General features: G+C 41.3%; 2 protein-coding genes and 1 pseudogene across 11 annotated transcripts; 2 read left to right on the top strand and 1 right to left on the bottom strand.

Annotated features, from left to right (window-relative positions):
• Positions 1-5,834: 5,834 nt before the first annotated feature.
• Positions 5,835-7,932, top strand: LOC122678998 (annotated as a pseudogene). Its single transcript, XR_006336308.1, has one exon. The product of XR_006336308.1 is annotated as a cyclin-C-like (transcript).
• Positions 7,933-44,835: 36,903 nt separating this feature from the next.
• LOC122679464 lies at positions 44,836-84,047 on the bottom strand. Of its 5 annotated transcripts, none has more exons than XM_043880199.1 (3): positions 82,173-83,024; positions 81,789-81,961; positions 44,836-45,030 (listed from the first exon to the last, which is right to left on the bottom strand). In XM_043880199.1, exons 1-2 carry the CDS (start codon positions 82,708-82,710, stop codon positions 81,888-81,890), a joined length of 612 nt encoding a protein of 203 aa, XP_043736134.1. In that variant the 5' UTR covers positions 82,711-83,024; the 3' UTR covers positions 44,836-45,030; positions 81,789-81,887. The 5 variants fall into 5 exon arrangements, 4 of the variants coding, with proteins under 4 accessions (XP_043736134.1, XP_043736133.1, XP_043736132.1 ...); XM_043880198.1 differs by lacking the exon at positions 44,836-45,030 and adding an exon at positions 66,413-66,643; XR_006336407.1 differs by lacking the exon at positions 44,836-45,030 and adding an exon at positions 78,039-79,739 and having other exon boundaries at positions 82,745-84,047.
• Positions 84,048-84,070: 23 nt separating this feature from the next.
• ESRP1 (epithelial splicing regulatory protein 1) lies at positions 84,071-141,659 on the top strand. 5 transcript variants are annotated; one of them, XM_043880193.1, is made up of 16 exons: positions 84,071-84,709; positions 85,211-85,339; positions 86,969-87,082; positions 89,897-90,011; positions 103,358-103,456; positions 103,629-103,683; positions 104,937-105,047; positions 105,174-105,306; positions 105,416-105,458; positions 107,510-107,811; positions 110,715-110,933; positions 113,589-113,775; positions 116,548-116,716; positions 128,458-128,608; positions 131,866-131,975; positions 140,139-141,659. In XM_043880193.1, exons 1-15 carry the CDS (start codon positions 84,578-84,580, stop codon positions 131,938-131,940), a joined length of 2,034 nt encoding a protein of 677 aa, XP_043736128.1. In that variant the 5' UTR covers positions 84,071-84,577; the 3' UTR covers positions 131,941-131,975; positions 140,139-141,659. The 5 variants fall into 5 exon arrangements, with proteins under 5 accessions (XP_043736128.1, XP_043736127.1, XP_043736129.1 ...); XM_043880192.1 differs by having other exon boundaries at positions 113,589-113,787; XM_043880194.1 differs by lacking the exon at positions 128,458-128,608 and having other exon boundaries at positions 113,589-113,787.
• The last annotated feature ends 2,520 nt before the right edge of the window (positions 141,660-144,179 follow it).

Below are 144,179 nucleotides of genomic sequence, written 5' to 3'. Positions count from 1 at the left end.
ACATGCATATCAGTACACGGAGCAGGGGGAGAGTTGGAGTGAATTGTCAAAGCTTTTCAGCCTCTCCAGAGATCAAGGACGTGGAGAACAACCGGCTTGGCAGTCTGGCAAACTGCCAACTGCACAACACCCGTCCACCAGTGGAAACACAAAAGACTTTCATTTTCCTGCCTCTCTGGGCACCCTGATGAAAAGGAACAGCTGCTGCCCTTTCCCCACGAGACTTTATCATGGTGATTCCCTCCTGCCGAGGGCTTGCTATGAAACTTCCACATCATTTCTCAAAATGTGCTCTGGCAATTACCTAAGATTTGAGAAGCACGGATTGCAAACTGCTACCTACACAAACCATCTCCAAATAAGCACACCCACTAGTGCCTGTGGTTTAGAAAGATTCATGACCCCAGCTATTCTCCGATGCTTTTCCAACCCCATGAAGGCATAACATTCTGGGATCCTGTCTATTCTGAAAACAGGCAAATAGCCAAAACTCTGGTTCAGTTGCACAGAGCTGGCATTGTGTAGACCATAAGCCTTACATATGGCACTTTTTTTTTTTTCACTTTTTTGTAATTGCTCTACTGTATTCAGCAAATCTAAAATCTCTCAAAGCATGTTTCCTCAAGAAGCCCCATAGAACTAGGTTCCTGTGATCAAAAAGAATTTGGGAAATCCTGTATGCCCTAGTAACCTCTCATAGCTTCACCATGCGTGTTAGAAGCTGTGAGATATACGTAGAAAAGAAACTTCTCTAACTTTCTAGAACTTAACTGCTTATCAGGGCTTCCCTGATAGCTCAGTTGGTAAAGAATCTGCCTGCAATGCAGGACACCCTGGTTGGATTCCTGGGTTGGGTCCCCTGGAGAAGGGAAAGACTACCCACTCCAGCACTCTGGCGTGGAGAATTCCATGGTCTGTATAGTCCATGGGGTTGCAAAGAGTCGGACACAACTGAGCAACTTTCACTTCACTCACCAGCCATTGCAGTTTAATCCAAACTTGCTCTTAACAACTTTAGGGTTATTTCAGAGGAATTTGTTCTATATGTAGCTGTAGATTTGATGTGTTTGTGGGAGGAGGTGAGTTCAGGACCCTATTACTGTAAGTCGTCATCTTGAACTAGAACCTTAACAGCTTTCATTATTTCTGTAAAAAGTACAGAAATAGTGGACATTATTATTAAATGTCCATTTATTAAAAGGACATCAGCCTTATGGGTTGCTCTTTCTTTTAGCAATTAAGCAAGGGCATAAGTACAATCTGAGGTGAATTTGAGGATGACTGGTTGAATGAATTGACTTAGCTAGAAACTTGCTTTTATATAAGAACTTTATGTTAATCGATGAGCAAGTGTTAATTAGATTCCTCTCTCCCTCCCCTCTTCCCTTCCTCCTTCTCTCTCTTTCTCTCCCTGGAGCCACTTATGTTTCCACATCAGAGATTCCACCCCTATCTAAATCTTCCTTGGATTGTGCAGTGGCTGTAACCTGGTCTTCCAGCTCCAGCTGACTTGGCCAAGGATGGTCACCAGGCATGAGGCGGGTTGTGGGGAGTCATCAGTTAGCAGCAACCTCTGACTTACGTGGCCTGACTCCAAAGGTGAGAGACTTGAATGTAACTCCCAGCTAGTAGTCGACAGAAGGGCGCAAACTCGTGGAGTAGCACTGAGTCAAGTTCATGACTGGACAAACTGGAGTGAGCCGATCAGCTCTGCTGAGGTCCTAGAGCTGCCTTCAGTCCAGAAGGAGGTTCCCTGAGGGAGGACCAGCCATGTCTCTTATTTGAGATTAATTTTTCTTACTGTAATCCCCTTGAATTTAAATAGCTTAAGTGGGTCTCTTGTGATCAAACAATTCTAAATTTAAATAACTTCTCTAAAAGTGTTCTTCTGAATTTGGTAGGACATATGCAGCAAAATAAAACATGGTCATGATCTTCAATGAATTCCTACTAGAGTTGTAAAAATAAGCAACAAATATTAGGAAGATGACTTTATAAAGCTGTAGAGTATGGTATAAAGAGATTACATGAATTCTTGAGACCTGAGGCTCAGGGTTTTGACAGGAGAGAGATGGAACATTCAAGAGATTAATTCATGGATGTTTAGTAATAAACTGAAAATATAAAGAATGTTTGAAACCTTTGAGTAATTAATATGATCATTATATGGATTGTGGTGATAGTTGCACGGTGTACATTGTCAAAAATTAGTAAATTGTACAGAAACATGGACGAACCTAGAGATGGTCATACTGAGTAAAGTTAAGTCAGACAGTATGATACTGCTTATAAGCGGAATCTAAGAAGAAATGATACAAATGAATTTACTTACAAGACAGACTCACAGACTTAGAGAAGGAACTTGTGGTTACTGGGGGGAGGGGGAGGGGAGGGAAGGGAGAAGGGGTAGTTAGGGGTTGGGATGGACATATATACAGTGCTCTATTTAAAATGGATTACCAGCAGGGACCTGCTGTATAGCACGTGGAACTCTGCTCAATGTTATGTGGCAGTCTGGATGGGAGGGAAGTCTGTGGGAGGATGGGTACATATATATGGACGGCTAAGTCCCTTCGCTGTTCACCGGAATCTATCACAACAGTGTTTGTTAATCGGCCGTACCCCAGTACAAAATAAAAAGTTTAAATAATAACAATAAAATAATGGGCTTCCCAGGTAGCTCAAATGGTAGAGAATCTGCCTGCAATGCCGGAGACCTGGGTTCAATCCCTGGGTCCAATCCCTGGGTCAGGAAGATCCCCTGGAGAAGGGCGTGGCAACTCACTCCAGTATTCTTGCCTGGAGAATCCCATGGATAGAGGAGCCTGGTGGGCTACAGTCCAATGGTTATCCATTTTGTTTTTAAACAAGGACCTAATGTATAGCACAGGGAACTCTGTTCAATATTAGGTAACAACCTAAATGGGAGAAGAATCTTAAAAAGAATAGATACATGTGTATCTATCAGTGAATCACTTTGCTGTACACCTAAAGCTATCACAACATTGTTAATTAACCACACTCCAATACAGAATTAAAAGTCAAAATAAGTAAATACAACGGCGAAAAATTTCAATCAATTGTACACTTTAAATATATCCAGTTTACTGAATGTACTATGGCTCCATAAAGCGAAAAAAGGAAAAAGAATTTTAGTGAAAGAACTATTTACACAGTTATAAGCAGAGTCAAGGGTAAAACACTCATGGGCAAGCAGCCCTGAGATGTAATTACAGCCCCAGGGCTAAGGAAGCTAGGGAAAGAGACTTTTCAGGGCTGTAGTCACAAACTTGAGGCCAGCAGTCTACAAACTATTAATATTGTTACCATCTAAGGAGGTGAGTATATTAACAGAAAATGAGAGTGAGCATTTAGAAGCTTCCCAGGTGACACCAGTGGTTAAAAAAAAACCTGCCCACCAATGCAGGAGATGTTGGATCCCTGGAGGAGGGTATGACAACCGCTCCAGTATTCTTGCCTGGAGATCCCCACAGACAAAGGAGCCTGGTTAGCGGGTTACGGCCCATAGAGTCTTAAAGAGTGCAGTCAGACTACAGAGACTTAGCACACACACGCATGACAATGTAACAGACCAATGTTACATTTGTCAAATCAAATAATATAAAACCCGGGGATTATATTTTGTATGTCTCTGGGGCTTTTTAATTTCGCTTTTCTAGTAATTCTTTTTTTTTTTTTTTTTTCAGTTGTTGACCAGTAGTGGATGGTGATGTTTTTTAAAAGATCATTCACCACTGACAGTTTGAGAAATACTGATCTGGAGGAATCCAGCCTCTGAAAAAAAAACTTCAGCTTTCCCTCGCTTCAGGAGAGAGCTAGGGAAAATGCATTCCGCAGTCTCTCGTTTCTCCCACACTCTGATCTCTGTTTCTCCCTTGGACCAAACCCAATTAGAAGCCAGAGGGCAGAAAGGTCCAGGTAATAAAGCGGGCAGCCAGCCAGGTCACAGAGCAGGGCAGAGAAGGGCAGAAAATGGCTCTGCAGCAGCAGAGAATTAGCTGTGGGCCGCGATTCGCCCTGTGATCTTGGGAGAGTTACTCCGTCTCAATGACCTTCAGGACCTCCGCCCCACCGTGTCATAAAATGGAGATTCTTAGACCACCAGCCACTTGTTCCAGCACTCTTCATTCACTTGCATAGTCCAGAGACCTGGTAGCCCTTCAGATCCCCCCAGTCAGTCCTGAGCCTCTCACCCCCATGGTGACATTCACACAGGCCCTCCTCTTTACTGCCCGGCCTGAGCTGAGCTCCTCCGCCTTTGTCCATTATATGGCTCAGCCTTCCTGCCTGAGCTCTCATCCAAGCCACCCGCCAGAATGACACCCGAGGGATCTTTCAAAATACAGATTTGGGGGACTTCCCCCGTGGTCCAGTGGCTAAGACTCCAACCTCTTAACTCAGGGGGGCCTGGGTTCAATCCTTGGTCAGGGAACTAGATTTCACATGCTGCAAGTAAGACACGTTGCAGCCGGAAAAAAAAAAAACAAAACAAACACAGATTTGGCCTGTTTTAGTTTTAGAAATAACTAATTTCCTAGCTTCAGTAGAGAATTGGAGAGTGAGCATTTAAAACTACTTTAGTGTTTAGAATGCTTAAGTGGTTTTGTTCTGTTTTGATTTTGGCCTTCAGATTATAAAAGTTTTGTTGTGCTTCTCATCAGGCTCCTTTCCTCTCTTTGAAATGCCCTTGTCCCTTCTTTGCCAGCTAACTCCCTAATCATTTTTCACAACTTGGGGAAACCTCTCTGACTCCCACACTCATCACAGGCAGGGGCTCTTAAATGCTCTTATCTTACACTTTATTACTTCACTTATTCCTGTGTTGTAATTCAACTTCTTTTAGAAACTGCTAACCCCTTGAAGGAAGGAACTACACGGTCTTCATGGTTGTATTTCCTTGCCTAATAGTATCTGAACACAGTTAGTACCTTCTCTATATATTTATTGAATGGCTGTTGAGTAAATGAAAATTGGGATGGTCAGTTAAGTCTTTATGAAAATGGAATTTGAACTAAGTAGTTTCTAAAGAATAGACAAGATTAAGATGGCCACAGGGGAGGGGAGAAGTTCTTGGTAGATTTAACAATTTGAATCAAGGCAGAAAGTGAGTAATTGAGTTTGAATTTAGTTAGTGAATACTTGAGTTGGAATGTAGGAGCTAAAGATGGGAGGTCGGTTGAGGTCCAATGGAAGATTGCCATGAATTCCATATTGGAATTTGTTTTATAAACAGGGAGTGAACTGAGGAGTTGAGATTGAGTACTGACCTTTTTTGAAAAGATGATGAAATTATATAAAAGATGTGTCAGGAAGATTACTCTTCCTGGGGTGTTTACAATGATTTGAAATAAAAGATTAGAAGCAAAAAGGTCGTTAGGAAAATTTCTTAAAAGAATTCATATAAGGGGGTTAAAAGTCTGGATGTAGATTGCTGGCAGTGGATATGGAAAGAAAACAAATGAGAAGAGACATTATAAAGAAAGAAGTTATAAAAATTTGTTAAAATAATGATGTTTAAGGACTAGCATGATGCTGCTGCTGCTAAGTCACTTCAGTCGTGTCCGACTCTGTGCGACCCCATCCCTGGGATTCTCCAGGCAAGAACACTGGAGTGGGTTGCCATTTCCTTCTCCAATGCATAAAAGTGAAAAGTGAAAGCAAAAATGCAAGGAATTCAGCGTTTACTGATTATTTGACACTCTAAAATTCTGGTCAGTACTAAAGACAGAAATAAAGAGGGTACAAAATGAGTTGTTTTAATAAGGTTTATTATTGTTATTACTTACATTTAAAAAGTCATGTTGAAAATGTATGGAGATCAAGGAGCGAGGTGACCGGGAGGGTTGGGTCTATGGTCGCTCCGCGGGCCGTTCCGCCGGCTGGTGCTTTTTTATCAGGGCAAGCTGTGTTCCATGGCAGGGAACTTTTGGCAGAGCTCCCACTATTTACAATGGATTTTGGATAAACAAGATCTGTTGAAGGAACGCCAAAAGGATTTAAAGTTTCTCTCAGAAGAAGAGTATTAGAAATTACAGATATTTTTTACAAATGTTATCCAAGCACTAGGTGAACATCTTAAATTAAGACAACAAGTTATTGCCACTGCTACGGTCTATTTCAAGAGATTCTATGCAAGGTATTCTCTGAAAAGTATAGATCCTGTATTAATGGCTCCTACATGTGTGTTTTTGGCATCCAAAGTAGAGGAATTTGGAGTAGTCTCAAATACAAGATTGATTGCTGCTGCTACTTCTGTATTGAAAACTAGATTTTCATATGCCTTTCCAAAGGAATTTCCTTATAAGATGAACCATGTATTAGAATGTGAATTCTATCTTTTAGAATTAATGGATTGTTGCTTGATAGTGTATCATCCTTATAGACCTTTGCTCCAGTATGTGCAGGACATGGGCCAAGAAGACATGTTGCTTCCCCTTGCATGGAGGATAGTGAATGATACCTACAGAACGGATCTTTGCCTACTGTATCCTCCTTTCATGATAGCTTTAGCTTGCCTGCATGTGGCCTGTGTTGTACAGCAGAAAGATGCCAGATAGTGGTTTGCTGAGCTTTCTGTGGATATGGAGAAGATTTTGGAAATAATCAGGGTTATTTTAAAATTGTATGAGCAGTGGAAAAATTTTGATGAGAGAAAAGAAATGGCAACTATTCTTAGTAAGATGCCGAAACCAAAACCTCCTCCAAACAGTGAAGGAGAGCAGGGTCCAAATGGAAGTCAGAACTCTAGCTACAGCCAATCTTAAAACATTCCGAAGAATTTCATAGTGGACCAGTTGGAAATAAACCATTGGACAGATTTCAGTAATGTCTTCAATGGAACACAAATGAAAATGAATAGCTTGTTTCTGTCAAGCATATTGGGAAGTGATTTTATTTTTGCAAAATGTTTTCCTTACCTAATTTGATTCTAATACATAATTGTTTAAAATCTATTGTTTATGAAAGTTTGGAAAGGTTCTAAGAGGACCTACAGACAGACATACAGAGACTTTTGAAAATAGCTTCTGATTAGTAAAATTTTTCTTAATTTGGATAATAGAAATTTTAGCTTTTTATTAAGCCAGAAAACATGAAACATAATTTGTTTAAAATTCTCTTTGGTCACTGAATGACCAAAAAAGGAAATAAGTCAAAATATATGGGGGTCTTTTTTTTTTTCTCCTTAAGTTAAACTTTAAAATTGTATTTAAGGAATCAAATCTTACAAAATCCTGGAAGGTTTTGGTGATGATGATGATTTCAGGGAAATGAATCAATTACCTATGATTTTAAAGTATATTTTATTCAGTAGCTTTGGTATCTTGCCATGGAGGATACTAGCCCAGCCTAGCAGAAAAGTGCAATATGTACAGCATACTTTTGACATTTTAAAAGTTATACTCCATAACCATTTTGAAATGCTGGGCAAACATTTTAAAAAATTGCATTTAATTCAGTTAATCAGGCATTTTGAATGCTAATTGGATGGAAACTGTAATATGGTTGAAATTTGTTAACATTTTTGTTATTTTTACTGTGAAGTTTTTATATGACGTACACACCCTGGTTTATTTTTGTGTCTTAGTGTGGACTTACAGATTTATTACAGGAATCCTGAGCCAGGAACACAGTCAGGTTTCAGGCCAGTTAGATACTGGCTGTTCTTAATTCTCATCTGAGTGTAGGACTTCAGACTAAATGTTATGTCAGTGGGACTTTGCTGTCTGTAGACGTTACTAAATTACATGATCGTTTTCTTCAGACTTGAAGGAGAGTGATAAAATTTGGAGTCATAGGATATTGATGTACAATTTAAGGATTAAAAATTTTTATAATTCAATTGTGAATAATGGATTATTAAATGTTGACTTCCTAGTATAAAACTACAAGAATAAAAATACATTCTCCAGCTAAAAAAAAAAAAAAAAGAAAATGTATGTATCGGGCAAAGGTTTTACACGCTGGACTCCAAGGCCCTGTTGCAATATCTACTGCCACCTTCTGGCAGAGGAGAAGTGATGATAATCTTTTAGTTGCAAACCTACAAACTTAAGTCACGGTTACCATTATGCAGTCATCTAAATGTCAAGCAGCTGGATGATAACAATTATTTCTGTTCTGTATTGTACACTCTAATTGTGTTGCTATCAGATCAAGGGCCCCAGGAACTTGCCACTGGCTGGTTAAGCTTGGTGTCTTATCCCATTCTAATTCCGCTATTGCTGAGTGGTTTTAGGATTTCCTTAGGTTTGTTTCTTTTTACACAATTTTTATTGGAGTATGGTTGATTTACAATGTGGTATTTAGGATTTCCTTAGGTTTATCCTGGTGGCTCAGTAGGTAAAAAATCTGCCTGCAGTGCAGGAGACCCGGTTTCCATCTCTGGGTGGGGAAGATCCCCTGGAGAAGGAAATGGCAACCCACTCCAGTGTTCTTGCCTAGAAAACTCCATGGACAGAGGAGCCTGGCAAGCTACAGTCCATTGGGTCGCCAAGAGTAGGACAGGACTGGTTGCTTTTATAAGGTTATGGTAAGAAAGAATTGAGAAAAACATGTTGAAAGGTAAAGATACTCTTATTTGTACCAGGCATCAGATTTGTTCTATAAAATGATATTTAGGTTTTTATTTAAATTTTAAAAGATTTTTGTTCAATACTATCACATTTTTATTTTTGCCATATGGTACCAATATGCTTTAAGACCTAATGGAAGGATTCTACATTTAAATGAATATTGATATGTTAGTATTGATAATACTGGATCCACACGCATGGTCTTAAAATATTCATGCCCTTTGATCCAAATCTTTTCAGTTTGGAAATTTAAGGAAGTAATCACAAAATAGTGAAACACCTTTATTTACAAAACATGTATTACATCATTTATAATCACAAGAAATTGGAAATAATGTAAATATTTAATAAAATAGTAATTGTAAACAATGTTATAATTGTAGAACAAAATATTTTACAGTCATCAAAATGATATTCATGAATAATTTATAATTACATGGGAAAATTTTATTGTTTGGAAAAATGCAGAAGTGTTATGATTGCAAACTATATAAAATGAAATAAAATTTAAATAATTCATTATAAAGACTAGAAAGCAACATACCAAGGGTCATACTTGACTATGAATACCATTTTATTTTCTTTTTTATTGTGTTAAAATACACATAAAATTTTGTAAAATTATTATTATATTCTAGTCAACTCTTCTCCATGAATTACTAAAATCCCAGATGGATGCTTAACAAATATTATGTATTCAGTAAGTATTTCTTTCTTTCTTCTACCTACCCAGTCCTGGGGGTGGTGAGAGATTTTGTGTATTGCTTTATATTTTTATTCTTACCAACTTACGGGATAATGTTTCCATTATTTGATATTCCCAGATAAGACCATGTACTCTGAGTCTGTGCCAGAATATTCGCCATGAACACATAAGAATGTAAACAAGCAACCTAGATGCCCATCAGCAGATGAATGGATAAGGAAGCTGTGGTACATATACACCATGGAATATTACTCAGCTGTCAAAAAGAATTCATTTGAATCAGTCCTAATGAGATGGATGAAACTGGAGCCCATTATACAGAGTGAAGTAAGCCAGAAAGATAAAGAACATTACAGCATACTAACACATATATATGGAATTTAGAAAGATGGTAATGATAACCCTATATGCAAAACAGAAAAAGAGACACAGAAATACAGAACAGACTTTTGAACTCTGTGGGAGAATGTGAGGGTGGGATGTTTCAAAAGAACAGCATGTATACTATCTATGGTGAAACAGATCACCAGCCCAGGTGGGATGCATGAGACAAGTGCTCGGGCCTGGTGCACTGGGAAGACCCAGAGGAGTCGGGTGGAGAGGGAGGTGGGAGGGGGGATCGGGATGGGGAATAAGTGTAAATCTATGGCTGATTCATATCAAAGAAAAAAAAAAAAAAAAAGAGAATTCTCACCATTAAAAAAAAAAAAAAAAAAAAGAAGAGAATAACTTTTTTTTTTTTTCTGATGAATCAGATATAATGTAATAAAGCTTATGCCTTAAAAATTCAAAAAAAAAAAAAGAATGTAAACAGGTGTGGCTGTTTGAGGCCAGAGTCATGTTGAGGTGCAGTATCTTAGCATGATCATGGTCTGGATCCTTGATCTGCAGTCAGGACCTGAGCTTTGACCTCACAGGATTAGCAACTCTTGTTAACTGTTTTCCTCAGGAGTGATCGGCATGGAGCCGTCTAAATCACACTCACACGTGGGTTCGATCCCTGGTCAGGGAGCCCAGGTCCCGCATCCTGAGACAGCTGAGACCACGTGCCGTAACTGCTGAGGCTGCACTCTGGACCCTGTGAGCTGCAGCCGTGAAGCCCGAGCGCCTACAGTCCAGGCTCCACAGGAAGAGAAGCCCGTGAGCTGCAACCAAGACCCAGCACAGCCGCAAGTAAGTAAATAAATGAAAATGCAAAGCATCACACCCACAAATAAACTGATGAGTAAATCTTGAGCTTTTAATTTTATTGCAAAACTGGAACATATATGTTAACTCACTGGAATCACAGTTGTGGGGGGTGATGAATGAGCTCAGAAAACTCCAGTGCCCCATGTGAGTGAGCTACCTCCAAATGCCCTTTTCTTCTGTCGGGATATATCTAGTGAGGGAGATGACGACTGCAGTAGAAATAGGTGATCGTTCCTTCTTCTTTTTTTAACTGAGCCGCGTGACTTGTGGGATCTTAGTTCCCCCACCAGGAATAGAACTTGTGCCCCATGCAGTGGAAGCATGAATTTCCTAGCCACTGCACTGCCAAGGAATTCCCATGATTGCTTCTTCTTGTGCTGAGAATCCTGATTTGTTTAGGATATACACTCCTCATTCCCCTGAAACCATGCATTTTAGGAGAGCTGGCATCAGTCCTAGCCTGAGAGGATGAATCTTGTTTGGCCTCATTTCCTTTTGTGGCTGCCATGTTCTCCATGCTAGTGACTGACTGAGGGAGAAGCATATGGTGCCACTCAGGCCAATGAGACGTGCTGAGTTTAGTTCAGTCGCTCAGTCGTGTCTGAATGTTTGCAACCCCATGGACTGCAGCACGCCAGGCTTCCCTGTCCATCACCAGCTCCCGGAACTTGCTCAGACTCATGTCCATCAAGTCAGTGATGCCATCCAACCATCTCATCCTCTGTCATCCCCTTCTCCTCCTGCCTTCAATCTTTCCCAGCATCAGGGACTTTTCTAATAACTCAGCTCTTTGCATCAGGTGGCCAAAGTGTTGGAGCTTCAGCTTCAGCATCAGTCCTTCCAGTGAATATTCAGGGTTGATTTCCTTACGGATTAACTGGTTTGATCTCCTTGCAGTCCAATGGACTCTCGAGAGTCTTCTCCAACACCACATTTCAAAAGTATCAACCTTGAGACATGCGCAGAAGTTGACTAAGTGGGATTCCAAAAGATTTCTTAGCTATATTTATAAAACTTTTAGAAAATATGGAGGAAAAGCTTTATGATTTTAGATTTGGCAATGATTCCTTGGATAAAACACCAGTGCAGAAGTAACAAAAGAACAAAAATAGATAACTATACTACATCAAAATTTAAAATTTCTGTGTATCATTACATCCAATAGGGTTAGTATCCAGAATATAAAAGGAGCTACATACAATTTAACAACCACCAAAACCACAGTTTTAAAATGGGCAAAAGGAACTTGAAAATATGCTCATAATCATTAATCATCAGGCAAATGCAAATCAAAACCGCAGTAAGGTACCACCTCACCCTTGTCAGAATAGCTATTATCAAAAAGGCCACAAGGGTGATCCAGCGGTTAAGACTCTGCACTTCCACTGCAGGGGGCACAGTTTCCAGCCCTGGTTGAGGATCTAAGATCCCGCATGCTGCATGACAAGGGCAAACAAGAAACAGTATTACTTAGTAACACTATCCTTTAAAATAAAATAACTTTAAAAAACAAAAAGACCACAAGTAACAAACGTTGGTGAGAATGTGGGGAAAAAGGAACCTTGTACACTGTTGGTGGGAATGTAAATTGGTACAGTCACTATGGAGAACAGCATGAAGGTGCCTTAAGAAACTAAAAATAGAACTACCATATGATCCAGCCATTCCACTGCTGAATATAAATCTGAAAAAATGAAAATACTAATTCAAAAAGATGCGTGCACCCCAACGTTCATAGCAGCATTACTTACAATAGCCAAGATATGGAAGCAATTTACATGTCCATCAACAGATTGATAGATAATAAGGATATGAGATATATACATACACACACACACACACACACATATATACATACAATGGAATACCACTCAGCCATAAAAAAGAATGAAATTTGTCATTTGCAAAAGCACCAATGGCCTTGGAGGATATTATGCTTAGTGAAATAAAGACAGACAGATACTGTATGACATTACTTATATGTGGAATCTAAAAAATAAAACAAATGAGTGAATATAAAAACAAAAAAAAAAGATTCACGTATATAAGAGAATAAACTCTTGGTTACCAGTGGGAAGAGGGGAAGGGCACTATTGGGATAGGGGATAAAGAAGTACAAAGTACTAAATATAAAATAAATAAGCTACAAGGACATATTGTACAGTCCAGGGAATATAGACAATATTTTATAATAACTATAATATGGAGTATAACCTCTAGGAATTATGAATCACTATGTTGCATACCTGAACCTTTTTTAACTTTGGGGGGCTATGCTGAGTCTTTGTTACAGCAAGTGGGCTCTTCACTGTGGTAAGCAGGCTTCTCTAGTTGTAACAGGTGGGCTCAGAAGCAACTAAGGGCTTAGTTGCCCTGCAGCATGTGGGATCTTAGTTTCCCAACCAGGGATCAAACCCACGTCTCTTGAATAGGAAGGCAGATTCTTAACCACTGGGCAACCAGGGAAGTCCTCCCTGAAACTTATATAATACTGTACAGCAACTATACCTCAATTTTTAAAATATTTTTATAAATGGCCATAGGACTTGAGCAGACATTTCTCCAAAGACAATATGGCCAACAAACATTTGAAAAGGGAAGGAGGAGTTACTATTTAAAGGGTACAGAGTTTCAGTTTGAAAAGATGAAAAGAGTTCTGGAGATGAATGGTAATGATGTTTGCACAAAATGCCAGTGTATGTAATGCAACTGAACTTAAAAGTGGTTAAGATGGTGAATTTTATGTTATATATATTTTGCCACAATTTTTAAAAAGAAAGAGAAGACCCAGGGATGAAACAGTCTCTTTTCTAAGTCCAGTTGTTTTTGTGGAGAGATGCCCGGAGCTGCTGGAGTCCCAGGAAGCATCTTGCAGCCGTGCGGGGACCACCCAACACTCTGAAAGGAGCAGAGCAAAAGGACAGAGCCTGGGCTCTTGGATGACATGGTTAAGTCCCTGAATTAAGGAGCCTCGATACTGCTATTCTTCCAGACTTCTTGTTTTATAAGACACTACATTATCCTTTTTGTTTAAGTCCTTCTGAGTTGGGTTTTCTGTTATTTGCAACTGAAACATCTCAACAGATACAGTAACACTGTGGTCTGTCAGCCAGCACACCATATTCCCCAGGCAGGGACAGGGCAACTATGACCAACTTTCCTTGTCTAAACCCTCATGAAGTATTAGAAACTTGTATTACGACAATATCACCGCCTGACCCACTACAGTTTTCAAGATTTTGAGCTGTAAGATGCTACGATTCCAGATGGATAGTTTCCCACAACCTCCCACCCACCTATGGCTATTCCCTGAGGATGTCTGCAAGAAAAACTAGATAACCTCCGTTTTCACTTCTGTTGTCATATTTGTGCAATCCCTCTTGTGTGAATGCTGTGATTATTGTGCTTTCTTATATTAAGGCAGTATTACACAACAGGGATGAAGCTACATTCTTTGCAGGTCCCCCAGGAAGGGTGAGGTCATTTCTGATGTTAGATAATGAAGAAAGAAGTCTGTATTCAGTCAGAAGGTTGAAGCCAAGAGGGCAATCCAAGATAAATCCTTAATGTGGTTTTGATGAATGAAGGGTCAAATGCCTAGGAACCAAAGGACATCACCAAGAAAGTGAAAGGGCAATCTGCAGAACGGGAGAAAATAATTTGCAAGTCATATATCCAATATGGGTCTACTATCCAGAATAAATAAAGAACTTTTAAAGCTCAGCAACAACAACAACAAAACAGTTCAAATAAAACGTGAGCAAAGATATTTCTTTGAAGATATGCAGATGGTCAACAGGCACATGAAAAGATACTCAACATCACTGACTTCTAAGAAAAATAAAAAGGCAATGAAATGCCACTTCACACTTAATAATATGGCTATAATAAAAAAAAAAAAACAAGTGTACAATGAAGTGAGGATGTGGAGAAACTAGAATCTTTATAGGTTGCTGGTAGGAATGTAAAACGGTGCATCTACTGTGGAAAACAGTTCGGAGGTTCCTCAAAAAGTTAAGCACTGAATTACCATATGATCCAGAAATTCCACTCCTAGGTATATACCCAAAGAAATAAAAATAGATATTCAAATACTTGTGTACATATGATCACAGCAGCACTATTAAATAGCTCAAAAGTAGAAACAATCCAAATGTCTATCAATTGATGGATTGATAAACAAATTATAGGGAGTTCCTTGGTGGTCTAGCAGTTAGGATTCAGAGCTTTCACTGCCATGGCCTGGGTTCAATCCCTGGTGGGGGAACTATAACCCATAAGCTGTGAAGCATGACCAAAAAAAAAAAATATATATATATATATAGTATATATATGCAAGGGAATATAACTCAGCCTTAAAAAGCAATGAAGTATACTATATGCCACAATATGAATGAATCTTGAAAACATGCTAAGTGAAAGAAGCCACACACAAAAGACCGCATGTGATGCCACTAATATTAACTATCCAGAGCAGGTAAATCCACAGCGTTAGAAAGCAGACTGGTGGTTGTCATGGACTGAAAGGGGGAGGAGAGAGGGATGCTTGCTTAATGGGTACAGTGCTTTGGGGGTTTTTTGGCCATATTGCATGGCTTGGGGGATCTTAGTTCCCCAACCAGGGATCAAACCTGTCCCCCCTTGCAGTGGACTCCTAACTACTGGACAGCCAGGGAATTCCCAGGTCCAAAGTGTTTTGAGAGGGGATGAAAATGTTTTGGAACTAGATAGGGGATGATGAAAAAGTTTGGGGGTGATGAAAAAGTTATGGTTGTACAACACTGTAAATAAACTAGAAGTCACTGAATTGTTCACTTTAAAATGATTAGTTTTATGTGATTTGAATTTTACCTCAAAAAATAAAATAATGAAGTAAATCAAACCAGGATGCCTAGGAAGCTACTTCCGGATATTAAATGAGGATGGCTTCTTCCATGGGGATAAAAGTGAGAACCTAGAAGGGGAGAAGACAAGGCCGCTTTGGGTCAACTCTTGGAGCTAGAGAGAGAATGTCTTGAAAGAGCACACAGAATGGGAAGAGGTTAGCTGTGCTAAATGTGGAAATTTCTTTGTAAAACAGACTGTTTATAGTGCTACAAATTTCTGTATTTATTTTCCACAGTTTCAAGTAAAGTTATTTGTACAATTTGGAAAACTTAGACTGTGAGTTTCTTGAAGAGCAAAAACTGTCATATCTTTGAACCCTTTTGGACTGGTATGCAGTGGGCTCTAGAAATGCTGATTTGATGAAATTAGAGCAGGAGGTTTTGGTTACAGAATGGTTGTCTGAGGAGGCCTTACAAATAGCTGTGAAAAGAAGAAAAACGAAAAGCAAAGGAGAAAAGGAAAGATATTCCCATTTGAATGCAGATTCCAAAGAATAGCCAGGAGAGATAAGAAAGCCTTCCTCAGCGATCAATGCAAAGAAATAGAAGGAAACAACAGAATGGGAAAGACTAGAAGTCTCTTCAAGAAAATTAGAGATATCAAGGGAACATTTCAGGCAAAGATGGGTTCGATAAAGGACCAAAATGGTATGGACCTAACAGAAGCAGAAGATATTAAGAAGAGGTGGCAAGAATACACAGAAGAACTGTACAAAAAAGATCTTCATGACCCAGATAATCATAATGGTGTGATCACTGACCTAGAGCCAGACATCCTGGAATGTGAAGTCAAGTGGGCCTTAGAAAGCATCACTATGAACAAAGCTAGTGGATGTGATGGAATTCCAGTTGAGCTATTTCAAATCCTGAAAGATGATGCTGTGAAAGTGCTGCACTCAATATGCCAGCAAATTTGGAAAACTCAGCAGTGGCCAAAGGACTGGAAAAGGTCAGTTTTCATTCCAGTCCCTAAGAAAGGCAATCCCAAAGAATGCTCAAACTGTTAGGGGAAGCACACTGACTGAAACCACCCACCCTGGCCAGGCACCATAGTAACCATTTGCATGAGTTGTTTTATGGCAGGAGATCCTGGTAAGGAATACGGAACTAATAGGCCACCACCAGCCGGAAGAGTTCGGGGAAGAGTTCGGGAAAGATCGAGAGGAGACACTACCTGTCCGTCCACTTCCCAGAATCCCTCTCGCTAGCATCCATCTTGGCTGAGCGATGCGTGTGCCACCAGGAAAGACTGTGAATTAGAATGATTGGCCAAAGACCACCCGGAAACTAATCCCATCACCATAAAACCCAAGACTGCGAGCCACGCGGCAGAGCAGTTCTCCTGGGTTCCCTTACCTACTGCTCTCCACCCGGGTGCCCTTTCCCAATAAAATCTCTTGCTTTGTCAGCATGTGTCTCCTCGGACAATTCATTTCCGAGTGTTAGACAAGAGCCCAGTTTCGGGCCCTGGAAGGGGTCCCCTTTCCTGCAACAAAACCACCGCACCAATTGCATTCATCTCACACGCTAGTAAAGTAATGCTCAAAATTCTCCAAGCCAGGCTTCAGCAATACGTGAACCATGAACTTCCAGATGTTCAAACTGGTTTTAGAAAAGGCAGAGGAACCAGAGATCAAATTGCCTACATCCGCTAGATCATAGATAAAGCAAGAGAGTGCCAGAAAAACATCTACTTTTGCTTTATTGACTATGCCAAAGCCTTCGACTGTGTGGATCACAATAAACTGTGGAAAATTCTGAAAGAGATGGGAATACCAGACCACCTGACCTGCCTCTTGAGAAACCTATATGCAGGTCGGGAAGCAACAGTTAGAACTAGACATGGAACAACAGACTGGTTCCAAATAGGAAAAGGAGTACATCAAGCTGTATATTGTCACCCTGCTTATTTAACTTCAATGCAGAGTACATCATGAGAAACGCTGGGCTGGAAGAAGCACAAGCTAGAATCAAGATTGCCAGGAGAAATATCAATAACCTCAAATATGCAATGACACCACCCTTATGGCAGAGAGTGAAGAGGAACTAAAAAGCCTCTTGATGAAAGTGAAAGAGGAGAGTGAAAAAGTTGGCTTAAAGCTTAACATTCAGAAAACTAAGATCATGGCATCTGGTCCCATCACCTCATGGGAAATAGATGGGGAGACAGTGGAAACAGTGGCAGACTTTATTTTTTTCGGCTCCAAAATCACTGCGGATGGTGACTGCAGCCATGAAATTAAAAGACGCTTACTCCTTAGAAGGAAAGTTATGACCAACCTAGACAGCATATTAAAAAGCAGAGACATTACTTTGCCAACAAAGGTCCGTCTGGTCAAGGCTATGGTTTTTCCAGTGGTCATGTATGGATGTGAGAGTTGGACTGTGAAGAGAGCTGAGCACCAAAAAATTGATTCTTTTGAACTGTGGTGTTGGAGAAGACCCCTGAGAGTCCCTTGGACTGCAAGGAGATCCAACCAGTCCATCCTAAAGGAGATCAATCCTGGGTGTTCATTGGAAGGACTGATGCTGAAGCTGAAACTCCAATACTTTGGCCACCTGATGAGAAGAGTTGACTCATTGGAAAAGACCCTGAAGCTGGGAGGGATTGGGGGCAGGAGGAGAAGGGGACGACAGAGGATGAGATGGCTGGATGGCATCACTGACTTGATGGGCATGGGTTTGAGTAAACTCCTGGAGTTGGTGATGGACAGGGAGGCCTGGCGTGCTGCAATTCATGGGGTCACAAAGAGTCAGACACGACTGAGTGACTGAACTGAACTGTGTAGGAGCATAAAAATGGGAACAGCACACTTTTTTTTTAATATCTTTGTTGTGGCAGCAGTAAACAATTGCAGATCACAAGGGAAAGTGAGACCCTGAAATTCAACTAGAGGGAAAAGAGGAGTAAGATTTTATATGATTAAATCAATATTTGCTTTCTTAAAAGAGGTGGTAATCCCTTATATTGATAGTATATAAGACAGTACATCTTACTGCGGTAGGCAAACTCTATCAGGAAGCAGGAATCGCTTCACAAATAATAGAAAACCAAACTCAGTCAGTTTAATAATAAGGGGGATTTACATACACAATGCCCAGAGGTAGGGACAACTCGAAGTCCAACCCTAAGTACTGGTTTGATTTGTACACTGCCTTCTTTGAAGAGCTGGCTCTCCTTGCATTTCCAGAATGGTAGCATAAAGTTCCTGGGATAGCTTACCTTCTTACACCCAGCAGGAAGAAGCCAACACAGTTCTCCCATCAGCATTTTCAGGAAAAATGTTTGGACTTGTTCTGATACCTGCCCACGCCCAAACCAATCACTGTAGCCTATGAGAGGAAACATTTTGAGACTTTGCCTAGGTCATATGTTTCGTCCCTGGATTCAGGGTGGGATCAGTCTCCCCAGAACCTTGGGACCCCAAAATGTAATTCTTGCCTTGAGAACTCCATGAACAGTATGAAAAGGCAAAAAAGATATGACACCAAAAGACAAACCCCGCCCCGCCCCAAGGTCGGTAGGTGTCCAATACACTACTGGAGAAGAGTGGAGAAATAGCTCCAGAAGGGATGAAGAGGCTGAGCCAAGCAGAAACAGCTCCCAGTTGTGGCTGTGTCTGGTGGTGAAAGTAAAATCTGATGCTGTAAAGAACAATACTGCATAGGAACCTGGAATGTTAGGTCCATAAATCAAGGTAAATTGGAAATGGTCAAACAGGAGATGGCAAGAGCAAATTTAATTCAGATGACCTTTATATCTACTACTGTGGGCAAGAATCTCTTAGAAGAAATGGAGTAGCCCGCACAGTCAACAGAAGAGTCTGAAATGCAGTGCTTGGGTGCAAACTCAAAAATGACAGAATGATCTCATTTTGTTTCCAAGGCAAACCATTTAACACACTAATCCAAGTCTATGCCCCAGCCACAAATGCTGAAGGAGATGAAGTTGAACAGTCCTATGAAGACCTACAAGACCTCTAGAACTAAGGCCAAAAGAAAAGATGTCCTTTTCATCATAGGGGACTGGAATGCAAAAGTAGGAAGTCAAGAGATACCTGGAATAAACAGGCAAGTTTGGCCTTGGAGTACAAAATAAAGCAGGCAACGGTTAACAGTTTTGACAAGAGAATGCACTGGTCAGGGCAAGTAAGTACCCTTTTCCAACAACACAAGAGACAACTCTACAATACCAAAACCAGATTGATTATATTCTTTGCAGCCAAAGATGGAGAAGCTCTATACAGTCAGCAAAAACAAGACCAGGAGGTGACTGTGGCTCAGATTGTGAGTTCCTTATTGCAAAATTCAGACTTAAATTGAAAGAAGTAGGGAAAACCGCTAGGCCACTCAAGTATAACCTATATCAAATCCCTTATGATTACACAGTAGAAGTAACAAATAGATCAAGGCATTAGATCTAATAGACAGAGTGCTTGAAGAACTATGGACAGAGGTTCATAACGTACAAGAGGCAGTGATCAAAACCATCCCCAACAGAAAGAAATGCTAAAGGGCAAAATGGTTGTCATGATGAAGCCTTACAAATAGCTGAAAAAAAAAGAGAATCAAAAGGCAGAGGAGAAAAGGAAAGATATACCCATTTGAATGCAGAGTTCCAAAGAATAGCAAGAAAAGATAACAAAGCCTTCTTAAGTGAACAATGCAAAGAAATAGAGGAAAACAATAGAATTGGAAAGACTAGAGATCTCTTCAAGAAAATTAGAGATACCAAGGGAACATTTTGTGCAAAGATGGTCACAATAAAGGACAGAAACGTTATGGACCTAAGGAGCAGAAGATATTAAGAAGAGATGGCAAGAATACACAGAAGAGCTGTACAAAAAAGATCTTCATGACCCAGATAATCACGATGGTGTGATCACTCATCAGACATCCTGGCATGCAAAGTCAAGTGGGCCTTAAGAAGCATCGCTACAAACAAAGCTAGTGAAGGTGATGGAATTCCAATTGAGCTATTTCAAATCCTAAAAGATGATGCTGTTAAAGTGCTGTACTCAATATGCCAGCAGATTTTGAAAACTCAGCAGTGTCCAACAGGACTGGAAAAGGTCAGTTTTCATGACAATGTCAAAGAAGGGCAATGCCAAAGAATGTTCAAACTATCATCAGTTATGCTCATCTCACATACTAGCAAGGTCATGCTTAAAGTCCTTCAAGCTAGGCATTAACAGTATGTGAACTGTGAACTTCCAGATGTACAAGCTAGATTTAGAAAAGACACAGAAAGCAGAGATCAAATTGCCAACATCCATTGGATCATCAAAAAAAGCAAGAGAATTCCAGAAAAGCATTTACTTCTTCTTCGTTGACTATGCTAAAGCCTTTGACTGTGTGGATCACTGCAAACTGTGGAAAATTCTAAAAGAGATGGGAGTGCCAGACCACCTTACCTGCTTCTTGAGGAACCTGTATGCAGTTTAAGAAGCAACAGTTAAAACCAGATGTGGAACAATGGACTGGTTTCAAATTGGGAAATGAGTAGGTCAAGGCTGTATATTGTCACCTTACTTATTTAACTTATATGCAGAGTACGTCACACAAAATGCCACGCTGGATGAAGCATAAGCTGGAATCAAGATCATCAGGAGAAATACCAATAATCTCAGATATGCAGATGACACCACCCTAATGGTAGACACCAAAGAGGAACTAAAGATCTTATTGATGAAGGTGAAAGAGGAGAGTGAAAAACATGGCTTAAACTCAACATACGAAAAACTAAGATCATGGCATCCAGTCCCATTACTTCATGGAAAATAGATGGGGAAACAATGGAAACAGTGACAGACTTCATTTTGGGAGGCTCCAAAATCACTTTAGAAGATGGCTGCAGCCATGAAATTAAAAGACCTTTGCTCCTTGGAAGAAAAGATATGATACACCTAGACAGTGTATTAAAAAGCAGAGACATCCCTTTGCTGACAAAGGTCTGTCTAATCAAAACTATAGTTTTTCCAGTAGTCATGTATGGATGTGAGAATTGGACTGTAAAGAAAGCTGAGCACCAAAGAATTGATGCTTTTGAACTGTGGTGTTGGAGAAGACTCTTGAGAGTCCCTTGGACTGCAAGGAGATCAAACCAGTCAATCCGTAAGGAAATCAACCCTCAATATTCAATGGAAGGACTGAAGCTGAAGCTGAAGCTCCAATACTTTGGCCACCTGATGCGAAGAACTGACTCATTGGAGAAGACCCTGATGCTGGGAAAGATTGAGAGCAGGAGGAGAAGGGGATGACAGAGGATGAGATGGTTGGATGGCATCACCAACTCAGTGGACATGAGTTTGCATAAACTCCGGGAGTTGGTGTTGGACAGGGAGGCCTGGCGTGCTGCAGTCCATGGGGTCGCAAAGAATCGGACATGACTGACCAACTGAACACAGAGGATGAGAATGTTGCTGGGAAGGCAACTGACAAAAGTCTACTGTACTACATAAACTAATCTTAAGGTCTCATTAAAAAATCCATCTCATTTTTGTGGTCTAAAGCCCACATTCAGTTATGCTATATTAGTCCTGTGGGATGGTCTTCAAAGAAAAAGTCCTCAGATCAAAGTTGGCAAATAATATATACTGTAACCCCCTCTTCAGAGGTTCCCATTGTGCATTAGTATAGCGAAGGCTTTGAGAAATGCTTCAGCATAGAGGCTGATGAACTTTGTCTAGTCAACTGTTTCACAAGCTTCTATGACTGAAGAAACCTCTTTTTGAGTAACATCTATCAACAGCCATGGAACAAGGCAACATATTTTGGAAAAGACCATGTCATTGCAAAAGTCCGACGTCTTCAGACTTGGCTCTGTCTTTGGTGGCCGCAACTGCTTTCTACTTAGTCACCAACTCAACAATCACAGAGCCAGGAGTGATTTTGCAACCAGAAGATGTAATGTCGTATTACATTTTTTTTTTTTTTTGCGATATGAGATTATAGTGTCATAATTTCATGAATTGTCTGCCAGTATTTGCCATGTTTAATCTCTTGTACCTCGTTTATGACACTGTGGTTAGAAAGAAATGAAATAACATTAAATAGTTATCTCTGGGAATGGCAAACTGTCACAGGGTCAATTTTAGACTCTACAATCACAAGAGCTTTACAGGAAAATGACACCCAGACCTTCCAGTATTCCCATAAAGTTCCCTGTTTATAACTCCCCTTGCCCCACCCCCATCCCTATTTCACAAAGTGAAGAGATTTTACCCATGACTTGGTAAAACATTTTGCAGGAATGTCCCCTTTAAAAAGAAAAAAAAAGGTGCTAAATATGCCATTACCTTTTGTAAACTTTCTCCTAAAATATCTTGTGGATTTGGAGAGCATTGGAGAAAAAAAATTCTGAAAGTGAGTAATGTAAAAAAATGCAAAAACTATGATTCTTTATCAAAAAGTAGAAGAAATGTGGGCACAGATGAAATTCCCTTTGATATGCAGTGCAGGGGCTGAGGGTTTCCCTGATGGCTCAGCTGGTAAAGAATCCACCTGCAATGCAGGAGACCCCAGTTCTATTCCTGGGTCAGGAAGATCTGCTGGAGAAGGGATATGCTACCCATTCTGGTGCTGGATTCTCAGTGGTTAAAATAATCTAACCTGCTTAGGGCCTCATATGATTCTTTGTTCCTTTCTTGCCCTCACTCACCAGCTATGTTTAGTTGTCCTCATCTTGATACCTTAGTCATCAGTAATATATTTCTATAAAATGCCTAATACCAGGCTAAACTCTGGCTTCAGAGACTTTTCAAAGCATTGCAACAGATCAGTCAAGTGCCCAGCAAGGAATAGGGTCTTTTATAGGCAACATGGACAGCAAGGAGATTCAAGCAGTCCATCCTAAAGGAGATCAGTCCTGGGTGTTCATTGGAAGGACTGATGTTGAAGCTGAAACTCCAATACTTTGGCCACCTGATGCGAAGAGCTGACTCATTTGAAAAGACCCTGATGCTGGAAAGATTGAGGGCAGAAGGAGAAGGGGATGACAGAGGATGAGATGGTTGGTTGGCATCACCGACTCAATGGACATGAGTTTGAGTAAACTCCAGGAGCTGGTGATGAACAGGGAGGCCTGGTATGCTGCAGTACATGGGGCTGCAAAGAGTTGGACACGACTGAGTGACTGAACTGAACTGATAGGCAACATAGCTGCAGATTTACTTATTTCTGTGCAAAGTATTGCTTAGTTGATAGGCCATTTGGCTTTTTTTTTAATTGCAATGATAATTTAAACAATCCTTCTAAATCTCTATTCTAATCCACAACCCTGTGGTTCAGGAAAAACAAATTTAAGTGTGATGTTGAGGAATGAATTAGGGTCATGTTAAGCAGATTTCCTTTAGCAGCATATATATTCTTGCTGTATTTTGCATAATGTATTTGTAGAATTGGGCTTCCCTGGTGGCTCAGTGGCAAAGAATCAGCCTGCCAACACAAGAAATGAGGGTTAGATCCCCTGGAGAAGGAAATGGCAACCAACTCCAGTATTCTTGCCTGGGAAAACTCATGAACAGAGGAGCCTGGCAGGCTACAGCCCATGAAGTCACAAAGAATCGGACACAACTTAACGACTGAACAACAATTTGTGGAGTTAGCTTTTAGAACTCCCATTTGTATTATGACAGTCACTAGAAATGTGGTTCTAAAGCCAAAAGATAGAGCTTTCATGGGAATGCAGAAGAAGCAAAATAAATATAGCTCTATTAGTAAATATCATTTGAGTATACTCCATCTGGGGCTTCCCTTGTAGCTCAGATGGTAAAGAATCCACCTGTAGTGCAGGAGACCCCGGTTCAATTTCTGGGTTGTGAATATCTGTGGAGAAGGGATAGGCTACTCACTTCTGTATTCTTGGACTTCCTGGTGGCTCAGCTGGTAAAGAATCCTCCTGCAATACGGGAGACCTGGGTCCGATCCCTGGGTTGGGAAGATTACCCTGGAGAAGGGACCGGCTACCCACTCCAGTATCCTGGTCTGGAGAATTCCAGGGACTGCATAGTCGGTGATCGCAAAGAGTCGGACACGACTGAGCAACTTTCACACACGTTCCATGTACCGGGAATTATACCAGGCACTAGAGATTCAAAGATGAATAAGAAATGTATTTTGTCTCACCCAGTTCAGTTCCTGGTCATCTTTTCACCAGACCATCACGTTTGTACTCTGACTAGACCCCTCCCTGCAGTCTTGCCCCTCTTTAAGCTCTCAGCCACCCTGCAGCACAGAGTACTGCCTAATGCTCAAGTGTAACTCCAACCTGCGTTAAGTCCAAACTCTTGGGTCTCATAGCCAATAATGTCAAGACACTCCTCTCTTTGTCCCCTGTCACCCTTTACCTTGACGTTTATGTTCTCACTGGATCCCATCCCTCGAGCTTTCTGCACGTGTCACATTAATTTATACCTCTGAGCCGTTGCTCAGGGCCCGAACCTCTGCCAGGCTTGCCTTTCTCAGCATCTTCTTCCAGTCGGTTTTGTTCTTCCCTCAAGGTTCAGCTCACTACTTCCACGAAGACTTTGCTGTGTGCTAGGTCGTCTCAGTCCTCCGCCATGTCTGGGCATTCTTCTAGCACTGTACCTAGCGTATTATAGTAAAACTATGGGTGTGTTTCTTCCCTCCCACCATTGGCTCCTTGATGGGAGAGACTGTGCCCTGTTCATCTTTGTGCTCCCGGCATTCAGCACCATCCCTGGCCTGTAGTTGACCCTCAACTATTGCTTATTGAATAAAATAGAGGTGGATTTGAGACAGGCTGGGACCTGGGACTCTTTGCTGCAGGGTTGCGCCTAGACACACCTCTCCATGAGCCACAAAATACAGAGAAAGTGGATGGGACTGAAATAATTGTGTGCATTCACAGTTGGGGCAAATTATGGACAAAAGATACAAAGAGACCAAAAATAAATAAATAAGCAAACCCAGCTGCCACTTTTGAAGAGCATGGAGCAAAACCAGGACATTTTAAGGAAAATGGACCTTAAGGGGGACCTAAAGCAGGAAACTGAGCGTGCCCACTGCATTCAACACTGCCAGGGGCGGGCGGGCAGACCACCTAAGCCACCCCTCTGGCCTGACTCCTGGCCATACCCCTGTGCTGCGCTGTGCTTGGTTGCTCAGTCATGCCTGACTCTTCGAGACCCCCTGGACTGCAGCCTGCCAGGCAACTCTGTCCATGGGGATTCTCCAGGCAAGAATACTGGAGTGGGTGGCCATGCCCTCCTCCAGGGGATCTTCCAAACCCAGAGCTCAAACCCAGGCCTCCCACATCGCAGGTGGCTTCTGAGTCACCAGGCAAGCCCAGGAATACTGGAGTGGGTAGCCCATCCCTTCTCCAGGGGGTCTTCCTGACCCAGGAATCGAACTGAGGTCTTCTGCATTGCAGGCAGATACTTTACCAGCTGAGCTACCAGGGAGGCCGGGACACACCCCTACCCTCACTCTATACAGGGTACAGCGCACCAACCCCTGCTCAGCCAGCGAGCAAGCAACGGAATCTGTTTTTCGTTCTCGTTCCCTTTGGCTGCAGCAGGGGCCCCAGTAAAGCCTTGCCTGAATTTCTTGTCTGGCCTCTAGTCAATTTTTATTGGTTCGGGAAGGCCAAGAACATTGGTCGGTTATCAGATTGATCATCTTAAAACAATTACATTTTAAATTTTACATTTGCTAAATGAAATTAAACTTTGCACGTTCCATTTTATAGGAACTAATAAAACCTACCAGACTCTAGACAAGAATTTTTACATAGCAGAGCATTATATAAATTCACTATGATTTTCTTCTGTTGAAAAGTCAGATATACTGTTTCTACATAATAAGATAACAAGCATAATTAATGTTGGAGATACCTTTCCTACCAAACATAAATGTTATCCTGTAAGAAAATCTCTTCAGTTTCATTGCAAACCCTAAGATCTATAATAATACAAATACTACTTTATTCTTTCTATGATTCCACAAAAATAATAAGTAAGTTCAGCACTATTGTCATTTTCCAAATGAGGATAATTCAAACGTAAGCCCCACAAGGCTGTTCACAGATGACAAATCATTTTGAAAGGAAGCTTGAGTGGACAAATGGGATTTATCTGCCCAATATGCCTGCCTTTGGGAACCACCCATTCTCTCCTCCTGATGGTCCAGGTGGGAGTGCAGTCACTGAACCTCACCTCCTAAGGGACGCCTTTGGATTAACTCATTCACGTGGTAACAGTGACCGATTCAGAGCTGAGTTCACAGCTCAGCCAGGGAGAGCCACAGCCCTGCCAATGACTACCCATTCCTAGGAGGCAGAGAAGCTGGAAGCACGTGACACTGAGGGGGTCAGCGGCTAACAAACTGAATTGCTATCACTTGCAATGAAAAACTTTTGCCTAATACAACAACCTAGAGTATTCAGTAAAGTATTTCCAAAGAGGATATAGTCAGCAAAACAACCTTCTACATTTTATAACTGTGCACACAACTGACCTTCCACACTTAATAACCATAACAACATTAAAATACTTCATAACTGTAAGCAAGACAACTTTACATAACATCTTAACTATAAACACATCCAGGCTTCTGGACTTTATAACTGTAAACAAACTCTTGCAACATTTTATAACTGTAAGCAAAACACCTCTTATAATATTTTATAACTTCAATCACAAGTTTAACAGGAAAGACCTGCCACCTATTTGACATTTTGCACACATATAAAGGCTCGAAAAATCCTGGCCTATTTATCAGTGAACAGTTTCAGATGCTAAAATTTTAGTTATTTGATTATTTAGGGTTTTTTAGCACACAATAGCTCAATATACATCTCAATCGCTATCATTTATGTCATAAGCACAATTTTGCACATAACTGTAATTGATTCTGGAATTTAAATAATTCAACAATTATTTTAAAACACCCAGAAAATCCAAAGAAAGATTCAAACTATAAATTTTAAGGAATTTTTAGTGACTGATCAAATTACAAAACTGAATAAAAGTAACTACATCTTTCAAAACATGTATTAACATGTCCTAATCTTTTTTTTCTTTTGATTTACTAATAAAACGAGAACATGACTTTTTAAAAATTAAATTATTACTTTTACTTTTTTTTCTGATATGGCTGTGACTTCACTAGGATAAGGAGGCTATTTTGACCAGAAAGTTCACAAAATATTTAGTCTGTATACAAATGGTCTTAAAATTGAGAAAGTTATTTATATATATACATATACATATATATATATATATATGGTGGTGGTTTAGTCCGACTCTTGCGACCCCATGGACTGTAGCCTGCCAGGCTCCTCTGTCCATGGGATTCTCCAGGCAAGAATACTGGAGTGGGTTGCCATTTCCTTCTCCAGGGGATCTTCCCAACTCAGGGTTCAAACCCAGGTCTCCTGCATTGCAGGCAGACTCTTTACCGACTGAGCTACAAGGGAAGATCCCTATATATATATATATGTGTGTGTGTGTATATATATATATATACACATACATATTATTTGTTTTTGGTCACACCACATGGCTTTTGGGATCTTGTGGGAGGGCCAGGGTTTGAACAGGGAAAGCATTGTGCCCTAGCAGCAAGCGTCTAGCCAGCTTGAGAAGCAGGAAATAACCTCCACCCCCGCCCCTCAGCGTGCAGCCCCCTAGTAGCGCCCTAGGCCTGACTCCGAGGGCTGTCCTCCTGATCGCCCCATCGTGGCACTGTCTACCGCTGCAGCAACAACTCCAGGCGGCGGTCGCCACTGGCCTCCAACCCATACTCTGGGGCTTGGGGTTCAGATCCCCCAGCACTCACCTCTGAAACAAACTTTCTTTACTTTGCATGACAGGAACAAGACAGTGACCTACTTATCTTTCCTCCTCCTCCTCATTTTTTTAGAAAATATCTTTTGTCTCCTGCCCCTTCCCTTTCTCCTTTTGGTCAATTCTGATCCCTTTTTCCTCCTCTCTCTGGGATGGAGAAGGGAGTAAACCTGGGGAACTGAGGAAGGAGGTTTTCCATTCAATCATATTAAAGACCCTGGGGGAGAGTAAAGCTCAGAGCCTGTAAGGAAACATTTCCTTTTTGCTTTTATTTGGTTCTAGCTTCTCATATTTGAAAACACTGCAGTATTCCTGAGTTGGCCTTGTGGAGGGTGTTTCTAAGCACGGGTGAGACAGGAAGGAAAGATCTCAGGCCCCAGGTGGGAGTTGCGTTGTTAGTAACTAGGCAGAGATGTAGTGAAGACGCAGTGTCCTCTGTGCCTCTGGACATCTTCCAAGGCCTGTTTCCCCTCACTCAGCCTCTTACATAGCTTTCCCCCATAGCGGGGAAGACCCTGGACCCCAGAGTCCTCCAGAGAATCTTCACTGGTAGCCTGTACCTCTGGCTCTGCTGGGATCTCGTTGGAGGAAGGACAAGTTTCTGGTGCTCACGCTGATCCACACACAAGCATTTTCCCCCGTGAATTTCAGATGGCCTCAGCCCCAGTCACTTAGTCCCCCTACACCTCGTCCTTTAATTAATGATAGTTCCGTTGTGATAGTTGCTTTAGGAAGGTTTCGATCGATTTCCCTGCCCTCTTGCCTTTTTAACTATGTGGAATCCAAAGTGTATACAAGGTTTGGGGAGGGGCCGTAGAAAGCAGTACCGGTGGCAGGTACTCTAGTCCAGTCTCCACTGTCAGCTTCCTCCAAGTCTACTTCTACTCCACCTGTATTCCGGTCAACCCAGCTTTGGGGCAGAGGTTTGCCCCACCGGCTTCCCTGGTGGCTCAGACGGTAAAGAATCCACCTGCAATGCAGGAGACCTGGGTTCCATCCCTGGGTTGGGAAGATCTCCTGGAGAAGGGAATGGCAACCCACTCCAATGTTCTGGCCTGGAGAATTCCATGGACAGAGGAGCCTGGTGGGCTACAGTCCATGGGGTTGCAAAGAGTCGGACACAGTTGAGCAACTTTCACTTTGCCTTTCCTGGGGAATTAACTGAGCAAACAGAGAGCGATCTCAAGATAGTGTAGACCAAAGGAGGGAAGTGAAGAGAAGTCAAGAAGAAGGAGGGGTTTTGTCTCCTTTCCCAGGGTGAGCCTTTAGTGTGATCCACTGAGTACCATGCCTTTTCTGCTTCCCTATAAGTAGGTATGTGCTTTATCCCCACCGACCAGTCCGTTTTATTCCCTACTTCCCGTCAGTCTTATTTCTTTTCTCCTTTGTTAGTCATTTTAGTTTGGTCCCTCCAGGCTTGTCCCCAAACCTACCCATGACGCAACCAGTGGTTTAATCCTTGTACCACTGCCGGTAGCACCACAGAAAGTGAACTGTGTCACTCAGTCGTGTCCAACTCTTTGCAACCCCATGGACTGTAGCGCACCAGGCTCCTCTGTCCATGGGATTCTCCAGGCCAGAATACTGGAGTGGGTTGCCATTCCCTTCTCCAGGGGGTCTTCCCGACCCAGAGATTGAACCTGGATCTCCTGCATTGTAAGCAGACGCTTTACCAACTAAGCACCAGGGAAGACCTGGCACCAGAGAAAGAAAGAATGTGAAGTCGCTCAGTCGTGTCCAACTCTTTGCGACCCCATGGACTATAGCCCACCAGGCTCTTCTGTCCACGGGATTCTCCAGGCAAGAATACTGGAGTGGGTTGCCATTTCCTTCTCCAGGGGACCTACCTGACCCAGGGGTTGAACCCAGCTCTCCTGCATTGCAGGCAGATTCTATACCATCTGAGTTCTGAGAAAATTGAGGGAAATCGATGAGAGGCCACAGTGCCCTAGGATGGAGCTTTTCAGCCCTCCTGGACTACAGACTCCTGCAGAAGGAAGTGGCAGCCCACTCCAGTATTCTTGCCTGGAGAATTCCATGGACAGAGGAGTCTGGTGGGCTGCTGTCCGTGGGATCAGCAAAGAGTTGGACACCACTGAGTGACTAACACACTGGACTACAGACTGCCTTCTGTCCCAGAGCAGCTGAGAGACCCATGAAGCTGAGCTTCTGAAGGACCCAGCTTAGGGTCTTCCACTGGGTGTCAGTTCCCTTCCACTCCAGGGGCAGCCTTACAGCCTGGGGCCCTGAGACACGTACATGTTCGCCTTCCTTCCCTTGCACCCACTGGCTCCCAAAGCAGCCGGTATGCTTGCAAGTAGAAGAACTAGGATGGCTCTCTCAAATTTCCTAGAAATGGACATCTCTGTGCCGCTCTCTCTGTGGAGCAGGAGTAGAGAGATTTCATTGCCCTGGGGCCGGGCTTCTCCACACCTGTCTCCCCTCTCCCTCCTGCTAGGAACAGCACTGGGCCTGACTGCTGCCTGCCCTCTCCTCCCTGCTTTCCTCTGAGCGCTGCTGGGCTTGGCGAATCTTGGTGTTTATTTCCCAGCTCTTCACTTTTTTTCCTTCGGCTCAGTTTTTTTTTGGGTGGGGGAGGGTGATGGGTGGGTATTGTGTTCTTTTTTTTTTTCCTACTAGGAAAGCATTTGCCTTTCCCACCCCCTTCCTCTCTCAACATAACAATTATAATAGAATGTGATTGCTGATTTACTATAAGTAAAAGAGTAAAAAAAAAAAAAAGAAAGTAAATTAAATGAATGACAATAATAACCAGAAAAGAAATAATGAAAATTTTCTTCTATTGAACTTTCTATGTGTATGTCAATTAAAATTTTTTTGAATTAAATAAAAAGTAAAGTGAAAGTGAAAGTCACTCAGTCGTGTCTGACTCTTTGTGACTCTATGGACTGTAGCCCTCCAGGCTCCTCTGTCCATGGAATTCTTCAGGCAAGAGTACTGGAGTGGGTTGCCATTCCCTTCTTCAGGGGATCTTCCTGACCCAGGGATCAAACCTGGGTCTCCCAAATTGCAGGCATATTCCTTCCTGTCTGAGCCACCAAGGAAGCCAAATAAAAAGTATATGTTATAGTAAAAGAGGGGAAAACAGAACTGCTTATTCAAAGATTATATCTACCTACCAGTTTTCATTTTGATCCTTCGGTTACACTCTATTTTACCATTGTAAATGTTAAACACAAATAATAAGTTCAAGGGGTCACAGGGAATGGCAGAAATGAAGTAATTAAAGTTCTTTATATAATTACTGTACTATCATTATTTATTTTAAATATGTTGTTTAGACACAAAAGCATGTACTAACACAAGGCTTGGAAGCATGAACTAAGCTCAGAGTGAGCTCAGATCATTCTGATCCTTTATGAACTTACTCTGTCTCCGTTTTGTTGGCCACAGCACATGGCTTGTGGGGTCTTAGCTCCCTGACCAGAGTTCCAGCAGTGAAAAGGCCGAGTCCTAACCACTGGACCTGCAGGAAATTCCTACGAACTTACTCTTGAAATTAACTGGTAGAGTAGCCAACTGTTTCACCGGGAGTTCTCCCAATTCACTTCCATGTAGAATACCATGTTTATTAAAATATAACTAATAGTAATGTGTCAGTTTGAAGCTATTAAAACTCTTGACATTAACTGCAGCAAGACTAGAATTTAGAGCAGTAAAAGGGCTTTCACTGCTGGAGCCCAGGTTCAGTCCCTGGTTGGGAAGCTGAGATCCCAAGTGGCATAGCCAAAAACAGAAATAAGAGGAAGACACATTCTCTCTGTCTCTGCATTCACAAGCTGAGGAAGGACCATGTGACAACATGTCAGACAGCCATCTAAGAGCCAGCAAGAGTGCTCTCACCAAGACCACATTGGGGGTGTACCTCAATGAGGCTTTCCGGCTAGCAGTGAATTGGAAGAATTCCCAGTTAAATAGTTGTCTCCAGTCACATATGGACTCAGCTACATGCACTCACTTCAAGAGTAAGTTCTCTGTGAGAAATGAAGTTCTGTTGCTTAAGACACCCAACTATGGTATTTTGTCATGACACTCAAGCAGACTAATACATTGCTCCTTGTAGTGAGCTGCACCTTGCTCCATTGGGAATAGCTGAAGATGTGTCTGTAATCAAGTGAAAGTCGCTCAGTCGTGTCTGACTCTTTGCAACCCCATGGACTGTACAGTCCATGGAGTTCTCCAGGCCAGAATACTGGAGTGGGTAGCCTTTCCCTTCTCCAGGGGATCTTCCCAACCCAGGGTTCCAACCCAGGTCTCCTGCATTGCAGGCAGATTCTTTACCAGCTGAGCCACAAGGGAAGCGCAAGAATACTGCAGTGGGTAGCCTATCCCTTCTCCAGGGGATCTTCCTGACCCAGGAATCAAACCGGGGTCTCCTGCATTGCGGGCAGATTCTTTACCAACTGAGCTATCACGGAAGCCCTGTAATCAAGGAGAATATTTAATCCATGGCAAGTAGATGAAGAACTTTGGGGCCCTTAGAGTGCCCAGACTGGAGAGGCTGTGAGCTTGGTTAAGGGACTCCAGGGAGAAGAGAGACACGTGAGGCCAACTCCTGTGCTTTGACACCACTTTTCCTTTCACCCCCAATCAATGACCAGTTCAGCTGTGTGTGTGAACATGTGCACGCTCATGCATGTTTTTATTATGATTCCAAGTATCTTTGGAATTAAGACTTTGATAGATGAAAGTAAGAGAAGAACGAAAGGGGAGGGATTAAAGACAACCATAAATAGTGAACAGAGAAAGAGGCATTGAGAAAGAAAAAGGAGGAACTCAGAAGATAGGACTAAATGGTGGAGGAAACGCTGATCAGTGGCAGGAGCTCCCTGCATTCACACCAACTGGCACCATGAGCAGTGACTAGAGAGTCAGCAGGGTCAAGAAATGTATAAAAAAATTAGCTACTCCAGGGCTTCCCTGGTGGCTCAGCGGTAAAGAACCCACCTGCCAATGCAGGAGACACGGGTTCGATCCCTGATCCCGCAAGATGCCACGTGCCGCAGAGCAACTAAGCCCACGGGCCGCAACCCCTGAGCCTGTGCTCAAGAGCCCGGGAGTCACGACGACTAAAGCCTGCGTGGTCTAGAGACCGCGCTCCGCGACTAGAGAAAAGCCCGCACCACAACAAAGACCCAGCACAGCCGAAAAGAAGTAAATAAAAAACTGGCTTTCAAAAAGCTATTACATTTATCATCGTTGGGAGAAGTTGTTTGAATGCATATAGGAACTCATACGCATTCACCCAACTGTTCATTGCAAATTATTTGAGTCAAAGTGTTTAAAAGTATGTGCATATTTAAAAATACATGTATATTTCAGCTTAGAGGAAAAGCTACATCCAATACTCCACTAAGCAGGTAATGTAACATGTTGTCAGATAAGAGTATAGTTCATACCCATTAAGTGATCTGTTGAACAAATATTCCTTCTTTAGTAATATTAAAGTTTTATTCAAGGGATAGACACCTACAGAATCTTAAAACAAAAATGGCAGAGGTTTAGGTCTGACTCTATTTAATTAGTTTTAACTAGCCACTAGGGAAAAAATTATGAAGGGTATACAAAGAATAAATAATGGACATTTTCCACAGTTATGAAATTGAATAAATACTCTTTAATAGAGACTTGTGCCAACCAAAGTGCTAGGTGGTATGAATATAGAAGTGAAAGCACAGGTCACTGTCCACAAGGAATGGATGATTTAGTGGGGAAATAGACACACATTAATATAATACAATCACTATTTCAAAGGAAAGATGGACAAATTCTGTAATGGATATTTATTTGTTTTGGTTGCCCAGCTTCTAAATACCCTTCCTACTTGGAAGCAATCTTAAGACCAGTGAGAGGCACGGCTTCACTGCCAAATATGGAACCTAAAGAGGGCCCTGCCGTTGTCTCCTGGCCATGAAATCACGGGCATATGATTAAGTGCTGGGGCTCTGACTCTTGAGGGAATGACCCAAAGTCTCTGGGTCACATAGAGATAGATATTCAAGGTAGCTCCTGCAGAGGCAGGAGTCCAGTGGCTCGGGGAGGCTGTCCGCGGAGCTGGCTCGGGGAGGCTGTCCGCGGAGGCTGGCTCGGGGAGGCTGTCCGCGGAGGTGGACTCCACCAGTCTAGTGGCCAGTGTCCCGCAGCTATATGATAGCAGTAGTAACTCCAAAAGACCATTCCTATAAGAGGAACTGAGCTATGCTTCCTTGGCCTTGGTATTACCCTGAGCCTGGCTCTACAGCAGCATTTCAGCATATTCTGTGAGCCACCTTGATAGAATAGCTACTTAACAATAAAAAGGTACAAACTACTCTTATATACAATACAGATAAATCTCAAAAACATATGCTAGATGAAAAAAAAAATCAGAACAAAAGAGTGCATACTGTGTTATCCCACTTATGCAAAGAACTAAACTAGGCAGAACTCACCTACAGAGACAGAAATCAGACAGAAGGTGGGGATGGGGGAGACTGAGAAAACTTTCAAAGGTCATGAAAATGTTTTCTATCCTGATTGGGTGATATTTATATGAATGTTTACATTTGTCAAACTCATCAGACCAAACATGGGTCCATTTTATGGTATGTAAATTATATCTCAACAAAGCTGATCTTCTAAAAAGTTAGAAAAAAAACAATATATAGAGGTTGAAACATGAGACATTTGGGGGGAGAATATCCAATAAATTGAAAACACTGGTATCCTCTGAGGAGGGAAACTGGGTGATGAGGGAAGGGGTGTGATAGGATGTTCACTGTATTGCCTCTTGGACCTTTTAAATCTTTGTATTTATATGAGTGTGCTATCTATTTTAAAATGTTTCCAAATTAACAACAAACAAACATATCTTCCAAAGAATCAATGACATTGTCAATAACTGGTAAGAGGTGGGGAGACTTAGCTCATTCCCACTAAAACTTCAGGGTGGTAGGTGCAGAAAAGGGACTGATTTTGAAGAACACCTGTGAATTATCATAAGGTCAATAAGGTTTGCTGAGCAGCTTGTGGATCTTAGTTCCCCAGCCGGGGATTGAGCCGGGGGCCACTACAGGAAAATCACTGAGTCCTAACCCCTGGACCTCCAGGGAACTCCCAGTCAATAAGGTTTTGACCCCATTAGCAGCTGATGTTGAGATGTGATGTACTTACTGGAGCAAATCTATACAGATCTCAGCACCTGGTATATATTTCAGTTCAGTCGCTCAGTCGTGTTTGATTCTTTGCAACCCCCATGGACTGCAGCACGCCAGGCCTCCTGTCTATCACCAACTCCTGGAGTTTATTCAAACTCATGTCCATTGAGTCGGTGATGCCATCCAACCACCTCATCCTCTATTGTCCCCTTCTCCCGCCTTCAGTCCCTCTCAGTATTAGGCTCTTTCCCAATGAGTCAGTTCTTCACATCAGGTGGCCAAAGTATTGGAGTTTCAGCTTCAACATCAGTCCTTCCAATGAACACCCAGGATTGATCTCCTTTAGGATAGACTGGTTGGATCTCCTTGCAGTCCAAGGGACTCTCAAGAGTCTTCTCCAACACCACAGTTCAAAAGCATCAATTCTTTGGTGCTCAGCTTTCTTTATAGTCCAACTCTCACATCCATACATGACCACTGGGAAAACCATAGCTTTGACTAGACAGACTTTTGTTGGCAAAGTAATGCCTCTGCTTTTTAATATGCTATCTAGGTATACATTTGCTGACCTGAAAAATACTATTTTTTCTCCATCTCAAGATTCAGAAGATACCAGAAATAATTTGTTTTCAGGCTGTTACTCAGCCTGTCATTAATGACCAATCTTTCAGTTCTTACTGAGTACAGACTTGGTGTCAGATTCCTAACACAAGCACTTCACAGCAAGAGGGTTGAGTCAGCAGAAGATAAAACCTATATTCCTTTCTTTGCATGAGTGTGTACTCAGTCATTTCAGTCATGTCCAATTCCCTGCAACCCCATGGACTGTAGCCCACTGTGTTCCTCTGTCTAGATTTTCCAGGCAAAAATACTGGAATGGGTTGCCATGCCCTCCTCCAGGGGCTACTCCCAACCCAGGGATTTAACCCAAGTCTCCTGCATCTCCTACACTGCAGGCAGATTCATTACCGCTGAACCACCAAGGAAGCCCATTCCCCTCTTAGCCAATGTTACATTTATGCAATCATTCGAGGTATATTTATAAAATTTTTCCTATGAGCTATGTGTTGTGCTAAACAAATGTTGATGAAAATGGGTGCAGACTCTGTGCTGGTGGAGGTCAGAGTCTATGGAGGAAGAGAGATACTAGCTAAGTAAGGAAACCAATAAATGCAATTTTTAAAAAAAATAAGAAGGATGCTAGGAAGGAAAGAAACAGGGTCCTGATAGAGAAAGGTGTGATGGTCAGGGAAGCCGTGGGTAAGAAAATAATACTGAGAACTTCCCTTGTGATACAGTGGTTAACAATTCGCCCGCCAGTGTAGCAGACATGGGTTCAATTCCTGGTCCAGGAACTAAGATCCCACGTGCTGCGGTCCAAGTAAGCCTGAGCACCGCAACTTGAGAGGAGCCCCGACTCGCCTCGAGAAACCTGCATGCAGACAAGAAGACCTAGCACAGCCAAAAATACATAAATCAGTTAATTAGTTTTTAAAAAAGAAGGCAACCCTGAAGCTGAGACTTGAGGAATTGGGAACCAGTGCTGTGATGGGTGTGGGGAAAGATGTTACCAGTGAGGGGCCTCTGTGTGAGCAGGCTCTGAGGCTGGACTAGAGCATACGTGGAGCCAGCATGGACTAGCGCTGCGAGAAAAGGCTGTGGTGACGCCAGACTGCTTCCTTGAGGTCCATTTATTCTCCAAATAAAGCTCCCTTTCCCACAAAGCACTTGCCACGGTGACTGTATTTACCTACGGCCAACTCCTGTCCCAACATGGCCATGAACCAAGCCACACCCTTCGAAGAGATCCATCTAGTGCAGAAGGCTGTTAGAAGGGAACCTTTGCTCTCAATTGCCACCTGTCCAGGTTGCCAGACTGCAACACTCAAGTTTGGTCAGAGTCTTTCAACAGTCTATTTTTCTACATAGGAGGGCAAAAGTGAACTTGCATGTTAGTTCAGGGGAATATAACATTCTAGACAAGTAGATATATATTTTTTATTATTTTAAAAGAGCAACTAGGGACTTCCCTGGTGGTCCAGGGGTTAAGAATCCAGTTTGCAGTGCAGGGGATGCCAGTTCCATCCCTGGTCAGGGAACTAAGATCCTACATGCCATGGAGCAACCAAGCCACCATGCCACAACTAGAGTCCATGTGCTGCAACGAAAGATCCCATGTGACACAGTGAACAGAGATCCCATGAGCCAAGACAGCCAGATACATAAATATTAGGAAAAAAGAGCAACAGATATGTTCTCTGCCTGTGAATCTATTACACACATTGACACCTAAACAGATGCACTTTACCTAAATAAGAGAAGGTAGTTTCACCTATCTGCTGAATATTTGAAAATGTAGTAGTATTTTTTTTTTCTTTCAGAACTGCTGCTTCTGTTTTGTTCTATATTTCATATTTGATTAATACTGTCATTGTCCCTAAATGCCATAACTGTTAACTGTATTATATTCACTAGAACCTATCATTTGTCTATCGTTATTGTCCTTTCTGTTTTCAAATTAGGGTACTGACATTCCCATTTTTAAAATTTTAATTAAAATACAGTGGATGTACAATATCACATACATTACAGATGTACAATATAGCCATTCACAATTTTTTTTTTTATTTACCATTCACAATTTTTAAAGGTTGTGTACTCTGTTTACAGTGATTACAAAATAGTCCCTGTGTTGTACAATATATCCTTGTAGCTGACATTATTCCCACCTTCAGGACAGAATTCTTTAACTCAAAAACAAAAGCTTTCAGGAGCTCTATCGTCTCTGGTTACGGAGAACTCTTCTGTAGGAACGTCTGTTTTAAGCAACTTTAACAAAGGACAGGCAGGGAAGGCAGTTGAATTCTGCAAATTGCTGTTCTGACTCCATATGGCCACGAGGGGGAGACAAAACTATGGAGACTCTATTTTATCTCCAGAGTTCAGGCGGTGTTTTTCTTTAGCTGTAATCTGCCTCTGACTTGTTTCAAAGCAAACACGTACCCAGATTGCATAAGGCAGCCCAGTCCTGTTTTCCTCATATAATTTAAAGAGATCCTTATCTATTTATATACTGCCTGAGAGCCTTATCAGTGTACATACTGCTCCACCAAAACGGTTAAGGGGCCCATGTGACAAAGTAAGTTTTCTAAATGCAAGCGAGGTCCTGGGGATCCAACTTCCAACCACTGCGATGTGCACACGTGCCCCAGTAGATCCTGTGGCAGAGAATCAATGTGAACTCAGCTTCCTACACCGACGTGTGCATCTTTTATACTTCAGGTAGAGCTCTCAAAAGCGGCTGAAAAAAAAAAAAATGTAGGGACCCTGGATACTGAGAAGATAATAGGGCCTCAGCCGTGCTAACATCAACATTAAATCATAAAAGGACAAGTCCAGCGTCTTCTGAGGGCTCCCCGCCACTTCACAGGGGAGGCGCTGGGTACACAGTCTCAAGCACAGAAGTTCCAGACAGTGTTGCCCTCGTCTGACCCCTGACAGGCAGCGGGACTCAATCCAGCAGGTAGAAGTAGGGCTGACAGGTCACTTTATAATGATTGGCTAACTGATTTCATGGCGAAGTGCCTCTATTTATATCTCTGTTGATGCATTTATTAAAAGGGATGTGCTCAAATTTATCAAAAAATGATAGAGTCAATTCAATTTTAGTGAATTGAGTTGTTTTAGCCATGTCTTCTGGATTCTCTCTTAATGCCCCAATTACGTGTGGACTCTTTCCAAAAAATATTTATTTATTTTTATCTGTTTATTTGGCTGCAAGGGGTCTTAGTTATGTTCCTTGCAGTCTGTGGAAACTTTAGTTCCAGCATGTGGGATCTTATTCCCAGACCAGGAATTGAACCCTGGCTCCCTTCATTGAGAGCTCAGAGTCTTAGCCGCTGGACCACCTCAGAAGTCCCACTTGTGAACTCTTAAAAACATGGTCTGGCACTGCCTTCTTAAATTTAGGTTCAATAGATGGGGGAACTGGTCTCAGATATCTGCATTTTTTTTAAAGTAATACAGATGAGTTTGATTCATAATCAGACCTGAGCAAAGGCGACATGGGGCTGAGACAATGACCTGCTCTACACAAAGACACAATCTCTACAAACCTTCCAACTCCCCACGTCCATGGCCGGGTCCAAGCCTAGCCCAATGACCTCCCAAATGGACTCACTATAGCCCTCTGTTATCCTCTTGTACAATTACTGTAACCTGCCCTGAACTAGTGTTCCTGTATTACCTCTTCCCAGGTGGTGCTAGTGGTAGAGGATGTGCCTGCCAATGCAGGAGACACAGAGACGGAAGCGAAGTGGGTTCGATCCCTGGGTCAGAAAGATCCACTGGAGGAGGAAATGGCAACCCACTCCGGTATTCTTGCCTGAAAAATTCCACGGGCAGAGGATCCTGGTGGGCTACAGTCCATGGAGTCGCAAAGAGTCGGACAGGACCGAACCTCCACACACGTTACCTCTTAGTCGACAAGAAACTCTTGGGAGGCAAGCCTGCAACTTACTTGCATCCTTTACAATGTTTTGAATGTGATAGATGGCACTTGTTCTAAAGGCAATGTGGTATCCCAGATCAGATTCTGGACTAGAAAGATTAACTGAGAAGCCAGTGAAATTCAAATGAAGTCTGAAGCTTAGTAGTGTATCAAGGTGAATTCATTATTTCTGACCAATGTGTCAAGCTTCGGGAAGATGGAAGCGGGTGAAGGGTAAACAGCTCTCTGTACTTTGCAACCTTTCTGTAAATCTAAAATTACTCCAGGACTTCCCTGGTGACACAATGGATAAGAATCCACCTGCCATTGCAGAGGACATAGGTTCGATCCCTGGTCTGGGAAGATTCCACGTGCCAAGGAGCAGCTAAGCCCTGTCAAGGCCACAGCAGCTGAGCGTGAGCTCCCTAGAGCCTTCTCCACGGCAAGAGAAGCCACCACAAATGAGCGGTGGTTCTTCTCACCGCCAATCAGAAGCTTGAGCACCCTAACGAAGACAAGGGCCCTGCTCGCCACAACTGGAGAAAGCCCACCCAAAGAAATGAAGACCCAGCACGGCCAAAAATAAATAAGTAAAAATTTAAAACTAAAATGAAATAAAGTAATTCCAGAATAAAAGCTTATTTTAAAGTAAAAAAGCAAAAGCAAAGAAATAAAGTGAAAAAGCTTAATAGAACAAGTTAAAATAAATAGCCATAAAACATTTGAAATATTTCCACCAAAAAAAATTTAATTGTCAAATTTTTTTAAAAAAGGAGACTGAAAACAGTATAATTTATGTATAATATAAATGACATACAAGTAATCAAAAAGATACATGTATACTAAATGTTACAGTTATCTCTCTTTGGAAGACAGGATTATAAGTGGTTTTTATTCCCTGGTCACCTTTATTTTTTAAATTTTCTATAATAACTAGGTGTTATTTTAGTAATGAAAGAGTTTTTTGTTGTTGTTTTTTTCCAAATGAATATTCTCCAGCGTAACGCTAGAGAGGTCCCTTATCATGGCCAGTTGTAATGCACAGCTCTGGGCTTTTTCCAAAATTCTAATTCTTATTAAACAGTGCTTTCTAGGAAGTGTTCCACTTAATAACAGTAATTTCCCTACAAGCAAAAGTTAGGAAAGACAGATTAAATTTCCTATAGGTCTTTCAAGTCAGAGCAGCTACTAAGCTGGGTCAGAAAACCCAAATATGGCTCTCATTGGGAAAAAGTACTAGTTTTTAACATAACATAAAATTTACCATTATAAACTTTTTTAAGTATACAATTCAGTGGCATCAGGTAAGTCCATTGGCAATGTTGTGTAATCAAAACCACTATCCATTTCCAGAACTTTTTCATCATCCCAAACAGAAATCATGCACCCATTAAACACGAAATCATCACATCTCCTTACCCCTAGTCCCTGACAACACGGTTTTTACTTTCCTTCTTCTTTGGTAAAAAATTATTATATATTTATTTGGCTGCTCCAGGTCTTAGTTGCAGCATGAAGGATCTTTAGTTGTGACATACAGACTCTTAGTTGTGGCATGTGGGATCTAGTTCCCTGATAAGGGATCAAACCCGGGCCCCCAGGATTGAGAGTCTTAGCCTCTGGACCACCAGGGAAATCCCTGTTTTGTTTTATCATAGTCATCCTACTTAGTACAAAAGCCACCCCATTTTATATGTCCTATGTATTCTTAGTAAGCACATTACCAACAAACAATTACAGTTTGTCAAGGTTTGTCAGTTGCCCTCATTTCACATGCTAGCACAGTAATGCTCAAAATCCTTCAAGCTAGGCTTCAGCAGGACATGAACGGAGAACTTTCAGATGCACAAGCTGGATTTAGAAAAGGCAGAGGAACCAGAGATCAAATTGACAACATCCACTGGATCATAGAAAAAGCAAGAGAATTCCAGGAAAACTTCTGCTTCATTGAATACATGAAAGCCTTTGACTCTGTAGATCAAAATAAACTTTGGAAAATTCTTAAAGAGATGAAAATAGCAGACCACCTTACCTGTCTTCTGAGAAACCTGTAAGCAGGTCAAAAAGCAGCAGTTAGAACAGGACATGGAACAACAGACTGGCTCAAAATTGGGAAAGGAGGATGACAAGGCTGTATATATTGTCTCCCTGCTTGTTTAACTTTTATGCAGAGTAAATTATGTGAAATGCTGGGCTGGATGACTCACAAGCTGGAATCAAGACTGCCAGGAGGAATATCAACAACCTCGGACATGCAGATGACACCACCCTATGGCAGAAAGTGAAGAGGAACTAAAGAGCCTCTCAATGAGGATGAAAGAGGAGAATGAAAAGCATGGCTTAAAACTCAACATTCAAAAACCTAAGATCATGGCAACTGATCCCATCACTTCATGACAAATGGATGGGGAAAAAGTGGAAACAGTGGTGAATTTTCTTTGCTTGGGCTCCAAAATCATTGCAGATGGTGACTGCAGCCATGAAATTAAAAGACACTTGCTCCTTGGAAGGAAAACTATGAAAAACCCACAGAGCATATTAAAAAGCAGAGACATCACTTTGCCGACAAAGGTCCATATAGTCAAAGATATGGTTTTTCCAGTAGTCATGTACAGATGTGAGAGTTGGACCATAAAGAATTGATGTTTTCGAATTGTGGTGTTGGAGGACTCTTGAGAGTCCCTCGGACAGCAAGGAGATCAAACCAGTCCATCCGAAAGGAAATCAGTCTTGAATATTCACTGGAAGGACTGAGGCTGAAGCTCCAATATTTTGGCTACCTGATGCGAAGAGCCAACACATTGAAAAAGACCCTGATGCTGGGAAAGATTGAAGGTGGGAGGAGAAGGGGACGACAGAGTATGAGATGGTTGAATGGCATCAGCGACTCAATGGACATGAGTTTGAGAAAACTCTGGGAGATAGAAAAGAACAGGGAAGCCTGGTGTGCTGCAGTCTGTGGGGTTGCAAAGAGTCAGACACGACTGAGCCTCTGAACAACCACAACAAGATTTGTCACACTAATTAATAATTGACCCAGGACAGTTGGAAAGCAAAATTTGTTGTTTACTGTTCCATCCCCAGGCAGTGTGTTGGAAAACAGGCGCAGGATGAGACTGCCCCCAGAAAGCAGGACTAGGGGGACAGGAGGGAGTCTCAGGGAAATACTGGACAGGCAACCAGAGCCCAGGGAACCAAGCAAAGCCAAAGGCGCACAACAAAGAGACAAAAGGAAAAGAAAAGATTAAAGAGCTAAAGGGAGGGAGTGAGAGATCAAAAATTCAAAGGAGATTTTACCGGAACAGAAATATCACCAACTGCCACTCATCTGGATCAAGCCTGCTTCCAGAAAAGCCAGTTTGGCAGCTTGGAGAAAAGAGAGGGTGAGAATCAAAGCTTCTGATTTGCGTGTTAAGAAACATATCTGGACATGACCCTTCTACATTTTTATCTTTTTGGGTTACTTTGTTAATCGCCACCCTGATTTAAGTGTTTTCTGAAATTAACCTGGGCATGACATAATCGTAAAATTATTCAAGTATCTGCAGTGAAACGCCTCTCACCAGCTTTCAAAAATAGATGTCTGGGTGTGTGCAGTCAGGTAAATTACCAAGCTTGCATGTCTCATACACCATCCTATCGCACAAAAGCATTTTGAAGATCCACAATATACTTTATATTTTAAAAGATTTCTAAAATTGTTTATATCTTTTTTTTTTGCTAGAATTGTTAGATTTTAATAGAAGCCTTCTATTTTAACTCTAAAGAATTAGCCTGTAACCTCAAACAAAACATTTTCATGTATAAGTATCTTTGGTTGCAATAAATGACTTGTATTCCTAATGATTCATTTTCTTCATCTCTCACCTGAATTTGGTGGTCTGAAAAGAGATATTTTTTTAAAAAAATCTTAAAATTAAAAACAATACTTGTGAGAAATATTCTTCCTGAAAAAATTTTAATTTTCTTAAAATGTTTGCCATAGGAAAAAAAAAAAGTGATAAATGAAAAATAGAAAAATTCTAAATGGAACCTTATCTATTATGCTACTCTTCCAAACTAATTTCATTTCTAGAAAGGACTAACTGGACATCACTGGAGACCTTCAGGGTAAAACTAATGTGTTCAGGAACACAATATAGGTGATTCAGTAAACAAAATTTCCTCCTGAGTCTGCACCAGGACAAAACTGTTTATACATAGAATGACATATAAGGCGTAGACAGGAATTTCTGTTTTGTTTTTAATTTTAATTTTAAAAACAAGTATTGTTTTTAAGATTTTTAAAAAAATGACATGTAAGGCATAGACAGGAATCTCAGGCTGAAATTTTAAGGTACCAAGTAGGTATTTTCTCATTTATTACTATATGTCATTTCAAGAACATATTTATTTACAACTCATCTTCTTTTTTCTAATCTCTGATGAGGTTCCTTTTTTATGCTATCATTCAATTTCTATATACCAGAGAAACAATCAAACAGTTTATTAGTTTCCTCCGTGTACATCACAGTAGTAGACATCATGAGAGACAGAAATGTGTAAAGTGTAATTCTTGGTCCTTAAAAGAAGTGACTTTTTTTTTTTTTTTAAGATTTCCCAAGAGCTGTGTGCTCTGTGTTTGTGTATTATGTTTTGCCTTCTGGCATCATTAGCTATTTAAATATCTGTCTCTCCCAATGGAGTCTACATGTAACTTTCTGAAGATAGGAATAAAAACTATCCAGGAACCAGGCTTTATTCTTTCATGGATCCACCACAGTGCAATAAACATTTACCGAAATATATAGACAGATAGGCCACTATTTACAATACCCTGTGTTTCCATAGCTTATTAGTTAGTTTCAGGACCTCAGCACAAGATTTCCTGTAGATACTTTTATTTATTTTTGAAATTTTATTTATTTTTAAATTTTCTTCCTTTATTTTTGGCTGTCCTGGGTCTTCCTTGTCGTGCGGGCTTTCTCTAGTTGCAGCGAGCGGGAGACAGTCTAGCTTCAGCGGGCAGTCTCATTGCAGCGGCTTCTCCTGTTGCCGAGCACGCGCTCTGGGTCACGTGGGCTTCAGCAGCGGCAGCACGCGCGCTCAGCAGTTGCGGCTTGCAGGCTCTAGGGCACAGGCTCCTAGTTGTGGGGCAGGGGTTTAATTGCTCCGTGGCATGCGGGATCGGCCCAGGTCATGGATCAAACCGGTGTCCCCTGCATCACAAGGCAGATTCTTAACCACTGGACCACCAGGGAAGCTTGAAACTTTTCAAATTGGTGGTTCGATGACCAAAGTGTTAAAAATGGGAGTTAAGAGGCCAAACATACAACACTAGAAGCTGAATTTTGATAGGATATAGGTCTGCCTTCTAGAATGTAAGGGGTGGGAGAGCAGGAAATGTGTCTATCTCGGTGTATCAGTAAGGATACTTTTGCTACAAAGCAACATGAATCAACTCCAGGGAGGCTGGAGTGTAAAGAATCATAATCAGGGACCTTCCCAGCAGTCCAGAGGTTGAGATTTCACCTTGAATGCAGGGGCTTCAGGTTTGATCCCTGGTTGGGGAGCTAAGATCCTATGTGCCTCATGGCCAATATACTAAGACCAGAAGCAATATTGTAACACATTCAATAAAGGTTTTGGAAGATGTTTTCATAAAAAATAAAAAAGAATCTTAATCAATGAAGCATATGACAGAGGAATGCAGAGTGACTATAAGAGCACACGATGGAGAAGGGACGTGGAAAGATCCCAAGAGGTTGTTTCATCTAAGGTGAATCTCGGAGGACAGACACATTTCCAGACAGACGGGAAGAGAAAGGACCATCCCAATGGAGTTGGCAGGGACTGCAAAGGTGAAAAGGGGAAGTGAGAGTTCATCTGAGGCATCCAGTGAGTGGCTGCCGTTTAATATGGCAGGAAATAAAATTGTCAAGTATTCACTGATTCACATTAAAATATTCATTGAGTGCTTGCTATGTGCTAGTATAATGAATGGTGGTTGTCTTTTTTAGCAAGGTATCCATTTTCCCTTCCCCCAATCATCATATTTCCTTTCAAATTACCTCATCCCCATTCCCCAGTTCCTTGGTACTTCATCGGGGGCCCCCGCTTTCATGACTAGGGATGGGCATGGCTATAACAACTGGATATTCCTTTCTCGAATATTGCCCAGCCAAAGAGACAGAGAACGGCTGATGTTCATCAAGTTTGCTCCAGCTACAAGACTGTTCTCTCCACTTCTGTTTCCTCTTTCTCAAGAACAGCCCTGGACCGTTCCTACTTCCAAATCTGGCTTTCCATCCTCCCCATTGACTCTGTGAATGATATCCCTTCTGTAAATTCCCTCTGATTAAATAGCAGAAGACTCAACTTTTACAGCCAGTCCCTATATTAGCAGCGAAAATGTACAGCTAAAAATTGGTGGTTCTTATTCTGAAGAAGCATGTTGTTCAGAATGGGGTTGGGGTTGTAGTGAGGATTATATAAGCAAACATAATTGAGTTGCGGAAAAGATACAATGAGAGCATAGGAAAACCACCCTACATCTGTCTGGGAAAAGCAAGAATGACCTCACAGAAAAGGAAGTTCTTCCTCTATCTCTTGAAGGAGAGGAAGGAATTTATGGATAGAGAAGTGTGGAAGAACATACCAAGAAAAGAAAACCTTATGCAGGAGGGAAGGATCAGGGCTTACTTGGGGGAACTACAGGGATTGCCCTAAAAGTATATTTTAGAATGTGAAGAAGACCTTGCATAGGATGCAAAAAACATCTGCATTTTATCCTAGAAACAGTGACAAGGCATTCAAGAAATTGTAAGCAGTAGAATTAAATGACCTGATTTATATTTACAGATAGAACTCTAAGAGTACTGAGATTCGGGTAAGAAATGAGAAGAAGGAAGAAGTGTGCAGTGTGAGCAGAAGGGCTGGGATGGGGAGCAGGGAAGCATGAGCCTGGAAGGAAAAATAGCCTACAGAAACAAAAAAGATTATTTAGACGAGAGGTGACAAGGGCTCCAGTCTAAAAGTTATAGTGGGAAGGAATGAGTCTAGAGACATTTCAAAAGGGACTTGACAGACTTGAAACCTATGGGCTATGGGAACTGAAGGAGAGCTGGGGGTGAGGTAGGATGGTCTAAGATAAAGGATAAATCACTGGGTAACTGGTAACAACAAGTTACCAGTAAGATAAAGCGCACAGGGGAGGAGCAGGGGCAACGGTGATGAGGCACCTTCGGGAGGCTACGTTGGCATGTCAGGTCTAGAGTTCAGGATGCATGAATGTGGGAGTCATCACAAACCAGTAATTGGAGATATGGAAAGAGACGAAATTACCTGGGAGAGCATGTGGAATGAGAAGGGCAGAGGAGGGCCCCCATGGAAGTTAGATGTAGAGTAAGTCTCCAAAGATGGCCCCAGTGAGCCACGCCTCTCATTATTCCTGCCCGTGTATAGTCCCTGCTCGCAGCGAGTCAGCGTTGGCAATGTTCTGTGCCTTGACTGTTGTCATAGCTACACAACTACACACATCTGTCAAAACACATCAGACTGTACACCTAAAATGGATGAATCTTACTATTTGCTGTTGCTCAGTCACTCGGTTGTGTCCATCTCTGCAACCCCATGGACTGCAGCCAGCTAGGCTTCCCTGTCCTTCACCATCTCCCAGAGCTTGCTCAAACTCAAGTCCATTGAGTCAGTGATGCCATCCAACCATCTCATCCTCTGCCGTCCCCTTCTCCTTTTGCATTCAATCTTTCCCAGCATGAGTCTTCTCAAGTAAGTTGGCTCTTCACATTAGGTGGCCAAAGTATTGGAGCTTCAGCTTCAGCATCAGTCCTTCCAATGAATATTCAGGACTGATTTCCTTTAGGAATGACTGGTTTGATCTCCTTGCAGTCTAAGGGACTCTCGAGAGCCTTTTCCAATGCCATAGTCCAAAAGCATCAATTCCATACCTCAAGGTAGCCAAATTACTTTCTTCTGATGAAGAGAAGTTGCTCCTTCTTCAGAAGCATTTCAAAGATACATGTGAAATGGATGCTCAAACCAGGATGTCATTTTGCAACCCGTAATGAACTGAGCCTCAGTGGCTGCTAGCAACACAAAAAGAGCCACCTGGACACCAAGTGCTTCTTGAGGAAGAAGACAACACCATCGGCAAAGCAGCCACCCCACCATCAACCAGTCAAACCTGACTCTGATAAAGCCTCTAGATTCAACCATCAATTTGCAGGAAGTACAGAGGACAGGGCATAATGATAAATAAACTATGTTATAAGGTTGCAGTCCACAAAATTGTGATTTTGGGAAACCTATATGACAAATGATCCAGTTTCTTCAACAAATAAGTTGCAGTGGGGGGGGGGAGATAAAAAGGGAATCTACCACACACACTACAGTGTTTAGGCATGCAGAGTTGGACAATAAAACTGCAAATAAGAGAAAGTAACAATGGACATGAAAGTCAGGAAGCGGTGGTCTTTCCTTGTGGAGCGGGGAGGACTTGTGTGCGGTTTGGGCATAGGAATGGCTTCTGGAGGGACTGGTCAGGTGTCCTCTCTCATGGAAGGTGGTTACAGGGCATTTGCCTTGTAACAGTTTATCAAAATACATATTATTTTTTGCTTTTTAAAATGTTTACTATAACTAGATTTTAGAGATTTTAGGTTTTAGATGGTGCAGTAAAGATGGTCCGTTCGCTTCTCCTAAAACAGTAATAATAACAACAGAAAGATGCCCATATGCCTGAATTTTCCAAGCAGTGATTTGTAAGGAGCACTAAACACATTTATTCACTAGAGTAAATCTGAAATATTACCAGTTAACTTGGTTTTCCACTTGAATGCTTACAGAACTGATAACAGATAAAGAGTACTTTTTAAGAGAAATAAAAAGCCAAGCCTTGTTAGAATTGACGAATCTTTTTTTTTTTTAATTGACTTGACTAATCTTGGGTGGTTAATTTTGTGACCTGAATACATGATTTGTATTATGCAACTGAAAGAGGAGCCTCCAGCGCCATGACGTTCCAGCGGACAGTTTCCTGGAGTCTAGCAGTCACAACTGACAAAATTCTTATACTGAGCAAAGCATACTGTAGGGATAGTCCCTGAGAACAACTTATTTTATTATCTAAAGTTTAAATGGTTTCATATGACTCCCAAAATATTAACATGACACAACTACTTTGGAAAACCGGCAGTTTCTAATAAACTTACATATATGCCCTATGACCCAGAAACTCTGCTTCTTAGTAACATCCCAGAAGAAGTTAAAACAGACGTCCATGAAGAGCTGTATACAAATGTTGAGAGTAGCTTCCTTCATGATAGCCTGAAGAGATCTGGAAACAGTCTAAATGTCCATCAGTAGGGAATGGAAGAATTCCCTGGTGGTCCAGTGGTTAGAATTCCGTGCTAGGAATTCTGTTAGGGAGCTAAGATCCTGCTAGTCATGTCGCATGGCCAAAGGAAAGAGCGGGGGTAGATAAACGTGGTATATCCATACAATGAAATACCATTCAACAATAAAGAGAACTACTTCATGCTGCAGCATGGATAAATCTCAAAAACAAGCTGAGTGAAAGAAACCAGACCCTCCCCAAAATAAAGCACACATTGTCTGATTCCATTTATATGAAGTTCAGCAACAGGCAAATCTAATGAATGATAATAGAAGTCAGAAGAGTGGTGATCTCAGAAGGGCAAAGAAACGCTTCTTCCCAGGAAGTTTGGAAAATTACACGTATTATAAATTCTTTAGTTTGAGTCATTCATATTAATAGAAAACTAGTTTCTCTCCACCCTCACTAAATAAAGGTTGAACATTTGCAAAATATCTGTTATTTGAAAGGACACCAAATTCTCAGCCCAGCTCTGGGAGTAACTGCCCTCTGTATCTTGAATAAGGAACACGGAGGGAAAAAAGGCCACGTGCACTCGAAGCAGTGAGCAGAGAGTGGAACTGAACAAAGAAACACCTTGGCTTCACCACCGCACAGAGAACGCCAGTTCCCCTGAACCCGGCCCCAGGGAGAGTCTCCAGGGCGTGGGTCTCTCTGGGAACAGAAGCCGAGGAAGGGAGATTTCGAGTGCTGTCGCTGCCATCAGAGATGCGTGTTTGCAAGTTTCAGCTCCTAGGGGGCAGAGTTACAGCAGCAGCAATGGCAGAACGTTTCCAGAAATGGAGAGGCTGGAGGACGAACTAGGCATCTAGCCAGCGTAAAAGCAAGAGAAATGAGAGGCCAGAAAAGGCACAGGAAACACGGGTTCAGCAGAGTTGGCAGGTGGAAACGAGGGTGTGGACGGATCGGGAGCCTAACGCTGAGGTGGCAGCGGGCTGCTGAGTGCTGCTGAGAGGCAGGGTGAGAAGGGCCCAACCCACCTCCAGAGCCTGGCAGTGCCTCTGATAAGGGGACCCAAGGGGTAGCTGCTGCAAACTAGAATCCCCAAGCCTGGACCCTTAAACATATATTAAGTGGGGTTGGGGGCGGGGGGGTCCCAACTAGAGAGGAACAGTCTTCAGAGGGAACCTCCCAGGACAGTTGGAAAGAATCCAGAAACAAGTACAGACAGAGAAAAGGGTGGCCTCTGAAAATCGAGGGAGGGTGTTTTTAGGACAGCGGTGAAGAAATTCTCCTCTGTCAGTAAACTGATGACTGAAATCTCACTAGCTTGCTTCTTCTTGATCTTAAAGCTTCTATCCCAGTTAAAATTCAATGCCCTGCGCCACCTGCCCCCCAAAAATGGAATACTTTGAGTTACTGCGTAATTTATTAAGCAAGTGTTAATTGAGCATCTGCTTTGTGGAACTAAGAGCTTGCATTCTAGTGGGGCTGTAGCAGCAATAAACAAGTAAATATGTAAATAAAAATTTCACACCATGAAAGAGCGAAGGAGAAAATGAATCAGATATAGAGAAAGAGGACAACTAGGCAGTCTGGGAGAATCTTCAGCTAAGATGCTCAGAAGTCTCAAGGGTGGTATCCAAGTCAAGACCTAGGTGGTCAGTTCAGTTCAGTTCAGTCGCTCAGTCATGTCCGACTCTTTGCGACCCCATGAACCACAGCACGCCAGGCCTCCCTGTCCATCACCAACTCTTGGAGTCCACTCAAACCCACGTTCATTGAGTCGGTGATGCCATCCAACCATCTCATCCTCTGTCATCCTCCTTCTCCTCCTCAATCTTTCCCAGCAGCAGGGTCTTTTCAAATGAGTCAGCTCTTTCCATCAGGTGGCCAAAGTATTGGAGTCTCAGCTTCAACATCAGTCCTACCAATGAACAGGACTGCTCTCCTTTAGGACTGCTCTCCTTTAGGATGGACTGGTTGGATCTACTTGTAGTCCAAGGGACTCTCAAGAATCTTCTCCAACACCACAGTTCAAAAGCATCAATTCTTCTGTGCTCAGCTTTCTTTATAGTCCAACTCTCACATCCATACATGACCACTGGAAAAACCATAGCCTTGACTAGACAGACTTTTGTTGGCAAAGTAATGTCTCTGCTTTTTTTTTTTTTAATGTCTCTGCTTTTTAATATGCTGTCTAGGTTGGTCATAGCTTTCCTTCCAAGGAGTGAGCATCTTTTAATTTCATGGCTGCAATCACCATCTGGAGTTCGCAATGCAAAGATCTGTGGGAAGAACCTTCTAGGCAAGAGGGGGCAGCAGTTTAAGTGATCAGACTTTGGAGCAGTTAGCTCCAAAATAAGGGGTTGGATTTTATTCTACTTGCAATGAAGTTATTGGAGAGTTATAAACAGAAGCGTGGTTGGATCGCATTTACATTTTTTTTTTTTTAATAGTGCTCAGTGAGGCCTCAACTCTAAGGAGGCCAGAATGGAGGCAGAGAGACCAATTAGGGACCACGTGCAGTAGCTTCAACGAGAGATGATGGTGGCTGGACTAGAGAAGAAGCAGAGGGCTGGAAAAGGGCTGGAGGGGTTTTGACTGTTTTATAAATGGATGAGGGAGGCCAGCAGAAGCACAGAAGACAGCTAGATATTTAGCTTGAACAAGTACATGGGTGATGGTGTTGTTAAATGAAAGGAGGAAGGTGGCAGAACCAGTTGGCGGTGTCGGTTGTGGGATCAAGGGTTCTATTCTGGACAGGTTTGGTTTGAGATGCTTAATAGATATCTAATGGAGGTGTCAAGTAGGCACCTCTGGAGGAAGGTCAGGGGTCAGAACAGTAAATGTCATTAGCATATGGATAGTAGAGGTGCTAGTATTTGGATAGCATTTAAAGCCATCTGCTTTAGTGGGATCACCTAGCAACAGAGTGCGGACTAGTCAGAAAAGGGAACCCAGCCAGAGCTCCAGGAAGGGACCCCGGAGTGAGGACAGGGAGGTGGAGCCTGAAAAGGAGCTGAGAAGGAAGAACCTGAGAGTCGGACAGCCCACGTGTGGTAATCAAGAGCTGGACATATTTCAAGTCAGGGTGTGCCAGGTAGCACCTGGTCCAATGCTGCCGAGCTGTTGAGCAGGATTAGAAAAAAGTGATGATGACCTTGGCAAGGGTAGTTACAGGGAGGGAAGAGGTTGAAAACCCACTGGAAACCAGGTTGTGATAAAAAAAAAAAAAAAGAAAAATTTTGAGGACAGAGAAATACCCAGAACTGTCAGGAAAAAAATCTATTGAGGGAGCTGAAGGCAAATCCCAAATAGAAGAGATTCCAATCCTGGCTGAATGTCAGAATCATCCAAGGAGCTTAAGAATATATACATTTCCTGGTCCCCTCCCAGATCTACTGAATTAGTAGGCATGGAAATTGGAATTTATTTATACATTATTATTTTTATCATCATTAGTTTTGAACTTGGCTTTTCCTGGTGCTGGTTCAGTCGCTAAGTCATGTCTGACTCTTTGCAACCCCATGGACTGTAGCCAGCATTGCTGCTCTGTCCATGGGATTTTCCAGGCAAGAATACTGAAGTGGGTTGCCATTTCCTTCTCCAGGGATCTTCCTGACCCAGGGATGGAACCTGGGTCTCCTGCATGGCAGGCGGATTCTTTACCAACTGAGCTTCCAGGGAAGCCATTGGTTTTTCCTAATTGAATCTAGATTGGCTTTTTAAAAATCTATTTATTTCTTTTTGCTTGCATTGGGTCTTCGTTGCTGCGTGGGGGCTTTTCTAGTTGCAGTGTCCTGACTTCTGGTGCAGTCTTCTCACTGGGCTGACTTCTCTTGTTGCGGAGCATGGGCTCTAGGTGCATGGGCTTCAGTAGTTGGAGCACGCAGGCTCAGTAGTCGTGGCGCTCACGCTCAGCTGCTCCACAGCACGTGGAATCATCCCACACCAGGGATCGAACCCGTGTCCCCTGCATTGGCAAGGAGTCTCCATTTAGACTCAAATCTAAATTGTTTTAAAAGCTCCTCGGGTAATTCTGGTTTAGCTGATTAGAGCAGAAGGTGAGCAAGGCAGGAATGTTTCCACCAAAACAGAATAAATACCTTCTCTTGGTTTGGAGGGAAAAAAAAGTTTATTAAACTATAAACTTTTTGGTCGAACTTTCAAATTTTGTTTATCTCCCCTAAATTATTCTTCTACCTTTAGAGCTTGCTGTCACGTGTCTTTTGATGAACTTTGTCAGAACACAAAATGAATATTCACAGGAAAACTCAGAAACAGGTAACCAGGAGTGGGCATCCTGCTCTTTTTCATGGATATGTCTGCTCCTGACTCTATACTGCATACAATTAGATGTATTTTTTTCTGTCATTGAAATTGGTTTTTGTACTTAATAGTGGCATTTTTTTTTTTTTTAGCAATTTTGACAGTGTTATGCAAATTGCCATCAGAAGGGGTTTGAGAATTGTTAAAAAGAGCCCTGAAATCTTTATCTCTCTCCTGTTTCCTCTCTCCCCCATTCTCTCTCCTCTCTCCTCCACTTTTTTTTTTCCCCCTCTCTGCTCAGGTAAGCAATTTCCCCAAGGGAGGAAGGCCTGAAAGTTAAATTCCTGTCCCCCTTGAATTCAGTTGACTGGAAGAAAATCCCCAAACAAGAGTAATTTGATATGTCTGGAAGAAGCAGGGAAAACAACATTTAAAGGAGGAGCTTCCCTCAAAGAAGCCTTTATTGACAAGGTCTGTGTGCATCACTTCACAGTCCTCAGTGCGTCACCTTGTCTGTTACTTCGTTTGATGTGATATCAATCCTGGGAGAAACAAGGCTCTTATCAACTTCCCCCCATTCAAAAAAAAACCCAGCAGATGAATAAACGGAGGCTTAAAAGGGTTAATACAGTTCCCAGGGTCCTTCAGGTAGAAAAGCAGAAACTTCCAAGTGACTTGTTCAGAATCGCAGAGTTGCAAAAGTGAATGAACGTAGCAAAGACAGGGAGCAAACTATTGATACATCCAACAGTTTGGATGACTCTCCAGGGAAAGACGCTGAGTGAAAAAAGCCAACCCCAAAAGGTTGCATACCCTGTGATTCCATTTACAAAAAATGTTTGAAATGATGGAAGTTTAGAAACACGCTAGTGGTTGCCAGGGCTTGGGTAGGGTCTAAGGAGGTGGGGCAGGAGGAGAAGGGTATGGTTGTAACAAAGCAACACAAGGGACCTTTGTGGGGGTGGAACTGTTCTGTACCTAAGCTGAGACGGCGGATACCTGAACCTACATGCGTGATACAAGTGCATAGGTCCAAATTCACACACACACACACCCCTGAGTACAAGTAAAACTGGAGAAATCAGAATAATAGATTATCTCAATGTCAACCTCCTGGTTATGATACTGTACTTTGGTTTTGCAAAATATTACCATTGGGAGAAACTAGGTAAAGGGCACGCTAAATCCCTACTTAATTTCTTACAACCACATATGAATCTCTAATTATCTCAATAAAAACTTCAATTAAAAAAAAACGAAATGAGTCAGGGTGTGTCCCTGGCTGCTGGCTGTCTAGCCTGGGTGTTCTTTACCTTCCCCAAGTATAGTGAAGTGAGATATGGCCTTACTCTTGGAATCCCCAGCCCAGTTTGACTCAATGCCCTTTGAGTGGCTGAGTTAGAGATGGGGTATATCCAACTGGAAACTACTGTTAAATCAGGCAAGGGGAATGGTTTCCCTATATAGTTAAATTCAGCAACAAGGATTTACTGTATAGCACAGGGAACTATATTCAGGAGCTTGTAATAAACTATAATGGAAAAGGATTTTTTAAAGAATATAGCTACATACATACATACACATGTGTAGCAAAATCTGCTCTACACTTGAAACAAGCACAAACTTTTAAATCAACCGTACTTCAATTAAAAATAATAATTTAATAGAAAAAAAAATTAACTCCAAAGGTGTTTCCTACATGGAAAATCAGAAATTAGATTTTATACTCAGCATTATAACATTTAAATTTTCCTGAGTTAGCTATTCCAACACATGCACCCTAAGTTTTCCCTGACTTTGGGGGCCCAGCTACATACAGTTGACAGAGTTAAGCGTAGAAAGGAGAGAACAGGATGGAGCCCTAGCTCTTGGGGGGGTGGGGACAACTGGTGGGAACAGTGACGCTAAGTGATTATTTGTGTGATAAGCAGAAGCTGACGGTTGGTCTCTGGCCAAAAGGGCGGGAACAGGTTGGTCACCATTTCCATGTGTCAGACTTTATTTGCCCTTTTCCTTCTCTCCTCATTACGTGAATTTAATTTCTTTTCTCTCTCCTCTCCTCACCCCACCTTCTTGCCTGTCTCTTTCTCTTGATTTTTTCTTTTCTTTCTTTTTTTTTTTGCTACATTTTCCTACTATGGTCACATTTTAATTAATACACAATTTAAAAATATTAAACCTCCCCACCAAAAAAAAAAAAAAAAAATCACAAGAGAGTTGCTGAAGTCATTCTGAAGCCCTGAAGGTCAGGACTGCAGCTCTAGGCCAGAGTGGTCCCCATGTGAAACAGCTTCCTGACAGAAGTGTGCTTGGTCGTGGGGAAGAAAACCTGAGTTAGTCGGGGCCACACCACGGAACTGGCCACTTGCCCTAGAGCAGTTTGTTTTCTTACCTACTAAACAAAAGGCATGCACTCAAAACTTCCTCTCTGAAGTCCCTTTCAGTTTTGTCTGAGTCTAAAGAAACAAGCTTTGCTGACGAGGAGTGGTGAAATGCTGATAAAAGACTGGCAAATGTAGGTGGAGGATAGGAAGGTAGACGTTCACTTCATCTGGAGTCTTTCCCAGAGGCTGAGTGTTCCTATGGGCCAGGAAGTTATGACCAACCCACGTGCCACCAACCCAGGGCTGAGCAGGCCAACGCTATAATTACACCTAGGCCTTAATGGCGGGGAAGACCGGTAGGCTTTGGACCACTAATGAGCCGCTGTAGGCGGGGAAGATCTGTAGTCATTGGACCACTAATCGAGAGTGGAGGAGGGATCTGACCTGTGCAGAATGACTCTCAAACTAGGAAAGAGAGGTGATTCATTTTGTGCATCTAGGCATAAGTTTGGGTGGGGCAGTTCAAACAATGGCAGGGCGAAGGAAGAACTGGCTCTCCTTAGGGACCGGGGGAAGAACAGAAAACAGAGTCAACTAGTGGAAAACGCTGAGTAAGGGGAACAGCTCTTCCCTAGGCCGATTCCCACGGCAACAGCAACCTCCAACCCCGGCGCTCACAGCTTAGGAGCAAAGTGGAGGGGAAATCGGTCGTTGGGGCAGGATACACAAACATTCACGGTGCCGTTCGTCTGTGCCAGGCGCTCTCATGGGTGTTACCTCATTTAATCTTCACAGCAGTTCCACAAAGTCATAGCACCTCCATTTTGCACCTGAAGAAACTGACACTCGGGGAGGTCAAGTCACCAAGCAGGACCTTGGGCAGAGCCAGCGCTGACACTGCGTCTGTCTGAGTCCCAGGCCTGAGTTCTTCCCCAGGGAAGAGCCTACTTCTTTTCAGGTTCTTTTTAGCTGCTCCAGAGCCACCATCTGCTCTGAAGTTGCTCATCTCACCCTGCCGCTGACCATACTTCAGCTCAGTTAAGTCGCTCAGTCGTGTCTGACTCTGCGACCCCATGGACTGCAGCACGTCAGGCACCCTGTCCATCACCAACCCCTGGAGTTTACTCAAACTCATGTCCATTGACTTGGGAATGCCATTCAACCATCTCATCCTCTGTCGTCCCCTTCTCCTCCCACCTTCAATCTTTCCCAGCATCAGGGTCTTTTCAAATGAGTCAGCTCTTCGCATCAGGTAGCCAAAGTATTGGAGTATCAGCTTCAACATCAGTCCTTCTAATGAATATTCAGGACTGATTTCCTTTAGGATGGACTGGTTGGATCTCCTTGCAGTCCAAGGGACTCTCAAGAGTCTTCTCCAACACCACAGTTCAAAAGCATCAATTCTCTGGTGCTCAGCTTTCTTTATAGTCCAACTCTCACATCCATACATGACTACTGGAAAAACCATAGCCTTGACTAGGTGGACCTTTGTTGGCAAAGTAATGTCTCTGCTGTTTAATATGCTGTCTAGGTTGGTCATAACTTTCCTTCCAACGAGTAAGCATCTTTTAATTTCATGGCTGCAATCACCATCTGCAGTGATTTTAGAGCCCCCAAAAAATAAAGTCAGCCACTTAATATCAGAAGATACTAAGAATAAGTGGCAAGAATACACAGAAGAACTGTACAAAAAAGATCTTCATGACCCAGTTAATCATGATGGTGTGATCACTCACCTAGAGCCAGACATCCTGGAATGTGAAGTCAAGTGGACCTTAGGAAGCATCACTATGAACAAAGCTAGTGGAAGTGATGGAATCCCAGTTGAGCTCTTTCAAATCCTAAAAGATGATGCTGTGAAAGTGCTGCACTCAATATGTCAGCAAATTTGGAAAACAGCAGTGGCCACAGGACTGGAAAAGGTCAGTTTTCATTCCAATCCCAAAGAAAGGCAATGCCAAAGAATGCTCAAACTACTGCACAATTGTACTCATCTCACACGCTAGTAAAGTAATGCTCAAAATTCTCCAAGCCAGGCTTCAGCAATACGTGAACTGTGAACTTCCAGATATTCAAGCTGGTTTTAGAAAAGGCAGAGGAACCAGAGATCAAATTGCCAACATCCGCTGGATCATTGACAAAGCAAGAGAGTGCGAGAAAAACATCTATTTCTGCTTTATCGACTATGCCAAAGCCTTTGACTGACCATACTTGCTCATACACTGATGACAGCTCTAAGAACGCTGTGTTCAAAAATAAACTCAAAATGGATTAAAGATCTAAATGTAAGACCAGAAACTATAAAACTCCTAGAGGAGAACATAGGCAAAACACTCTCCAACATGAATCACAGCAGGATCCTCTATGACCCACCTCCCAGAATATTGGAAATAAAAGCAAAAATAAACAAATGGGACCTAATGAAACTTAAAACCTTTTGCACAACAAAGGAAACTATAAGCAAGGTGAAAAGACATCCCTCAGATTGGGAGAAAATAATAGCAAATGAAGCAACAGACAAAGGATTAATCTCAAAAATATACAAGCAACTCCTGAAGCTCAATTCCAGAAAAATAAATGACCCAATCAAAAAATGGGCCAAAGAACTAAACAGACATTTCTCCAAAGAAGACATACAGATGGCTAACAAACACATGAAAAGATGCTCAACATCACTCATTATCAGAGAAATGCAAATCAAAACCTCAATGAGGTACCATTACACGCCAGTCAGGATGGCTGCTATCCAAAAGTCTACAAGCAATAAATGCTGGAGAGGGTGTGGAGAAAAGGGAAGCCTCTTACACTGTTGGTGGGAGTGCAAACTAGTACAGCCACTATGAAGAACAGTGTGGAGATTCCTTAAAAAACTGGAAATAGAACTGCCATATGACCCAGCAATCCCACCCCTGGGCATACTCACTGAGGAAACCAGATCTGAAAGAGACACGTGCACCCCAATGTTCATCGCAGCACTGTTTATAATAGCCAGGACATGGAAGCAACCTAGATGCCCATCAGCAGATGAATGGATAAAGAAGCTGTGGTACATATACACCATGGAATATTACTCAGCCATTAAAAAGAATTCATTTGAATCAGTTCTAATGAGATGGATGAAACTGGAGCCCATTATACAGAGTGAAGTAAGCCAGAAAGATAAAGAACATTACAGCATACTAACACATATATATGGAATTTAGAAAGAAGGTAACGATAACCCTATATGCAAAACGGAAAAAGAGACACAGAAATACAGAACAGACTTTTGGACTCTGTGGGAGAAGGCGAGGGTGGGATGTTTCGAGAGAACAGCATCAAAACATGTATATTATCTAGGGTGAAACAGATCACCAGCCCAGGTTGGATACATGAGACAAGTGCTCGGGCCTGGTGTACTGGGATGACCCAGAGGAATCGGGTGGAGAGGGAGGTGGAAGGGGGGATCGGGATGGGGAATACATGTAAATAAATCCATGGCTGATTCATGTCAATGTATGACAAAAACCACTACAATATTGTAAAGTAATTAGCCTCCAACTAATAAAAATAAATGAAAAAAAAAAGAATGTTAAAAAAAAAAAAAGAACGCTGTGTTATCTGGCAGTGGGCAGGGAGCTGGGGCCTAGATTTTGAGTCAGAAAACCCTGAATTTGAGTCCTGACTCTGCTAACTTGGGGCCCTGTGGGCTAACCTTATTAAGCCTCAACTTTCATTTCTGTAAAGTGGGAATAATGATACTAAAGTCCTAGAGTTGTTGTGAGAATTCTATGTAAATATAATGAGACGCTCAATGCTTGGCACATTGTCAATGCTTAATAAATGATGGCTATTAAAGTACATTAGCATGAGCCTAAACTGTGGTTCTCAGGCTTGGCTACACATCAGAATCACCTGGGGAGCTCTGGAAACACGGAGGCCTGGGATGGCTCCACCCCTAGAGATTCTGGTTTCATAGGTCCAAGATGCAGTCTGGGGTTGGGAGTTTTATAGACTCACCAGGTGATTTTCCTGTGGTTCTCAAGACTTCGGAGCATGCTTTAAGATCACCTGGAGGACGTGTTGAACCACAGTTGGTTGGGCCCCATCCCCAGCTTCTATGTCTGAAATCTTAAATCTTTTAGACAACCTCCAAGCTTTCCAGCTTCCTTAATGAATATAACATTTTTATTGACTCGCTATTTTGTGCAGTTTTATCGATTGGGTATTTTGTGCAGACTTTATATTACAGGTAGTGTATCTTATTTAATCCTCACAACAATCCTATAAGTATTTTTCATTTTACAAATGAGTCATGTGAGGGACTTTCCCTGGTGGTCTGGTGGTTAAGACTCTGCGTTTCCACTGTGGAGGCAGGGGTTTCATCCTGGTCAGGGAAATAAGATACCACATGGCGCCAAGCAGCCAAGAAAGGCCCACGAAACAGACAAAAGCAAGTGAGGAACCTGAGTCTCTGAGTCTTCGAGAGGGTTGGGTGCTTTGTTCAAGACCCCAAGCTGCTAGGTGGACAAAGACAGTTTGGACTCTTGACAGCACCCTCTTTTTTTTTTTTTTAAATAATTCTATTTATTTATTTGGCTGCATTATTTTAGTTGCAACACATGGGACCCTTGTTCCACCATGGGACCTTTCGTTATGGCTTCAGTTTCTCTATAGTTGTGGTTCAAGGGCTTAGTCATCCCGTGGCATGTGGGATCTTGGTTCCCTGACCAGGGATCAAACTGACAGCCCCCTGCATTGCAGGGCAGATTCTTTTTTTTTTTTCTTAATATTTTTAAATAATCTATTTATTTTGGCTGCTCTGGGTCTTTGTTGCTATGCATGGACTTTCTCTAATTGTGGAATCTTCTGAGACCTGGGATCGAACCTGCGTCCCCTGAAGTGGCAGGTGGATTCCTAGCCACTGCACCACCAGAGACGACCCTCATCTGTGATTTTTCTGATGTTGTTGCTCAGTATTTGGGTTTATTTGTCATTACATTTTTACTTGTTTCCACATTATCCAACCCACTATAGTAGTTAGGCGGTAGGACAGGGACAAAAAGGATCCTAGAGCTGAGCCAAGAAAGGAAGGGTGGAGTTCCCTGGAGGTCTAGTGGCTAGGATTCGCTGCTTTCACTGCCATGGCCTGAGTTCAATCCCTGGTCAGGAAACTGTCCCACAAGCTGTATGGCCAAAATTAAAAAAAAAAAAAAAGAAGGGGCTTAGTTGTTATGTAAGGCTCTGCCCTCTGTCTCTGCCCTTCACAACTGATGGTATCACCAAGGAATGTGATCTGGGAGTGGATTCGTCTTAGATGCTCCAAAGGAGGAAAGGGGAATCAGGCCACACCTGCAAAGGAGGCCACATAGTGGCAGGGCGGATTCTTCACCCCTGGACCACCAGGAGGTCCCTGCATCCTTTTAATCAAGACCCCGTAGACCCCCTTTTCCTCCTAATGCAACTCTCCTTCAGTCTTACTGAGAATCGCAAGCCTTGGCCTCCTGTCTCTCCCAGTCTCTCAGGCATCATCCTTCGTTCTCTTTATTCTCCAACCAAGGATGGAGCCTCAGGATCTGCATTTCTAACACGTTCCCAAGGTGACAGTGATGCTGCTGGTCTGGGGGACCACATGGTGAGAACCACTGGCCTAGAGGAAGTGGAGAGGAGACTGAAAGGTGGGAAAGCACTTGCTTTAAAATCCTGCACCCAGGAATAGTGGCCAGGTCTCTGGAGATTCACAGACCATTTGCTTCCAAGAACAGCAACAGGGTCCGAGCCTGGGGTTCCTCACCTGCTGAATGAGACTGTTCAGAGTTGTTGGGAGATGTGCTTAAAAGTGCCTGGGCACGCTCCCCTGGGGGTGCAGAGGTGAAGAATCCAACTGCCAGTGCACGGGTTTCGAGTTCGGTCCCTGGTCCAGGAAGATCCCACGTGCAGTGGGGCAGCTAAGCCCGTGCCCCACAGTGACTGAGCCCATGAGCCCAGAGCCTGTGCTCCACAACCAGAGACGTCACCGAAATGCAAAGCTGCAACTAGGGAGGGGCCCCCACTCACCACAACCAGAGAAAGCCCGAGCACAGCATCGAAGATCCAGGGCAGTCGAAAACTAATTCATTTTCATTCAAAAAAGTGCCCAGGATCTGTGTCACTGAGTGGGCAGCCAACATCTAATCTTACTCTCAGCAGAATAGCTACCTTTGCCTTAAGACCTAAGAGAACAGGTAGTCCCATTAGGAAAGGAACATTCTCACAAATTCTTTACACCTGGCTAGACAAAACTGCCCGCCCTCTGCACAGCTGTTCCTCCATGGCCCCACGCAGGGAGTTGAGTGCCACGGCTTTCTTGCTTTCAGGTTCTGCACAACAAGGCATTATCCCTCTCTGGAATATCTGCAATTTAAAAGAAGCTGATCTTAGGATAGAACTAATAAAAATGCCTTTCAGCGGGGAGAAAGACAGCTGAGTTAGAAGCTATGGAGCTACCACCTTCCAGGTCCTTCTCCCTGTTCAATTTCCTTGTTAATTTAACAGCACTCTAGGGTCTAGACACGGGCTGACCCGGTCTGAGTAGAGTTTTAGCACGGTCACTGGAGTGGGTGGAGGATAGATTTAAGAGGGAAACTCTGGAGCCAGTGAGACCTGCTCAGATGGTTTGAACAAGGCAAGAAGAGACAGCCTGGGAGCGGAGGCGCTGGGCGTGTGACTTTAAGGAACAAGAATCTTCTGGCTTTGTGATGCATTGAGTATGGAGGCTGATGGGGAAGAAGAAGTCTAACACGATGCAGGATTCTGACTCCTGGATGGGAGTTTAGAAAGAGGAGTGGATTTACAGGTAGAGAAAAGAATACTTGGTTTGGGAGACGTGCAATTGTTTTCATGTGTTTGGAACAGCTGAGTAGAGGTATCAAGTAGTTAACAGCTATTGATCAAAACAGATACTGGGGGGACTTCCCCCGGCAGTCCAGTGGATAAGAATCTGCCTTGCAATGCAAGAGACATGGGTTCGATCCCTGGTCCGGGAACTAAGACCCCACGTGCCTCAGAGCAATTAAGTCCATGCACTGCAACTACAGAGGCTGGGCACCACCATGAAAGATCCCGCATGAAGCAACTAAGACTGGATGCAGCCAAATAAATAAATAAGCATTTAAAAAATAGATACTGTGGGAAAAAAAATAGATACTGTGATGAGTGCTTCACAAGCCTTATTACTTGAGTCTTTTGGAGACATGCTTCACTTTCAGAGAGGCAAAGAATTCATTGATAAGCTAAAGAGTGTTAAGGTGGGTGATAGAATTGAGGATGCTAGCACTGGGAGAAGAGGGCTGCTCTGAGGGCCTGGGACTTGGGAGTGGAGCTGGAGCCCAGGCCACACAGGAGAAGGAAGGTGGGAAGTGGGCATTCAGAGACGAGAAATCTGCCAAGGCCACCAGGATGCCCAGAGAGGTAGGAGGAAGACAAGGGGAGATGGCTCTCTGAAAAGCCACGCAAAAGGAAGTGATGCAGGAAGTGAAGGGACAATGCCAGGTGGGAGAAAGGGCAGAGATGCGGTGGTGGGACTTACCAGCTTCCCGTGCTGATCGTCGCCAGGGTAAGTTTCATCACACTGTGGGGACCTGAAGCCAGGGGATTATTGTGGGGTTGCAAGGACACAGAAGAAAGGAAGAGGAGAAAGATACTCATTTCTTTTTTGAGGCAGGGTGACAGAAGAGGAAAAAGCAAAGGCTCTATCTAGATGAAAGTCCAAGAAAAGCTTTTCTTAATGAGGGGGCAAACTGTATTATCAGTTTTAAAATATGTATGTATCTTTGTAACCACCTAAACTTTTATATTATGAAGTCATTCAAACATACAGAAAAGTGTAATGATATAACGAACCTCCTCGTCCAGACATTTTATTTTCTTGGGCTCCAAAATCACTGTGGATGGTGACTGCGGCCACAAAATTGAAAGATGCTTGCTCCTTGGAAAAGCTGGGATGACAGCATTATGGAGGTTCCTTAAAAAACTGGGAATAGAACTGCCATATGACCCAGCAATCCCACTGCTGGGCAGACACCCTGAGGAAACCAGAACTGAAAGAGACGCGTGTATCCCAATGTTCATCGCAGCACTGTTTACAATAGTTAAGACATGGCAATGACCTGATGTCCATCGGCAGATGAATGGATAAGGAAGTTGTGATACATATATCCAGCAGATTATTACTTAGCTATAAAAAGGAATGCATTTGAGTCAGTTCTAATGAGGTGGATGAACCCAGAGCCTATTACACAGAGTGAAGTAAGTCAGAAAGAGAAAGACAAATACTGTATATTAACGCATATATATGGAATTTAGAGAGACGGTACCAACAATCCTACATGTAGGGCAGTAAAGAAGACACAGATATAAAGAACAGACTTTTGGACTCAGTGGAGAAGGCGAGGGTGTGATGACTTGAGAGAATAGCATTGAAACATTTATATTACCACAAAGAAAATAGATGACCAGAGCAAGTTTGATGCATGAAGCAGGGCACCCAAAGCCAGTGCTCTGGGACAACGCAGAGGGATGGGGTGGAGAGGGAGGTGGGAGGGAGGTCCAGGATGGGGGGACACATGTGTACCTGAGCCTGATTCACATTGATGTATGGCAAAAACCACCACAATATTATAAAGTAATTATCCCCCAATTAATATAAATAAATTAATTTGAAAAAAGAAAAGCTAGACAGCATATTAAAAAGCAGAGACATTACTGTGCCAACCGCATTGCAGGTGGATTCTTTACCAGCTGAACCACCAGGGAAGGCCACGAAAACTGAATTGGGTAGCCTATCCCTTCTCCAGGGGATCTTCCCGACTCAGGGATCGAACCTGGGTCTCCTGCATCGCAGGCGGGGTCTCAGCAACTGAGCTATGAGGGAAGCATCTGAGGGCTTCCCTGGTGACTCAGATGGTAAAGCGTCTGCCTGCAAATTCAGGAGACCTGGGTTCAATCCCTGGATCAGGAAGATCCTCTGGAGAAAGAAATGGCAACCCACTCCAGTACTCTTGCCTGGAAAAGTCCATGGACAGAGAAACCTGGTGGGCTACAGTCCATGGGGTCCCAAAGAGTTGGACAAGACTGAGCGACTTCACTTTCACTTTCAGTCACTGTAAGAAAAAAAACAATCAGAAACATTTTAAGTAAAAGAGAAATCTTCAAATCTTAGAAATTAAAGATAAACACTCTTAACGGTTTCACATACTTCATCCTCCTAATCTTCATTTTTTTTTCTCCTAATCTTTAGAAAATTATAAAATTATATTATACATATATACCTTTTGTAACCTGTGTTCTTTTTCTTTTATCAATAGATTTTTGCCTTATGTCTATACATAGAAAGTTATACTGTTTCTATGCTGTATCAAATTTCTAAAATTTTATTATTAAAAACAATCTATGATAATATTGTAAATCAACTGTACTTCAATTTTTAAAATCCTTTGAATTATCATTAAAAATATTTGTGATGAGCAATCTTTCTCTCCTTGCAACATTCATATTTAAACATTTAGTAAATAATTAAAGTACAATTACTGGTTCAAATGTTCACCCTCTTCACCCCCCCCAAAAAATTCAGTATTTCAAAATGTTACTCCAGAAAAGCTCTACTACTTACACTCATGCAATGGTGGCTTGTCTGTTTTCTACTAATCATTTCATAAGTACCTACTACTTTCTCTGTTGTGCAGATCTGCACGGATTCTCCTTGGCCACCTTGAGTTTGGTAACCTTACACTATTACAGGCAGTTACCCTCTTCTACTTCTTTTGCAGTTGGTGTTGTTCAGTCGCTAAATCATGTCGCTTTGCAACCCCAAGAACTGCTGCACGCCAGGCTTCCCTGTCCTCCACTATCTCCCAGAGTTTGCTCAAATTCATGTCCCCTGAGTCAGTGATGACATCCAACCATCTCATCCTCTGCTGACCCTTCTCCTCCTGCCCTCAATCTTTCCCAGCATCAGGGCCTTTTCCAATGAGTCAGCTCTTGGCATCAGGTGGCCAAAGTATTGGAACGTTAGCTTCTGCATCAGTCCTTCCAATGAATATTCAGGGTTGATTTTCTTTAGGATGGACTGGTTTGATCTCCTTGCAGTCCAAGGGGCTCTAAAGAGTCTTTTCCAGCACCACAACTAGAAAGCATCAATTCTTTAGCACACAACCCTATTTATAGTCCAACTGTCACATCCATACATGACTACTGGAAAAACTACTCGTTCTTTAGCACACTTTATAAACTTCTGGCTTAAAATAATATTTCTGCCATTGAAACATACGTTTGAGTTATATCACTTTTTCTTGTCCATGATTTTGTTAATTTGAATTTTCCTTTTATTAACTGAGCTAGTAGTTTCAGAATTCTTTCCAAACCATACTGTTCGGCATCAATTATATAAAGGCAAAAAAAAAAAAAAATAGAATTGATAGGCAAACCAATATAGTTCTTTAAAAATTAAGATTCATTTTTCAAATCCCTAATTAATCCCTAATATAAAATATGGCAAAATGTTAAGGTACGGCTGGAGTGTAAGTGAAACAGATACTTTGTTTCTCTCATCTTTAGCAGAGAATTCATCATTAATTTCTTAAAAATTTTTAATGATGTTTTATTTATTTATTTCTGGCTGCCCTGGGTCTTGATTGCTGCGCTCGGGCTGTCTCTAGCTGCGCTGAGCAGGGCCACTCCTGGTGCACGGGTTTCTCACTGTGGCAGCTTCTCTTGCAGTGGAGCAGAGGCTGTAAGCGCTTGGCCTCAGTCATCGTGGTGCACACGGTTAGTTGCCCCGAAGCATGTGGCGTGGGCCAGGGGTCAAACTCAAGTCCGCTGCACTGGCAGGTAGATTCTTTAACCACTGGGCAACCAGGGAAGCCCCTATGAATATTTTAAGAAATTATTTAAGAGCAAAGAGGTTTTCTTCTAAATACTTATTATCTGATAAGTACCTTGTATTTTGTTGTGTTCTTGTTGAGAAAGCTGGTATTTTCATGGCTTTATGACTTGGGTTTTATTTAAGAGACTATATGTATACATACCCATGCACACACATTACACATACATGTATGCATATATTTATTTCAAAAGACACTGTACTAAAATCATATTTAAATTTTTGTTTTGTCACCGTCTAGAATATCAACTGGGGCTTCCCCGGTGACTCAGTGGTAACGAATCTGCCTGCAATGTAGGAGCCACTGGTTCGATCCCTGAGTCAGGAATATTCCCTGGAGGAGGGCATGGCAACCCACTCCAGTATTCTTTCCTGGAGAATCCCATGGACAGAGGAGCCTGGCAGGCTACAGTCCCTAGGGTCACATAGAGTCAGACACGACTGAAGTGATTTAACACACAAGAATATCACATATAGAGATAAAATCTTGAGCTATTAACTGTATCTTTGTCCTGTAATACAAGATCACATTCCATGAATCTCACAACTACACTTGCAGAGAATGTATTCCCCATATTCTACCAGTAAGATCTTTCCACATGAAAGTTTACAGTGAGTTTTCCAGTTCTGTAATTTCTTTAACTTTTCCAGTATGAGGAGAGTGCCATATTAACTTTTCACGTATACTGTCCTATCATGATTCCTTTTTATCTTTCACTCTGCCAGATTTCAAGTGGGCTGGGTGGCTCTGTGATCGGGCCCATCCAGGCAGTGGAAACAACTTGTGCTAAGGAAGCGAGGTACCAGACCACACACTGGGGTACCTAAATGGTTTGGTGGGGCTAGAGGATAAAGCGTAAAGGAAGGCGAGGAGATGGCCAAGAGAATGAGGAGAAAAAGGAGGCCAAGGCCTCAGGAAGATCAAAGAACCGTTGCCTTAGGAGGAAAAGAGGCCTGGTAGAGTCTTGATTTAAGAAGATGTGCTTGGGAGCCTAAACTGGCTCTATTCACGCAGAAGCTGTGGGACCTTGAACAAGTCACCCACCCTCTCTGAGCTTCAGATTCCTCATCTGTGCATGCGTGCTAAGCCAGGCTCCTCTGTCCATGGGGATTCTCCAGGAAAGAATCCTGGAGTGTTATTGTCATTCCCTCCTCCAGGGGATCTTCCCAACTTAGGGATTGAACAGTGTCTCTTATGTCTCCTGCATTGGCAGTTAGGTTCTTTACCACTAGTGCCACCTGGCAAATTCTCACCTGTAAGTGGAAAAACAATCATAGGGTGGTCATGAGGATTAAATGAAATGTACTCCCTATAAAGCAGTTAACATAATGTCCACAGTAGCTGATCAATAAAAATGTTATTTTCATTAAGGAAGCTGGAAAGCTTGGAGATTGTCTAAGGTTTAAGATTTCAGATGCAGAATTATTCTTTTTTTTTCTCTTTGACCACACTGTGCGGCATGTGGGATCTTCGTTCTCTGACCAGGGATCAAACCCACGACCCGTGCAGTGGAAGCAAAGAGTCTTAACCACTGGACTGCCAGGGAAGTCCCAGAATTATCCTTAAGTATACGTAATTGTTTCCTACACACAAGTGTTTCCTAATTTTATTTCTTAAGGAAATTTCCATATTATTACATCACTTGCCCATTATACATGTATTCACACTGCATTTTAATTATTTGCTTCCCTAACATAAACCAGGGACTCTGAAAGCTGGGGTGGGCCTGATCTTGGTTATGTTCTCAGTGCACCAGGCATTTTGTCAGCCCACTGCATTTGTTGAATTGATTTTGGAAATCATTCCCACAGAGGCAGATGACTGAGGTAAAGGAGAAAGATCTCCAGGAGGGAACTTTGGGTCAGGAACTACACACTTTGCTAGAGACTAGTAGTCTACAGATTTGATTTCTCTTCTCATTAACTGTACACTTACAAGTCTCACAGAAACATATTTTCACAATGTTGCCATCTGTTGTGTTCATTACTTGGCTTCTTGCTGCCTGTTTATAAAATTGATAATAAGCACAGTGGTGATTTATCAAAAATTTAAAAAGAGCAAACCTCTGCTGCCTTATTGTTTACGCAGGCAGAGACAGCTGCCCCCTGTAAAGTCAGACCTTCCAGCCTGGGGAAGCGCTAATAGAAAAAGCAGCCAATTAGAAGTAACAGCTGGGCTCCCAAGCTGCCTTTGCTGCTTACTACCTGTGTGAATTGAAGGAATCAGTGAATCTACCCAAATCTCACTTGTCTCAACTGCAAAATGAAAATAATCCTTGTCCTACCCTTTTTCTTTTTAACAGGTTTGAGCACTTGGAAAGATTGACAGCAGGAGGAGAAGGAGGCGACAGAGGATGAGAGGATTGGATGGCATCACCAACTCAATGGACATGAGTTTGAGCAAGCTCTGGGAGTTAGTGAAGGACAGGGAAGCCTGGCGTGCTGCAGTCCATGGGGTCACAGAGTCGGACACAACTGAGCAACTGAACAACAAAAAACATGCAATATTGCATGTGAAATCCTTGAATACTGCAAACGTTCATAGCCGCTCAGTTGTGTCTGACTTTGCAACCCCACGGCCCACCAGGCTCCACTGTCCACCTGATTTTCCAGGCAAGAATGCTGGAGTAGATTGCCATTTTCTCCTCCAGTTCTTCCCCACCCAGAGATCGAAGCGTCTCTTCCCAAGTCTCCTGCCTTGCAGGCAGATTCTTCTATTGATGAGCTGCTGGGAAGCTCCTGAATACTGCAAAGTTCTCTTTTATTTAAATGCAAGACAGTGTTATCACACAGTCACTACAGCCTGGTTTTTAAGCTCTTTCTAAAATAGTGCTACTAATAATGCTGTGAAAATGCTTCAGCTCAACATTGGATGCTGCGACATATATTGAGAGCAGTTTACTAACTGGCTGCCATATCCAGTGCGGCATAATATTCGCAAAAAGTAAGTGTTTGATAAATACGTACTGAATGAAAGACAGAAGGAGTAAGGCTGGGCAAGTAGGTACGAAGAGTAGGTTTCTGGCTTTAAACTGCATGAAAGCAGGCCGAGTAGCTGTGAAGGAAGCAGACCGATCCCCTTAGGTGATTTTTTTTTTTTGCTGCATTGCTCTGCTTGGGTGATCTTTGCTCCCTGACTAGGGATTGAACCACGCCCTCAGCAAAGAAGGTGCAGAGTCCTAACCACTGGACCACCAGGGAATTCCTACCTTAGGCTTTTTAGGCAGGATTTCCAGAGTGAGCAGAGGTTTTTGTGGCAGACAACGATGAAACTATTTCCTTTCTCTGTTTTGTTCCCACTGAAGCCGTCTCCTCTGTGCCTTTGACTAATCCAAGGAGGCAGGAACAGGCATAAAGGAGAGAGGTTGAATTAGCATTTTTTTTTCCCTGAAAATAGTTAGTGAAACACCGTCAGTTAACAATATTTAACAACAATTAAGAATGGACCAGTACTGCCCTTACCACCCATATCTAGACTGCTACCTCTCCTGGGTCTCCCAGCCTAGGGAAATGCTGACTGCTTCCAACCTCACACTTTCCCTTCCTCATACCTCTGCTCTGACACCAATAATCTTTCCTTCCAACTGCCTGCTCAAGCCTTAAAACTTCTTTCAAAGATTTCAAAGAATTACTTACTGGATCAAGTATTTATTGTGTTCACTGACTATGTACAATGCGTAAGGATGAAGGGAGTCCATAGTCTAATTCTAGTAGAAGAAGAAATACATATGGACACATTGTTTTAATGCTGTATGATAAGAACTTCTTATACAACAGCTTTATTGACATACAATTCACACACCATAAAATTCTTACTTTCACAGGGTACAGTCCAGTGGTTTTCAGCATAGCAGAGTTGTGAAGTGCACATCACACTTTAAAGTTAGAACATTTCGTTACCCCCAAAGAAACTCCATGTCTATTAGCAGGAATCCCCGATTCCCCTCTCCCTCCCAGCTCCTGGCAACCACTAAACCACCACTTTCTGTGTCTATGGATTTGTCTGTTCTGGCCATTTCATGCAAATGGAAATATATACCATACAGCCTCTTGTGACCGGCTTCTTTTACTTACTGTAATGTTTTCAAGTTTCACCCACGTTTACAAGCATGTATCAGTACTCCAGTCTTCTTTATAGCTGAATAATGCTTCATAGCAGAAATATACCATATTTCTTACAGTTAGGTCTATGATCCATTTTGAGTTAGCTTTGGCTACAATATAATGCAAGAATCTAACTTCATTCTTTTGCATATGGCCATCCCATTGTCTTAGAACCACTTTTGAAAAGACTATCTTTTCCTTATTAAGTGGTCTTGACACGCTTGCAGAAGATCAATTAAGTGTAAGATTAAGAGCTTTTTTAAAAAATTTATTGAGGTATAGTTCATTTACAATGTGTTAAATTCTAAATTTTTTTGAGCAAAGTGATTTAGTTATACATATTTATACATTCTTTTTCACATTCTTTTCCATTATGGTTTATCACAGGATATTGAATACAGTTGGATCTTATTGTTTATCCATTCTGTGTATAATAGTTGCATCTGCTAATCCCAAACTCTCAATCCTTTCCTCTCCACACCCCTCCCCCCTGTCAACCACAAATCTGTTCTCTATGTAAGTCTGTTTCTGTTTCATAAATAAAAAGCTCATTTGTGTCATATTTTAGATTCCACCTATAAGTGTTATTATATATTTGTCTTTTTCTGTCTGGTTTATTTCACTTAGTACGATAATCTCTAGGTCATTTGCTATTGCAAATGGTATTACATCATTCTTTTTTATGGCTGAGTAGTAGTCCACTGGATATATGTACCACATCTTTATCCATTCATCTGTAGATAGACATATAGGTGGCTTCCATGTCTTGGCTATTGTAAATAATGCTGCCATAAACATAGGGGTACATGTATTTTTTCAAATTATCATTTTCTCCAGCTATCTGCCCAAGTAGTGGCATTGCAGAATCATATGGCAACTAAGAATTTTTTTTGATTCTCAACTGTACTCTATTGATCTATATGTCTATCCATATACTACATTGTCTTGGTTACTATAGCTTAGTAGTAAGTTTTGAAATTAGGAAGTGAGAGTACTCAAACTATTTTCTTCTTTTTCAAAATTCTTTTAACTATTCTGGTTCCTTCAGCTTTTAATATGAATTATAGGATCAGGCTGTCATTTTCTGCAAAAAATAAGGCCACTGGGATTTTGATTGGGATTTAATCCATATATCAATTTGAGAAGTTCTATCATCTTAACAACATTAAGTCTTCCAGTCTATAAACATGGGATGACTTACCGTTTAGGTCTTCTTTAATTTCTTCCAACAATGCTTTGTAGTTTCCAGTGTACTCATGTTACGCTTTTGTTAAGCTCATTTCTAATTATTTTATTCCTTGTGATGAGACTGTGAATAAAACTGCTTTTTAATTTCATTTATGGGCCATTCATTGCTACTGTGTAAAAATACGATTATTTTTAGTATATGAGCTGCTGAAGTGGGCACCACAATTGATTTTTGTACATTAACCTTGTATCCTGTAAGCCTGACAGTATTTTAATTCAATATTTTTATGTGGGGATTCCTTTTGATATTCTGTTATATCATGTCATCTGTGAATTGTTTTATATCTTCTTTTTCTTCCTGGATGCCTTTTATTTTCTTTTCTAATTACTTGGGCTAGATCTTTCCAGTTTAATGTTGAATAGAAATGGCAAGAGCAGACATTCCAGTCTTGTTCCTAATCTTAAGGAGAAAGTATCCTGTTTTTCACCATTAAATGTGAGGTTAGCTGTGGGTTTTTCATAGATGCTGTTGATCAAGTTGAGGAAGTTTCCTTCTGTTCCTAGTTTCTTGAGAATTTTTATCGTAAAACGGGCTTCCCTGGTGGCTCAGACGGTAAAGAATCTGCCTGTGATGTGGGAGACCCAGGTTCAATTCCTGAGTCGGGAAGATCCCCTGAAGAAGGAAATGGCTACCCACTCCAGTATTCTTGCCTGGAGAATTCCATGGACAGAGGAGCCTGGTGGTCATAAAAGGGTGTTTGTGGTGGTATAGTCGCTAAGTCGTGTCCAACTCTTGCGACCCTATGGAGTAGCCTGCCAGGCTCCTCCATCCATGGGATTCTCCAGGCAAGAATACTGAAGTGGGTTGCCATTTCCTTCTCCAGGGGAGCTTCCTGACCCAGGAATCGAACCCAAGTCTCCTGCATTGCAGGCAGAGTCTTTACCAACTGAACTAAGAGGGAAACCCTAATGAAGGGAAAGTCGCTCAGTCGTGTCTGATTCTTTGCGACTCCATTGACTATACAGACTATACTGCATGGACTATACAGAATTCTCCAGGCCAGATACTGGAGTAGGTAGTCTTTCCTTTCTCCAAGGGGTTTCCCTGGCAGCTCAGCTGGTAAAGAATTGGCCTGCAATGCTGGAGGCCTGGGTTTGATCCCTGGGTTGGGAAGACCCCCTGGAGAAAAGAAAAGGGTGTTGGAGTCTTTCAAATGCTTTTCCTGTGTTAATTGTGATGATCATATGGTTCTCAGCCTTTATTCTATTCATTTGGTGACTAACACTGACTTTTATATATTGAGGCAACCTTACATTCCTGGGATAAATTCCTCTTGATCATAGTGTATAGTTGCTTAACATGTTGCTGGATGCAGTTTGCTTTGTTTTTTATATTCATAAGAGATATTGGTCTGTAGCTTTGTTTTCTTGTGATATCTTTGTCTGACTTTGGTATTAGGGTAATACTGGTATTACCAGTCAGAAAGTATTCCCTTTTTTTCATTTTTGGGAGAGTTTGTGAAGTATTAGTGTCTTTTTTCTTTCTTTCTTTTTTTAGTGTCTTCTTTAAATGTTTGGTAGAATCACCTGTGAACCATCTGGGTGGATAAGTTCTTAAATACTATGATAGGAAGCTTGGAGAATTTGGGGAGGCTGGAGGAGCAAGTGACCAACTTTGACTAGAAGAATGGAAGCTGGAAAAAGAGGAAATAGTAAGAGTTTTATTTCTATAGCTGGATGTTAGGGGTAAGGAGGATGAGAGGAAAGGGGCTGGAAAGACAAGCTGGAGACCAGGGAGCAGGACAGGAACGTGTGATCCGGACCCCCACCAGACATAACCTGCTACTTCTATCTGGTTGATGTTGCCATTGTTTTGAGGGCAGGGGGTGTAGGGAGGTTAGCTGAGGGCTTTTTACTAAAGTATAGAGCCACTGAGCAAGTGATGGTGGAAATTTAGCAAGCAGACTCTGTCCATAAAGATCACACTTCAAGGGGAAGAGAGAAGTTGCACTTGCCTGAGTGCTCAGTAAGGAAGATGGAGAGCTGAGAGAACAGGGAGCCCAAGCTGGAGGATGGAACAAGGTGAGGGTAGAAAGCAGGCTAGCCATGCTGGTGACCGAGGGGTTCAGAGGAGCGTTCCTGTTCACACCATCTGCTCCAGCGTCCTGGGGCTTTCTCTGGGCCAGGGCCATTCTCTCACAGAGTCCACACCTCACCAAGCTCTTTGAACTTTGCCTCTTTTATCGGATTTCAATCTCCTTAACAGCAGAGATCATGTCCTATGTGTCCATCATCTACAGAGAGATTCATTAAACTCAGAAGAATGCACCCAGCGACTTCCCTGGCAGTCCAGGGGTTAAGACTCCACACTTCCAACCAAGGAGTGCAGATTCAACCCTGTTCGGGGAACTAAGATTCCACGTGTTGTACAATACAGTGAAAAAAAAAAAAGAATTCATCCATTAAAATTTCTTTGGAAACATTTTTTTTTAAGGCTCACCAAAGGTCCACTTCCTATTCTTACTCTTGTTTCTCTTCAAAATGAACCTTTTCAAGTCCACCTCCCACCTTCTGCCCCACCACCAAAAGTGAAAGTGAAGTCGCTCAGTCGTGTCTGACTCTTCCAGACCCCATGGACTGTAGCCCACCAGGTTCCTCCGTCCATAGAATTTTTCCAGACAAGAATACTGGAGTGGGTTGCCATTTCCTTCTCCAGGAAATCTTCCCGACCCAGGGATTGAACACAGGTCTCCCGCATTGTAGCCAGACGCTTTACCCTCTGAGCCACCAGGGAAGTCTCACCACCAAAACCTTCTAAATTCTCAGTGTGTGAGGCACTGGTTCCAGACTCAGACTCCAGGGAAGCAAGCAGCAGCGTGTCACCCTCAGAGGTGGACTCCCAAGTGATAGCTCCATCCCCTAAGTTGCAGTGAAGAGCTCTCCACCAAAAATGTCTTTTCCCTACCAAAAGGGAAAACCTTAACCCAAACCAGCTACACAGACATCTCCAAGTCCCATCTAGAAACCCTGTCACAGTCTCAGAGGGAGCACGCTGCCTGGGTAGTCATGGACACGACAGGGAAAGAGCACTGGGTTGGGAGCCAGGAGACCTGAGCTCCTAGTTCAGTCCCTGCTGCTAATTAGCTGTGTCGCCTTGGTTGGGCAGGTCACTTAACTTCTTTGGCTGCTTGTGAAACAAGGAGGTTCGAATATAATTTACAAAAGTCTCTTTCAAGTATGAAAGCAGTAAGCTTTGATGACATACTTGGTATTTTCACCACCATGCTACTGATAACTGTTCTAGAACGTTACTTCTAGTAATTCTCAAGTATAATTTATAGTCCATGGTTCTCTTGTAAACAAGTGGAGGTATCCAATGCAGATTATTTGATACAATTTAAGGTGCAATATTGGGCTTCCCTAGTGGCTCAGCTGCTAAAGAATCTGCCTGCCTTGCAGGAGACCTGGGTTCGATCCCTGGGTTGGGAAGATCCCCTGGAGAAAGGAAAGGCAACCCACTCCAGTATTCTGGCCTGGTGAATTCCATGGACTCTACAGTCCATGGGGCCGCAGAGCTGGACACGACTGAACGACCCTCACAAGGTGTGACATTACTAATCTGTTAAGTCAGTTTACTGTAGCTTTGCTGTGAGGGCTGTTACTGGTCGTGTGCACATGGTGGAGCTCAGCTCTCATAGGGAGATAGGTTTGCCTTTGTGATAATTTGCCTTTCATTTTTGAGAAAAGATTTCTATAGTACAAAAGTGGCTCATGTTCAGTATAGTACAGCAGCTAAACACAGTTTCTGGAGTCAGAATCCTCAGGTATAATTCCCAACTCCATCAGTACCACCTGTCATTTTCACCAAGTTATTCTTTACCTCCGGTTTCCTCAGTTGTAAAGCAGGGGTAAAAAAACAAACAAACAAACAAACAAACAAAAAACAGTAGTTTTAACTACTTGTAAGAACAAATGAGATTATGCTCCTAATGGTGATTGGTATGTAACGTTGATTCAATAAATAAAAGCTATTTTATTGTTGTTATTTATATATATATAAGGAGAAAGATCTTTCTGCTCTCTCTCCATCAACTTACAGAGAGTAAATCCAATGATTTTTTTGTGTTGCCTTCCAGAATGAGCTGATTAATATGCTATTTGCAGAAATGAATTCTGATTAGAATCAGATATTTTCCCTACCAGCTAAAGCAGGGACACCAGTCTGGACAAGAAAGGGAGGTCCTCTTATTGGCAGCAGTTCTATTTCAGTAGTGTTTATTCTTCCCTCTCAGGCCAGCAAAACTGATAGGTACCCTCACCAGATTTCTTTCCCAAGTTTTAAGCATGAACAAGTTCTACTGGTTGTTATATGCATACAAAGAGAATTTAACAATGGGAATGAAACCAGCCATGAGGACAGTGATCAATAATTGAGTCTAGAATTTTAATAAAAGAAAGCTGCTGCCTACTTGAAGTAGATAATACAGAGCAGAATTTTAAGTGTACAGTCTACCGTAGTAACCACTAAGAGCTGTATCTGAGAAGCATCATTGATGGATTTGAGATTTTATATAGAGGATATACTTTATTCCATAGCTCCAGTTCAATTTGAGAAGGGGAGCAACACAATCAAAGTAGACTTTTACACTTTAAAAAATGGTGTTTAGAATTACATATTTACAAATGAGATGGTAACTACAAAAACAGAAAAAGGTTGAAGTAGACAGTAGCTGCCTCTTGGAAGCAGGAATCAGAGTTCAGGGGTATTATGTTCTTTATTATAAGCCATGTGCAACTACTAGATTTACAAAGTGATATATTTATATTGATTTAAATAAATATATATTAATGTTTAAAACAAGTGAGTTTTAGGAAAATCAATTTGTTGGTAATTTTCAGAAGGGGTCAAGGTACTGGCTCCAAAACCGTAGCATATAATTTTTTTCCAATGTGAAGTTGAATAAGACAGAAAAGGACAATGTGACAAATTTTTCATAAAGCTGATTCACGCAACTAATATGAAGATGGTCCTTTATTCTGAGATTAGTCTTTCTTTTTGGTGTTAAAATAGCCTTTCTTTTATGAAATAAAGGAGACAGTAAATGATAATTGGTTTCATCTTAAAATACCCTTCTTGGGAATTGCCTGGTGCTCCATTTGTGCTTTCACTGCTGTGGGCCCAGGTTCAGTCCCCGGTTGGGGAACTAAGATCTCACAAATCCTTAGCAAAATTAAAAATTGAAATGCTTTCTATGGCCGTCACCCTTCCCTCCGTTTTGACTTAATTGGTCTGCAAAATTCAGTATTTCTAGACACCACTGAATGTGTGGGAAAGGTTAGAGCACACAGCAGACAAGTTGCAGCCTTTAGAAAGATTCCAGTTTTGGCCCAGAAAGGTCACCTGAGTGATGTAGGAGTGACCAAGGAAACTTCAAGGGACTTGATGAAAATGCGGACGGGGCTGGGGGAGCAGCCGGGAGGTGATGCCCGAGGCCTTGCCTTCTGCTCCAGCACCTCCCATCACAGGCTGTGCACACCATGCTGCTGAGACATCGCGTTCCCTCTTCCTTACCTGCTCCTACCTCTGCCTATTTCACTTCTTTCTGGATTTTAGTTCAAATACTGCTGCTCACTGGCCTCTTCTTGGTCTCCCTGGTAGTATTTATGTCCTCTTGTGCAATCCAAGAGCACTGTGTACCTTTAGGGTTGCAAATCACTGTTGCAATGGTGCATTTGCTTTTGTGGTTATTTGCATCCCACACTTAATAAGGGTAAGGACCTTATTTGCATTTATTTCCTATATATTGTGTGTGTTCGGTGCCTAATACCTGTCTTGCCTGGTACACAGTCTGCTGTCAGTACGTACTTTTTAAATAAATGACTGAGCACATCCACCAGGACTGACACTTGTATAAACTGTTACACTCATTCAGGAATCCCTAAACAAGAATGCACTGACATGCAAATGAAGAGATATAGTCCTGCCATAAAACCATCACCATTATCTCCAAATGGCAGTGTCCAGCAAATAAACTATCTCAACAGCACTTTGAATACTTCAAAAGACACAAAACAGGGCAATAATGATTTTGGAGTCTTTGGGTTACATTTTATTAGAGTAACAAGACTGGCTATTTATCAACCAAATAGATGAGTAGGCGAAGTACAGGGAAACCAGAGGAACTTAGGAAATAAGAGTAACAAAACTTTTTTTCCTTCCTAAAAATCTTTAAACACTCACTCCCATCAACCGACTATGGCTTAAAACATAAGTTCTGCTGCTGTTCTTTCCTCTCTGACTGACTTCTGGGAGATGCAGGGATGTACAGTCATCCCTTGGGGTCTGTGGGTAACTGGTTCCATCCCCACATCCACATACCAAAATCTGAAGGTGCTCAAGTCCCTTACATAAAATGATGATAGTATTTGTATATAATCTACAGCACATCCTCCCATTTAAACCATCTTTGTTGTTTTAGTCACTAAGTCAGAAATTATAGAATGTGTTAGGTAGGGCAGAAATCAGTCTCTGTTCCTTGTTCAGTCACTAAGTTGTGTCCAACTCTTTTTGACCTCAGGGACTCCAGCATGCTAGGCTCCCCTGTCCTTCACTATCTCCTGGAGTTTGCTCCAATTCATGTCCACTGAGTCAGCGAGCGATGCTTTCTAACCATCTTATCCTCTGATGCCCCTTTCTCCTCCTGCCCTCAGTCTTTCCCAGCAAGCTGGCTCTTCACACCAGGTGGCCAAAGCTTCAGCTTCAGCATCAGTCCTTCTAATGAATATTCAGGGTTGATTTCCTTTAGAATTGACTGGTTTGATCTCCTTGATGTCCTCTCGAAAGAGTCTTCTCCAGCACCACAGTTCAAAACCATCTTTAGACTACTTATAATACTTAATATAATGTAAATGATATGTAAATTGTTGTACTTTTTGAATTTTTTTCCCTAACATTTTCAGTCCTCAGTTGATTGAATCTGCCTTCGGATGCAGAATCACAGATATGGAGGTCTGACTATACTCCTGAGCAAAGGATGTTGAAGCCTGGAGGGAGGAATTCCCTAACTGGCATCTTCTCCCTGGATGCCCAGTTTAAATGGATAAGTTCTGTGGTCCCCAACGAGTGATAGTCGCTCAGTCGTGTCCAACTTTTTTCGACCCCATGGACTGTAGCCTTCCAGGCTCCTCTGTCCATGGAATTCTCCAGGCAAGAATACTGGAGTGGGTTGCCATTCCCTTGGTCCCCAAGGAGAAGTCATATCTTGCCCAGATACATGACACATTTCCCCAGGTGAAGTTTTTCTGTACATTTTCCTTCCACAGATAGTAAGATCTTATTTAATGTTTCACCCTGCCTTGATGGTGTCTTTAATCTAATCTAAGGTGAGAGCCTTTGTGGTTGTTGTCTAGAGAGAAAAGTAAAAGTAACAGTCACTCAGTTGTATCCGACTCTTTTGCAGCCCCATGAACTGTAGCCTGCCAGGCTCCTCTGTCCTTGGAATTCTTCAGACAAGAACACCAGAGTGGGTAGCCATTCCCTTCTCCAGGGGATCTTCCCAATGCAGGGACTGAACCTGGGTCTTCTGCATTGCAGGCAGATTCTTTGCAGTCTGAGCCACCAGGAAAGACCCCTCCCCAAGAGAAGGTTCCAATTTTGTAGTAAACTTCTTGGTTCTCAAGTTTTTTTTTTCTTTGAAGAAGACACTTCTTTACGTATTTCCTCTCCCCTGAAGATCTATGACATACACATTATCATCATGCCCAATTATATGGATGAGAAGCTGAGTCCTGGTAAGGTTAAGGAGCACACCCACAGTCATGAAGGTCGCACAAGACAGGGCCAATTATTAAACCCACACTTTTTACACACAGATCATCTCCAATAATTGCCATAATAAAGGCTCAGACCAGTAATTTGTTTAAATGTGTAATGCACAGAGTAATTCATAGAAAATTATAATGTATTTCATTAACCTGATCATCCTGACTATCCCCCTACCTTTTCACTTCAGAGAGACTTGTCTAGGGAGTATAAAATGTGATCTCTTTTACAACTTTATCTGGTACAGATAACTAAGAAATATCAGTGGTTTGTGGTAGCCTCAGAACCCAAGGTTTTTATAATACTTTGATTTGCTCTTTTAAAAATGGAAATATAATTCATATGCCATAATATAAACTTTTGAAACTGTACAATTCAGTAGTTTTTAGTCTATTTACATGTTCGTGCAATTATCACCACTATCTAATTTGAGAACACTTTGATTCACTTTTGAAGGCTCTTTTCTTACAGGTACAAAAGAACCACTGAATATGTGCAAGTGAAAACTCCAAGAAAGATCTGGAGATCTCAGAGCAAGACTGGAGCCTGCGAATGCAATGCTGCTATGTAGTCTTAAAAAGGGAACTGCATTGTAAGTAATAAGAAGATGCATCTAGGGAGTTCCCTGGGTTAGGACTCTGGGCTTTCACTGTCAGGCCTGGGTTTAATTCCTGGTCAGGGAACTGAGATCCCATAGCCGCAGAGAAGAAAAAAAAAAGACAAGACTATGACGTCTAGGTACTACTGTGTCAGTGGTCAGGCCACGAGGACACATTTGTTTTCTGTCTACTACAAGAGCTGCTCTCTAAAAGTGGTAAGAGGAGAAGGGTCCAAGGAGCGTGATGAAGATAAAGAGCAGGCAAGTACGATTCATGATGAAACCTTTAAAGAGCTTGCAGTAATTTAGTCTAGTAAAGTTATTTAAGAAAACCCTAAAAGATATGAAAGGATGTTTACACAGAAAATGTGACCTTTCTTTGTCCTTCTTTCACTAGGGAAAAGACAAAATGGATTCATTCCATAGTATGAATGGAATGAATGAATTTCCATAGTATGAATTCATTCCACAGTATGAATCCTCCTAATCCATGGAGGATTAGGTTAACATAGAAAGTCAGGAGATAGACCCTTCTTAAACACCAAATGATGGTGGCAGCAAACAGTCCTCTGACACTAAAAAAAAAAATTTTAATTTATTTTAAAAAAACCTTTTTTTTTAGGTTGCAAAGAATAGTATAATTTGTTCACTCAGATTCTACATTAACATTTAATACTTTTTCTGTATCATTCTCTTTCTCTTCATATATGTGTATATACACGTGTGTATATATATATATATTTTTGGTCAGAATCCTTTGAGAATAAGTTACACACAATGATTTCCCTTTATCACTAATTACTGGGTAGTTCCTAAAGCAAAGGCCATTTTCCTGTTGAATCACAGTAAGATTACAAAAGTTCGTAAATTAACAGTGATACAACGCTACTCTCTAATTTTCAGACCTTATTCAAATTTTTCCTTTTGTTCCAATAATGTCCTTTAGAGGGGAAAAAAAAAGTTTTTTTTCTGGTACAGGATCCATATTGCATTGAGTTGTCATATCTTCTTAATTCTGGAACAGTTCTTCAGAAAATAATTTTAAGGTCTTTAAAAATTTTAAGAATACAGGCCAGTTACTTTGCTGCCTGTCCCTCAATTTGGGTCTCTGCTGCTTTTAACAAAGGTTCGCTTCTGTTTGGGGAGTTTTAGGGGTGTCCTGAATTAAGACCAAAGGCAGAAGGTTCCTCTCTCACAAGGACTATTCCTATTATAATCAAACCATTTGTAAATGGTGGGATGGACAATAAAACATCTTTGTATTCAGAACTCATCGTTTTTGTATTACATAGTTTGCTCAATATTCCTGCATTTCACGAGTTTAATTTTTTTTTTTTTACAATATCTTGATTTCAACAGATTTGTTTGTGAATAATTAGCAACTACTCTTTTAAAAAACACTTGAGACTTGAATTACCTATAAACTCGCCTCTTCATAATCTCACCGCTGCAGTAGTGAACTGTGCCGTAGCTCAGGAGACAAACAGCTGCAAAAACGGTTGGGTGTTGTTACTCGCTAAAATCTTTCAACAAATATTTGTGGAGTACTTCGTGGATGTCTAGCTCCGCTCCAAGTCCTCGGAATCAATTCTAGAACAAAGTAAGACAAAAAAACTCCTGTCTGTGTAGTTGGACGAACTAAAATTCAGATTAAAAAGAATCGGACACTAGGAAACCGACTTCCTTAAAGAGGAAACAGGCAAGGCTCTGAGAAAGGGGGTTAGCTCTGAGGTTCGATCCTAACGCGCCCAACGCCGCCGATCCCCCGGCAAACGCGCAGGTAAGCAAGTTCTGCGTTTACCCAAAACGCACTCCTCAGACCCCGACAGCAAAGGCCTCAAAGGACGGGCGGGGCAGGACTCCTTGAGCAGTTGTAACACTTTCTCAGCAACAGTCTCCCGCCCGGTGTGTGTGTGTGTGGGGAGGACCGGTTGTTCCCCACCCCCAGCCGCCGCCGCGCGGGGACCCCGCACCAGGCCCCGCGCCCCGCAGGGCCGTGCGCCTGGGAACCGCGCGCGGAGAACGCCCCGCGGGCAGGCGGCTCGGCGGAACCGGCTCCTCCAGCGGCCTCGCCCACTGCAATGCAATCTGGGTGGTTTTTCCAGGTCCCTCCCTGCCGCCTCCCGCGCCCAGTCCCTGCCCCCGCGGCGCCTGCGGGCCTGGGAGAGCGCGCGGGGACGCGCGGCCCGGTGGGGCGAGGCTGCCGCCGCGGAGCCCGCGAAGGGGCTGTGGGCGCCCTTCCGGATCCCGCACCTGAAAGCGCTGGACGCTGGGGCTCCGGCTGCCGACAAGGCTGGTACCCAGCCCCCTCGGGGGCCCCCGGAGGGCCCGGCATTCATTCTCCCGCTCTCCCGGGGCGCGCTCTGCGGTTACCTGCGCGGCGACTCTTCACGCGGCCTCGGGCTCCTGAAACCCTCCCACCACCTGCCCTCTCGGTCCGCGCTTCCTCCCGGGCGGCAAAGCCCTATCTCCAGCGTCCCCGGAGCATCCTGAAAGGGGCTCAGATTTGTACCTGGCGCGGGTTACTGTAGTGATTGGGGTACGGTTACCGGTTCTCCCACTATCAATCAAGGGCTGGATACTTGGAGCCGAATGAGTAATACTTCAGACGGCGTTGTGTTCTCAATAAGAGATCGAGTTCAAACATAAAAACCCAAGGAAACTTCATCTCCAGCGCTTTTCTCTGGAAAACGGCGACAGAACCCACCACACTGCCGTCCGACCAGTAGGGCAGGGCGATGGGAGGGGCGCGAAGGTGGGCGCTCAAGCTCCGGGCAGGTTTAGCTGGACAAGGGTAGGGAGATCGCTCGGGGAACTTGGCCAAATCGACACAGAAGTACAAAGGCGATGGTACGAGGTGGAGGGCGGGAGATCTGAGCCACGAACTGTGCAAAAAGCTTAGCTTTGGCTTGATTTAGGAAAACATCAGGTACGGTATTCGATACATTTTATTTAGGGCCCAGGGCAAAGCAAAGGAAGTGGGCCCCTGGACCGGAGGAGGCTGCAGTCTCCAGCGAGCAGCCAGCACCGAACAAGGAGGAGCAATTAAGGGAGCAGTTGAGAGCAAAGGGCGTGGGGGTCACCGGTGCCCGACAGCGTGCATGGGGCGACCGCGTCATTTGGTGGCCGAGCGTCCAGCCCCCTCCGCCCCCGAGACCCGCGCAACCGCGCGCGGAAGTTTCACTCAGCAAGGTGGGCAGCGAGTGACTCGGGGACCGAGGGGCGTGCGCCCCGAGAGGGGGAGGGCCGGCAGGCTTTCGCCGGCTGTTTGCACTTAAAGGTGTGTTGGGCTCGGGAGCGGCTTTTCCGGGGCTTGGCCAGCGCGCCCGCCACCTCCCGGCCGCCGTTGGCCGATCCCTCCCTCCGCGGTTCGCCCTCTCCGGGCGCCGCGCCCCGGGCAGCTCCGCACCTGGGCCTCACCTCTGTCCTGCTTTCGCCTCCCCGCGCCAGGCCTTTGCGCTTGACCCTTTAGAACCTGCGGCTTCGTTCCCCACAGCCGGCCTTTCTCCAAGCACACCCCCCTCGCCCCCCACAATCTCTCGGGTCCTTCCACACGGGCGACCCGTCCCTCCGCGCCCTCGACGCCTCACCCTTTCCCGGTCCGGCCTCGGCTCCCCCTCTGGGTGGCCGCCGCCTCTTCCCCGCCCTTAGCGTCTCCCCCCTCCCCTCCGCAATCAGCCAGCCATTGTCTCCCGCCCCCTCCTCCCCTTCCCCCCCTGCCCCGGGCGGCCTCCTCCCCCCGCGCCTCTGCCACGTCGTTGTTTGAAGGAGCCAATGGGCCAGCGCCGCCAGGTGTCTCTTACCTGCACCACGTGGGGGAGGGGGAGGGGGCGGGCAGGTAGGGCCACATCCCAAAACAGAAAAGCTTTTCAGCCATTGCGCGCCTCCCGGGGGTGCAGCCTCGGCTCCGAGCTTTTTGCATAGACGCACGGGGCCATTGAATACAAAAAGGGCAGGCCTCCTTCGCCCTTCTTCCCACCCCCCTTCCTGCCCAGGGCGTGGAGCTCGGGCCAGGTGAGGGCTCGGGTGGTTGGTTACCGCCTTTTGCACCGGCGGCGGCGAGGTGGAGGAGGAGGGGGGGTGGGTGGGCGCTCTTTTTTTTTTTTTTCCTTCGGAGAGGTTTTAGCACAGGTTTTCCCCTCGTTCTCACGGCCGCCCCACCTCGCCGCCTCCCGACCCCCCTTCTCCCCCTCCCCACCCATCGTCATGACGGCGTCTCCGGATTACTTGGTGGTGCTCTTCGGAATCACGGCTGGGGCCACCGGGGCCAAGTTGGGCTCGGACGAGAAGGAGCTAATCCTGCTCTTATGGAAAGTCGTGGATCTGGCCAACAAGAAGGTATTTCTCCACGGTTTCTGTCCAAGGGATAGGCGTGGGGGCAGAAGCTGGTCTGAGTTGAGAGGAAGTGGGTAAACAACTGCTCTCGTTTGCCCACTTGTGAGGCTGGACCCGAGGTCTGGAGACTCCAAGGAGAAAACCAGACTTCCACCCGCTTTGGAACCAGCCCTTTCAGCTCTCCAAAATCTGGCCCAGGTGGGGAGGCCGGACGCCGCCAAGCTCTGTTCTCCTCCCGTCGGGGGCCACCCGGCGGAGGCGGGGTGGGGTCCCTGGGGGGCCCGAGCGCGGACTTCCAGGGCTTTTTCGGACCTGATCCGGGTGGGGGTGGGGCTGGGGGGCAGGGCTGCACCGACCTCTCGGCTACCGGAGCCGCAGGCGCCGGGAGGAGTGGGCCTTCGCCACAGGGGAGCGAGGGAGGAGGGTGAGGATGGAGGTCCCCGCGTTCAGGGTGGGGAAACTGACCCCCTGCTTCTTGTTTGTTTTCTTTCTTTTTTCCCGGAGGTGGGACAGTTGCACGAAGTACTAGTTAGACCGGATCACTTGGAGCTGACGGAGGACTGCAAAGAAGAAACGAAGCTCGACGCCGAGAGCCTGTCCTCGGCGCCGCAGCTGGACCAAGCGCTCCGACAGGTGACAGCGCGGGGCCGCGCCGCCCACCCCATCCGCGGCGTCCAGGCGGCGCGCGCTGGTCCCCGGGGCGGGGTGGCGAGACCCGGGCTGGGAGCCCTCGGTGGACTCTGGGCGGCGAAGTCGCTCTTGTTTGAAGCCTCCCAGCCCCCCGGGGTGGTGGTGGTGATGGTCTAGTCGCTCAGTCATGTCCGACTCTTGGGACCCCATCAATTGTAGCCTGGCAAAGCTCCTCAGTGCGTGGGATTCTCCAGGCCAGAATACTGGAGTGGGTAGCCATTCCCTTCTCCAGGAGATCTTCCCGGCCCAGGGATCGAACCTGGGTCTCCTGCATTGCAGGCGGATTCTTTACCATCTGAGATGGGGAAGCCCAGCCCCCGGAGTCTTTGAGCCAAAACTTGTTAGTTTTCGGGCTGTTTCCTGACTCGCTCCTTGGGCCCGAGATCCGCCGGGTTATTCACCAGTCATGTGTCGAGAGGAGTTGGAATCCGAGCACCCCCAACCCCAGGCCGAGACCCCGCTGTGGTCTGCGGCTCTGCCCCCGGGGCAGGGGGCGCTGCGGTGCCGGCGGGCGGGCGGGCGGGCGGGCCTCGCGCGGAGAGCTAGAGGGGGGCCCCCGCTGGGTGAGAACCGGGCGGGCGGGGGGTTGCTGCTTGGTTTCAGGCTCCTGAATTCCCACCAAGGGCCCGGTTTCGGTTCCGTTTACCTCTTTAGTGACCTTGGGCCCAGCGCCGGGAGGGTTTGTGGGCCCCACCAGGTGGGGTTGCCCCTTGGGTGGCCACGAAAGTAGTGGAATCCCCTTAGCTGGGGTTGAGGTGACCTGAAAACCAGGATGCTTACGGGTACTGGACCGCGGCTAGGGCGGGGCGCTGAACACCTGTGCGCAGGTGAGTGTCCAGCATGCTCCCGGCTTCTGCCCTAGAACAAGAGCTGCTAATTACAGGGGAAAGTTACCATTGCTGGGGTGTGTTACAGGAAACGTGGTACTACGTTTAACAGAGTTCGATGTACCCATTGTTGTTGTCTGGTCTCTAAGTCGTGTCCGACTCTTTGCGACCCCATGGACTGTAGCCCACCAGGCTCCTCTGTCCATGGGGTTTCCCAGGCAAGAATACTGGAGAGGGTTGTCATTTCCTTCTCCCGGGGATCTTCCCGACCCAGGAATCCAATCTGCGTCTCCTGCATTAGCAGGCGAATTCTTTACCACCGAGACACCAGGGAAGCCTTCTGTATACCCATTGGCCACATTTACTTCAGAAACTGGCATCTTTTTTTAAGTCTAGTGCATCTTAACAGAAAAAAAAAAAAAGTAACACCAGAGAATGATGTAATCCGAAGGCAATTTGCTGATGAAATGAGACCTCTGACTTAAAAGTCTTGAATGGATTTATTACAAAAATGCAAGGAGGAGGGATGTTGAAGGATGCATTTACTAAATTCTTCTGTGGGTTAACTGAGGATTGATTGGAAAACTCCCTTGACTAAAGGAAGCTGGACCATTTGGAGGGACTGGGTCCTTGTAATGTTGCCCCCAGTAGTGGTGTTCTTTGCAGCTGTTAGCCGGGTTTTTTTCTGGTTAAGTTTGTGAATCCTGCATCCTTTTCATCCCTGGGTGTGTTCTGTCCTTTTCAGTTTAACCAGTCAGTGAGCAATGAACTGAACATTGGGGTAGGAACCTCCTTCTGTCTCTGTACCGACGGGCAGCTTCATGTCAGGCAAATTCTGCATCCCGAGGCTTCTAAGAAGGTAAGCATGCCGGTTTCGGAAAAAGATGATTAGACCTTAAGGGTGACTGGAGGCTTAAGCAACGGTTTATCCAGTTTTCTCTATAATATGCAAATGAGGAGTTAGTATTTTATGGGTACAGAATTTCAGTTTGAGAAGGTGACAAGGGAATGGTGGTGATGGTTCCACAACAATGTGGGTGTACTTAATGCCACTAAATTATGCACTTAAAAATCATCAAATAGTAAGTAATGTATTATGTATATTTTACCACAATAAAAAATTTGCAGCACTTTTGTAGAAATATTTGAGGTAACAGTAATTTTGTAGATGCCCTTTGGTGACTTAAAAGTTTGTTTTTTGTGTATGTTAAGTTTTAGAGGGGCTTGACATTCTCTCTTCCCCAAAGCATATGAGCTGAATTTTTGACACTTAAAGTGGGAAAAACTGTAGTTTAATACGTCGTGATATGCCCATCTGTGTAACAAATGCCTTATCCTAGAAAGGAGGGAGCAAAGAAAAATCTTTCAAATTAGAGTGTAATTCTAATGATTTCATTAAAAAGCTTTGTACTCTTAAGTAACTAGTTAAATGTTAATTATAGCATATGTGTTTTGTCTGACTTTAAGTAAATGTGCAACTGATTGAGTTTTGTATCAAAATAATGGGGTCAGCCTCATCTTTTACCTTTACTCATCTTTCTGGTATGGAAAAAAGTATGAAATGAGAAAGATACTATCTTATGTAGATGTGATTCCCCTTCTGGGGGAGAATACTGAGGGATTGAGAAAAAATAGACATACTCATAGACAGCAGACCCAGTGTGACCAATTATTGTTAATGTAGTTGATCTTATCAACTTAATTAGTTAGAGCTGTAACTTTTTATTGTGATAGGCAGATACTGAACTTGAAAAGATGGAAGTAAAATATTTTCCTAAGGAAAGGTATGTGAGGTAAATCTTGCAATAAAAAGTTTAGACTGGCGATTGATGTCACAAGTGAGCAGTCAGTGCAGACTTTTTCTTTTTACTCCAATAGGGAAAGGAGAGAAATGAATTAAATGGATAATGACAACTTTAAAAGTTTAAAGGAGAAACTCAAGTTCCTGTATCTTGAGAGTTGGATTAAAAACTCCTCTTTTTACAGCACCTTAGTAATTGATGAAAAGAGGAGGGTTTTTTGTTAATTAAATAAATGCTAAGCATAATTGCTATACCCTCAATCCAGAAAAAAGATACATATATGGGAATTTTTTTTTCCCTTCATACTCATATAAGGGATAAAATTAAATTTTTCTCTATTGGGCTGGAGTAAAGCAGCAGTTTTTGTTATTTTAGATACACTGCTTTGGATGTGAGACAACCTCCAGAGAAAAATTTTTCTTGAGTAACTTCTGTTAAGATTTTGATAAAACTAAAACAATTAATTTAGCATCATAATGAAAATAATTCTATTCATTATAGAAAAATAAGGACATGGTAAAACAAAATAATCCTTCTAGTCAGAAAACAAAGTGGTTTTTTTTGAATGTGAACGTAATTGAATGTGTTCTTTCAGATTTTTATAAAAAAAGCCTTACTTTTACACGGAGCATTCATACTACATAAATCTTTTAACCTATTTTGAATTTAATATAACATCAATATTTTGTGTAAGCAGTAAAAAAAAAAAAATTCACTGTCTTAAATGGATATACCTATTTAAACCAAACTTTTATTGTTGGACTTTTGAGTTATTGTCATTATAAACAGCTTTTAAATAAGCATTTTTGTAGCTAACCTTAAACGATTCACAATTCAAGATTACCTATTTTGAAAACGTCACCATGATATACTGATACTTGTTTCAAATATAGCATGAACAAACCACATCTAATAGAATCCAATAGAGGAAATTTAGAGACATTATTGCATAAATATTATGGGTCACAAACCGTAAAAAGTCTTTATATCCTTGACTTTATAATGTACAAGTGCCCAGTAAGTGAACATAGACTGTCTTGAAGTTTTAAGACAAATCTCAATTCACTGTGACAAAACTAAACTTTGATAATTATTCAATGAGGATTTTTTTTCTTTAAGAAAAGTGACACAATAGTGTGATATTTGCTCTGACAGTTGAGCTTTGTTTGACTACAAGAGTGATGCTAGTCAATAGGAACCATGTCTTCTTTGCCACTGAGATTTGTGATATATTCTTTTAAGTCTAATTTGAGTTCTCAGGGTTTAGCTAGAATAATAATGGTCTGGAAAACTAATGTGGGACTGTAATATGGCAGAAAAATAATCCTCTTCAGGTAATCAGGAATTTGCTATGTTATTCTAATTTTAGTGTGTGGAATATGCTTTATCAGAACCCAGTATTTTAAGCTATGTTTTAATAGAAAACTAAATTTTTATAAAAACTTTGGATCCCAGGTCTAGACATATATTGTAAACATATGCATCTGTATGAAAACTGAGAGGACTAATATCGCTTCCTAAAAATATAGATGGTCTAACATAATTGTGGCTAGACAAAGTACATTGTATTATCAGACAGGAAATATAAAGTATAGTAGCCTAAATGTTTTATAGCTTCAGAACTGTTTTAGAAGAATACATAGTGGAGCACACATGTATAATCCATTGCCTTAAAATAAAATGAATTATTTTTTCATGACACTTTTTTATAGGATGTAATACTTTAACAGAAAATGAAGACACTCTAAATTAAAAAAAATTTTTTTAATTGTGGTAAAATATAATTACATTCAGTTCTTAGGTTCCTAATTGTTAGGGAATTACTGAACTAAATATGTCTAGTTAACAGTATCTTCCTTGTCCTTCCTCAGAATGTATTATTGCCTGAATGCTTCTATTCCTTCTTCGATCTTCGAAAAGAATTCAAGAAGTGTTGCCCTGGTTCACCTGATATTGATAAACTGGATGTTGCAGCAATGACAGAGTGTATCCTTTAAGTGATGACTCAGGAATCATTTGAGAAGACAGCTCTAGGAAAACATAGCAATTCAAGAAACTTCAAAACATTGTATGAAAATTCACTTGTCCAAAATTTGTCTATTGTGCTAGGGGAAAACGGTACAATCAAAGTAGTTATAATTGAGTGAATTGGAATGGTGATCTACATGGCTTTAGACGTTGATTTTTGTGAGGTGAACACATAAAATAGAATTCAATTTTGGATTTATAGGAGTGGCTTGATTTTGTTTATTTTGTTTTTTCAGTTGATGAATTGATGAATGTGAAAAACAATTTTTTTGCCAATTCTAAGGCCACTTATTCTTGATTATCTTGGTTTTGGTGTTTATTTCTACTGCTTTTGATGGATAAGGGTGTGTTGGTTTTTTTTTAATTGTGGATGTATACTCTTTACAAACAGCTGTTCATCATTGGCACCACTTTTAATCTCTGTTTTTCAAATACATGTAGATTGTGGTGGTTACTATAACCTATCTGTTGAGATGATAAAATGAGGTTGAGATTTTACCCCAAATTATTTCATTACCAAGCTAATATATCTGATGCATCATGTACTGTAAAAGTAAATTTTATAATCACAAATCTTGTCATGAATGACCCATCATCTTTCATACAGTAGGTCTTTAAAGTGCTAACTAATAAGCAATTATGTGCTAACTATCAGATGTAACACTGAGTAATAGAGTTGTTGGGGACCCACCCAAAGCCACTATGAGAATCATCATGAAGTCAGATTCAAGTTATTTTCAGAAACTTGTAAGTTACAGATGGTTATTCTTAAACTTTATCATTCTTTTTCAGGAGCTAAAGCCTGATTTTTATTTCAAAATTTCTTGATGAAAAAGGTGGTTTGGATATTTTTCCTAACCATTTGTAAGCAGATCAAACTCATTTATTTGCTTTCTTGGAATTAGATAGCTAGAATTTTGGTGTAACTGATTAGCTGCTCAGGCGATAAAGAATCTGCCTGCCATGTAGGAGACCTGGGTTCTAATCCCTGGGTTGGGAAGATCCCCTGGAGAAGGAAATGGCTACCTACTCCAGTATTCTTGGCCTGGAGAATTCTATGGACAGAGGAGCCTGGCGGGCTACGGTCCATGGGGTCACAAAGAGTAGGACACGACTAAGGGACCTTCACTAAGTTACTGGTTTACCTCCCAGCAGTTCTGGGAGAAGGGTAGAATAAGCTCATTTGAAGGAATTCTAAACAAGAGTTTTCATTAGAAGGTTGGGACAGTAGGAAAACATTTGTTATGTGATTTGTTAGTTAGAATGCTGTATTAGTTAGCTCAGGATGCCATAACAAATACCCTAGACTGGGGGTTTATTACCAACAGAAATTTATTTTCTCACAGTTCTGGAGTGTGGGAAGTCCCAGATTAGGGTGCCATCATGGTTCACCTCTGGTGAGGACTCTTTCTGGCTTTCAGATAGCTGCCTCCTCCTTGCGTCTCACAATGGGGTGGGGTGGGGGCCTGGCACAGCCAGGAATGAGGTGGTTCTTTCCTTTCTTTATAAGGCTGGAGGCCTTTCCTTGTGGCCTCATTTAACCTTAATTATCTCCTAAATCTATCCCCAGATAGTCACATTTAGCAGCTAGGGCTTCAACACATGAAGTTTGGGGAGGGACACAATTCCATTGACAGCAAATGCTAAACCATTTAATGTGCTGGTACAAAATAAAGAATCAAAAACTTTTGCAAAGTATTAATAGATAGTGGAGGCAAAGTCTAATAGAAAAAGATAATTTGAATGGGAAAGGCAGTATTCAGGTTTATTCCTGATCACCCAGTTTTCTCTTTTAGCAAAGAAAATCTTTGTCTAGTAATGAGTCAGATATTAGTAAAAATTTGCATAACTACAAACAAGAGGTTCTTACATTTAGGTATTCTGTTTTTTTTCAATGTGTTTTCAGTTCAGAGATAACTTGTTAAAAGCTTACCCATTTTTTCACCTTGGTTTCTTAAGAGCTTAACATATATAAGATTTGGGGTATTAGTAAACATTTTCAGTATGGTAATCTGGGCTTTTTACTTGCTCTGTGCTGTATCATCTGGGCTTCCCTGGTGGCTCAGATGGTAAAGAATCTGCCTGCAATGCAGAAAACCTGGGCTCGATTCTTGGATTGGGAAGATCCCCTGGAGAAGGGAATGGCTACCCACTCCAGTATTCTTACCTGGAGAGCTCCATGGACAGAGGAGCCTGCTGAGCTACAGTCCATGGGTTGCAAAGCATCAGACACCACTGAGCAACTAACACGTTCACTTTTCACTTCATACTGTATTACCTACACATTATGCTCTCTACGTGTTAAAATTACTATTACCTTTATATAATTTTTGTATTATCTGACCTTTAGGTAAATGGGTAATATGCTATGCTGACTATTTTTTTTCTGTCATTCCTTTTCATTCTAGTTCCATAACTATTCATTGGCAGTTTTGTGTTTTTTTTCCCCCCAAATACCGTAGAACTGAAAATCGGAAATATTTGACTACAATAAACAGGTGAATTATGAATAAAGCTAAGTTAGGCTCCATTTCAGGCATGTGCGTGTGCTCAGTTGTGTCAGACCCTTTTGCGACCCCATAGCCTGTAGCCTGCCAGGCTCCTCTGTCCCTGGAATTTTCCAGGCAAACATACTGGAGAGGTGCCCATTTCCTACTCCAGGGGAATCTTTCTGACCTATGGATCAAACCCCAGCCTCCTGCATTGGCAGGCAGTTTCTTTTCCACTGAGCTGCCTGGGAAGTCCTCTAGTTCCTCAACCACAGATCAAACCTAGGAGTGTGGGGTCTTAGCCACTGGACCACCAGGGAAAGTTCCTCAAGCCTCACTTTTGCTTATGGTATTTCCCAGTGAAAGCTTTGTGAACACTTTGTGTGGATGTAAATGAAGCAGTGTGACCGCCTTTAAAAGAAAAGGTTTAGGCATTTCTTGTATGCAGTCCTGCTTCTTATATTAGCACTTATTTTCCTCTTTTGTCTTTGTGTTGGTTCTAAAACCACTGCTGGGGTTAATGTTGAGCCTCTCTGAGTTATTCCAGCTGCAGTTTTGTTACCTGCTTTTTTGAGTTATGCAGTCCCAGTTAGCAAGTGAACTACGGCTGGCATTTTGTAATCAGGTGAAGTGGTAAGGGTGTGATGATAGGAATTGGGGCCATGTAATTTTTTTTTTTTTTTAAAGGAAGAAATTTAGCATAGATCCCTTGGGGGAAATGAATTCTACTTGTCCCCAGCTGAAAGTCCATTTTGATTATGAGGCTGTTTGTATGACTTACCTGTTTTTTTAAGAGCACACCTGTTTCTCCCACAATGTTGCGTGGAATTACTTCCTCCTGGTTTCTTAACCTATTTGTTTGTTAGCTCTGTTATCCATGGGCTGATTTATTCTCCTTAATCAAGACCTTTACCACTGTTTATTTCATTTTTACCAAGCCTTTACTGAGAACTCATTTTAAATGAAGTATGGCCTTATCCAGAGAGCTCGTGAAAGTAGAGAACTGTCCATTGGGAGTTTATTATTTATCCCAGTAATAGCCTCCCAAGAGCCCAGTGGAGGAAGTATTGCCCCCTTTTTATAGCTAGGGAAACTGAGGCTTCGAGGTTTTTTTCTTGAGTTAGAAATGGCAGCATTTGAACCTGAGTCTGATTGCAAACATCCTGCTTGTTAACTAGGGGATAAAATTCTAGAATTTGTAACGATTATTTGAGCATGGGGTTGCCTATTTAAACAGATTATCTCCCTTATAAATTTATATTCTGTTTCCTGATACTATAATATTTAGGGGGAAAGGGAAGTTAATTTTGTAAAATTTCGACCCAGTTGTAGGGTATTGCATCCATATATGCTGTTTGACATTATTACCAAATGCCATTTCACTAGTGCAGCTTTACAATATCACGGTTTAAAAAAAAAAACAGTCACTAAACCACTCTTGTCTGTTCATCCGAGTGTCAGTAGGAGTGTGTCTGTGTTGGTTTCACCACTTCGTGACAGGGGTAAACAATACATGTTTGTGTGGGTGTGCTGCTAACACGGCAACAGTGGCCTAATTTTCCCATGTATTAAAGACGGACATAATAGCCTTACTGGCAGAGTGGTGAGAACATGAGCTTTGGGGTCAGATTTACTGGGGGTGAATTTGCTGGACCTTCCAGCCTCGGTTTCCCCATCTTGAAATGGGCGTAACTATTGTAAGGAATAATGATGTGGTTCATGCAGCCGCTCAGCCACCGCCTCCCTACTGTGCGCTCTCCAGTGTAGACTGGGTTGTTGAGTGTCATGGAGAAAGACAGCCAGCTGCCGATGACTGAAAGGACTTCCTTATTGATTTAGGACCTTATCTAAACTATTTTACACCTACATTTTTTCTAACCTTGTATGAGACTGGGTATAGACCTTTTAACATGTCAGCTACATGTTAGTACAGGTAAACTTAAGGGTTAATTTAGCTTCTCCATTGTAAAATTGTGTGAATGTGGTTCATTCTGCGCTTATGTGCTTGTTTTTATATTTATTTTTAATTGATTGGTTTGCAATATTGATTTCTGTCATACGTCAACATGAATAGGTGTACATGTGTCCCCTCTCTCTTGAGTCTCCCTCCCGCCCATTCCCACCCCTCTAGGTTATCGCAGAGCCCCAGTCTGAGTTCCCAGCAAATTCCCATTGGCTCTGTATTTCCTTATGTTAATGTATGTGCAGCCATGCTCCTCTCTCCATTTCTCTCTCCCTCTCCTCCCCCACCCTCTGTCCGTAAGTCTGTTCTCTAGTCTGTATATCCGCTGTTGCTCTTCGAACAGATTCGTCAGTACCATCCTTTTAGATTCCATACATATGCATTAATATATGATATTTGTTTTCTTGATTTAACTTCACTCTGTATAATAGGCTCTAGGTTTCCTCCACCTCATTAGAACTGACTCAAGTGCATTCCTTTTTTGGCTGAGTAATATTGTCTTGTATATATATGTACCACAGCTTCTTTATCCATTCATCTGGCGATGGACACCTAGGTTGCTTCCATGTTCTAGCTATCGTAAATAGTGCTGCAGTGAACGTTGGAATATACGTGTCTTTTTCAGTTTTGGTTTCTTCAGAGTATATGCCTAGAAGTGGTATTGCTGGGTAATATGGTGGCTTATTTGGTTTTTTATTTTAAAAAATGTTGTTTTGGTTTTGCTGGGTCTTTGTTGCTGCCAGAAGTCTTTCTCTAGTTGCGGTGTCCGGACTTCTCCTTGTGGTCGCTTCTCTTGTTACAGAGTGTGGCCTCTGGAGCACAGGCTTGGTAGAGGCTTGGGGGCTTAGTTACTCCGAGGCATGTGGCATCTTCCCGGAGCAGAACCTGCGTCCCCTGCATTGGCAGGCAGATTCTTAACCACTGACTGCCAGGGAAGTCCACTTGTTTGTTATGATTAGTTGAACTGGATCTTTGTGGTCGCACACACCTTCATTGCCCTTCTTAAAAAACACAGGCAGATGCTGAATCCTCCCTGGTATCTTTTTGTATATGAAAGAGATTTAAAATACAACCAAGATAAGCCGGGTTACTAGTTGACCTTGTTAACTGGAGTGGAGAAGAAATTATCTTTGGTACCACACGGCCATCACGTGAGCCAAATCAGCCAGTAGTCTGGTTTGTGGTGTGTAGTAAGTTAACGTGACTAGAAATTCTTTATTTGTGTGTGTGTGTGACTAGAAATTCTGTATATTCTTGGCCAGCACTCAAGAGTTGTTATGTTAATTTTATGTGGTTTATTTTGATTACAAAATAGTTTACTTTTAAAATGTGAGTTTGGGAATTCTAGGATAGTTGTTTTGTTGTAGAAAGCTTTGGAAAACATTATCATGCAGTCTCTCTTTCCTAATTTGTTTATCCCATATAAATATCTTTTTCTAAGGTAGAAAGTTTTCTTTTATTTTGCATTGGCCCCCACTTCCAGCTTATTTCTTCGGAGGTATAATTGACTTGTCAGTTCTGTGCTTTTGTTAATAATACCTCCTGAAGTAGTAGTTGTTAGGATGAATCTCATTTTTCCCTCCCTCTTAGAAAGTGTAGGCTTCTGCAGAAAAGTTCAAACTACGGATATATGTTCCCCCGCATTTATTATAAAAAAAGTTTTTGCTGCTTTGAATCTTAGTTACATTCTTTTATAGTGGCATTCTTATTTGATTCTTTCAAAGATGACTTTAAAATATAGCAGATTATGTATACAACCTGTTTCATTTTTTTATTTTATTTTTAGCCACTCATCGTGGCTTGAGGGATCTTAGTTCCCTGACCGGGGATCGAACTGTGCCCCCTGCAGTGGAAGCACGGAGTCCTGTCCACTGGACTGTCAGAGAATTCCCTAGAACCTGTTTTTTGAATTATGCAACTCATATAAGGGTAATTTATCACTTCCCCTTTTTTCCTTCACATAATTGTAGGAAATTCTGTTCTTATTTGGAGCATTGTTTCAACTTTTTGGTGTGGTCTTTTATGCTTGCTATTCCTTTGTTCCTTTAGCACAGGAATTTTATTGAAAAATGTCTGTCTGGCAATATAGGCAGCCGTGTTAGACTCTAAAAAAGGAAACAGTAGAAGGGAAGAAGCAAACTTGTCTTTGGCGAGAGGTGGGGGGCTGCTGTTTAATGGCAATGAAAAATGGCTTTGAGTTGGAAGTTTCAATTGTGATACAGTTTTCACATAGTTTAAATTTAGTTGCTCCACAATGCCTTTGTTTTATATGTGTGCTTTCTCCTCGAAACTAAAAACTTGTTTTAAACTAGTTTTAAAAAGATGCTGTTTACCAGGGAAAATTGAGTGTTCTGAAATGAAACGTGTCACTTTTCAGGCCGTGAGAAAAGGGAACTTCTTTTGAATGGATCAGTTGATACTGATGTGTTCTGAAAAATTTCTCTCTAAATTCTGCCTTCAGAGAGTATAAGCATGGGTTAAGTCCTGAAATCTGTTTCACCGACGTGGCACCCTCTGTTCAGCTACCAACGAGGTCTCCGGCCGTGTCCGAGTTCTGTGTAAATGCAGCCCTTAGCTCAGTTGCAGCCTGGAACACTCATTTTGTTCCCACATGTCTGGCTTTACCCTTCTGCGTTTCCTCACGGCGTGTCTCATCTGTAGAGCTGGCCCAGCCTGTTGGTGCTGTTGTGGCCGCCTCGAGGGCAGAATGACTAAATTGCATGACGAACCATAGATCAGGAGACACAGGCTCATCTTTCCTTCCCTCAAGATCAGACGTGTAGCAGGTCATTCAGTATATAATTATGAATTGATAGGAGAAAGAATCGGTACTAAACTCTCCTCTATGTGTCGTTCATGTTACATTCCGGTAAGAATTACTCAAAACTGAATGAATCTTCCGAAGAGAGTGGTGTGGGTGATGGGTGGTTTGGGCATGCAGGAGGTTGGGTGACTTTTAAAAGTTGCTAGGAGCTCAGAGCTGCTGATCTTACTGGTGTGTGATGACTTGAAGGGAAACATGTTGGGACCTGTTATGTGGAACCAGGTTAGCCAAATGTCTACAACACAGTCTTAATTCAAAAAGTCGAGTTCAGTAAAATAATTCTTCAGGTGCAGATCCATTCTACACAAACAGGGTACTTCACGTTGTTACTTCTGATCCGTCTTTTTCACTTGGCTTTCATATATTTATGTGCTAATTATTATTTTATTACATGCATTATTCCAAAAGTAGTTTCCATAGGTTGGTTTTAGAGTTAAACTAGATAGAATGCCTTCTTGGCCTGAGTTACAACTAAGAGGATGTCTGCTTAACATGTGATCCGAGTATCTCAGGTCCAGACTGTAGTTCAGACCGGATCATGGCCCATGCTAGAGCGTTTAGTCACCTGGTCCTCTTTTCTGTTCATTGGTTTTCACACTTTAAACTTTTAATTTTGTATTGGAGTATAGCCAATCAACAGTGTTGTGGTAGTTTCAGGTGGACAGTGAAGGGACTCAGCCATACATACACGTGTCGTATATACATTTAGAAAGCTTCTCACAAACGGTCGCTCAGAACAAATGGAGCTGCTTATCTCGGGGCGGCGAATTGCATACACATAGTCAGATCAGAACTGTATGATAATTCCAGCTCCATTACCTACCAGCTGGGGAACTTGAGTGAGTTACAGACCTTCTCTCCATCCACGGTTCTTCATCTGTTTGATTTCACTGTTACCCACCTGGCAGGACTACTGCATAGTATAGGAGGAGATAGTGTTTGGCACAGAATGGTGTGTAATAAATATCACCATTTATGTCAGTAGAATCTTAGAAGTTAATAGGTGCTGTGGTAGATGGAAAGAGATCAGAGGAAAGGGAACCTGTGCTCAGGAAATGCAAAGTAGAGTTGACGAGAGTCATATTAATATTGTATAGAAATAGTATCTAATCAACACAGATTGATGGTTGTGACCTCAAGCAGTTAGGGGAGGCTTTGGTGCTGAGTGGGAGTGACCCATGGTCTAATTTGGTTAAGGGATTATGAAGATAAGAGGATTTTATAGGGGAGTTACCTGAGCAGAGGTGAGAAGGCTTATGCCTCTTATCATTTACAGAAGAGAAAAAACTGGTTTGAATGGAGCATACTCTCCCCATCCAGTTCCTTCAAAGTTTAAGTTCCCCCCAAGATTCTGTTTTGGGATAGAAAGTTACAATGTGGCAAATATTTCTGTAGCATTCTCTATTTTTGGCAATTTTATTCTTCCAAATCAGAAGTTAGCAATCCTGTTCACTATAGGGCTAGAGAATCGATGTTTTAGATTTTGCAGGCCACATACAATCGCTTCTCATTCATTCTTTACAATCCTTTTAAAAACAGGAAAGCCATACTTTTCTCTGGGCTGCCCAAAAATTGAGTGAGGGTCAAGGGTTGCCTTATGCTGTGTTTTCATCCATGTTCCTTAAGGTGTAGGGTGTGTGTCTATGTGTCTCTCCTGATCGGAGTTTTGCCAAAGCATCAAATTGCCTTATGCAGTGTTTCCTTGGTCAGATATCTTCAAACTTTCTGTCCAGTAATGATCTCCTACATATAAAACTTTTCTCTGAATCTGTAGTAAGGGGTTAAGTTGCCACTCTTTGGAGCTGTTAGCTTTTAATGGTGTTTCTCAACCTGGGCTAGATTTTGCCCACTTGGGGACACTTGACAAAGATCTGGAGACTTTTTTTGGGGGTGGGAGGAGACTTTTTAATTGTTAAAACTAGTAGTAGGTAGAGGTTAGCATGGTACTAAAAATCCTGTAGTACACAAGCCACCACCCCCACTCCCAACAAAGATTTATCTGCCCTACATGCCACTGATGCTGAGGTTAAGAAACCTTGCCTTTATGATGGATGGGATTGGTCTCTGTTTCTTGGATATCCTTCTCTTTACTTCATTGTAGGCCCTTACAAGAGGGAAAGTGTTATAAGAATTGCAGGGTTCTAGACGATTGGTGGCATAGTTTACATGATACATTATGGCTAGTCACAGCTCTTAGTTCTGTGAAGGCCCTTAAAGTCCCTCCCATCTCCCCAGAAAACTTAGGGCAGTTGTCTTCCTAAAGCATCTTCATCTTTTGGCTCCAGTTTTTCTGTCCTGTCATTACATTCTTTGAAAATGGCCCTGAATTCATAAATACAGTACAGTCTTCCAATGATGATCATTCTTTTAAAAGCTTCTTATTTTGTATTGGGGCATAGACAATGTTATGATAGTTTCAGGTAGCAGGGAAGGGACTCAGTCATACATATACATGGATCCATTCTTCCCCAAACTGCCCTCCCATCCAGCTTCCACGTAACATGGAGCAGAGTTCCCTATGCTATACAGTAGGTCCTTGTTGGTTATCCACTTAAAATATAGTAGTGTGTCCAGGGAACTATTAAGTTCATTCTCTTAAGTGTGTGAGTCTTTTCTGTTTGGTAAGTTCATTTGTATCGTTTCTGTTTAGATTCTGCATATAAGGGATATCACACAGTATTTCTCCTTCCTCTGACTTCATTCAGTATGACAGTCTCTAGGCCCATCCATGTTGCTGCAAACGGCATTATTTCATTCTTTAACTGCTGAGTGATACTCTGTTGTGTATATGTACCACATCCTCCTTATCCCTTCCTCTGTTAAGGAACATTTAGGCTGCTTCCACGCCATCAGGTTGCTGTTGTCAGCAGTGCTGCAGTGAGCATTGGGGCGCATGTATCCTCTCAGATCATGTTTTTCTTCGAATATACATGCTCAGCGTTTTGACTGAGCACGTTCTGTTTTGGCACGTTCTGCACATTCTTCCCGGGTGGTGCTGGTGGTAAAGAACCCGCCTGCCAATGCAGGAGACAGACTCGGGTTTGATCCCTGGGTTGGGGAGATCCCCTGCAGAGAGGCATGGCAACCCACTCCAGTATTCTCGCCGGGAGGATCCCAGGGACAGGGGAGCCTGGGAGGCTACAATCCATAGGGTCACACAGTCAGGCTGAGCACGCAGAAGCATGAACATATGCCCAGTTGTGGGATTGAGGGTCACATGGTAGCACTGTTTCTTAGTTTTTTAAGGAGTCTCCCTACTGTTCTCCGTAGTGACTATCAATTTACATTCCCACCAACAGTGTAGGAGGGTTCTTCTGTCTACGCCCTCTCCAGCATTTATTGTTTCTGGATTTTTTTTGATGATACCCATTCTAGCTGGTGTGAGGTGATATCTCATTGTAGTTTTGATTCACATTTCTCCAATCATTAGTGACGTTGAACATCTTTCATGTGTCTTTTGGCCATCTGTATGTCTCCTTGGGTGAAATGTCTATTTAGGTCTTTTGCCCATTTGTTGATTGACTTGTTTGTTTTGATGTTGTTAAGCATCATGAGCTGTTTGTAAATTTTGGAAACTAATCTGTTGACAGTCATTTCATTTGCAAATATTTTCTCCCAGTCTGTGGGTTGTCTTTTTGATTTGTTGTTTCTTTTGCTGTGCAAAAGCTTTTGAGTTGAAGTAGGTCCCATTTGCGGAGAAGGCAATGGCACCCCACTCCAGTACTCTTGCCTGGAAAATCCCATGGACGGAGGAGCCTGGTGGGCTGCAGTCTATGGGGTTGCGAAGAGTCACACACGACTGAGCAACTTCACTTTCACTTTTCACTTTCATGCATTGGAGAAGGAAATGGCAACCCACTCCAGTGTTCTTGCCTGGAGAATTCCAGGGACGGGAGAGCCTGGTGGGCTGCCGTCTAGAGAGTCGGACATGACTGAAGCGACTTAGCAGCAGCAGGTCCCATTTGTTTACTTTTGTTTTTATTTCCATTATTCTGGTAGATGGGTTGAAAAAAGATACTGCTGCAGTTTATGTCAGAAAGTGTTCTGCCAATGTTTTCCTCTAAGAGTTTTATTGTGTCTGGTCTTATATTTAGGTCATTAATCCATTTTGGGCTTCTTTTTATGTATCGTGTTAAAGAATGATATAATTTCATTTTTTTTTTTACGAGTAGTTGTCCAGTTTTCCCAGCACCATCTGTTGAAGAGACTGTTTCCAACATTGTGTAGTCTTGCCTCCTTTGTCATAGATTGACCAAGGACAATCATTTTAATGACCCCGGTCAGCGGTCATTACTCGGTTGCTTGAACATCTCCTGGGATTGATTTTCTAATCCCTCAGTGGGCAGCACATTTATTTCTTCACTTGGTGATTAATGTAAAGGGTGAGGCTACAGGGGGAATGCAGAAATTATCCACCATTTTAGCTTGATGATTATCCTATGAGTATGCAAATAGGCATCTGGTGAGCTCAGATTTCTTTTTAGTCATAAATGTGACCCTCTTAAAGTGTCCTTATCATGGGTTATGAAAGTTGGTCACCTAAAAGCAGGGAGCTTCAGGTATTAAATGCCTGCTTTGTGTCCTCAGCTTGTTTTATCTCATTTAATCTTCACAAAAGTCCAGGAAGGTAAAGATGATCACAGCTTTGGCTTTACAAATAGCATGAAGTTTAGTGGGGTTAAGTAATTTGCCAAGGAACATATGGCTGCCTTTCTACATGTAGTATATTTAACTACAGAGAAATGGAACTGGTTGAAGGACAACAGAAAAATAAATTTGCCTAGCGTGGGGGAAAGCAATGCAATGTCTGTTTATTGGAGAAGGGAAAGAGGAAGCCAATGGGTATGAAATAGAAAGGGATTTTGAATTGAGAATAGAAAAGAATATTACTCATTCAGAAGACTGGCTATAATTCTTGGTGGGAAAGAGATCTCTGAGTTGTTTTTACGTTGTATCCTCTTTATTTGCAGTTAAATGTTACCTACTTTTATTAATATTTGTCTTCATTTTTTACCCATATTACAAAATACCAATCACAAAACATTTTTATAAAATGAGGCAAACATTTTAACAACCACCATGCAAATGGCTGTTTACATTTTAAACTCAAGAAAAGGTAGTCCTATTGTATTATTTGTTATGTGCATTGTACTACACTATAAAACTTATAACAAAATGAATTTATGACAAAGTGACTATAGCACTGAAGCTTGAAAATAAAGAAATGAACCATTTTAATGACTGTTGGCTTTCTAAGGTGACTATTTTGACAAAGTCACATGCTTTAGACTGCAAATTGATAAAACCTGGCAGAAACCTCTTTTGGTTGCACCCTCAACACAACTTGAGCCCAGCATTTCTTAAAAGCCATGTTTCATGGCTTATCCAGACAGTGTACTCACTTGATCAGAAGTCACATTGGTCACTGTTGGCCCTGAGTACTTGAGTTGTTTCTATACATCTACTCTGAAAAGACAAGCATTTGTTGCCATCCAAGATAACTGGGTCATGGGACTCCAAAAATCTTGTAAAAAGGAGTTCAGGATAAAAATAATATCAGAGATACAATGTTATCTATTCCGAAAAGTTTTTGAACATTAGGCTTAAAGCCATTTAATACCTTGAGATTTTGGTAGATATAACTATATCTTTAGGTCAGCACGGTCGTTGCCTGCGTGTGCTGTGAAGGTAAGGTAGGGATTCTGTTAATTTCACTGTATACTTCATGGTTTGACAGTAAAGTGCTTATTATTCATGCATTTGCTACCCCTCAATAAACATTTTATTCCTGGTATTATTCCTCAGGACAGGATTGATTTGGCCATCTCAGTCCAAAGGGGCAATTGGATACTTCAGGAACTGTGGGTAAAATCCAGACTGATGGGAAGCAACTGTTCTGAGAGTTCAAAGAATTTCCAGTCTAGATGCATTTTACTTGACTTCTTCTTGGCTCCATGACAGTTTAATTTGGGGTTAAAAGCAAGCTCATTTTACCTCCCCAAAATATTTCCTCAACTTAATTTCCCAGGTTTAAATTTTGAGAAGAATAGTTCAGCCTCCCGGTATGGAGCATCTCAAGTTGAAGATATGGGAAATATAATCTTAGCAATGATTTCAGACCCTTACAGTAAGTACTGGTGTTATAACAGTGGAGACCTAGAATCTGATCCCATCCACTTTCCGTCTCCTAAGCTGCTGAGTCCCGTTCTGCCCCACCCCACCCACACCCACACCCACACCCACACCCACTCACAGCTTTCTTCCCAGCTAAAAGGATGACTTGTATGTTCTCGTTTTAGATCACAGGTTTTCAGATCCTGAGAGAGTAAATTACAAATTTGAAAGTGGCACTTGGTAAGTACTTGCATACTACTCCATTTGAGTCTTTCAATGTGTTTTTATTCATATTGTGGTATTTAACTCCCCTTATATTTAGTGATTTTACTGACCCTTTTGGCTATCCATTTTTTTTACTAGTATGTCATTCATTAAAGGAGATTGTGATTTAAAGTGAGCTTGGATGTTGGAATTAACATTTAATGAAATATTTGTATCCTTAGTCACTATGACCTTAGGGACATCTTGTGTTCCTATCTGTGATTTTGATTTTAGCCTCTCTGAACTGTCCATCCTCGCTGGAAAACTTCCAAGGGGGAAAAATCACAGGGCTTAAAAGAGTTCACAAGGTTTTTACGGAGATAATTTTAAGTATGTTCTATCAGGTCCTACTTTGAAGCATAGGAAATAACTGGGGAGAAATATGAGATGGTGGTATCTCTGTTTATGATCACAGGTAGACCTGTTTGTACATCACTGCAGTGGCTTGCATGAGATTACTTGGTGCCTGAAGTGAACAGAAACTTCTGACATCTTTGCCCATTAGAGAGACACTGAGGCCTATTTAGTTGTGGGAAAAGTGACTCATTAAGAAAATGTCCTCAGAGTACTGAAAATAAAAATATGGGAGGAATAGAACATCAAAAGATGTCAAAATATAGAATAGGTGATTTACAAATGACTCATTAAGGTGTGGGAACTCCCAAGCATTTCCATAAACACTCTGTGATGCCTCCCTGTTTGATAGGGGAGATATTTTAATGGCAGACTTCTGACCACGTGCACGCATTACTGATGTGGGTTAATTACCAACTTTATGGGCATCTTAAGTTTTTGCGGTCAAGCTGGATCTAAACCCCACTGGTGTACTGGCCAGATCAGAGAATGAGTTTAAACCTACCCTTCTCAGCTCTAGGAACTTACAGGCCATCAGGCTGGGAGGATTTTTCTTCCTATGAATTGATCTTGGGTTCTTGTGAAAGCAAGGAAGCAGCAGCTTAGCTGATAGGTGGTTTGCTGGGTGAGCAAGCTGTGCTGAACTTGCATAGGCAGTTGCCTTTGTATAGTTAGTTACCCACCTAAAGAATACTTTGAACTATATACCCACAGAATTTTTGAAGTTACGAAGTACACTGGGCAGTATGACAAGTCTGTCTGAAATCCAAATGAAGAATAGCTCAAGTGCAAATAGGCCAGTTGTCTTAGGAGGGGGTAACAGGTCAGACTGCGTAGCATTAATCACATAAGCTGAAGTTTCGCTTGATCCACAGCAGCAAGATGGAACTTATCGATGACAACACGGTGGTCAGGGCACGAGGTTTACCATGGCAGTCTTCGGATCAAGATATTGCAAGATTCTTCAAAGGACTCAACATTGCCAAGTTGGTTTTCCTTAATCTCTATTTGACTTAACAGTCCCAAAGGGGATACATAGATGTTGTGTCATTTTTTCCCTCCTTACTGTTATTTGTCTCCCCCATTGTTTTCTGTTCGGTTATTTTTCAAAGGGGCGGTGCCGCACTTTGTCTGAATGCCCAGGGGCGGAGGAACGGAGAAGCCCTGGTTAGGTTTGTGAGCGAGGAGCACAGAGACCTAGCTCTGCAGAGACACAAGCATCACATGGGGAGCCGGTACATCGAGGTAGGTGCTCGCCCTGCCTGGCGACGTCCTGACAAGCCTGGCGTCCTGCACGAGGGTGCACATCAGAAGGTTCAGAAACTGCATTTCATTTCCCTTTGTCTTTCCTTAGGTTTACAAAGCAACCGGTGAAGATTTTCTTAAAATTGCTGGGGGTGAGTACCTTCCATACAATGTGGCTATATTGAGAAGGATCTAAAATTTTACTTCTATACCAAAAGCAGATAAATACCCTCATGAATGTTTTTTTACTCCCAATGAAACATAGGAATTGACTTTTATTCTTTTGACAGGTGGAAGAAATATCCAGTGGTATCAGGTCGTGTACTGTGTAACACTTGTCCTAAGGCTTAAGTCAACCAACTGTAGTTAAATAGCAATTAAAGATACTTGTATACAAAGGCCAAAGGGTACATGTAAAGTCATGTATAAAGGGAAAGAGTAGTTGATGAAAGAAATTAAATAGTCTGAAAACTTTCAAACAGCCAAAACGGACATACCTAAATACCTGGAATCGTTGCATATCTGCTTCTAATTTTTCTCTCAACTTCATAACTCATTAGTGGCCAGGAACATGGTAGCTTTCTGGCTTCTAGTATTTTAGAATGTGTGATGTTTGAAGTAGTATGGTCAAAAAGAAGTAGGAATAGGAAGTCTTTATCTAATTCTAGAGTGATTTGTAACTTTAAAAATAACAGATGCATAAAAAATGTCAACTGTGGTTTGTCCAACAGATGTTTTTCTTTCCTCATATTGCTTTAATTTCCTTTCTCCTTTTAGTATATTGTGAATATCTTCTTAAATATCTCAGTTTTCCTCAGTGCTCATTGCTGGGCTTCTCAGGTGGCGCTAGTGGTAAAGAATCCACCTGCCAATAAGGAGAGGCACGAGATGAGGGTTTGATCTCTGGGTCAGGAAGATCCCCTGGAGAAGGAAATGGCAACCAACTCCAGTACTCTTGCCCAGAAAATCTCATGGACAGAGAAGCCTGGTAGGCTGCAGTCCATGGGGTCGCTACGAGTTGGACACAACCGAGCGACTTCACTTTCACTTTAGCACACACATGCAATTTACCATAATTTTTTATAAAAACAATCATGTTGGAAACAAGCTCCAATTGCCCAACTTTTCACTCTATATGTTGCAGTGAATACTTTTGTATCTCTGTATGTGCCACTCATTAGGATAAATTCCTAAAAACGAGATAACTAGATCAAAGAATATGGACATCTTAAGGCGTTTTTGACACATATTGCCAAAATATGCCAAGGCGGCTTTCACTTAAATACAGAGAACTTTTATACCCCTTCATTATCATTTTATTATTTATCTCTTATAAAAATCTTTACAACTGTAAAACTTGTAGTAACAACATTCTGTTAATACAATCTGCTGGTATATTTCTTGCACTTATTTCTTGAAATGAACCAAGGCTTCCAAATTCAAAACTTCAAGTTTAATAGGGTTTCCGATGTTTGATATTCACTGGGGATAAAGTATATTTTGAAGTGCTACGGTCTTGAGGTTCCATGGTAGATAACATTGTACATCACAGGTGGCAAAGTTGACCAAGTGTTTGAGTATTTGCTGCAAGGCAGCACTGGACAAAATGCTTCATGTTCAGCAGAGTATTGATAAATGCTGAAACTAGCTGCCAAATATGTTCATTATCCTCTCTACTTGAGTATGTTTGGACCTTTCCTAATAAAAAATAATTAGGAAAATAATAACAAAAATCACTAAGTGCTTTGTGTGTAATCACTTATTCTCATAATTTATGAGGTAGGTAATTTTACTCCCATTTTACAGATGAGCAAACTGAGGTACAGAGATTAAACTTGACTGAGATCACAGCCTGGAAAATGATAAAGAGCCACAGTTGCACCCAGGCATTCTAGCTTCAGGATCTGTGCCCTTAACCATTATGACTAGTTGCTTTTCCTCCAAGAATGTGATTGTTAGTCCATGATTTAACTGTATGGCTGCTTTCCTAAATTAAGAGAGGTATTTTATGAAAATGGTAGGGTGGAAGTTGCAAATTAGTTGGAAGAGAGTTCTGATTCCTGGGATATTACCATGAATTCATTTGGTAGTGCAGGTCTTAATTATAAATTCAGGACATTGCCAAAGATCTCACCCTTTTAATTTTGGTGGAGTTGATGTCTTAACCGTTTCTCCCTGTGCCTCCTGCTGTTGGTGTTCCCAGGTACATCCAATGAGGTGGCCCAGTTTCTCTCCAAGGAAAACCAAGTCATTGTCCGCATGCGGGGTCTCCCCTTCACGGCCACGGCTGATGAAGTGGTGGCCTTCTTTGGACAGCATTGCCCCATCACTGGGGGGAAGGAAGGCATCCTCTTTGTTACCTACCCAGATGGTAGGCCCACGGGGGATGCTTTTGTCCTCTTTGCTTGCGAGGAATACGCCCAGAATGCACTGAGGAAGCATAAAGACCTGTTGGGTAAAAGATACATCGAACTCTTCAGGAGCACAGCAGCTGAAGTTCAGCAGGTTGGTGGCTTTGCGTTATTTCTATCCTCTTTTTGTTTAACTAATTTATTTTTTAATTAAAATATAGTTCGTTTGCAATGTTTTAGGTATATAGCAAAGCAATTCAGTTATATATATATATGTATATTCTTTTTCAGATTTTTTCCATTATAAGGTATTACAACATATTGAATATAGTTCCTATTCATTATTTCTGATCCTACAGTGTGCTAAAATAAAACTTGGAAATAAAATTTGGACATTACAGAAAGTATAAGCACGTGAAAAAAATCTTAATCTGTAACTAAATGAGAGCCACTATTATCTTAATGTACACACAGAAAAAAAGTCAATCTTTAATTCTATGTCTAACAGCAGCATATAATTCATTTAGAAAGTCTACTGTGCCGGGGTTTTTTTTTTTTTCTTTTTTTGCTATCAGTAGAAATTTCTTGTTTAACGTGCTAATAAAACGGTCAGTTTCTGATTGATTTCTTTAGAACTGGATACAGGGATATAGGGTTTTAATGTCTTGCCAAATATATTTCCCCAAAGGCTTGATCAGTTTCATACTGCTGGGAGAGTGCAAAGTGACCTTTTGTCCTGCTGCTGTTCATCCCTTTCAGAATTGAGCACTCTTTTTGAGACGCGGATGTCAATTCCTGAAAACATGCCAAGATCCAAGCATAAAACCATCTCTAGGGTCTCAAGCCTTTCAGCTGTTCTTCTTGACTTACAAGCTGATCATTTCACTTCAGGGATTAGTTAGCTTCCACCTGCGATTATTATAGACTGTTTCACATGGCTCTTCAACTTACTCTACTTGATTCGATAGTAGGATATAGTTATTTCAGTGATTTTCTTTGGTCTTTTTTGCAAGCAGTTCAGACACTGACTCTATCGTTATTTCAGTGAGTTCCTAGAATGATTTTGTTTAGCTTCTGCAAAGCCCATTGTAATGATTTAAAATAATTCTCCAAAGTTAAATAGAACCATCACCTGCTATAATATCAGATTGATTTTTATGCCTCAAATAAATGTAAATGAAATGCTACATTTATTCTGTGTTCTATTGTACTGGTGCTCTTGAATCTTAAACTATGAGCATACTTGTAGTATAAACAATTCTGTACTTGTTGAAAGCGAGTATCATAAATTCTGAATCTCTAAAATATGCTGAGCATGCTTAAGGCTTAAAACATCCTTCCCAAACTAGAGGTGGGGGGTGAAATCTTTATTTTAGATCTTTAATTCAAAAGACCTGTTTCATGGAAATCATTCCCTAGAATGTATTACCCCAGAGCCTTGGCTGCTGTGTATTTATTGGCTTTGTGTATTTATTGGCTTGGATGTAGAGTACGCTGTCTCTATGACTCTGCCGTAGGTGGTTTGAGTGTAAGGGGGAGTTTTCCCTTTCCTGCCTCCCACCTCTAATAATTTATTTAATAAGCACTGAAGTAGTCTTAGACTTTCCGCTGTCTTTGTTACTAATAATCACTTAACTCAGGAACTTTTTACTCACCTTCTATTTGGCAGGTACTGTAGGTGCTAGATCATTTCCTGTCCCAAGTTTGTTTATAACTGCATTTGTTTTCTATTCATGTTCTTTCCCCTGATCTTTGTACTGTGTCTGGATTGTTTGTGTATTTTCTCAAAGTCTTGCTTTCTCTTTGGCTGTGTTGTGTTTACTTTTTATCGTTGTCACCTCTTATTCACCTAGCAATTGGACAGGCTGTGAGTGAGGAAGTTAGGGCAGTTTGGGGGGAATTTATGGATTGTCTTATATTTTTAGTTACGAGCTGTTAACTAGTTGGCCTTCCCTCATAGCTCAGTCGGTAAAGAATCTGCCTGCAATGCAGGGGACCTGGGTTGGATTCCCGGGTTGGGAAGATCCCCTGGAGAGGGAAATGGCAACCCACTCCAGTATTCTTGCCTGGAGAATCTCATGGGCAGAGGAGCCTGGTAGGCTACAGTCCTTGGGGTCCCAAGAGTCGGGAACGACTTAGTGAATAGACCACCACCACATGAGCTGATAAAGGTTACAGTGGTAAATGGTTCAGAAATCCTGGGGATTCCACACATGGCATTTGCACAAGGACCTCCTCGTATTATCAACTAATAGCCGTACTCTAAACTACAACAGAAGTAGACAACAACCGTGTAACATGAGTTTTGCCTGGGAGCAATTCTTTCTCCATTCCAAAATGTACCTGACCTCTATCCATTCTCAAGAGAGCTGAATTCCGTAAATTTAAAAGATAGGATCCTGTTTTTTGCCACTGTCTCAAATTCACATGGAAATTGATTTTTATTTTCACTAATGGATTTTTCTTTTCAGGTTTATGTTATCCAGGAATTCTGCTTTATATATCATTATAAATGTGACATATTTTAATATAATTGAGAGTCACTATTTGACCTGTGGTTCCTTTACTGTGTCATTTTCTTTATATTTCTTGAGTTTGGAGGTGGAATGTGAAGATAATATTGAGAGAAGCACTATTTAATGAAATAAAATCTAATAGGTTGTCCATAAGTCCACATTTTTAACAATATGTCCTGAAAAGCAGCAGACTTGAGTACTTTCTCAAAGCAGATAGTGATGCATTTGTCCAGGTCAATAAGTCCTTAATCTAAGTTCATTGTGTTGTGTGTGGCGTATACCTCACAATGCCTCTAATAAAAGTGGGTTCATGCTCTCACAGCTGAAAAGCATGAAAGACTTTCTGCATGAGTGCTTCTCAAACTTTATTATGCTGGTTGATCACCCAGGGATCTTGTTAAACTGAAGACTCATCTGGACTGGGTCGGGGTGGAGCTGAGAGGATGCAGGTCTAGCCGTTCCCCAGGGACGCCAGCCCTGGCCTGCAGGCAGCATTGCAGTAGCGAAGCTCTAAATCACTTCTGTTTTGCTTTGAGCACAGGTGCTGAATCGATTCTCCTCGGCTCCTCTCATTCCACTTCCAACCCCTCCCATTATTCCAGTACTACCTCAGCAGTTTGTGCCCCCTACAAACGTTAGAGACTGTATACGCCTTCGAGGTCTTCCCTATGCGGCCACAATTGAGGATATCCTTGACTTCCTGGGGGAGTTTTCCACCGATATCCGAACTCATGGGGTCCACATGGTACTGAATCACCAGGTAAGAAAACCACTTACTGGGAAACTGATCTGCTGCTGCTTTTTAAAGACACTCCTCAGTAAACAAGTAACAAGTGTTCATCCGTTTGTATAGTAAGCTTTGCAGGAACAATTTAACTATAAATGCAAGAGATCTTCTAAGATGAGCTCCAGAAAGAATGCTGGAGTTGGTGCAGTAAGTCAGATTCAGCTCTGATTCCATTATCACATACATCCACCAAGTCATCAATAGCATCAGGTCGGAGAAAAAGACGTTATCAGCATTTTACTACTGCAACTGCTGAATTCTGCTGGAGTGAGAAAGCCATCATAGACAACATTTAAAAGCAATGAGCATGTCTGTGCTCCCAAGTATTTTGTGTCCATAGATGATTTAGAAATGGCTTATTTCATGTAGCTATCAAATCACATTTTAGTAGATTCCATTATCACATACATCCACCAAGTCATCAATAGCATCAGGTCGGAGAAAAAGACGTTATCAGCATTTTACTACTGCAACTGCTGAATTCTGCTGGAGTGAGAAAGCCATCATAGACAACATTTAAAAGCAATGAGCATGTCTGTGCTCCCAAGTATTTTGTGTCCATAGATGATTTAGAAATGGCTTATTTCATGTAGCTATCAAATCACATTTTAGTAGAGTGCAAACTCAGATAGAACTTGTATCTATACCACTTGGAACAGTATGTGATCATAAAAGACATTCAAATGTATTAGTGTATTTGTGTGCGTGCCAAGTCATTTCAGTCGTGTCCGACTCTTTGTAACCCACCGGACGTCAGCCCTCCAGGTTCCTCTGTCCATGGGATTCTCCAGTCAGGAATACTGGATCGAGTTGCCATGCTCTTCTCCAGGGGATCTTCCCGAACCAGAGGTCAAACCCGTGTCTCTTACGTCTCCTGCTTTGGCAGGCTGGTCTTTACCATTAGCGCCCTAGTTGTTGAGAATCCTCTGTGAAAATCTAACCAGATTCTTATAGTTTGCAATATATATTCTAAGCATATTGAAAATAGGTCTCAACTTGGTATCTCTTGCTCTTTTAAATAAAGTTAATTTATATTAGTTGCTGGGCAATTTGCCGGTATGTTGTGTTATCATAAGCAGGACAGAACTCTAAATACCCATATAGCATGTAATTCTAATTAAAATTTTGGAACTGTTTATTAAAAAGCCAAGTTGTATTAATTTTTGAAAAGAGGTTTTCTGTGCATTATAGTCTGAATATAGGTTTGTATTAGAAATACCCACTTTTCCTAAACTGCGAGTTTCCCACTTTCTGTTTTCTTGTGAAGATGGGTCACATTCATAACCATAATCCTGTCTCACTGGAAACTACACGCCACTGGGTATAGCGAACCAGAAGATACTGAGTCCCTGGTTGATGCTCCACACTCACACGTGCTCACTCTCACAACACTTTTGAGCTGTGTGACTTTTTATCCAGCTAGGACTCCTCTCGGCATGCTTCACTGATGGGAGTCCTTTTGAATCAAATTCCCCACAAGCCAGCATCACCAGGGAATTGTTTGGGTTCTGAGTCACCATTTCTAGTAATCTAGGGGCTATTATTACTCTTTGATTAACAACCGTGGACAGATTTGCCTCTCATTGACCCTTGTGACCTACTGTGATTGCACCTGGGAGAAGTGCTTCTTTGATGATGGATAAGCTCTTAGCTGCCTCGAAGATGTTAGTTTTCCATCTTGGACTGGGTTTCCCTGGTGTCCTTAATTTCCCTGGTATGGTAACTCTGATGGTAACTTGCATGGTAATCATTTGCCATAACTAGTCCCTTAGAGACTTTCAAGAAACCCATAAAATAAAAAAAGGAGTCTTATAAGCCAGCTGTATCTTTTTTTTTCCTCTCCCATAAAATATCTATGCTAAATAAGACTAAGGCATTCTGGTCCTGGGTAGCAGAGATCCACCAGCTTTGTTTTAAGTAGGATTTTTAGCAAGCTGTTAGTAACAGAGGAGATGTCTATAGGCACCTGTTGGCCAAGGTTTAAAATGGAGATGCCAAGGGAGAGATGAGAAGGGCTCCCACGCAGCTGGTGCCCCAGCTCTCGCCGCCTTCACCGTGCTCTGCAATCCCAGCTCCTCTCCTCCTTCCCCGCCTGCAGGCCACACCCCAGTCTAGGTAGGCTTCAGGGAGGAGGAAGAGGGATGTTACACCTCAGTGAGGGGCAGACTTGGGAGCCCATCGAGAACACTGGTTGGTTCATTTTCATGTAGGAGGATGGGTAAAGCTCTAATACTGGTTCTGTGACTAGCTTTTCTCAGTTGAGTGAGATTTAATCAGATTTTTCAGAAAGGGGGAAAAAACCCAGTGTACAATCCTGTATTTTGAAACCACAGTCACAAGGAGACCCTTTCAAAAACCCATAAATCCATTTCTAGTTTATTAAAAGCCCAAAAAGGATCGCTTTCAGCTATGAGCTCTCAAAACTTATTTCTTCAAGGTTTTGTGGGCAATTCTGTTGATTAGGTGATGAAACATAAGCCAGGTTTCAGTAGATCTTACTGTCACCCAGATTTTGTGGCTAAAATGTCTGTACCATGGGTGATTGTCACTGTGCATGTTTTGTAAGCAACCACTTCCTTGTTGAAGGAGACAGTCTCCTTTTGTTTTTATTCTTCCTTACGCGCTCAGGGCCGCCCGTCAGGAGATGCCTTTATCCAGATGAAGTCTGCGGACAGAGCATTTATGGCTGCACAGAAGTGTCATAAAAAAACCATGAAGGACAGATATGTTGAAGTCTTTCAGTGTTCAGCTGAGGAGATGAACTTTGTGTTAATGGGGGGCACTTTAAATCGAAATGGCTTATCCCCACCGCCATGTAAGTTACCATGTAAGTTTTTCTTGGGTCTTGGCGCTCTTCTACGCTATATGCTGGTAGGTGCTTCAGCTGCTTTCATAACTTTCTGTGCCCCTGGTTCTTTCTAAGGCAGGTGAGGTGGTTACATAAGGCTTTCCCATCTGAAATTGGTAGTATCTGATAATCATTTAAGACCTTGGTTGTGGACACCCATAATTAGAGATGCTACAAATACCTCCTTTCAAATTATATTCTTGCTTTTCCAGTGATAAGCACTTGATTTCTGAAGCTTAGTGTGCTCAAGATAAGCACTGACTCTGGGAGGCAACCTGGCTATGTAGATATTTTAATACGCATTTAAAGGTAAAATAAGTATGACAGATCCTTTTTGTTTTTTTCCTGCAACATATTGTGGGTTTCTTTCTTTTTTAAAGCAAAGGGTGATTCGATGCCCATTTTGCATTTTTAATTTTTTGAGCATTAAGTATTTGGGGGGAAGGATAACCTGAAGAGCATCTCTCTCGCTCTCTAGGATATCTAGAATGAGCAAGTTAGTTAAAAACTAAAATGCGTAAATAAATTAGCCAAAGTTACCATTGGATCACAGGATCAGTGCTTAAATCAAGCCGTGCTGTTGCTCATTGGCACCTGGGTGCAAGCCATCTGGAATCCTGTTTGAGAGGAATAAGCCCTTTAGCATGGAGACCAAGTTCTGGTTCACGACTAAGAAACATTTGGGGATCTGATGTTCAAAACTTCAATTTCGTGACAAAGTTTTCAGTTTTGAATAAGACATTTTCTTAGTAAGTATGTTGGGTATGTTTAAAGAATGTAGCACTCAAAGTATAGTCCAAAGATCACTAAGAAAGTGAACTGGATGGTGTGCTTGATTCCAATAAAATGTGGAGAATTAAGACATCACTTTCTAGTAAAGAGGAATCCATACCAATAAACCTATTTGATAAAGTATTATTCATAGAACATTTGGTAGGGCTTAATCCTTTATTGCCCTTGGAATTCCTAAATGCTAATATTCCATTTATCTGCTGCTTGCTGTTGGTGAATATCTAAGAGTTGATCACTAATGACTATAATGTTTAAAACATTCTTACTGGGCTCAAGTGGATATCTTAATGCAATCTGTTGTGTGTTTCCTGTCCATAAACCACTGATAATATCAGTAACTTTTACAATTTCCTTTACTGATAATCTATCAAGCATTGTAAGATAAGGGAATTTCTCCATCATGTATAACCCCAGTTCTTTTACTGTGATACCTGTTTATTTTTCTCTTCCTAGTGGAAAAAATGGTCATTACAGGCTTCATAAGACTTGTATTTCTCTTCCCCCTATCACAAACCCTAAAATAATAATTTTTCAAAATTTAAATGCAGTTTTACATAAAAACTTCCATATTTTTATTACCTTCTAAAAATGTTAATTAAAATTCAGCTGTTTGTCATTTTAATGGAAGAGTTTGCTCATTTAAAAAAATCAGAACCAATTTGTGCATTTTCTATTATGCTTGTTCTGGTGGTTTAGTTGCTTAGTCGTGTCTGATTCTTGTGACCCCTTGGACTGTAGCCTGCCAGGCTCCTCTGTCCATGGAAATTCTCCAGGCAAGAATACTGGGGTGGGTTGCCATTTCCCTCTTCAGGGATGCTTGTTCTACTGCACTTATTTTTTTCTGCCAACTTACTTCAGGTGACCCTGTCTTTATGACTTAGGTGCCTCAGTTCTGTTTGCCCTTTCTCTGGACTTTTTCAGGCCAGAGATCATAATTTTAAAACTATCTACACATCAGGTATCTAACATGTAACAGTTTTTGATGGATACGAAGGAGGTTTTCCTGTGAAATGTTACCCACTGGGCCTCCTGGGTTTGAAAACTGAAGTCTGGGAGCCCACATTCAGGCCACCTCTCCTCATCTCTCCTATCGGGCACAGATGTCCTGGAGAGCTGTGTTCATCCCACACCTTAGAGCTAGCGACCAGCACGTGGTCTGACTTAAGTGAGTTGCTGTCCTCAAAGACTTTGCATCACCAGAAGACAGAAAATCCAGTCCTTTCTAATTTAATCTGAATCCACTTTTCATCAGCTGACTCTCAGGAAGACATGCACATATTATTTCTTCAGGGTTCTTTTTCAAGGAATCTGACTTTTTTTCTTTTTTTGCACTGGTCTGAAGATGTCGATTAGTTTTGAAAACCCATCTTCTGGGTTGCCTTGAAGTGTGCACAATACAGAGATAATCTACTTCTTTTAGGTTAGTTCACTCTGTCAAAGTCTCTGCTTTGGCATAGTACATGGTCCTGGTGAATAATATTTTACCATAACTGTCCTCATGCTGTGCTGTAGAGTCGATAACAAGATGGACTGGCAGTATAGCTCTCAAAGGGGGGAAAAAGAAAGCTTTTAGTTTGAAGTTACACGAAATGTCAGTCTGTCACATGTTTCTTTCCTCAAAGAGTTAGTTTGTGGTATCTTACACTTAGGAGCAGGGAAGATAAAAACCATGTGTCATGAAATTTTGAGAAGACTTGAAAGTCCACTTGGTACTGGATTTTTTTTTCAAAGTTCAAACGAAGAACCATTCTTTAGGTAGATGAAGTGTGTGAGATTTGAGATTGCTTGTAGGTATTATCTATGTAATCAAAAGGCAGTTGCTTGGGACGGTATAGGGAACTGGTCTCTCTTTCGAATGTGTGTGTGGAAGGGCGAGCTCGTGGCTTCAGCGCTTGCCCGTGTCACTGTTACTAATGTATCTCAAGGTCTCTCTCTCTGTTTGTTTAGGCCTGTCCCCTCCCTCCTACACATTTCCAGCGCCTGCAGCAGTTATTCCCACTGAAGCTGCCATTTACCAGCCCTCGGTGCTCCTGAACCCACGAGCGCTGCAGCCCTCCACGGCGTACTACCCCGCGGGCACCCAGCTCTTCATGAACTACACGGCCTACTACCCCAGGTGAGGCTCTGGGGGAGAGGAGGTGACGGGCAGGAGCTAAGGCCTCCCGTGATGGCCGCTGCCTGGGTCCGCAGCAGAGCGTCGCCCGCCACGTGGCAGGTTAGCATGCAGGCTGCAGTTTCTGGTCATATATATCTCTGTCCAAGAAGGTTGTTTCAAGACAACCAGAATGTTTATTTTTTTTATTCATCTCTTATTGACAGCATAGTCTTTTAGATTACTTGTGTATACAACTTTCCTTTTTTCCTTCTGTTTTAGGGCTGCTCGTGAGTTAGCCCAGTAATCATTATAAAAGAGGGACAGTATCATGTGAATGAATTACAAAATGAGAAAATCTGTGGTGAGGGCAATTAATTTTTAAGAATTTTCATGTCAGCCCAAAAGAGAGAAAGACTGTTTTAAATTTTACAGGGCTTGTATTCTTTCCCCTCTAAGTCTTTACTAACAAGTCCAGAATGAGATTTTTCAGTACGTTCTTCCGTATTTTAAATCTGATTACTTTTAGTTGTTCTCAACTAAAAGTTGTATTCTGTATCTCAACTAAAAGTTGTATCCTGTTTCTTGGAGGCAACAGGATATAATGGAGAGAAATTCATCAGTCTCATCTCTTCTGCCTGCAGCAGTTCACTTAACCTTTCTGGTTCTTACACAGTGATGGGATCAGCCATGTTTCTGGAGTCCCTGAATCCCTCCCGGGTCTGATTGCCTGTGATTCTAACTTGGATACATAATGTCCTCTCATTCTCAATTTAAAAAAAAAAAAAAAATTTTTTTTGTAAGTCTTTGTTTAGTTACTAATCAGTTCACTTTATTAAAATAAAAATTTTACTTTGGCACAAGCAATATTGCTCAAAAAATTTTTTAAAGTACACGAGGGCCTTGTTTTTTCCTTCTGAAGCTATTTAATGTGGATGTTTTGAACACATCCACCAATGTCCATGTGAGGTTTTGGCTTACCTGTCTGATCTCTAGAGTTATGTCACACTGGTTTTTTATTTTTGTTGCTTGTTTGGCTGGGGAGTTTTTTTGGCCTTGCTGCGTGGCTTTCGGGATCTTAGTTTCCTGACTAGGGATCAAACCTGAGTCCCCTGCAATAAGGTGTGGAGTCCTAACCACTGGACCACCAGGGAATTCCTTGTCACACTGTATTTCTGTACCCTCTCCATCTACAGTTTCCTCACAGGGAGCAAGAGTGTTGAGATCTTGGTAGCAGTGAAGCTTCTAGCCAATAAATTTGTTTTTATAGGAATTTTAAAAACATTAATTTTGGTTTTTAAGTGGAAAATATTTAAAATGTTCTTTATTCTGTTGGGGAAGAAGAATAGTGAGAAAGCCATGATAATCATCAGCTTTTGAATGTTTGAAAAGTCTCAGAAGCATGAGTAATTGTTCTTGGTTGAGACTGTCAGGCACCCACTCCAGTCCCAATCTGTCACCTTCTCTGGACCCTGTGACAGTCACTTGCTGGTAGCGGCTCTGGTTATAAGAAAGAGCTTGGTCTTCCTTTCTTATGCCATCAGAATGCCAGAAATGGAATGCTCTGTGCCCCTGGGTGTCGGGGGCAGTTTCTTGTGCCTGTAATACACTTGCAGAGTATCCAATTCCATCATTGCCTTACTCTCTGGACACTGTTAAAAGAAGGAATCTCTTAGAAATAGTTTCCCATCACAGTGAGTTGGGAGCTTAAGTCTGGAACTAAAGCCCCAAAGGTAAGAGAAACTGATTTAAGGGCTTAATAGTTCCTGTAATTTTTTTCTACTAGTAGTTTTAAAGTTTGTAATGTCCTCCTTATTAAGTCTAAGAGGATAGAGGTAGTGAGTAAAAGTAGATTCAGATTTTACACAACTCTAAGTCCAAAAGTAACCTCAATTATCAATTTGAGAACATACACATCTGTGTGCTTATAAATAATGTGACATACTAACATACACTTGGTTTGTTTTTTCAACTTGCCAGTATGTCACTGACTTCTTGCCTAAGGAATATCTGTAAATGTATCTCACTCTTGTAACTCCCCATGATAACTAACAAGTTACTTCCCATTCATGTAACTTTCTAAGAATGAAAATATGTCATAATTTTTAAATTCCTTTATTTTTATAGACATCTAATTGTATCTTTCTCTGTTAAACCTCATACTGATCATTAAATACTTCTATGGAACAATTTCACAAAAGTGGGATTTTTAAATCATGCTTGTGTGTTGTATTTAAATTAGTATTTCCAAATAACTCCTAGTATGTTTCATTATTTGAATTTTCATTTCCCTCATTCTAGGGAATTATACACACAAAGTGTTCAGACATTGGAATGTTCTGTTAACCAGACTTAAAGTCTGATATAATCTAAAAAAATATTCCAGAAGCCATAAAATATTTCATAGTTTTGGGAGAACACCATTAATTTTTAACCTCACTTGACTGTAAGGCATTTGAGACTCTGTAATGTAAATGTTGAAAGTATATTTTGGCTTATTTACTGATGTGTAGGAAAATGGGAGATAGCATACTTCAGGCTAAAACAAGATATTGGAAGTCTGGAGTTTGTCTCTTTTCAAATTAGAAATAAGTTTAAATTCCCTCCACTTAAAATACTTTATTGAAGTATAGTTGATTTACAAAATTGTGTTTATTTCTGCTGTACAAGGTGATTAGCTATACACATTTTCTTATTCTTTTCCATTACGGTTTATCATAGGATATTGTCTCTCCATTTTTTATTTTATTTTATTTTTTTGTCCCTCCACTTTTTAAGTGAAAGCTGTCTGTCTGACTTCAGATTAATGTCATATGTTCATTACTTTTTGTGTGTGTGTGTGTGTGTGTTCATTACTTTAAAGATGCTGACATATTTTGCAAACTTAAAAGCAGGCCCCTCAGAAAATGATACTGATTTTTACCTGTTTATAATTTTATTTTTTATTTTTTTTGTTTATAATTTTAAATTTATCTGGGCAAGCTGTTATTCAGTACCTCTGTGTGCAGCACATTTGGAATATTAGGATTAATAAAATATGAACCCCCTCCCCCCCCCAAAAAAAATGAACCCTTTCTGCCATAGGGTAGCTGACAGAATTCATCCCTGTGCAAAGTCAGTGACTTCAAAGGGCTCCTTCCGCTAGAGGGCATTTGTTCTTATTTTATTTCCTCCTACTTGGTATATCTTCCAGTGGGTGTTGCTCTGAGAATATATTGATAGCATCTCTCACCATAAGGATTTGGATTATTTGAGGAACGTGTAAGGAAAAAAGCAATGAATCAGTGAATTGCTTTTTGTTTATTACTAGATGAGTTTTTAGCAGTCTAAATGTATGGCTGTGACAACAGCATCTTGAAGAGCTAGTGAAATTAAAACTAAGTGGTTCTATTTTCTGCTTAAGAACATTGGTTTTCTACTTTCTCCACTTGAAAGAAGGTTTCAGGTACCCGGTATGCCAGAGCTTAGCCTGGGATACAGAAGAAATGTTGATGCCTACCCTGCTTATCACTCAAAACTTCTCTCCCATTATACCTTTTCTCTCCCATTGCATAAAGTCCTGCCTTTTGTTCTGACGTCTCATTTTTCTTAGAAAAGAATGTTCTCTTTTGCATCAGAGCTATAAGCACAGGTAAGAAACATGCTAGGTCTTCAGCTAAATGTCATATAATTTAAAGAAAGATGGATTAGCATAAATGTCTTATGTATATCCATTGCCTCACCTTTTGTAGGACATATAAGTAATAACATCTTCACCTTGAACCAAAGTAGAGGGCAAGGGTATGCTTGACATTTTTAATGAGGAATGCTTTATTTGCATGCCCACGAGAAAGGTTGGGGGTGGGATGGGGGATCCTTTTATTTCTTGGGATAACCATTATGTGAAATCAGCTCTTTTCTACCCAAGCATTAAATACATGAATTTAGTAAAAGTGAAACATTCTGCAGTGCTTGGTTTGTCATGTCATTTTTGTATTCTCTTCTGAAATTCTTTGCACTTGAACCAAAAGAGTACCAACCCTCTGAGAGATGCTTGCATCTGCTGTTTTGAAACACTTGACTTACTTGCTCCAGTCTCCTTTGTTTTATTGAGATAAGTATAGGTTCACACGCCATGTAATAAGCAGTAAGAAGCATTCTATATACACTTTACCTTGTTTAGTCACTAAGTTGTGTCCAACTGTTTGTGACCCCATGGACTGTAGCCCACAGGGCTCCTCTGTCCCTGGGATTTCTCAGGAAAGAACACTGGAATGGGTTGCCGTTTCCTTCTCCAGGGGATCTTCCTGACCCAGGGACTGAGCCATGTCTCCCGCTTGGCGGGTGGATTCTTCTCCACTGAGTCACTGGGGAAGCCAGATTTACTTGCTGAAAGCTTTCTGATAGGACCAAGAAAAAGAAAGAATTGTTTAAAAATTGTTTTAAAATTTTCTTTTTATTTTATAACAAATACTTAGTGTCACAAATGCAAGCTGGAACTCAGCATGCAGTAAAATGACACTAGAATGTTGTAAAATGTGATATTAATGCAATATCAGACAATGTAATAATGAAGAAGCACCAGATAATTTCTGTTGGTGGAAACAACTTTTTTTTTTCTTTCCCAATTTGAATGTCATTTCTAAATGACATAAGCAAGAACTGTTGTGGGCAATAGACTATACTCTAAGTGCCTGAGAATTCAGTGTAGTTTCATGGAAGAAATAGTTGTTTACTAAAGACCTTATATAATGAGTAACTCAGGGAATTTAAAATATACTTAAAATTCTTTTTAACATGGTAGAAAAGTATTAAGTGCAACAGACTTCAAGAAAAAAACTTTACTCAAAACACTTAATTGATTTCAATATATAAGGTTTTTTCCCCCCTATTCTTTTTCTTAAAAATGTTATTTTCAAGCGTAGCTTTTAAAAAAAACCTATTACAGAAATTTCCAAACAAGCAGTTTGGGAATATATCTATTACTCAATATTTTGCCAATCTGGTGTCGTCATACCGAGGACACGTTAAAGCACAAAAACCTAGACGTCATTTCTTTCCTGTGTGGCTATTTATGTGCCCGGTGTATGTTTAAGCGCCTTACTCTGAAGCATCAGTGCTGTTGCTGCACCCCTGCTCAGCTGGGTTCGCCTCTTCTCAGCCCTGCTGTCCATGGGAGTCTCCAGGCAAGAAGCCTGGAGTGGGTTGCATTTCCTACTCCAGGGGATCTTCCTGACCCAGGGCTCGAACCCACATCTCTCGCGTCTCCTGCATTGGCAGGCGGATTCTCTATTACTGTGCCACCTGGGAAGCCCTAAGTGTTGATAACTTTAGTTAAAGCAGATAGCCTTGACTAGAACACATATGCCCATCTTGGTAAACCAAATAGGCCTCTTTTGCCTCCATTGTTACCCTATTTAAGCATTTCCTTTGTATATATTTATTGAACTGAAGTAGGTTTAAAGGAAAAACTGACACATGTCTATGAATTTTATTTAATAATAGAGTAATGCTTTTTATTTTGTTTTTTATTTTGTTTATTTAAGTTAAAAATAAACCATAATTAAACCACAAAACTAGAATGGGATTGCTTCTAGACAGGGTCTGATTTGAGGGGAAAGAATGTGATGGGAGTCATCCTGCTTGCCTTTTAAAAATTTATGCCTTTCAATGTTGTCCTCAATTCCTATTCAAAAATAAGAAAAAGGTGTGTTTAAAAAGTGAAAACCCAAAAGTAGTTTCCAAAATAATAGCTTTTGTAAATGTACCTCTTTGGAAATTGTAACATAGCATGGACCACAGTATGTTTTGCTTGCTTCTTCAGCTATAGCTTTTCATCAAAATACTATTTAAAATGTCATTGTTCTCAAAATATTTAAGATCAGTTATCATTTTGTGCTTTAAATCAAGCAAAAAGATTACTTTTAAAATAATTTGTGGTGTTGGATGTGGTTTTCAAATGTAAAATGAAGCTTTGTGGGGACAATTCTTGTTTTGAGTAAGCAGTCTGTAACTTTACTATGTATTTGGAACATATGATAAATGTAGTAGGGGGTTTAAATTTTTGCAATCTTTAACATAATTGGAGTAAATTTAGCTACCAAACAATTTTGACAGTACCTAAATTTGGTTACTATTTTAGTGAAATAGATTCTCAACAGATTTCTTTATTTCTTCCAAAGATTTTTTGTATTTGTTGGTTACTTAAACTTTCTCCAGGGGGTAGATGCACTTGGAAAGAGAGACTTGTAGCCTTTAAGAAGAGCTAACAGAAATGGAGGATCCACGTGTACTAACCAGTCCATCTACATCAGTATTAAACTCAAAAGAATGTTGCAAAGTCAGCCTTCTTGAGATTGTTCCCTTCAGATGAACAAGTTAGTTCAGAAATTTCCAAATGAAAGTTGATTCCAGCCTTTACACTTGCTAGGATTAAAGCATCGTTTCTCCAGTCACTTTCCAAATATAGGGTCTTTACGGGGTGTTAATAACTGGTAAACAAAGTAATTTTGCAGTAATTTCGCAAGGAAGTAGAAACCAGATTTCTTTTTGTAAGACTTCTCAGGATGTTTACTGTGTTAATGTGTTGTTGATGTATTGTGACTCATTCAGAGAAGAGTATGTTCTCTCCTCTAATTTTCTTTTCCCTTAACCTCTTTCTCTAATAAAGTGGATAATGCTTTTGATCTCTGTCCTCTAGAGAAATATGACAAGTCATCACATTGCTTTGTCATGCTATAACTGCTTCTACCTTGGAATGCTATCTGTGTTGCCAGTGTTTAGTAATTTATAATTGTTAAATGAAAGAGTATTGTATTATGAGAGCTGTTTTTGAAAATATATAGTTAGTTTTCTTGGTTGTTAGACACCTTGGCTTTCAGTGTTTTCATATATCTTTCCCTGTTCTGAAAAAGAATTTGCAGTGATGTATTATGATACAGAGTATTTAAAAAAAAATTGTGATATTAATTAAGACTTGATAAAAATATAAGATAGGAAATGTTAAATAGTCTGGCAATTAAATTAATCTTAGGCAATTAATATTGGCATAACAGTCATGGGCTTTGGGCAGGAGGAAACTTGAATTGCACACTCATAATTTCAAAGGAAAGGAAGTCATAAATTTCTCAGGGAAATCCAGTTTTTCTCCGCATTGAGAGTTATTACTCAAATCCATAGAGAGAACGTGGAGTACTTGCATGGAGATCTTCAGCTTTTTAACTCATGTGTTTGAATCCAGCCACAAGTATACATATATCCCCTCCCTCGTGAGCCTCGCTCCAGAAGTTTCTTAACACGATCTCAGGGTCACTTGCTGAATGAGTCTCAGCAGCAGTGTCTGCATAACTGTGATGCTGTAGCAGTCTTTTGAAAATAAACCTTTGGGGAGAACATCCCCCACCATGCTGTTTTCTTTTTCTCTTCATTTCGTCTCACCTCCCCTCAGGTCTTTTGCTAGTCAGGCAACAGGGTTTCTTACCAGTTCAAGGGCAGTCTCCTTGTTAGTTGATACAGTCTTTCCATGCCCTGTAGGAACTCAGGGTTCAGTGCTAGGTCGACTCATTCATTTGGACCCTAACCCTTGGGTTCCTTTGTGGTTCTATCAGTTTTTGAATCTTTGCAGCTTTTGAGTACTGGTTACATTATTGGTACTATGTCCATCTGAGATTTTTTTTTTTTTTTTTGCAGAGTGTTGGGATCTTAAGTTTCCCAACCAAGGGATTGATCCACCCCCCCTGCAATGAAAACACAGTCTTGACCACTGAACCACTAGGGAAGTGCTTCTAACAATTTAATTTTACAGTAACCACTAGAACCACGGTGTCCGTTAGTAGCAACTCCAGTTCACTTCCCTTCTACCCACTTTACTTGCCCCTTCCTTATCCCTAAATAACTATTATTCTATTTTCTGTTTCTATGGATTTGCCTGTCGAGATGTTTCATATAAACAGAATAACGCCATTTGTGGTCTTTCGTGACTAATTTCTTTGATTTAGCTTGTTTTTGAGGTTCATTCACGTTGTAATATGGATCAACAGTTTTCATTCCTTTTTATGGTTAAACAATATTCCATTGTAGGAGTATACAACATTTAGTTTATCATCAGCTGTCAGACACTTGGACTTGTTTATTCTGTCAATAATGCTATATACATCTGCATTCAAGTTTTTGTGTGGACCTAGATTTTCAGCTTTCTTTAGTTAGGTATATACGTAGGAATAGAATTGCTGGGTCATATGGTAACTTTATGTTTAACTTTTCAGAAACAGCCACTATTTTCCAAAGGGGCTTCACCATCTTAATATTCCCATTAACAATGTTTTGGCATTTTTCCTTTCTTTACATTCTTTTCAGCTCTTTTAACTAATTTTCATGGGTATGGATTTGCTGTCTCATTATGGTTTTAAGTTACATTTATTTAATTATTGATTTTGAGCAATTTTATATGTGCTTACTAGCCATTCACATGTTTTCTTTGGAGAAAGGTTTATTGAAGTCCTTTGCACATCTTTTTTTTGCACACTTTTTAATTGAGCAATTTTTCTTACTGTTTTTTAGTTGTAAAGTTTCTGTATATATTCTAACTAGGACATCTAATATGACTTACAAATATTTTCTCCCAGTCTGTGGGTTGTCTTTTCATTTTCTTAATGATGTTCTTTAAAGCACAAAAGTTTTTAAGTTTTGGTGGGTTTTGTTTTTGGCCGTGCCACATAGTAAAAGCAGGGATTCCTAACCATTGGATCACCAGAAGAAAAAAGTGAAAGTAGAAAGTGTTAGTTGCTCAGTCGTGTCTGACTCTTTGCGACCCCTTGGTATGTCCATGGAACTCTCCAGGCCAGAATACTGGAGTGGGTAGCCTTTCCCTTCTCCAGGGGATCGTCCCAACTCAGGGAGCGAACTGAAGTCTCCTACACTGCAGGCATATTCTTTACCATCTGAGCTACTAGGGAGTAATTCCTCATAAGTTTTAAATTTTGATGCAGTTCAACTTACCTATTTCTTCTTTTCCCACTTATACTTTTGTCATATAGAATGCAAGGTCATGAAAATGTATTACTACATACTCTTTTAAGAGTTTTGTAGTGTTAGCTCTTATACTTAAGTATATTATCTATCTTGATTTAGTTTTTTATACAGAGTAAGGTAGAAGTCTAAATTCACCCTTTTGTATGTGGACATTTCACTTTCAGCACCATTTACTGAAGAGACTTATTTTCTCATCAAATTGTCTTGGAACTCTTGTCAAAAATCAGTTGACCAGGGACTTCCATGAGTCCTATGGTTTGGACTCTATGCTTTCATTGCTGGGAGACTGGGTTCGATCCCTGGCTTGGGAACTGGGATCCCATGGGCTAACAAACAAGCAAATAAATTGACCATAAATATAAGGGTTTATTTCTGGCCTCTCAAATTCTGTTCCATTGATCTTTGCCTACCATTATGGAAGTACCACACCAAAATTACTGTACTTTTATAGTAAAGTTTCTGGGAAATTCAAAATACTTTGTTCTTTTTCAAGAAAGTTTGGCTGTTCTTGGTCATTTGTAATTCCATATATGTTTTAGCTTCAGTTTTGTTGATGTCTGGGGGGAGAAAAAGAATGTGATAGCTATTGCATCAAATCTATGCAATTTAGAATGTTGCCATTTTAACAAAATTAAATTGTTTATGAACATGGACTGTCTTTCCATTTATCTAGATGACTTCTATTTTTTAACAATGTTTCATAGTTTTTAGTGTGTAAGTCTTGCTCTTCCTTTGTCACATTTTTTTGTAATATTTTGTTCTTTTAAGCTATTGTGAATGATTGCTTTCCTTATTTCATTTTTGGGTTGTTCATTGTAGTGTATGTATGTATGTAAAAGTCGATCAGTTGTGTCCAACTCTTTGCGACCCCATAGACTGTATATAATAGTCCACGGAATTCTCCAGGCCAGAATACTGGAGTGGGTAGCCTTTCCCTTCTCCAGGGCGTCTTCCCAACCCAGGGATCGAACCCAGGTCTCCCATATTGCAGGTGGATTCTTTACCAGCTGAGCCACAAGGGAAGACCTATTGTAGTATACAGAAATGTAATTGATTTATTTTGTGCATTGATCTTATATTTGTAACCTTGCTGCTTTGAGTGAATGCTGCTGTGTGGGGGGAAGCATTGAGCTAGGAGTTGAGAAATCTGGGTAGTTCTTTGGTTTTGTGAAGAGCTAACTGGTTGACCTTCGGGAAATTATTTAACTCTTAGTTTCTGTTTCTACCTCTGTGAAAACAAGCAGGTGTGGCTGAACAATGGCTAAAGTCCCTCTCAGCCCTAAAGATCAGCATTCTCTCTTGCTCTCACAGTTACACATAGATTGACTTTTGGTCTCTAGACACTCTCTCCTTGGAGAGAGTTGTAAAAATCTCTCCAAGTAACTCAAATATGCAGATGAGTTGAGAATTAACTGTTTTAGAGACTTAGATTATGGATAGCTTGATGTCAAGTAATATTTTCAGGCTTCCATATTTTAGAGATGATGAAATGGAAGAATGGTGATGGAAATAGCAAGAGTGAGAATAATAACAGAATAGCAAATTACTGCATTTTAATGTTTGTGGAGTAATTAGATACATTAAATCATTGATGCTGAAAAATTCTGTGAAACTAGGATGTGTTTTCATTCCCCTTTAAGAAATGATAAAATTGGAGTTCCGAGAAATTAAGTGACTTGTTCAAGGTTACTGTGCTAATAATAAAATGGAAGCTAGGATTGGATTCACCATGTGGTATCATTCCTGTTAACCCACCAGTTAGGACTATGTAGGATAGATAATCTCAAAAATTTTTAGTCCCTTTTATTATGTTTACTTGTCTTTGAAGTGGGACAATTACCTACTTAGAATGATTTGTGTTAATAATCTAAAGCTGTGAATCTTTATTGCTCTTTTAAGCTAATGACTTAAAAAAAAAATCCCTATGCATATATGAGTATCGAGCAACTAATTGTGAAAAACAGATTGGTATGGGACATAGTGAAACTAATTTCATGATATGGTCATCACTTGAGTTACTACCTAAAGAATGATTCGTTATTCATGTGGCTTGTGTTTCTTGGAGGTAATTGTTGCAGATACACTAAAAGGACCCACCATCAGTTTCCCCTCATGTTATTGGTGGTTAATGTAATTTGTTATGCATCCCTTCCAGTTTCCTTGTCCCCTCCCCCAATACACACTTTTTTTTTTTTTTTAGTTAGGTTGGAAGAAATAACTCATGGCTGCTATAGTACTTTGCTCTCATATTGTTCTGTACTTAACTATGTTGTGCATTTGCTTGTCTACAGGGATAGAACAGTGTGTTCTTTGGAGCAATCGTTTTGTATACCTTTTGGTCTCTGTGGCTATGCTTTCTGTTATTCTTTTGTGTTCATGACTTTCCTTGCCTTAGTATTCCTAGTAACTAGCCAGTTAATCATCAATGAGCTGGGCTTTGGAAGTGGTGCTTTGTGGTTGAGTGGCTGCAGAAGTTTCCTTCTCTCCTTCCTTCACTTAAGAATCTCGGATAGAACCGGATCTTTGGGGACACCCTGCATTTAACTCCGCATTAACCCTCCTGTCTTTCCAACTTTGGGCTTTTGTAGAAATGGGGGACAGATAGCTGTGGTATACTTACCTGCCTTGGGAGAGAGAACTGAGAATTCTAAGAAAGGTCACCTTGAGAAAGTGTTTCTTTAAGTAACTGTTGTTTTTAGAGTAAATATTAGACATTGTCTATTTCTATTGGTTCATTGTGCTTTCTCTCCCTTTAGCCCCCCAGGTTCGCCCAATAGTCTTGGCTACTTCCCTACAGCTGCTAATCTTAGCGGTGTCCCTCCACAGCCTGGCGCGGTGGTCAGAATGCAGGGCCTGGCCTACAATACTGGAGTTAAGGAAATTCTTAACTTCTTCCAAGGTTACCAGGTCAGTACCTTGAAGAAGAAAATTACTCAGTGCCCTTCTTACTTAAGCTGATGTGCCTAAAGAATGCAGCCAGGAATATTCTCTGAAACTCATGTGTATAAGTGCTTTTAAACAGATTTGCTCTATGAAGAACCAGAGTCAGGGGGGACTTGTTATCTGAGTGCTTACTTCACACTCATCCCTTTGGAAGGATTAGGGCTCTTCCATGCTGTTTTAATTGCTTCCACTTAATCTTAGGGGCTTTTCTTTTTCTCTCTTTCAGTTGGGCTACTTTGAGAAAGCTCTTTATGCACACAGTGGTGTGGGTCTTTCCATCTAGAATAAGATAGGCTAAGAAGGAATTTTCTTCAAAGTCAAATTGTTGACTAATGAAAAAATACAGAGTTTGAATATTTAAAAAGTAGTCTGAATCCTTTCTGCCTGATATGGAAGAAACAAGGATGACTCAGTGAATCTTTAGATGGTAACTCTTTGGAAAAGAGCTGTAGGAAGTGTGTCTTTTATGATAACTCTAATGAAACTGATTTTTACTCTTTCCCATTTTCCTAACACTACCTGTGTCCATCACTTGTTCTTTGACTTTTGGTAGGAGCTCCTTAAAAGCAAGCAAAGTCTTCTCATTCTCATCTCACCTGAGAGGATACTTTTCCTTCCTTAAATCACATGGTTAGACCCAAACTCCTTCTTCCCTACAATGTCTAAAAATCAGTATCTTGCAGTCTTTTACTTGCACTAAAAGCAAAAACGGTCTTTCCTCTTGGAGCTGAGCCTTGCTTGAGTCATCAGAGTTGAGAAGCATCGCTTCTCGGCCTTTTGGCTGAGATCAAGTGTGGAGTCGAGAAGCAGCTGTAGGCCTCACCATCAAGTCCTAAAGCATTAACCGCACGACACGTTAAGTGTTTCACCCGCAGGCGCAGTTGCGCCCGCACTCTTAGAATAGGTTTACAAGGTTGGTATCCATGAGCTAGGGAGTCGCAAAGAGTTGGACACGACTTGGCGACTGAACAACAACAAATCCATAAATTGTGGAGGATTGTGGAGCTCAGCTAAAGCAATGTCAGTGGGGATGCCCCAAACCTACCAAGTTACCATCATGGGATATTTTTTGACAATTGAAGAAAATCTATGTCTGATAAGTGAAAGACTGAAATTGGACAAAAGTTATGTTTTGTTACTGCTTGGCTTAGCACATTCTTTGCAGACATAAACTATTTTTCAGAGATCAGCAGATACTTTGCTTCTTCCCTAAACAATTGCTACCTGTTGGAATCCCTTCGAGTGGTAAAAAGTTACTTCCCAAACTTCATATCTGATTCACTAGATTACAAAGAGAGAATTTTACTAAAGGCTATTGAAAAGATAAAATCACATGGAGAATACATTTGAGTTTTGTGTTTTCTCCCATGATTTTCCAGTTGTTTTGACTAATTAATTTTTATTACATTCAAACTGAACAGCATTAAGTGATCATACATATAAACCGTATGTGAGTAAACAAAACTGCTCTTCTTACGGGTATTTATTAAACCACAAACACATAATAGCAGTTATTTCTAGATTTATGGCTAAAAGATTTACAGCCTTCAAAATTAAGATGAACTACTACAGATTGAAGTTATTTTATCTTCTAGTAGCTTCTAGGGAATTATTCAGTGTTGGAGCAGACCTGGTATAATGAGAAGGAAAAACATTCTGCAAAACTATTTTGTCTCAAGGCATTTGCCTTCATTTCTGAAGTGCTTGGAATTTATAAACTGGATTAATAAATTAGGATTACATAGGAACCTCAGTGATCTAATTCAGCATATCAAATTATTCTTGAATAGTTTTAAGGTAGTTAAAATGCATACATTCAAAATTTTTTGTATATAACCTAATTTCATATCACTCTTACATAAAAGTTTACATTTTCTGCTGTCTTTAGGAGTCCTTGCCTTATTTATTTTTGCCTGTTCTCAGTTATTTTAGTAATGGCCACTAACCATGAAGCTCTAGATTCTTTTAGATATGGCTTTGTCACAAGATAAAAAAATCAATGGATGACTTTTAAAAAAAATTGTTCTGAGGTGTAATATTTGTGATCTTTATATATGGGGCCTTTATTGCTGTTGCTTATTTATTGGGAGGTTTTCATTCAATTTCTGGTTACTTATAATTTATCCTACATAATTACATAATTTATGTAGGTAATAGTACCAAATCCTTGGTAATAATTGTTTGAATGAATGAATAAAATCTCTTTATGGTTTCTGATTCTGTCTTTTAAAACATACATATATATATATATATATAAAATAATGGCATATGTCATTTTTATAAATGTTACTTTTAATTTTTAGATGTATAGTTCCCCTTTCCTCAGCAAAATTCTTTCTATAAAACTACTCCCACTTAATTTTTCCATATTTGATTTGGGGTTGAGGGGGCTGGAAAGGGCTGATTTACAAAAAGAGAAGAATTGTGATACTAAAGCAAGATGTAGGATATAGGTTCTGCTATCAAATCTGCATTTTTGTAAATTAACCTGAATGAGGCCCATTTTGATAAATGAAATTAATAGAATGAGAATTGAATTTATGAAGGCAAGCTACTATAAAAATATTTAGTGATGAGGATGTCATTCTGGTCGTGGAAATAAATCTTTGTCTTTATTTTAGTTGATGAACCTCTTACTCTGAAATGGGCTCTTAGGTATCCTTATATTAGTCCTTTGACTTTTTCATTTGCTCTTTGCATTAACCTTTGCTGTCAGTGGCTTTGCATTTTCAGTAGTGCTAACTTTTTTTTCTCCTCCAAGTACCGACTTTAATCATTATCTCTTTGGGCCTCTCACTGCTCTTAACTTGCTGCACTGCCGAGAGAACTGGATTGATATTACAATCTAGTTGTAATTTTGTAATATCAACTAGATTGATATTACAAATATAGCTAATGTTTGTGGTGTCATGGAAACTGTATTCTTAGCAAGATCTGAATTGTTTGGTGATGTTGTAGTACACTGTTCTTTTTCTATCTCTGCATGTTCATCCAACTTCTTGCTTAGAAGAGATTTTTATGGTATTTAGACATGTTGAGTAAGAAACGATGATTTGAGATTTGCAGTTTCATATATGGCTACTATCGGCGTTAACTTGTTTCCTGTGGTTTTAATGTCCTGTATATAATTCAGTTGGTAGAACTATTCAGTTGAAATATTAACCGTCTGTAGTGATAGTTTGTCCATCTTTTGATCCTGTTTGTTTTAACTTGCATTTTAGTATGCAACCGAGGATGGACTTGTACACACAAGTGACCAGGCCAGGACTCTATCCAAAGAATGGGTTTGTATTTAAGGGCCCCAGCAGTTAGATCATCCTCAGAAAAGAAGGTAAGGCTCTATGCTGTGGAAGTTAAATTGTAAAGGGCCTAACAAATAGAGATCAAGAATCTCGGTGTTTTTTAGGTCAGGTGGGACTTCCCTTCCCTTTATGTGATATAAGAAATGACAGAAATCTTGGAAGGAGTGGAGACTGAAATTAAGATTGTCATCTAAGTATAGTATCTAAGCAATATATATGGAAACGGTTGTATGTTACTTTGGCGTAAGGGAAAACTTTTCCATTTGGAAATTATTTGCAATATCATGCAGAATACAGGTTGGGTATGTTTTCTTTCTTTTTTTCTTTTGTTTTTTTAAGTTGAGTTAGAATCACATAAATCATTTTAAAGTATACAGTTAAATGATATTTAGTGTATTTGCAATATTGTGCGACCACTATTTCTATCTAGTTCCAAAACATTTTTATCAATTCCGAACGAAAATCCCATACCCATTAAGAAGTAGCTCCCAGTTTTCCCTCCCAATAGACCCAGGCAACCAATCTGCTTCATTTCACATGTTTTTGAGGTTTATCCATGTTATAGTATGTATCGGTACTTCATTCCTTTTTTTGTGACTGATTAATATTCCATTGTATCAAGTCGGAATTAATATTTTGACTCAATGGACATGAGTTTGAGTGAGCTCCAGGAGTTGGTGATGGACAGGGAAGCCTGGCATGCTGTAGTCCATGGGGTCGCAAAAAGTCAGACATGACTGAGTGAGTGAACTAAATATTCCATTGTATGGCTATGTGAGATGTTTTTTTTCCCCCATATATCTATTGATGGTCTTGTGGACTGTTTCCACCTTCTGGGTATTGTAAATAGTGCTGATGTGAATAATTATGTACAAATATTTGAATATTTTAAATTATTTTGGGTGTATATTTAGGAATAGAAACACTGAGTCATATGGTAACTCTGTTAAGTTGGTTATACTTTTTTTCCTAGTTTCTCTTTTCTAAAATTGTGGTAAAATAATATATAACATAATATGATTTTAATCATTTTTAAGTGTACAGTTCATGGCACTAAGTACATCCACATTGTTTGCAACCATCACCACCCTCTAGCTCCTGAACTTTTTACCTTCTCATGCTGAAACTTTAAATAACATTAAACAATCTCCTATCCCTCTTTCCCCAGCCCCTGGGAAACCATTATTCTCTTTTATGTTTCTGTGCATTTCACTATTGTAGTTATCTTATAAATGGAATAACACAGTATTTGTTCTTTAGTGGCTGACTTATTTCACTTAACCTAATGTTTTTTAAAGTTCATCTGGGTATACTTTTAAATATGCTTCATTCCAAAATGATTGTAAGGTTTTTGTTGCGTGCCTTTCTCCTCTTCTAAAACTAAACCTAGAGGAAAAGGATTCTGATAGCTTTTTGAATAATTTTTTTCCCCTACTAATTGATAACCTTCCCCTAAAGAATATTAACATTGTGTATGAATCTCCTCAAAAGAGCTAGTTATAAGGACATGGTCAGGAATTGGTGTTTCTTATTTCTTTCTCTCTCTCTCTCTTTTTTTTTTTAATTGGGTTGCTGAAATTGGTTTGTTGGCATGTCATTTTCAAATTTTGGTAACCATTTTCATGGCCAACGACTGTGTGGGCTTCAATCACATGGATTCTAAATTAGAAAAGAGGTTGTCATTGCAATGTTGTCTTTGAGAAAATGACAGTTGGGGGTCTTAGTCTATCATTCTGAAGTTGTAGAAGCCCCAGTTCTGGGTTGGAAGTGTTGATTCTCTGCCATTTTCAGTGAGGTTTCAAGATGCTGTCAAAGGGCATCACACCCACATCCATGGTAATGTGAATGGAGAATTTTCTAGTCCACAGACTAGTCCACTGTGCACTTTTTCGTGCACGGTGATGAAAGCACCTCAGATGTTCTTTGTTCAGCCCCTTGATGCTGCCTATAAACTTGACAAGCATACTGTGCACATAGTGAAATATGTGTTTTGAATAAGGAAATGACTAGAATTGGGAATTCCCTGGTCGTCTAATGGTTAGGAGTTGGCACTTTCACTGCCAGGACCCGAGTTTGATCCCTGGTCAGGGAGCTAGATCCCAGAAGCCTCATGACCAGAAAAAAACTGACTAGAAGTGGGAAGTTTTGAAATATCCTAAATTGACTATGACCATTCCTCAGTACCTCTAATTCTATCTTAACGTTTGTATATTTGGGGTCATGGTAGGATAACAAGTCAGGTCCTTTGTTAAAATCCAGGCTTTTGCATTTAACATCAGATTAATCTGCCTTTATATTGAGCATTTTTAAAAACTCACATGGAGTACTGTATGAAGTACTTGGCATAAGTTATCTCATTCAATTATATCAACAACCTTGGGAAGTAAGGATCATAAGAGTATTTGTGCTCTTTGTAAAGAATTTGAAACATATAGACAGTTACAAGAAAATCAGTAATCATCCCACCATCTAGAAATAGCTACAGTGAATTGTTCTTTTCAACTTCTTTTTTTACATGCCCTCTAGGAATTTTGAACCTTTTTCTTTCCCCTTAACCTTTTACTGTGACTGTATATTTGTATATTTTCCTCCTCATCCACATGTGCATTAAATTCATTATCATTAGTCATCTTTGACACCAATGGAGTGGCTTGTGCTCTGAAAGCACTTGTATATCTGCAGTCTCATTGGAGTTTCGGCACAGCCCTGTGAGGTCTCAGGACATGTACCTTGGCTCCATTTGTCAGAGGAGATGAAATCCAGAGGGCTTAGGCAATTTTCACAAGTCATACAACTAGTGACCAAGCTGATCAGAGACCCAGAGCTTCCAGCTTCACTCTTGGTGCTCTTTCCTTTGGGCAAATGGGAGCACAGCAGTAAGTGTTTGAACTGAGCAGTGACCCAGAACGTCTACATCCTGATTCCTGGAACCCGTGTCTTTTGCCTTACCTACTCAAAGATGTAAATTAAGGATCTCGAGAGGAGGAGTTTATTTTGGATTACCTGGGTGGCTCCTAAGCGCGATTATAAGAAAGAGAAAGAGATCAGGTAGACACATAAGAGAGGAGGTGGAGGTATTAACTATGAGAGATTGCGATCAGGTGGATGCAAGGCAAGGAACACCTGTAGCCGCCAACACTTGGAAAAGGCCAAAAGTAGATTAAGTAACTAGTTTGTAGCGATTTGTTACAGTAGCCACAGGAACCTAATATGTTGCTCTAAAAAGTCACTGAAAGAACAACGTCACTGCTGGTTATAGAATCAGGTCAAGGTAACCACAGCCCATGGTGAGGTCTGGTAAAGAAGTCACACTGTCTGTCTTTTCCTGTAGCCTTGTCCCCTCAAAGGAGCCTATATTTGCAGACTGCCCCCAAAAAGATAATGCCTGATTTTTTGGTCATAAGAAACCCCTAAGGACAGCTCACAGGCTATTAAAGATGCCCAAGGGGCCCTTCAGAGGAGGAGGTTGTGATGACTGGCTGGAAAAATGCCTCCTCACATGGCCAGAGTTCTTGTCGCCTCAATTTCCACTGTGAGCTCCAAGTCTCCTGCTCTTAGGCTCTCAAAGGGCGGGGTCAGCTCATAAATTTAAATTTGTCAACAAGTGCTTCCTAACTGTATTTACAGCTGTATTTTGCATACATAAGGAGATGGTAATCCTTTAGAGGGGACACTTCCCTTCTCTGTAAAAAATGAGGGAAAAAGTAACTTCTACATATGAAACATTTTTGGGTGTTAAGAATCAGGTGGATTAATGAAGTTACACAAACTAAAGTTCTTTCTGTATACAAGTAACTATTTTGTTGCTATGATCACAGTAATCATAACAGGAGCAGACCACTATCTGCATTCCAGACTTACTCAGATTTCACCAGTGTTTTCTTTTTCTATTCCAGGATCCAGTCTAAGATTTCACATTTACTTGGTTTGTCTCCTTAGTGTCCTCTGGCCTGTTAGCTTCTCAGTCTTTGCTTGTTTTCTTGACCTTGACAATTCTGCATTATACTGTTCTTGATGTCTTGTGTGCTGTCCTTTAGGTGGATTTGTTTAATTTTTTTCTTGTGGTTAAACTAGAGTAGTAGGTGTTAAGAAAGAGTACATGGAGGTGAAGAGCCCCTCTCATGAAGTTTCGTGATATATATCATCTGTTGTGTTTGTACCCACGTGACTTCCCTGGTGGTATCAATTTTGATCTCTGGGTAAATGGCTTCATCCATTCAGGCTGTCTTAACACAATTCTGTGGACTTGGCTGGCTTGTAAACGACAGACATTTACTCTCACAGGGTTCTGAAAGCTGGAAAGTCCAAGATTAAGTGTTTCTAGTTTCCTTTTGTGTGTGTGTGTATGTGTGTGTGTGTGTGTGTGTGCAAAGGTTTGTCTGTATACTAGGTATTTTTGGAAGCTCTTGTAATCTATTAAGCCTGGTACTGTCCCAGCACCTAAGTTTTATGGAAAACAAAGCGAATCTCCATGTAGCTCTCATTTGAGTAGGTGTCTTTTTTCTCCTTTTGGCTGCACTGGGTCTCTGTTGCCGTACTCGGGCTTTCTCTGGTTGCAGTGATTAGAGGCTACTTTTTGCCAGTTGTGCTGCTCACACTCCTCATTTCGGTGGCTTCTCCGGTGCTGAGCACAGGCTCCATGCGTTTGGGCTTCAGTAGTTGCAGTAGGCAAACTCAGCAGTAGGCGGCTGGCGGGCTGTATTTGTGGCACATGGGCTTAGAAGCCCTGCAGAATGTGGGATCTTCCGCAGCAGGGATCGAACCCGCGTCTCCTGCTTTAGCTGGTGAGTTCTTAACCACGGGGCCTCTTGATGGGTATTTTTTTATTCTTGGGCTCTTAAGTGTATAGTTTGGATTACTTTGTGGATTGAAAAAAAAGTTTTTTTCTTTTGGATCAATATAGTGACTAATATTTTAGTTTCCGGCCCCCAAATTCAAGGTATCTTTTGAATAAAAAGAGCAGCTTTGAAAATTGGACAAAACTTCTCTCTTCCTCCTCCAACTAAGATTTTAAAAATGGGCCAGAATGACAAATAAATATTGATTCTTTTGATTTAACTGACAAACAGCTTTTCTTCGATTAAAGAATTTGAGTTACGGGTTTAGTTTTATCTTAAAGGAAGAAGAATCTGTTCTTCTGTCCAATAAAACAACCCACCTATGAATTATACTTTTCAGAAAAGAGATGTCAAAATCACTGGGAGGAAATGAAATATTACAAATACAGAAAGTCCCCTACATATGAACAAGTTCTGTTCTGAGAGTACTTTCTAAGTCCAGTTTGTTAGTAAGTCCAACAAAGTCAGCCTAGATACCCAACTAACACAAATCGCTATATAGTACTGTACTGTAATAGGTTTATAATGCTTTTCACACAAATAATACATAAAATCAAACCTGAGAAATAAGACATTTTCCATCTTACCGTACAGTACCTTGAAAAGTACAGTAGTACGATACGGCAGCTGGCATGGAGTGAGCAGGCAAGAGCAGCTTCTGACTAGAGGAGGGACGGGAGGTGGGAGAGCTGAAGGACCTCGGCGATAGGAGACGCGGGGCAGGCTCACCGCCCCTCGTACACCTGACGCCGCTGGCACGGGTTCTGGTTCTTTGCTGGATTAGCTTCTGTCTACCCTCTTGAAAAAAAAACGATCCAGCGATATCTGGGTAGTAGCTGTTTTTTACTTGTCATAGATGACACAGTAGCACTGGATCGCATTCTGAATGGCTGCTGCAACCTCCAAGGCTAATAGTGCCTCCTCAAATAAACAAAATCCCCTCGCCATCTTCTGCGTCGTGAATCTCTTCAGTTCTCCGCTTACTTCTTCCTCTTGTCTCTCTTTGTCCTTTCCCTGGGCCTCCAGTGCCATCAGGTCTCTAACACACATTTGCATCTTTGAAAGTTCGCAACTTGAAGGTTTGTATGTAGGGGACTTACTGTAATCAGAGTAGCAGGCATTTTTTTCTTTTTAAGGGGTGTAGGTTCATTCCATAGGACAGAACACCAGTTAGTGAAACCAGATCTCTTAAAAGAATTCTTTGTAAATGTACATAGAACTTTTAATGATAGCTTAGTGCAAAATACAGCATTATATGTTTTGACTCAGATCTTACTAGAAAGGAAAGACAAATTTGTGGATATTTGCAGTTGTACCTTAAAAATCATCCTTGCATAATAGTGTTTGCTTTTCTGCAGCTGTAGGGGAATATGAAACATTTTCTCCTTATCCACCTGAGGTTTTCTTTTTTGTTGCTGTTGACAGCTAGGAATCTACAGTTGCATTGCTAAATTCTAAAGTTGCATTGGATACCATGGGGATTAAAAGGCAGGTCTGAGAAGGTTAAGCTTTTAAGTTTTTCAGAACTTGTCCACATTTTCTCAAAACATGAAGGTATAACTTTCAGCATCTACAGTGATTTCCTACTGGAATACTAGTAGTCTGGGCTGAGAATGAGGAAGGTGGAATTCATTGACTCTGATAAAGACAGGTCCATAGTTGACCGACTTGGCTGCATCCAAGGCCGCACTCTCAGCCCAACTCTCTTTGTGCCATACTCCCAGCAAATCCTGGCTTGCCGCCCTTCCGTTGCCAAGTCCAGAGGAAGCCAGGACTTCAGTGTCACTGGCCTCACTTTAAGTCCATCTCTGAAACCACTGTGGCCAAGGACACACAGGGCTCTAACTGGCTATATCTGGGTCACTTTTTGGGCTCAGTGGTCTTAAAGTTGCCCCTTTATGGCCTTGAGATTGGGGGCGGGGCAGTCATTTAAGGAAAATCAGGTGCTATTGCCAAAAGATAGACAAAATAGATATTGGACAACAGTAATAATGTTGGGTCATTGATAGAGATTTTCTTATCAAAATTTAGTATCCAAAGAGCAGGTTTCAATGCATAGTATTTTAAAGCTAAGTGCTAAATTATGGTCCCTTTGAAAACCACATTTAAAAATGAATTCTAACAAAGAAACAAATGTTTCTCTATTCTTAGAGTACCTGAATCTAAATCTGTATTCCGGTTTTGAAATCTTATTTGTTTTTTTTGGCTATATGCTGAGTCTTAGTTGTGGCACACAGGATTTTTATTTTCATTGCAGCGTGCAAACTCCTAGTTGTGGCATGTGGGACCTGGTTCCCTGACCAGGGATCGAACCCAGGGCCCTCTGCATTGGGAGCACAGAGTCTTAGCCATTGGACTACCATGGAAGTCCCAGAATCTGCTTTTAAAGCAAATCTAGTATTAACCACAATTACAAATTGGCCATAGAACAGAATTAAACTCTGAAGAACTATATTTCTATCTTCATTTCTATTTCTCATTTACATGTGAAAGTATACACATGCCTAGTTAGTTTTCATTTTAAAGATTGTATGTGGGATATAAGTAAATAGCACAGAAGAACCAATTTGCATTCACATTCTAGATCTTCCAGTTATTGGCTTAATTGCACTGTGCCTCAGGTTTCCCATCTGTAAAATGGGGGTGACATGGCGTATAATAGGGTGGTTGTAAGGATGAAATAGTCCACATCAAGGTGGTTTTTATAGATTGGTCACTGACATATAGAACTCTTGCTACAGTGTCATTATTTAGTGCTTTTTTTTTTTTTTGCCTGCACCACGTGGCATGTGTGGTTAATTCTCCCACCAGCTATGAAACTTGTGCCCCTGCTTTGAAAGCATGGAGTCTTAACCACTGGACCACCAGGGAAGTCCCCTCTCAGTGCTTCTTACTGATACAAATATTCTTGTTTGAATTTTTTTTTTTTGAAATTTCTCATACTAGAATTTAATATTAAATTTTTGTCTTAATGGCTTGATTTATTTAAAAAATGGTATTGAACTGCCACTATCACTAAAATGCTCGGATAACTTGGGGACCCAGAATAAGGAATGAAGAGAATAGTCTCTTCACAAAAGATTTAAGTGGGGAGGTAAAAACATACATTATCCCATGCATGATAATATGGCTAGGGTATTGGGGAAATGCCAGTTATCACATAAACCTCACTTGTTAGCAGTGTATTCCCTGAGAATTGGCTGCGTAAATACCAATTATGTCTGTGTAAAATAAAAATTTTGAATCCTTTTAAGACTTTTAGGCCTTTTAGAATTCAGAATCTTTTTTATGGTGACTAAGAATAGCAAAATTGAGAGACTGTAATTTTTCCTTTTGTTCTTTTATTTTTTTCAGTGTTTGAAAGATGTATGGAGATCCTGAAACCTTCAGACATAAGACAACTTCCAGCAACTTCAGGAGAAGTTTGTCTACACTCAGGCTGCAGTATTTTCAGCAAACATCATTGGACGGTGGGCCAGTGCCCTATCTTTTGGTGGAATGAAAAATTTGAGCCAGTGAAGCCAAATTCTCATTGCAAGCAGTATGCTTGGCTCCTTGATCGTTGCAAACAGGCATTTAAAATGTGAATTTGAAATTGGGTGTCTCCATTACTACCAGCTAATGTGGCATCATAGGTGTTTCCTATGTTTTAAGTCTTGCGGGAAAAAAATACTCCACTAGCATCTGCCATCTCCAATAGGAACTCTTTTATGGAAGCTCCATTTTTGTGTGTTCCCACTCTTCTCCCCGTCTCCCCATCTTCTGCACAATCACATGCTCTTCTGAAGTAAGAATAAGGTCTTGGAGTATGTAAGTCCCAGACTTACAAAAAGAAATAAAGCTATTATTTCCCCAGTCTCTTGGCCATCACAATGTCTTAAAAGCCACCAAAAACTCTTTTTAGAACACCTTGGAATAAGTGAGAAGAAATGGCACACCCATCACAAAACATACATAGTTTAACAGTTGCGTTTTTTCTCAGTGGGTATCAGTTGTAAATAAAAATGAACTAGGGGCCAAAATGTAAAACCAAAAATGAAGCAGCTACGTGTAGTTATTAATTTCTAGTTTGAACTGTAACTGAATACTGTGGCTTCGTATGTATTATTTTATACTGTACTTTTTCCATTATTGATGGTTCGGACTTTAATAAGAAATTCCATAGTTTTTAATATCACAAATGAGAATATTTGAACAATGTATTCTAGAAAGCAATATACTAACTAAAGTGAATGCTTGTATATAATGAGATAGCCTTAATCCTTTTTCTCTAATGCCTTAACTGTCAAGTAATGAAAACTTTTAAAAAGCCTAGGGTTATAGTCAGCATGCTAGACTGAGAGGTAAGCACTGATGTGATGAGAACAGGTACTGATGTTGTCAGTGTTTAGCACTATGTTTAGCTGTGTTTATGCTCCAGAAGTGCAATATCAGACACTAGCTAGATAGTACTGCTGCCTCGTGGTAACTCCAAAGAGAAAAACAGAATTTGATTAACCGAGTGCACATGTTCCTTTAAGTTACTCTTAATGTCCTTAGCTTGAATGCAATGCCATACAGATTTATGTGGCTGCTATTTTTATTTACTTTGCATTATTTTGATTAATATCTTGAATGGAAAGCCAAACATTCCCTCTTCACTGACCAGTAATGGCCCTTTAACTGCAGTAGGAAAAATAAGAAAAACCATGTTGTGTGAAAATTGGTGATAACTGGCACTTAAGATCATAAAAATAGTTCTTTATCCTTGGCTGCCTTAAGATGCTGTTTGCCCAGAGCTCTGAAAGACTTTAAGATAGGCGGTAATACTACAGTACTACTGAATTTTTGTAGAATTGTTACATTTGATAATAAAACTTGCCTGTTTAATCTCAATGTTTGCATTCTGTTTTGTAATTAGAAGAGTTAAGGGTAATAGATGAAGGGTGTGGTGGGTAGAGCCATCTTTTCCTGTGGTGGTAGGATATTTCCCTAAGTTACTGTATTTGTAGGTGTCCTCTGTTGTGTCTGACTCTGCGACCGCATGGACTGTAGCCCACCAGGCTCCTCTGTCCATGGAATTTTCCAGACAAGAGTACCGGATTGGGTTGCCATTTCCTTTTCCAGGGGATCCTCCTGACCCAGGGAATCGAACCTGCATATCCCGTACTTCCTGCATTGCAGGCAGATTCTTTACTGCTGAAACACAAGGGAAGCTATCAATGATTAATGCACTCCAGATACAGATTAAACAACCAGCCTTAGGGTATAAATCATTGAGACTTTGATCCCAAAATTCTTAAAACTGTAGTCATAGTTATTAATATGTGGTCCTTGCATCTTATTATTAGAGCTCTGTTTGCTTGACAATTTGAAAACCTATTGGAGTCACGTAAGACATTTCTTAAAAGCCATATAATAAAAGCTAGAACTCTAGTGTTTCTGAATCCCGCATACTTCTTTATTCCAATTTCTCTTTTTGCTAATTCTGAGTTGTCCAATATTCTCTCTAATCCAAATTTTATCCATTTTTTAGGAGCCAGGTTAAGACTTGCCTGACTTCCACCATTTTAGAGTTGCGTATATTGACCGTACCATTATTTGAAGTATATACTCTTTATGGAGTTCAATACCAGATCTAGTACATTTTTACACCCATGATCTTGTTAAGCACTCACCAAATGAAGTTTAGTTCACCTGGGACACTTTTGCAATCTCAGTCCTTGCCAACATCATTTATAAGAATGAAACAACAACAACAAAAGAGTGAAACAATTGCTCTCAGGTTTGTGTTTCAGCTTTGGGTCTGTGAGGAGGGAGCAGAGCCCTCTGGGCAACCTAAGGTTCTGCTCCAGGTTCCTGTACCTTTATGTCTCTGGTAGGCATTTAATGTCCAAGCTATTCCTTGCCTTAAAGAAAAACAGGTTGCCTGCACTAAGGAGTTAGCTATTTGCCTCCTTGAAATAGTACCTCATTCAGTTGCTCCTAAAGCAGAAAAAGAACACAGGCAGTCACGATGGTATGAGATTAAGAAAGGCCGGTGGGGAAAGAGTTGAGAATAGAGAGGACCGGAGAATATATAAAAAAAAATCTTAAAGTCCATCTCTTAGGTTTATAGTTGGTTACATAATTTCTCTTCCTCTCTCTGCTTCCCCCAGCTCTTTGGGGAAAATGATTTTAACATCTACAAAAATAGAATAATGGCTACCAAGCCTCTATCCAGCTTCAACTATTACAAACTCAAAACCAGTCTTTCCTATAGGTGGATTATATCATCAGTTGTAAAATCTATTACACGTAGGATTATATGTAGTTATATTGTTGTTCAGTCACTACGTCGTGTCCAACTCTGTGACCCCATGAACTGCAGCACGCCAGGCTTCTCTGACCTTCATTACCTCCCTGAGTTTGTTCAGACTCATGTCTATGAGTCAGTGAGGCCATTCAACCATCTCATCTCTGTGGCTTCCTTCTCTTTCCCTCAATCTTTCCCAGTGTCAGGGTTTTTTCTAATGTGTCAGCTCTTCGTATAAGGTGGTCAAAGAATTGGAGCTTCAGCATCAGTCCTTCCAATGAATATTCAGGGTTGATTTCCTTTAGGATTGACTGATTTGATCTTGCTGTCCAAGGGACTCTCAAGAGTCTGCTCCAGCACCACAGATTGAAAGTATCAGTTCTTTGGCACACAGCTTTATGGTCCAACTCTCACATCCATACATGACTATTGAAAAAACCATAGCTTTGACCATACAAACCTTTGTCGGCAAAGTGATCTCTGCTTTTTAATACTGTCTAGGTTTGTCATAGCTATTCTTCCAAGGAGCAAGTGTCTTTTAATTGCATGGCTGCAGTCACCATCCACATTGACTTTGGAGCCCAAAGTGAAATCTGACACGGTTTCCACATTTTCCCCATCTGTTTGCAATGAAGTGATGGCATTGGATGCCATGATCTTAGTTTTTTGAATGTTGAGTTTTAAGCCAGCTTTTTCACTCTCCTCTTTCACCTTCATCAAGAATCTCTTTAGTTCCTCTTCACCTTCTGCCATTAAAGTGGCATCATCTGCATAGCTGAGGTTGTTGATATTTCTCCTAGCAATTTTGATTCCAGCTTGTGATTCATCCAGCCCAGCATTTTTCATTATGTTCTCTGCATGTAAGTTAAATAAGCAGGGTGACAATATACATCCTTGAAGTATCCTCTCCCAGTTTTGAACCAGTCTGTTGGTCCATGTCCAGTTCTAACTGTTGCTTCTCATCCTGTATACAGGTTTCTCAGGAAGCAGGTAATGTGGTCTGGTATTCCCATCTCATTAAGAATATTCCACAGTTTGTTGTGATCTGCACAGCCAAAGGCTTTAGCATAGTCCATAAAGCAGAAATAGATGATTTTTTGGAATTCCTTTCCTTTTACATG

This window comes from Cervus elaphus, chromosome 21, assembly GCF_910594005.1.
Source record: "Cervus elaphus chromosome 21, mCerEla1.1, whole genome shotgun sequence".
Taxonomy (NCBI): domain Eukaryota; kingdom Metazoa; phylum Chordata; class Mammalia; order Artiodactyla; family Cervidae; genus Cervus; species Cervus elaphus.
This window is presented reverse-complemented; position numbering and strand designations above follow the sequence as displayed.

Excerpts from the sequence above, each read along its gene's own strand:
- ESRP1 (XM_043880192.1), top strand. The coding sequence starts at position 84,578 with ATGACGGCGTCTCCGGATTACTTGGTGGTGCTCTTCGGAATCACGGCT. Across the intron at positions 90,012-103,357 it reads TGTTGCAGCAATGACAGAGT|GTTTAAATTTTGAGAAGAAT; the intron begins GTATCCTTTAAG and ends TTAATTTCCCAG. Across the intron at positions 105,459-107,509 it reads TTTTCTTAAAATTGCTGGGG|GTACATCCAATGAGGTGGCC; the intron begins GTGAGTACCTTC and ends TGGTGTTCCCAG.
- LOC122679464 (XM_043880197.1), bottom strand. The coding sequence starts at position 82,710 with ATGAATGCCGGGCCCTCCGGGGGCCCCCGAGGGGGCTGGGTACCAGCC. Across the intron at positions 81,962-82,172 it reads GTCTGAGGAGTGCGTTTTGG|AATTGATTCCGAGGACTTGG; the intron begins GTAAACGCAGAA and ends ACTTTGTTCTAG.